Source organism: Drosophila persimilis, unplaced genomic scaffold (assembly GCF_003286085.1).
Source record: "Drosophila persimilis strain 14011-0111.01,24,50 unplaced genomic scaffold, DperRS2 tig00000000-arrow-pilon, whole genome shotgun sequence".
NCBI classification, from domain to species: domain Eukaryota; kingdom Metazoa; phylum Arthropoda; class Insecta; order Diptera; family Drosophilidae; genus Drosophila; species Drosophila persimilis.
Genome location: NW_020825288.1, coordinates 25,959,083 through 26,097,446, shown reverse-complemented (window position 1 = coordinate 26,097,446; position 138,364 = coordinate 25,959,083). Strand labels below are relative to the sequence as shown.

The 138,364-nt window shown below is 45.6% G+C and overlaps 23 protein-coding genes across 30 annotated transcripts; 14 read left to right on the top strand and 9 right to left on the bottom strand.

The window, feature by feature from the left end:
* Positions 1–16,813: 16,813 nt before the first annotated feature.
* Positions 16,814–26,613, top strand: LOC6594685. The gene is made up of 3 exons (XM_026994650.1): positions 16,814–18,515; positions 24,602–25,497; positions 25,614–26,613. Exons 1-3 carry the CDS (start codon positions 17,723–17,725, stop codon positions 25,965–25,967), a joined length of 2,043 nt encoding a protein of 680 aa, XP_026850451.1. The 5' UTR covers positions 16,814–17,722; the 3' UTR covers positions 25,968–26,613.
* A 4,780-nt stretch (positions 26,614–31,393) lies between these two features.
* On the top strand, positions 31,394–31,954 carry LOC6594684 (drosulfakinins). Its single transcript, XM_002019283.2, has one exon. It carries the CDS (start codon positions 31,402–31,404, stop codon positions 31,819–31,821), a length of 420 nt encoding a protein of 139 aa, XP_002019319.1. The 5' UTR covers positions 31,394–31,401; the 3' UTR covers positions 31,822–31,954.
* A 1,181-nt stretch (positions 31,955–33,135) lies between these two features.
* LOC6594683 (beta-mannosidase) lies at positions 33,136–36,892 on the top strand. Its single transcript, XM_026995461.1, has 10 exons — positions 33,136–33,397; positions 33,701–33,844; positions 33,897–34,416; positions 34,481–34,568; positions 34,649–34,820; positions 34,890–35,000; positions 35,064–35,549; positions 35,608–36,245; positions 36,306–36,488; positions 36,549–36,892. The coding sequence occupies exons 1-10, from the start codon at positions 33,277–33,279 to the stop codon at positions 36,819–36,821; spliced, it is 2,736 nt and encodes a 911-aa protein (XP_026851262.1). The 5' UTR covers positions 33,136–33,276; the 3' UTR covers positions 36,822–36,892.
* A 2,568-nt stretch (positions 36,893–39,460) lies between these two features.
* On the top strand, positions 39,461–43,125 carry LOC6594682 (beta-mannosidase). Its single transcript, XM_026994637.1, has 9 exons — positions 39,461–39,795; positions 40,048–40,182; positions 40,255–40,771; positions 40,838–40,934; positions 41,032–41,320; positions 41,381–41,860; positions 41,929–42,350; positions 42,421–42,801; positions 42,868–43,125. The coding sequence occupies exons 1-9, from the start codon at positions 39,645–39,647 to the stop codon at positions 43,123–43,125; spliced, it is 2,730 nt and encodes a 909-aa protein (XP_026850438.1). The 5' UTR covers positions 39,461–39,644.
* Positions 43,126–43,333: 208 nt separating this feature from the next.
* LOC6594681 lies at positions 43,334–48,400 on the bottom strand. The gene is made up of 2 exons (XM_002019280.2): positions 48,252–48,400; positions 43,334–44,527 (listed from the first exon to the last, which is right to left on the bottom strand). Exon 2 carries the CDS (start codon positions 44,510–44,512, stop codon positions 43,334–43,336), a length of 1,179 nt encoding a protein of 392 aa, XP_002019316.2. The 5' UTR covers positions 44,513–44,527; positions 48,252–48,400.
* Positions 48,401–50,086: 1,686 nt separating this feature from the next.
* LOC6594680 lies at positions 50,087–51,175 on the bottom strand. Its single transcript, XM_002019279.2, has one exon. The coding sequence runs from the start codon at positions 51,026–51,028 to the stop codon at positions 50,204–50,206; it is 825 nt and encodes a 274-aa protein (XP_002019315.2). The 5' UTR covers positions 51,029–51,175; the 3' UTR covers positions 50,087–50,203.
* A 2,599-nt stretch (positions 51,176–53,774) lies between these two features.
* On the top strand, positions 53,775–59,355 carry LOC6594679 (cyclin-G-associated kinase). Its single transcript, XM_002019278.2, has 9 exons — positions 53,775–54,155; positions 54,790–55,029; positions 55,094–55,233; positions 55,289–56,251; positions 56,337–56,746; positions 56,813–57,195; positions 57,263–58,242; positions 58,308–58,469; positions 58,532–59,355. The coding sequence occupies exons 1-9, from the start codon at positions 53,969–53,971 to the stop codon at positions 58,640–58,642; spliced, it is 3,576 nt and encodes a 1,191-aa protein (XP_002019314.1). The 5' UTR covers positions 53,775–53,968; the 3' UTR covers positions 58,643–59,355.
* On the bottom strand, positions 59,160–61,125 carry LOC6594678 (guanine deaminase). Its single transcript, XM_002019277.2, has 5 exons — positions 61,000–61,125; positions 60,676–60,936; positions 60,343–60,497; positions 60,007–60,280; positions 59,160–59,940 (listed from the first exon to the last, which is right to left on the bottom strand). Exons 1-5 carry the CDS (start codon positions 61,093–61,095, stop codon positions 59,380–59,382), a joined length of 1,347 nt encoding a protein of 448 aa, XP_002019313.2. The 5' UTR covers positions 61,096–61,125; the 3' UTR covers positions 59,160–59,379.
* Positions 61,126–62,078: 953 nt separating this feature from the next.
* LOC6594609 (pre-mRNA-splicing factor RBM22) lies at positions 62,079–63,475 on the bottom strand. Its single transcript, XM_002019276.2, has one exon. The coding sequence runs from the start codon at positions 63,436–63,438 to the stop codon at positions 62,170–62,172; it is 1,269 nt and encodes a 422-aa protein (XP_002019312.1). The 5' UTR covers positions 63,439–63,475; the 3' UTR covers positions 62,079–62,169.
* Positions 63,476–64,048: 573 nt separating this feature from the next.
* Positions 64,049–67,992, top strand: LOC113567472 (ATP-dependent RNA helicase abstrakt). Its single transcript, XM_026995475.1, has 3 exons — positions 64,049–65,992; positions 66,068–66,380; positions 67,923–67,992. Exon 1 carries the CDS (start codon positions 64,065–64,067, stop codon positions 65,922–65,924), a length of 1,860 nt encoding a protein of 619 aa, XP_026851276.1. The 5' UTR covers positions 64,049–64,064; the 3' UTR covers positions 65,925–65,992; positions 66,068–66,380; positions 67,923–67,992.
* A 55-nt stretch (positions 67,993–68,047) lies between these two features.
* LOC6594608 (gelsolin) lies at positions 68,048–72,112 on the top strand. The gene is made up of 7 exons (XM_002019275.2): positions 68,048–68,214; positions 68,624–68,816; positions 69,329–69,403; positions 69,532–69,727; positions 69,784–71,495; positions 71,557–71,682; positions 71,950–72,112. The coding sequence occupies exons 1-7, from the start codon at positions 68,174–68,176 to the stop codon at positions 72,007–72,009; spliced, it is 2,403 nt and encodes an 800-aa protein (XP_002019311.1). The 5' UTR covers positions 68,048–68,173; the 3' UTR covers positions 72,010–72,112.
* Positions 72,113–72,177: 65 nt separating this feature from the next.
* Positions 72,178–73,662, bottom strand: LOC6594607 (serine protease snake). The gene is made up of 5 exons (XM_002019274.2): positions 73,275–73,662; positions 73,106–73,221; positions 72,925–73,034; positions 72,703–72,867; positions 72,178–72,639 (listed from the first exon to the last, which is right to left on the bottom strand). Exons 1-5 carry the CDS (start codon positions 73,642–73,644, stop codon positions 72,198–72,200), a joined length of 1,203 nt encoding a protein of 400 aa, XP_002019310.1. The 5' UTR covers positions 73,645–73,662; the 3' UTR covers positions 72,178–72,197.
* A 126-nt stretch (positions 73,663–73,788) lies between these two features.
* Positions 73,789–74,535, bottom strand: LOC6594606. The gene has a single exon (XM_026995476.1). The coding sequence runs from the start codon at positions 74,007–74,009 to the stop codon at positions 73,797–73,799; it is 213 nt and encodes a 70-aa protein (XP_026851277.1). The 5' UTR covers positions 74,010–74,535; the 3' UTR covers positions 73,789–73,796.
* A 1,558-nt stretch (positions 74,536–76,093) lies between these two features.
* On the top strand, positions 76,094–76,834 carry LOC6594605. The gene is made up of 2 exons (XM_026994572.1): positions 76,094–76,108; positions 76,180–76,834. The coding sequence occupies exons 1-2, from the start codon at positions 76,094–76,096 to the stop codon at positions 76,831–76,833; spliced, it is 669 nt and encodes a 222-aa protein (XP_026850373.1). The 3' UTR covers position 76,834.
* A 1,647-nt stretch (positions 76,835–78,481) lies between these two features.
* Positions 78,482–79,624, top strand: LOC6594603 (putative mediator of RNA polymerase II transcription subunit 12). Its single transcript, XM_026994536.1, has 2 exons — positions 78,482–78,515; positions 78,584–79,624. Exons 1-2 carry the CDS (start codon positions 78,492–78,494, stop codon positions 79,622–79,624), a joined length of 1,065 nt encoding a protein of 354 aa, XP_026850337.1. The 5' UTR covers positions 78,482–78,491.
* A 641-nt stretch (positions 79,625–80,265) lies between these two features.
* Positions 80,266–81,890, bottom strand: LOC6594604 (adenylate cyclase, terminal-differentiation specific). Its single transcript, XM_026994488.1, is given in 3 exon segments — positions 80,266–80,437; positions 80,684–81,448; positions 81,785–81,890. Coding segments are annotated over 3 exon segments (1,038 nt in total). The 3' UTR covers positions 80,266–80,270.
* A 3,337-nt stretch (positions 81,891–85,227) lies between these two features.
* Positions 85,228–86,085, top strand: LOC113564907. Its single transcript, XM_026984238.1, has 2 exons — positions 85,228–85,242; positions 85,330–86,085. The coding sequence occupies exons 1-2, from the start codon at positions 85,228–85,230 to the stop codon at positions 86,083–86,085; spliced, it is 771 nt and encodes a 256-aa protein (XP_026840039.1).
* An 858-nt stretch (positions 86,086–86,943) lies between these two features.
* Positions 86,944–88,778, top strand: LOC6594602 (odorant receptor 82a). Its single transcript, XM_002019269.2, has 6 exons — positions 86,944–87,530; positions 87,596–87,791; positions 87,887–88,232; positions 88,294–88,398; positions 88,458–88,610; positions 88,667–88,778. Exons 1-6 carry the CDS (start codon positions 87,209–87,211, stop codon positions 88,715–88,717), a joined length of 1,173 nt encoding a protein of 390 aa, XP_002019305.1. The 5' UTR covers positions 86,944–87,208; the 3' UTR covers positions 88,718–88,778.
* A 1-nt stretch (position 88,779) lies between these two features.
* LOC6594601 (omega-amidase NIT2-A) lies at positions 88,780–90,477 on the top strand. Of its 3 annotated transcripts, none has more exons than XM_026994998.1 (5): positions 88,780–89,127; positions 89,187–89,524; positions 89,584–89,764; positions 89,833–89,960; positions 90,032–90,477. In XM_026994998.1, the coding sequence occupies exons 1-5, from the start codon at positions 89,118–89,120 to the stop codon at positions 90,392–90,394; spliced, it is 1,020 nt and encodes a 339-aa protein (XP_026850799.1). In that variant the 5' UTR covers positions 88,780–89,117; the 3' UTR covers positions 90,395–90,477. The 3 variants fall into 3 exon arrangements, with proteins under 3 accessions (XP_026850799.1, XP_026850801.1, XP_026850800.1); XM_026995000.1 differs by having other exon boundaries at positions 88,805–89,127; positions 89,877–89,960; positions 90,032–90,176; XM_026994999.1 differs by having other exon boundaries at positions 88,851–89,127; positions 89,833–90,100.
* Positions 90,478–90,503: 26 nt separating this feature from the next.
* Positions 90,504–91,890, top strand: LOC6594600. Its single transcript, XM_002019267.2, has 2 exons — positions 90,504–90,740; positions 90,796–91,890. The coding sequence occupies exons 1-2, from the start codon at positions 90,515–90,517 to the stop codon at positions 91,743–91,745; spliced, it is 1,176 nt and encodes a 391-aa protein (XP_002019303.1). The 5' UTR covers positions 90,504–90,514; the 3' UTR covers positions 91,746–91,890.
* On the bottom strand, positions 91,876–93,312 carry LOC6594599 (ankyrin-1). The gene is made up of 4 exons (XM_026995001.1): positions 93,298–93,312; positions 92,523–92,768; positions 92,249–92,453; positions 91,876–92,191 (listed from the first exon to the last, which is right to left on the bottom strand). The coding sequence occupies exons 2-4, from the start codon at positions 92,685–92,687 to the stop codon at positions 91,950–91,952; spliced, it is 612 nt and encodes a 203-aa protein (XP_026850802.1). The 5' UTR covers positions 92,688–92,768; positions 93,298–93,312; the 3' UTR covers positions 91,876–91,949.
* A 3,166-nt stretch (positions 93,313–96,478) lies between these two features.
* Positions 96,479–118,608, top strand: LOC6594385 (complexin). Of its 6 annotated transcripts, none has more exons than XM_026984290.1 (7): positions 96,479–96,506; positions 99,486–99,671; positions 101,606–101,793; positions 106,561–106,575; positions 114,833–114,990; positions 115,325–115,457; positions 117,805–118,608. In XM_026984290.1, exons 3-7 carry the CDS (start codon positions 101,739–101,741, stop codon positions 117,876–117,878), a joined length of 435 nt encoding a protein of 144 aa, XP_026840091.1. In that variant the 5' UTR covers positions 96,479–96,506; positions 99,486–99,671; positions 101,606–101,738; the 3' UTR covers positions 117,879–118,608. The 6 variants fall into 6 exon arrangements, with proteins under 6 accessions (XP_026840091.1, XP_026840090.1, XP_026840089.1 ...); XM_026984289.1 differs by lacking the exon at positions 96,479–96,506 and adding an exon at positions 96,558–96,628; XM_026984288.1 differs by lacking the exon at positions 96,479–96,506 and adding an exon at positions 98,538–98,598.
* On the bottom strand, positions 112,035–114,460 carry LOC6594386. The gene is made up of 2 exons (XM_002019264.2): positions 113,327–114,460; positions 112,035–113,268 (listed from the first exon to the last, which is right to left on the bottom strand). The coding sequence occupies exons 1-2, from the start codon at positions 114,219–114,221 to the stop codon at positions 112,370–112,372; spliced, it is 1,794 nt and encodes a 597-aa protein (XP_002019300.1). The 5' UTR covers positions 114,222–114,460; the 3' UTR covers positions 112,035–112,369.
* Positions 118,609–138,364: the final 19,756 nt, after the last annotated feature.

Below are 138,364 nucleotides of genomic sequence, written 5' to 3'. Positions count from 1 at the left end.
GTTATGTTAAGTTTATTCAAGATTAATTGTCTGCCACTGCTAATACTTGGTAAAGGTTACAGATCTGTGACAAGCGGAACCTTTTCCACCTTTCGCAAGAACAGGCCTAGGTGCCGAACGGTAAAACGAATAATAAGAACATATTTGATTATACTGCAATAATTTTGACTGTCGGACTGTCGGAGCAATAGAATGCTATCTATGTATATACAATATATAAATTATCCGATCAATTTTGCTCATAAGCTATTCGTGTGTAAAATGTGGTTTGAATATTTGCATAGTTGAATTGCGACACGACCCACACACGTGTGCTCTTATTAATCGAATACCTATTTTGAGGTTCATGAAACAAATTCCCTAGTTACGAGTGTATTTGCTTTTGGCAAGGGTAAATCAGATATTCCGATAATCCCGCCTGTAGCTGTAGTCGTCCTTCCGTCCCGTTCCGTCCACCCAGCTAGCTGCCGACTGTCGATGAGCCTAGTCAAACACATCTTTCTCGCCTCAGTGCTTTCGTCTTGTGGGAAGGCTTAACGATATTGGCATAGGAATCCGGGGACACGTGCCCCCGTATATCAACTGTTTGCACTCGGTCTCTAAAGAATCCTTTCGCATTCGGAGGCCGGAGACCCTTCCCCGCGGGTCTTTGAACTTTTAAAATTTGCACGCTCTACGGGCAGGCATTAGCAACTCTGCCGGAGACAGTCGCATGCCCATGCCCGTGCCCGTGCCCGTGCCCAGGCCTATTCCCATTATTCGCTATTAATTTGTATAAGAGCAAACAAAGCTGAGATTACTTTGCATACTGCATGCCACCGGGAATCGGGTACAGTGGATACCGGACGGGGTAGAGTGGAGCTGATGATTGGAGGGTTGGGGGTGGGAGGAAATGATTAAAGAAACCCTTTATGCGAAATCAAACACCCGGGGACATCAATCCCATGTGCGCATACATAATTGTCGTCGAATTCGGATTCACTTTAATCTTTGCTGTGATTCGGATTTGATTTGCTTCTTTCTGGAATCCTTCGAGTGTGTTCCTGTTCTGTTCGCATGTGCGCTCATGAAAGATTTACATTTCCTCAACGCTGCGCCGCTCAGGGCGGAGCAGGACTCTATCTCCAACGCAGATTCCGCATCCGTGGCAACAGCCGGAGTCACACAGTCACACAGCCCTACCCAACGGAGGTAACTCAGGCGCCACCGCAACTGAGGCCGGAGCCAGCAGTGTCGCCATTGTTTGTCTTTAAACACATTTCCCCGAGTCGTCTGCCTTTGGTTATCTTCAAATACGTATTTGAACGGAGCATAGTATTCGACTGGGACTGCGGCTGAAACTGGGCCTGAGACCGAGACGAGAACTGAGGCTAGGGCTGCCAGATACTGGGGAGTTTTTCCAAAAGGCTCTTTTAAAAAATTGTATAAATCAAACAGAAAGCAATGCCATAAATTCTTTATTCATTAATAACGAGAACACCAAACTGAGCTTTAAGCAAGCCACGGCTGGGGTCGGGGCCGGGGACAGGCACCAACACAGAGAAAGACACAGGTCGAGGATGGGGACCAGCCCACGGCATCAGTTGACTTGACGGAGGCCTCGCTTCAGTGCCAACCCGCTCGCGGTTTGATCAACGTCATTTTTCGATTCGATGATTAATTGAACGAAATTCAATATTCACAATTGAATTACTGCTGGCTGGGTTGGCTGGGATGGCTGCCTTTGTTCGGACTCAAACAATGCCCTGGATCCCTCGAAGCCCTCGGTCCCAGCGTCGGTGGCATTGCCGGCGGTGATGGGGATGTCGCCGCCATCGTTGTTGTTCATTTTCCGTGGCACACTCAAAGGAGGGCAAGGGCCACCAATAAAGGAGCTTAAACTCAATCGCAAAAAAAATGTGTACCCGAGTTTCTTAAATTTGGGATATTGCTGAACTTTTTCCAAAGAGAAAAGGAACTACAATTTAGTAGCGTTATGGAACCCTTGAACTGTCCAATATCAATCACCAATCAGAAAATATACTTAATTACTGTCTACACTCAAAACGAGATGAAGGTCCCAGAAATCAGCTACCAAGTATTTGTTTGTCGAGTACTGGCACTGTCCGTGCCGTCCAGCGATTTTTCTCTCAGGTAAGAATACATATTATGCGGAAATGATGCCAATGCCAGAAATGCATCCGCATGAAAGGGAGGGAAGTCGAAACATGGAAAATCCATAAGCCTGGATATGTTTGGTATTTTTCAACTGAGCTCACTGAACTCACTAACCCGCTCGTATTTGGGAAGACCATATGTGAATCAATTTGCTTGGTATTGGCAAGGATGCGCTCGTCTGGTTGGTTTTCAATGGTGCCAGAATAGAGGGGTATTTCAGAAGTGTCGAGTACAACTAAACCAAAATAAAGTTCAAAATTCGAAGTTCTTAAACACTCTCGTGCTTCATGATTCATCCTGTTCGACGAACCTAATTCGCAAATGTACTACACGAATATACATATGTATGTATGTACGAATATAGGAGCTCAGATCTCCTAGGTGGGTAGGTGGGGTTGGAGTCAACATTTGTGTGCGCAATAAATGGAAATTATGCCATAAACTTTTTCAGAGCGATTTAAAGGGCGCTTTGCTCTGTTACAAGGAGAGTCCTTGGGCAAGAGCTCGGGCATGGAGCCTGGTAAAAATGGATCGAATAACTTGCCGGTAAGCAATATGGCAGCACGGCCGTCTGATTTCTGAACGAACAAATCAATCGTTTGCGCAATGCCAAAGTCCTTGTATCTCAGTCGATGTCTATGTCGATGTCTGTATAAAGCTGTTATAATGATACAAAGCTAAAAATCGAAAGCGGTGACAAAGCGACACCAAAACGGAACTCGACAGAGGGCCGGCGGCGCTTAATCGAGATCCGCGCTCACTCGCACATCCGTTTCCGGCTCCACATTTTCCCTACCCCCACTATCGCCTATCGCTCCCGCTCCCCTCCCTGTCCCTACCCTTCTCCCGGTCCCTGGCCCTAAGTCGTAAAATTACAACTGTGCCACTTTTGGCTTTTACGGTGCCATAAATCGAAACAAAAGTGTCGTTTAGCAATTGAAACCGAAAAACAGAAACAAAATCATGGACCCGGGACCTGACCCTAGGACGAACTCTGATGCCTGCTGTCTGCGTAGTGTCGATGTCGATGTCGATGTCGATCCCCACCTCGCCTTCAGGAACAGCCCCCACCCATACCGTCATACCGTCACCCTCATCTCAGCTGGCAGTGCGAAAAATGTTGCCGCACAGATGAGAACTCTTCATCCAAATTATAAATTCAAGTGGAGGAAAATTTTACTGGCTTGTTATGACTTTTAGTGGAACGATGACGATGGCCGGCAATCACAATGGCAATCCCAATCACCATTCCCGCCATTTGCAGCTCCGTTTGGTCAGCCGGGTCCGGCGTAATGAAATTAAATCACAGCCTGACCGCACTGAGAACCGAGTTCCGGGCACCGACTCAACCGAATTACATGCCACTCCGCCAGTTTTCAGCAAAGGGCTGGCGTCTCACCATCACTTAATTACTTTGATACGTGACAACTTAATCCTTTGACCGGGAAGCTTGGACGCTACGGACCGAAACCCGATGGCGACCCCCCATTGCGGGGAAGCCACTAATCGATTTGGGGTCGGGTTCGGAAGTTCAGGAACATTTAACCAAACTCGAATTCATTCGTGTTGGGGAACGCGGTGCGGTCCGAACAAACGTCAATCCCCGCAAATAGTGGCCAATTGACAGATACCGCAAATCTGTGCCAAAAGCACTGCCTAGAACACAAAGCAAATTAAACATGATACCGCTGTGAGCATCACGAACAAATGCCAAATTTCAGGCATTAGCATATTAATTTCATAACCGAAATAATCCCCTGAACCTACAGTGGGTCATATACAAGGTCGTACCCAGGGGGAGGAAGAGAGGGACAGCTCCCTCCTTCCGCATGCTTATTAGTTGAAAACAAATGTTCACTTAATTCTCGCTATATATTTAATAAATGTTTTTTGCCTAATTGATTTGATATGATTTTTCGAAGCAGGAATGGAAAAAGTTCGGTCCCCCCCCCCACGAAATCCTTGCTACGCCCTTGGCCCTTGTATATACATACATAATTTCTACGCCGTTTTGATAAATAGCGTAAAATCGGTGTTATCCAATCCTATAGAATTAAGTTAATTATTAATTTGTTACTTTGCATACGAACACAAGAGTACAGTGAACGCTCGAAAGAACGTGCCCGGATACACGAACGATAGAAAACGAGCGGGAACGTTGGCTAGGGCCGCTGCTCTACATTTATACTGCCTCCGCCGCACACTGCACGAGGAAGAGTGTGTGTAAGAAAGAAAGAGAGAGAATGAGTAAGCGCGCGGAAGGGGTGGCATAGTCACTGCAATTTCACTTGCTCCTTCTAGTTATTATGATCCGATCTGATTCAGACTCGGCAATCTGGCCATTCTCTATGATTCTGTGTTTTTGGCTATTTGGATTTTTGAAAATTGTGGATCTCATAGATTTTTGTCCTTTGTCGAGGCGGAAAATATTGAAACAAACTTAATTCAGTGTGATGTCAAAATTTGGATGCTTTATAGGGTCGGAAACGCTTCCAAGGACCATAAATACAAGGCTCTTATCGCTCGCAGTGTAACTTACACTCTCACACAGTTCACTCCATCGAGTGTGCACTGTACGAGTGTGTGTGAATAATATGTTTCGGCTGAATGTTTGATTGAACATCTTCTGAAAGGGACTGCTCGCTCTCCGAGTACATGCAAAATTCTGAGGACTGCCACAAGGGGTGTGTGTCGCCTCCGCAGGTCCGACGACGAAGGCAGCATTTCGTTTAATCACTGCACTATTATTAATCATTCAATTGTAATCCCCCGGCAATTATGTTAATGCGCAGCACATTTTTAATTAACCGAAACACACACAGGACCGCAGAATGTTTGCACGCACTTTGTAAGGCCGCAGAGGCATGTACGATGTGCTAATGGTCTGGCCCATCAGGAGGTCACGGCTATGGGTACAGGTTCGTTCCGTATGTGCTTCATGTTCCAGCTGAGTTCCTAGGTGACTCGGAAATGCGGTGAAAAGTTCAATTTTAAACGAACTCTGACTTTCAATTACCCATAGCCTCTTCTTGAGCGATTGTGGGAGCAATGCTGGTGGCTCGGCTCCAGTTTTCCGAGCATTATCCCAGAAATTCCGACAATCCGGTACGAATTACCCCGTTATGAGGGCACAAATTAAGGTAAAATTAACATAATACCCCGTTTATAACCGATTGCCAGCCAAGCAGCCAAGCCCCGTGACGGGTACTTGAACAGAGCCGCAATATAAATGTCTTCCCATGACGCGATGTATTGTTGTTGATTATGTTTGCGAAGTGTATACAGTGTACACAGACCCAAGGACAATGCGGTGGAGTGGTGTCTCTTAATATTCAAACGTCAAAATGTTAATTTCCTCGTATCTGCACCAACTTTTAAGCGAATTTCACATAAAAGCGAAAACTTTTTACATAAACGACGGAGACCCACTCACGCTGGAAGACGAAGACTTACATCCCCACACACTGGGACTGTCACACAAATTGCTCCCCATTTACATACTCATATTTGCGGAAACATAATTGTATGCCTGACATGCTTAGTGCTCCTGAAACTGAAAGGAAAGTATTGCTTTGCCCATGTGCGCGTCCGAGAATAAAATTTCAATGCAAATGAGCTCCTCTCGCTGCCCCCTACGCTGCGCTGCCATAGATACTTTTGATCTGCCTTCTCGTGCACTGCAACAAAGGATACAAAATTTCAGCAACATTCAACAACATTATTCAGCAACATTATTCAGAACAACAGATTCAGCATATTTAAAAATAATGTCCAATTATCAGTTAGCCTTTCCGATGTTTCCAGAGCAATTCGCGCAATGAGTAGGTGTTTATTCTGCAATAGATTTATCGATTCAACATTTGGCAAACGACAAATTAGAGTCCCTAATGTGGAAAAGTTGTTTAATTAACGAGCTTCTACTAAATTTCTGTCAGACACGAGTAGAAACAATATCTAGGAGTATATGTGCACATACACTTACTACACGTGAAAGCCAAAATATATTCGGACCACTGCACAGTGGCGAATCCAGTCTAGCAGGAAAAGAGCCCATTTTTAAACTCAAAATGAGTATAGGGGTATATTAGATTTTTGGTGAAAGTGGATGAACAGCCGAGTCGATTGAACCTTGTCTGTCTGTCTGTCCGTCCGTCCGTCCGTCCGTCCGTCCGTCTGACCGTCTGTTGCAAAATGTGAGTTCATGGATCTCAGAACCTATAAGAGCAACCAAATTTGGTATCCACACTCCTGTGATATCGGACCTTGACCGTTTGGTCTCAAAATTTCGCCCCACCCCCTTCCGCCCCCACAAAGGACGAAAATCTGTTGCATCCACAATATTGTAGATTCGAGAAAACTAAAAACGCACAATCATAGAGAATGACCGTATCTATGAGATTGCTGAGTCTGGATCAGATCGGATAATTTGTATAGCCAAAAGGAACACATTAATTTGGAGTGGCTAATTTGCAGTCACGCTCAGACTGATTTTCTGTCTCTCTCGCACGCACTCTTTGTCGTGTCGCTTAATATCAGCGGCGTCTGCCGGAGGAGAGCTATACTGACTTAGTATCGGGTATAACTGTAGAGTTGCGGTCTCCGCAGCAACTCACAACGTTCCCCCTCGTTACTTTTGGGGAGTTGAAATATTTGAATATATATTCTGTTAGTTTCAATTATGGTGAATATAAAAATTTAACTTTAAACTAATTCTTAAAAAAATGTTGTTTTGTTTAAAAAATTCTCTAATTGCTTCACAGATTTCTGTAAAAACCGATTTATTTTATAATAAATACTTTAGGAGCTATGTATGTATTTGGAGTAGGAGTAGGAGTCTCATGGGAAAGCATTTTCCCTTGCATAAACAGTTTTATGGACTTCACAAATAACCAATGTTGTTTGGGCTGCTTTTTTGCATGGAGATCCGCCCGGAGCAGTCCATTTGTTTATTTGAAATGCACTCATAAACAATTTGCAATACATTTCAACGTGTGCATTTGACAAACACAAAAACTTTGCCGGACGAGGGTATAGATGGCACCATTCGAATGCTGGGCCTGGATCCATATCCGTACGCAGCTCCAAAGGACATGCAGAAATGCAAATCAAAGTTCGCAAGTTTGGCCTTGGATCTCTTGTCCCGGCAGAAGGGGGACCCGCCCCTAAGTGCGGAAACTTGCACGGCACCGACATTTATACTCGCACACAAATATCTGTAAATATATGGTTATGTGAGTTGCAGGTATGCAGATATCTAAACTGTGGGCAACAGAGATGGAGGCGCCCGAGCACCGGTTATTCAACTCATAAGGGCAATCGATTTTCGATTACCAGCAGCCGGAAGCCCCGCAGATTGCAGAGCTCTTGTCCAGAAGCTCCAATTGAAATTCCTACCTGGACCTGGAAGCTTGGACCAAACGCCACCCCTCGTCGATGCAGTCAGTGGCTGGCGCTGGAGCCTGGCCTTCTTAGAATGTTGCGTCGAGATAAAAGTGGCAAACTACCGGTAAATGTTGCTCTTGCAACAAGCACTTGCACTTGCACACTCGGTCTGGATCTGCTTCTCTGGTGGGACAGCAGATGCATTGACACGTGTACGTTGTTATCGATGGGAAAGCAGCATTGTTATAAATTCCAAATGCATTTCGAATGTGTTTTAGGCTGACTCTGGAACACTAGGGCCCGGCCGCAACGCACCGACTGTTTACGAGTATTGGCCAGGTCGACAATTGGTTGATGTTAGCATTTGGCTGAGGATTATTGAAAAATAGAAACAAGCCAAATTAAATTTCGGCTCCCCAAGAACGTGACGGCAATGCAAATGGCAGCCTCCGATAGCATACTAACAAAAGCCTGCGGCAGGCCGTTGCCGTTGTGGGGCACGGCAGCCCACGTGACAATGTGCGGAAATGTCCTTAAAGCGATATGCAATAGGTGTCTGTGCGACTTCCTCCAGTACGTAATCACCATGCGAGTGGGAAATCCTTGCCGGGTGAACGAAAAACCAAAGCTTTAAGCTACGGAATATTTACTGCAGTGGGCCATTAAGTTTTATACCGTTTCGGTTAGGGATAGTCACAGTCTGATCCTCCAGTGTAGTTAAGAGGGCGTTGGGATTGATGGACAAAAGGGAAAAAACGTATATTCCATATTAAAGAATTCGGAATTTTCACTTAAATCCAGCTTAGATACCAAAAGTTACCCCCCAAAGTCATTGAAAATCAGCAGAGACTGCTTCATTATCAAGCGGCTGTCGATAGTCGACATTCGACAGTCGACATCATTGTCGGTAGCATTTTAATTGCGCCAAGCAAGGACGTTTTCGCAATTTGAATGACACAAAGCCAGAACGTACACGCACTGTGGCGGCGACGGCCACCCAGCAGCTCCCATCATATGCAATCACTTACGGTATGCGTGTATCGCTCGACTGCTTGTGTCGACACTGGGGGCCTGCCTGTGAAAGCATGCATATATTCGCATGTGATGTCCAAGACCACCACCAGTGCACCACTGCACCCACGAGCCTTGCCTCGCATTTGGAATGCAAATCAACAGTGACGATGGGGAACACGCTTTTTGTCGCAGACTTTAAGCATCTACGAGAACAACGGCGGATGCTGAAAGCGAATACTGATTGGCCGTAGTTTGTTTGCCTGATTCATTGGAGGTGGCTTTGGTTTCATAAAACTGCAAATATCCACATGGCAACGATTAAATACGTGTCTGGTATCTGTAAATCCCACAATTAGTTTGAGTATGTGGTGAGTGTGCCATGCATGATTGCAGCAAAGAGAAGAAATCCTGTCAATTCCGTCCTCATGGTGTACGAATGTGTTATTATATAAAATTGAGGAAAGTATTCAGTGAATGGTAAATAGAATGCCACGCCGGACTTTCTGCATAAACATGGATCTATAAGTTATCAAAATAACGTGTTCTACGGAACTAGAGTTTTGGAGTGTGCTGTATGCCCTTTTAGTTCAGTTGCCTCAAGGCTTCAGCCAATTTTCAAAGCGATTTTCGTTTGCTGTAGATTTGGTTTATGGATGCAAGTTTTGCTTTCTGTTAATTACTTTGACAGCAATCAAAGTTGTCCCTGCACTACATCAAGTAACTTTTGCAAAACTTTCGCTGCCAAATGACGTTCAAAGGACTTCATTTACACATACACGTACGCATACACATACACTTGATGAGCACTCTCTGAGATGGCGCAGCTGCTCTTCGGAAGTCCTTAACTGCAGCCGGAAGGAGATTACAGTCGAAGGCAAAGTTTGCAAGGAGCCTCAATATATGCCAATTAATCACTTCCAATGCCATGGTTTCCATATGCCACACGACAGAGTCGAGTCAGGCTCGATGCATGAGAATAGAATGCAGGATATACAGGATATTCAGAGACAACAGTACTGCTCAGAGGCATGAGCTCGCGTCGAGTGCAGACTGGTGTGACAGGCCACGATTCAGTAATTTAAGTCAATTTGAACGATTTGAGGCTCTCCCTCTCGCCGACGCGTTGGAGTCTGATCTCGGAGGGTGGAGAGTGCCTGGCGCCAACATGAAATTAATAGAGAGCGCTATCATCCGCAACTTCTAAGCTCTGATGTCAAATTCAGTGCTGAGCGGACACAATTTGAAACTGCTGCGGGTTGATGGGTAGCCGCATAAATTTATAAGATGAAACACAAATATTACGAGTATTGCATCAGGACCAGCAACGACATAAACTAATTTGTAGTAGAAATCAAGTTGCCATTTGGGTAAGCCATGCCGCCATTCCATTCCATTCCCGCCATAGCCACAACCAATATTAAATCAGATATGTGCGAGTATGTGAATCGTTCCCGGCTAGGCAGTCCTCACCACGGAGCCCTACATCAATATCAATGTGGCCCCCACGCATACCCAAAGACAATATAATAATTGGCAAGGCAACAAAATGCCTTTGTGATGCCCATAAAAATGGAGAAGAATGCGAAGAGCCCATTGGGGGGAGGGGCGGGCGTATATCCAGATCCAGGCGGCCAGGAGAAGCTGAAGCCCGAACGGGCAATCGAAACGGAAGAGACCGGCCTCATCATTATGGGAGAAAATTGTTTTTGAAAAAGTAAATCGAAGACAAAATGACCAACAGCCGCCGGCATGACAACGCCGCAATGGCCCAAATGAGACAGACAAATAGCCCAGCCCCGTACAAGGACGGACTGGGAGGCTGGGGGCGGATGTCTAACCATTATTCCCGACCCGATACCCGACGCCCGGCGCTCGACATCCGACAACCGATGCTCGACTGCGATGGGTTAGCGCATTTATTTTTGGTCTTTGGGCTAAAAGTTTATTCAGCTGTGAAAAATTCCCTTAAATTGTTTGTTGTCGCTCCGATGGATGGCTGGTAAAAAAAGAATTTAACTTTGAGTTTCAGTCAAGCATAAATTCCATAAACATTGCTATTAATTTCTCCATAGAATGCAAATTAAGCCATACACCCCATCCGAACAGGGAACGGAACCCATCCAGCAGCTTCCGGGGATTGCAACATGCAAAGTCCATTTGTCTTGGCACTTACCATATGTACAATGGACTGGCATCCAAGTGCTCCTAAGAACACCAAGAATCCAAATGTACTACCTAAGATGGTAAGAAGTCTTTCGAATTTCTCACAAACTCGAGGCCCGAAGGCAGCTCTGCCATAATGCCATAAGCGAACTCCTCAATTTCAGTTTTAATACCAAGGCGCAGCACGATTGCCCCTTGGATCCTATATTGAGAGGGCAGGGTTAAAAAAATGCATGCATTGAGAGTCGTTAGCCAAATACGACACTCTTTATGCACACTCGGGCAATCACATTCACATTCCTATTCCCTTCCCATTCCCATTCCCGCTCCCATCCACCCACGGCCCCCGTAATGTAGTTTCCAGATGCCAACGCACGTGTGGCAGGTGTGGCAGGGAGCCACCCAAGACGAGCCGCCGCAAGGAGTAAATTGAAAGCAAACGCAGGGCAAAGCGATTTCATTAAAGCTCGTCAAATATTAAAGCGCATTCGGGCAAGCGTAGGCGGAGGCGACTACCCAGCTTTGGCAACACGTCGCTGGTAGGCGGTAGCTGCTTGTCGTTGTTGTCCTTATAGCTGGGCTGGCGTGGCTGTCGTGTGCGTGTCTGGTGGTACGCAACGTCTCCGCTGTCATCTCGAGGGCGACAGCGAGCGTCTCGATGTTTTCATTCCCTTTGTTGTCGCTGAAGTCATCTTTTATTTCATTTCGTCTCTTAAGTGTCAGAGCATGGAACGGACAATATAATTTACATTCAGTATGCAAATGGACCGGCCCCACACGCACAACACAGCCCAGCAACCCGGCGAATCCGGCCCGGGCGAACATGTATCCGTGTGTCGCAATTGCGTTCGGAAATGGCAAATTTACAATAAAAATACAATACAAAAGTTTGAATAAGTAATTTTGTCAGAAGACAAGCGGTATACAGGGTTACAGGCAACACACAAAAGGGCACGACGCCTCCTGGCTGTGTTTGGGGCCCATTCTAGCGGTATCCACAAGTTTGCTTCCGAGAACCCAAAGGTACAGTGGTTGGGTATCATTTGTATTTCTGTGTTCCAAAAAAGATTTCCCACCAATTGTTTTAGCCCTTAGACATTTCCCTGTCATGACGATCAGCTCAATCCGAGCTGGGGCCATCTGACTCTGTGCAAGTGTACAAATGTCAACAGTCTAAAATTTTGTTCCACCTCTGTTGTGGGAAGAACTAAATGTGGAAATATATAATACGAACACTGAGTAGTAAGAAGTGGCCAACTCTATTATTAATTCAATTCATTCGAGTGGTTTGTTTGAAAAAGCAAGAGTCTCAGATACATTGCGAACATACTTATTCCGTTTGCGCACATGCCACTCCTACCACGTCGAAAGCCTTTAAATTATGAACAAATAGTATTTAATACGAAGCACATACATACATTCACTGGAAGATTATTTCTGTGCTCCGTTGTACCATGTTAAAGTTCAAAAAAAAAACAACCAATGGCATTGTAGCTAGAAATGATGACCTTCGCATAACGGTTGGATGTCTCGAGCGAATGTGAACAGTCGATGGTCCATCCGTTGAGTAGTCGGAGTGGGCTGGGCTGTTTTTTATTGGTCACCAATTCCATGGACTTGATCATTCGCAGACATAGGTATTATTTTACAGGCACAGGCAAGAGCAAAGGATTTTTACTGTCGAATAGCTCTCGTCCCGCCCCTGATCGAACTGCACCGCTCCACTACATCTCGCATCACATTCATTATATTTACATGTGTACTACATAACAGAGACCAGAGCAAATATTTAGTGACCGACTGACAATGCCAACAATGGCGCCTGGCGACCGCTGGGCCCATTTGTAGTTTTAAGTTTCATTAATTTACTCTCGCGCCCTCTCTGGACTGGTTAACAGTCACTGTTGGCGAGGTAGAGGTGGCGGCACACTCGTAAAAACAGTCGGCAATGTCAATATTTTAAAGCAGGCTGTTGCTCTGACTCTGGTTCCCAGCTACCAGCAACACGTTGCAGTCCAAAACGAACGCTTGGTCAACCTATAGTCAACTATAGGGTGCCCATGGCTCCTACTGAGATATTACGGGTATCTGATATGAATTTGAAATTCAATTCGATATCACACACGTACATATGTATGTACATTTGGTTGGTTCTCTTTTAGTCCTAAATAGTACATTTATTAGATATTGGTAAACCAGGAACTTTGGCTAACCATACCCCAAAGGCCATGAAGTTTAAAGGGTTGTGAAATAACTTTTAGTATGAAGATACTAGCTAGATCCCTTCACTGTTTATGCTCATGAATACGTTGATGATACTCTCCCCACTCACTCGTCCCCGTACTGTATGGGCTCAGAAATTCTTGTTTTTGCTAGTTGCATACTACTACATTACATCCACAAACACTCAACGTACACTACGAGTACGGGGTAGAATACACTGCGACCAACAACAACAGTCTGGAACAGCCCCCATCTGCGTCCATGCCTGTAGCGACAGTTGCAAAAAGAAAACACAAATAGGCGGGCAGGGCGAGCCACAAAGGAAGGAGGGACGCCACAGACGATGCGATGTCGGTCTGGCCCCCCGCCAGCGCACTTCGCCAGGACCCGGTGCGGCGAGAAGGCAAGTAAAACAATGCAAAGCTAGCCCCGGCCACCGCAAACGTAAACAGCCGTGGTCACTCGATAAAAATCGGAACCACTAGCCCCACCATAAAGCTGGTGAAAACGAGCAAAAGAGCAAAGAAAGCCCCGGCGTAAAATTGCTGTGCCTGGTATTAGTCCGTTTTGGGATAATTTTAATTAACGTCGCACCGCGTTGACATGCCGGAGAGCATACATAAATAATTCATACTCGTACACTGTATAACACCCGCTCTCGAGAGTAGACAGTGCCAACATTTTGATGCTGCAACGGCGGAATAATTTGTTTTCGCTGATAGTACGACAGTGCTCTGACCTCGGACTCCGATCCAAGTTTTTTGAATCGTTAAATGTGCCAAATAAAAGACCAATAGGTATCGTCGTTTTTCCTCTGGATAGCATTCAGGTATGGTTGATATCTTGCTATGGTTGGTGAAAAACAAAAGTCGCTCCCTAAATGGATGCCTTACAAAATAAATAAAATTAAGCAATTGCATTGAGAATATCCCAGATGTTATTGAACAATTGGAGAAGAGAGAGGACCGCTTTGATCCTCGACTACTGTAAGCGACCAGTAAGCATGTCCTCGGAGTAGTTATCAATTATATATTATATTAAAAGTATCAACCAAAGATTTCATTGTTGACTGAACAAAAATTAGATATTCGTACCGACTAAAATTGATAGACTAAATTGTACAAATTTAATGCAAAGCTTTGTGTCTCGATATTTTCTACCTTGAATGATTTTACTTCTCACATGCCCAATCTTGCAAATATTAAATGTAATAATTCAGTTTTGTTAATAACACATCCACACAATCAAAAAAGAAAACCAAGTAAAGAGTTTCAAACGAATCGGATATACTTTTCAAATCTGTGTCCGCTGGTTCGACCGTTTTGTTTTTTTGTGGTTTTCTACACATTTAAACATTTTTTAGGTATGTGATTAATATAAGCAGGCATAAAAAATAAAATATATGTATGTAACGTGTTTTACTCTAAATTTTGAATAGGACGGGTCTCTATCGCTGTATGCTATCGCTCAGAAAAGCATTCCGCAGAAGATAAATGGAAAGATTAAAATTAAATACTTAGGAATTCATCCCGTGCAGTTGTAGTACCTCGAGAAACCTTGAAGAGTGCCTGCATAAAGTTATAGTTTTAGTTATAGTCAAATAATATTACATATTAGTACTCACATTCTTACCTTCATTCTAACCTGTAGTCTGCTGCAAATCACAAAAGATCTCCTCCAAAGGAAATCAGAGTACTATATAGACTTTTGTGTCCATTTCTTTTGCTACCAATAGTTGCTGTTCCTCCCTCGTAGCGATGAGATATTTGCAGTGAAGAAAATATATCTCTGATAAGCGACTGGCCAATAGCAACGCAATCATTGGCGCTTGATCCCCCGTAGAATTAGGCGACGCGTCGCTCGCATTATCTAGCTGCATATGAGGTTATAAGATGCACAAACTCTAATTGTGCCAGAATGGCAACTGGACCAACAGCAACTGCCAGGGACACCCATCCGTGTTGAGGTGGTGCACCTTGTTGCGTAAATAAGCGGATAAATAAAATAAAACCTAATTCCGATAGGGATGACTACTTCTCGGGTACCGGCAGCACGCCTGGTGCCTATGTCCCGACTGCAAAACCAAGTTTCTGTGCTGTCCGTTTTCATGTCCAATCTGCCGGGCAAACACAACATTTTTAGTTTAATTTAATCTAACCTCTAAAAAAACCGTACATGTTTATAAATTTATAACCGACTCGTAAGGTCTTAGTTTTAGCCATACCATATATCCTTAGCCCGAAATTCGTGTGTCCTGTCCCACTGTGCGATCAGATGCTCTTTGGCGATAGCTGTGGGATTTTCTCGAACTACAAAGTCTAAAAAATTCCACTAGATGGCGCAACACTTTTTACAAAACCCGCTACATGAGACGGCAAAACTTTTTACAAAACACGGTAGACTCCGCTAGATGGAGAGCTCGCTATGTTAATTGCTAATAGTAAGTTAAATGTCCATATTAATTTCATGTTAAAGATTTAATGGAAATTTAAAGATTTTCGGTTGTCTAGCAAAAGAAAAACAATTCAGGAAAGCTAACTTCTATAAAAGAAGCCTATATCAACACTATTAAAGATATTCATAATGACCAGGGACCGCGGATAAGAGTTTTATATGCAAATTGTACCTAAATAAAACAATGTAAAAAACTTATATATCAAAATTTGTATTGAAAAAATCAAAAATTACACTTATTTCAGATTTTCTATAATACAAATGAGAATTGACACTATTTTTAATTAATTAAATTTATAAAAAAAACTAAAAGTTGCAAATAAGAGTTATTCCGTAACTTTTATTTTATAAATCAGAAATAAAGATATGTTAAATATCCTTTTTTAACAATATTATTCTTGACCCAAATATTCTTGATCTATGATATCCTTTCCTGATTACCTTTCATTGATACATACATATCGCATGCCCTTTAAAGAGAAATATTAAATATCCTACACCTCCATATCTCCGATTATTTTAACTAGATTAGATATTTGAAAATTATGAAAAATTCTCTATTATGCGTATGTCCTACTGTGCGGCTTTGCGGTCCGATCTTCAGATTCTGAAATCTGGTAGATGGGGGCCTTATTCACGATTCTGCAGGGCGTGGCAAAATTTTAAAACAATCTTGATTCAGTGTGATATCGAGTATATAGATTTCGTGAAACTAGGGATATATTGTTTATTGTACGTTTTTGCAGAAGTCTGTATACAAAATTTGGATGCTCCCGCTCTTTTCTTATACTTTATGGGGTCGGAAACGGTTCCTTCTGGGCGTTACACACATTTTTTCTGTAGCTTTTTGCCATATCGGTATTGTCATCGTTATCGACGAATGTGCTGCGGAAACATTTTTCTGTGCCAACATTCTGGGCTAGCAACATTGGTAAAAGTTTCCGCAACATTCGGAAATTTTGAATACAAATCCGAACTGGCTTTTGCCTTTTTTGTTAAAAAATCTTTTAAAATGATACAATCCCTACTCGCTTCAAAATTACCATCATTGCACATACAAACTCTATTTGCAAAACGCCTAGAACTAAGAGAGGTATGTTCTGTACTGATTTGTAGTCGAGGTCAGCCCAGCTGCCACTCGGGCGAGCCAGAAAGGCTCGTTACAATAAATAAATACGACAGTTTATAAAGTTCGATCATATAGATTTTGCTGAACTAGGGATATATTGTTTATTGTACGTTTTATCCATTAGGTAGCTGAATCACAAGTGTTCAGCTGCGAAGAGAGACAAATTCACATGATATTTTACCTGCTCTCGCACGGCCGGTCAGAAACAGGTAGTTGCGGCTCTGGCTGAGAGCGTCGAGCGACTTCGACAGACTCAGGCAGCGGCCTCAGATCTCTATTCATTTCATTCCTCAGTGAGACACGGTCGCGTGCACAAGTTCCAAGCGGTCGAAGATCCGAAGACTCAAGAGATCCGATCTAAGCCAAGCCAAGAAGGCCAACGAATCAGCAGACATTGGGCCACAGCAGCTCATTAGCATTCAACGGCTGAAAAGATCTATAAATACGCATAGTGAATGCAAAACGGAAACCTGAAAATCAGAATCCCATGACGCCATATTTGTTTTTTGACTTGATTGAGCGCCCGACTCCACTGTGTAAGTGAGTCTCAATCGCAATCTCGAGTGTCTCGTCGCTAGTGAGTGTGTGTTGAGGGTACGCGAGTGTGTGACTGAAGCTTGGGACGCAGCAGACGACGGAGGAGCTGGGCTAGCCATCGAAACTAGTGAATTATTCCAAGTGACACAAAGGCATTACGAATTCTTTGAGCCAAATTTCGGGATCGAGAATAAAATTGAAAATTGAAAAGTCTAGCCGAGCCCAGGGCTGGCCTGTGTGTGTGGCTCTGTCTACACCGCTATGGACGAGTGTGCGTGTGCCCCCGCGTGTGTTGGTGTTTCCCCGATATTGTGTGTCAGTGTCCGTGCTTGTGTGCCCGTGTGGCTGTGTCTGTGAGTGCCCAAGAAATACCCGCTTACATCAGCGAAAAGTTAAGAACGAACACACACACACACACACACAGTCTTGGCTAACACACAGAGCAAAACCAGAAAATCCACATTGTTCGGGTTCGGGTTCGGTCTCCGTCGCCGTCGCCGTCGCCGCGCCTCCGTCACTGCCCCTGCCCCTGCCTGCTACCAGCAGCAAGCAACTCGAAGCTCCACTACGTAGCGATCGAAACGTAAGCCATCCATTCGGTTGTTGGGGCCCTTTGTTCTGGGCACAAGGAATTTTCGAAATCTTCCAAATCTTCTTCTGAGAATGGGAGACTCCACGCCCATTTGCCGTTGCCGCGTGCTCTATTTGGGTAGCGCAGTGCCGCGCCAGAGCAAGGACGGGCTCCAGGGCATTCAGGAGCCGCTGCGCAGTCTCTACCCCTCGGAGGGGGCCGTGGGCGCCAAGGGCATCGACAGCTGGCTGAGCGTCTGGTCGAACGGCATTCTGCTGGAGAACGTGGACGAGAACCTCAAGCAGATCACGCGCTTCTTCCCAATCGAGTCCCTCCACTACTGCGCAGCCGTGCGACAGGTGCTCATTCCGGAGCGCGGTAACGCTCATCCGGAGCCGAAGTTCCTGCCACTGGATTCGCCCTTCGCCCGCATGCCACGGGCCCAGCATCCGCCCATCTTCGCGGCAATCCTGCGCCGCACCACCGGAATCAAGGTGCTCGAGTGCCACGTGTTCATCTGCAAAAGGGAGGCTGCGGCCAACGCTCTAGTCAGGTGCTGCTTCCACGCCTATGCCGATAACTCGTACGCCCGCCAGCTGGAGACGGGCAGCACGACGGGTGGAGGTAGCAGCAGCGTCTACGGCACACTAAAGAGTGCCGCCGGCAGCAAATCCAACGGCGACCTGGCCAGCGTCGGACTGGCCAATGGAAGCGGACATGGCAGCCATCATCTGGCCCTCGCCGCCCAGGGCGGCTGGAGGTCCCGAGCCGGCAGCACAACGACGCTAAACAGCCTGGGGCGCGCATCCAACGGTCATGGCCCGAACGGCATGAACGGCGGCAGCACTGGCAGTGCCGCGGAGGGCTACACGTCCGTCAAGAACTGTGAGTATCTACATACATCGCATATTATGTATCTGTGCAACAAGTTTGTTGCAAAAGTCTTTTGTCAAGTCCGCTTGCGTCATTCGCATACAGTTACGCGGGGCTGGCCTGGTACAGTTACCCGCTGATGACGCGCCAGCTAATTATGTATTGGCCTGAGTCGACGGCCTGGCCTCTACACATCCCACCTTCAGGGTGATCTCGGTGCTGGTGCAGCAATCGACAGGCTGGTCAACACAGCCAACGCCATCGCAGAGATGAGCCTCACCTTGAATGTTGTTGGTACTAGCGGTAACACGTACTGGTAGTCACCAGAAACGTGTCTCATGGGCACTCGGACACACCTTTCACGCTGTTGGAAAATAGAAATTGTTGGACAGTGATGGTAGTACTTGGGTGCAGTCCAGGCATTCCGTATCGACGTTCGGTTGCTGGAGAGCCGGATCGGACATTCGTCTCCGGCAAGAGCCATCCCAGAGACGAAAACAGAAACAGAGGCTGCGACTGAGACTGAGACTGAACCTGGCCGCGATGGATGGTGAAACGATGACGCGAACGACAATAGCTCTGGTGACGTCTTCAAAGTCTGCCAACAGAGAGAAACACTTATCCGCTGTTTTGCTGCGTTCCAAACACTTTCCACTCATTTAAATTTCAACGATGGCGACCAGACGGACAGACAGACAGACTGGCGGACGGACAGGCCAAGCCGGGATGAGACAGGTAAAAACTCACCGGTTTACGACTCAGTTGTTTCTCTGTCGCCCCAGCTATGGCAAAGTTATGATAATTACCATGTAAATTGCTGAAACTGAGGAAAGCAGCCCTGCCTCGTGTCTGTTTCCTATCACATCTCTGACTGCCGCGAATGCAAACAAGCATGATCGCGATCTCTAGCTTGGCATTCGAATTAGCCGAATTTCGCTTTCGACTTTGACTTGGCTAGTACCAAATCCCACTCCCTAGTCACTAATTCCCATGTATACATTATACATGCCCGTCAAAGCGGCAGTGTGTTTGCATATAGAAAGCTGAAAATATGAAAAACATTATCGGTCTGCCTTAAGTCAATCCACCAGATAACCAGAAAACAAAGTATTTTCGTTTTCATTGAAGAGTAAATTAATCCATTCACTTAATAATGAATTAATGACGAAAATAAGTAATGCCATTATCCCCTGTGCTCTATGAGTGCCGGGGATAAAAAGGTAGTTGCTTCGAGTCGAGGAAAGTACGCGTGCATTTATATATACTTTAAGAGCCATTAGCTAAACTGGATTTTGTTTAATTGGCGGAAGTACATATACTCAAAACGCACATTTCCCTCTTTTCATTGTAATTAGAGTATTTATAACATTGCTTAAATCCGAATCGACCATCGTTAGCTCTGCCAGCTTACGCATTCGAATCGATATACTCGTATATCGATGTCTACTCGTACGACCAGTCCGCAGAGTGAGGGAAGCGATTATGGGCGTGACTTCACACACATGCTAATTCCCCGGACTTTCGCATCTTCATCAGAACCGAATCAAGTGACTTGCAGCAAGCGGTCCGCTAATTAATGAAAGCCCATTCCTCCGCTGGAATTTTATTACACCAAGACGTTTGTTTGCTTTGTTTGGTTCTCACAGCCTCTTGGCCACTCTCTGCCACTCTTGGCCAGTTTCTGTTGCCACGGGGAAGGGGACACCGACACCTCCGGCCTTTCTTCGCCATGGACGTGGACGTGGACGTGGATGCGGCCCCCTCGAGAACGTGGACGCGACATGATGTATTGCCGGTGCGGCAAGTTGAGTTTTTGGTTGTTGGGAACTGTGGTCGCGTGCAGATTAGCGGTCGCCGACAGAGGTGCCGCCAACGCAGCTGCGGAGGAGCAGCGGAGAATGGAATTGCGATGGTTGGCAGGGGCATGGCATGGCGCATGGGGCAGTGGCACATGCATATGCGCTCAGCGAGTTTACGTAAATCAAGATGAGCTCGTGAGAAAATTTTCGGCTAATGCTCCCTTTTTCTTATGAGTAGCTCCTATTTGGGAGCCATTCGCTGCGAGCGGTGGGAAGGTAGCGGCAGCCAAACCAATGTATATATATGTATGTATACTGGAAGTCGCGAGGGGTCGACAAAACACGTCAATGTGTGAGTTTCTGAGTGAAACTTTAGCCGAGAAATAATCAAATCTACCGTGGAGCACGCTCATCTTCATCTCCGTCTACGACAATCCTACGAGTAAGACTACATATATGCAGCGGCGTGTGTGTTAGTGTGCGATTTTCTATTCATTAACATTTTTAATTTGCCGCTGGCTGTCGCTGTCGAGATCTTTGAGACTGGAACGAGGTCGGTTCTCTTCGGGTCGGATCAGATCGGATTGAGGTGGGAATGTCAGGTAATTGCGTTTTGCTTTCATTAGAGCGACACTCACAGTGGATCGTGTTAATTAGCCAGACCAATTCCAATGGCTTTCAATGGCAAGAAAGCGTGCTGAGTGCATTCGGAGAGTGTGTATCGCAACTTCCCCTGCTTCCCCAATCAGATGCAATCTGGCAAGCCCATTCTCAATCATTTCATTTCATTTGACGAAAGACCCGTGGTCACATATGGCTGGCAGTACAGCAAGTCAGCAAATACGAGTATCAACCAGAAAACAAGTTTGCTGCTGCTTGCCACAAGTCAGGCTCCAGTTCGACAGTCCAATCTGTAGACCTAGAAAACATTTCAGAGGCTCGTATCATCTGCCAAAACTTGGTCGTTCGTGTTTTTTGTGCTTTTTTTGGGAAATTAGAGCAGTTTTTCCTTTCCTGGGTGGCGCTGATGGGATTCCTCCCACGGATTCTTGTATGAACTGCACTTCCGTTTTCCAGAAAGACCACTGTGGCAGAATGTGCAAGAAACCGTTCATTAGGTTTGAAAGTGTCGCTGTCTTCATCGTCTTGGGAATGCCTGACCACTTGACCATGACAAGAGTATTGTGCTCGTACATTTTTGAATGCAACCTGCCGCTGTAGCTGCCACTGCCGCAGCCTCTGTTGCTAGTCAAGTTTTAGACTCCAGTTCCAGCCAGAGACCGGCTTCCGCTCGCGATGCAATATTTCTGCGCGGCTATTACGATCAGCGTCTGCATCCATCTGGCAAACGATCTCTGCGCTGGTTGCTGCCACTGCTACTGTTGCATTATTATTATGCAAAGTGGCTAGAAAAAGAGACGGGGATGGGGAAGGGGATGGAGAAAATGGTTGTACATAGAGCCAGAGGGAGCGGGGCAGCAAAAAAAAGACGGGACACATTAACCGAAATCCAGTTGCAGTTGAATGACTCGGTTGCATGCAACAGCCGGCCCGCTTGGCCACTTTGCAACATTGTCTTGCGGGTAGTTGTATTTTTTCCGAGGTGACTTTGATCGTAACTCGATTATAAAAATCTGACTACGCGATCCTTCAGATTTACCTGTAATCTCGGCACACTCACGGCTCCTTCTCCATCCGTACATATCGTAGTTCATGTGAATGTTTGATCATGTTTGACCCACTTGCAGTTGCCATCTGAAGTCGTGGTTTCTCTCGGAAGCTCTCTCCCTCTCTTCCTCTCCATCTGTGAAGGCATTGTCGTTGACAATTGAGGTACGAGTCCGTACGATATCTATACAAGTTTATGAACTAGTATGTACATATGTATGTACAATGTGCAGGTGTGTGTATATACATATGCCGAATAAGTAGCTCATGCACGCCACTTTGCATAATTATTTTAATTTGGATGAAATGGCTTGCACTTACAGCCGCTCTTTTTAATGCGATCATAAGAAAAGTTGGCGGAAGATACCTCGTCTCGAAAGTGACCTCTCACGGCATAAGCACGAGATACATTCGAGTTATTCAAACGAAAGTACTCGTATTCATTCATTCAGTCATTCAGGCATTCAGGCGTTCAGGGATAGACTGTATTCCGATGTTCCGTTTTCATTTTATTGTTTTCGAGGTACTCCTCGCACTGCAGATACAATACTGATATCCACCAGAGTGCGGTGCTGTTAGTCATTCGTCTGGCATTCCACGCTGGCATGTTCGGCCTAGATTTCGCTCTGCAGCTGCGACTTTGGGTTCGAGCCCACGATCTCCAAAGGCAATAATGGAAAATGGTAGGAGAACTCGGCTTGCTCGCCGCTGCCGCTGCCGCTGCACCACCGAAAGGCGAAGCGGCTGCTGCTGTTGCCACTCCTCTTCCGCCCGAGTGGCTGGAATTTGAGTGGCTCGGCTAAATGCCAGCCAGTGTGTTTTGGCGAACTTTGGATACGTGATATTTCGACTTTATTTCAAGTTGCCTTTTCCATCCATCGGCGGCTGCTTCTCTGGCAGGCACCGAATCTGCCTTGCCTCAGCTCGAGTGCACCTTCCCCTCCCCCTTTCCCAGCGCAGTGCAACGTGGAAATACGATTTTCACGCACGCATGCCCACAGGCCGCTCTCCCCTGTCTCCATGTGCTGTGGACGTAAGTGAGAGTCTCAATTTTACTTTTAGCTGCAGCTACTTCTACCGCCATCGATTATGACATAAGTCCGACTGGGGGATAGGCACTAGCAAGGTTGTTGAAACATTTTCGCGTAATGGCCCCGAACAAAACAGGAGCGCGCGAAATGGGAAATGATTAAAGATCGACTCCCCGGACTCCACGGGCTGTAAAAGTAATTAACTTTTCGCAGTCTTACTTAGATATATAAGTATCGGCGCTTCCTTCGAATCGGAGCCAATGCAGCAAGCGGGAATTGGAAATCCGCCGGACTTCCGCAGCCACTTACGCAGATTACATTCCCTGCGCGTAAGAGCAACAGAGTAATGGTTCCACATATGTTGCCTCGTACAGCTCCGCAGCTGGGGGTCAATATACCTCCGGCCGAGTGGATTTCTTAGGGCGTATGAGGATGAGGCAATCAAGCCACTGAGTAGAATACGAGTAGCCAACGAAAAGCCAGAAAAGCGGAAAGCACACAGCAGAGAAACAGAAAAACGGTGGACGCAAACAAAATTATGGCATGGCTTGTACTTGTACAAAGGCAGCCACGGAAGAGACGAAATACGCTCGCAAGGTGACTCGTCGGTTTGTCGTTTGCCGAACAGAGTGGGTCTCTGGGAGTGGGTCTGGACTGGAGCTGGCACTGGCACTGGCACTGAATGGCAGTGTCCGAATTGTGCTGGGAAGCGGGGGGCTTGGGGTGTACGACAGACAGCTGCAGGTGTAGCCACGTTCAAGTTATTAAATTACCGTTATTTATTACAAAACCGTTGCCGCCGTGGCCCAAATGCGATGCAGAACCGCGACAACTGCGGCCTCTGTGTACGTACATACATACGAGTATATACATATATATGTAAGTAAATGTGTCTGTTTCTGTGTGAGTGTACCGCAGTACCCGAGCGGCCAAGAAATACCACAGTTGAATCGAATCGAACCGAACCGAGCACGGGCGGCGATCGCAGTCGACCAGTCGGCAATTTGAATGCTTCTGCCGCTGCGGCGCTCTATGGTATGGTCTTGGCCTGTTTCCGTCCACTTGGATTAGACGCGCTCAGCTAATTTCCAGTATTTTGGCTGATTTGTATTCCAATGCTTTGCACAGAGGTCCAACACTCCACCCCACCCCACCCCAACCTCTTCTCTGGGTTTGGCTAATGAATCAGCAATTTGCCTTGAGCGGCAGCTCGAAAGGCGACAAGTGCCCCGTGCCCCGTGCCCAAGGTCTCGCGCCCTTGTTGAATCCCTCAACGAATATCAATGGCCAAGTATCGGCCATGAAGGTCGAGAGAAGTCTTACAAAGCTCATTTTCATTAGCACTTTGCCTGACAGAGGCATAAGTTTACTGAAGCTTCACGTCGATCACAAGCTGTGACATTAGCAATCACTTAGGACTTATGTATATCAGAAAATAATCTTTAATTTTAAGATAGTCAAATCAATAAGTCGTTAAAAATAAAGGTATAAATTACAACCCGGGCTTTGGGTAATAACTTTAACAAAATAACTTTATTTGGCTGACCGTTCCGTGCTCTTCTAGACCTTTATTAAAGCAACGCATTTGGTATTCTTGCAGTTTACGGGAGCAGCGCTGACCTGAACGTGACCGGGGACGACGGCGATGCTTCGCTGTACAACGGGGATGAGAACCACAAGGTGTGGAGTGGGTCCCAGGATCAGCTGGACAGCATCGGGGTGCCCGTTGAGAGTCCGTACGAGATGTTCACAGGAAACACCTCCACCCTGGGCAGGCCGCTGCGGGCCCGCCAGATTAGTGCCCCCATCGATGTACCTCCGCCCCCCGTCAAGGAGGAGCGCAAGCAGAAGCGCGACAAGAAGTCGTCCAAGTCCAGCGGGAGCCAAAGCCTGTCGGGCACCCTCATCAGACCGAAGCCCATGCACCCTGCCGCCATGCATCGCTCTGGCCTTCAGAGCTCTGCCGGTCCCGGCAGCGTCATCTACGGGCCCGTCTCCGGACACGGACACGGACTCGGGCCGCACTCTGCCCGCTATCACACCATCAGTCATCGGGGTTTCCCCCCCGGTCCACCGCCACCCAGTCACCTGGCCCACCATCCGCCGCAGCTTACGCATCAACACCATATGATGCACCATGCGGCACACCAACACATGGGCGGCATGCCACCCCTTCAAATCCCTGTCATGCTGCCCCAGCAGTACGCAACACTGCAACCATCGCGCTCGACCAGCAAAAAGAAGAAGAAGGACAAGAAGAACGGTGGAGGCGGAGTTCCCGTGGGGATGCCCATAGTGCCCCCCATATATGCCTACCACCAGCAGCAGGCCATGGGTGGCGTCCCGCCCCCGCAGATGTCGCAGTCGATGATTGGGGAGCCGCGTCCGCTGGGAATGTCCAGTCGAAAAATGGCGGCGTCGATGGGCAACGGGCTGGATGACTCTGGCAACTCGGGTGCCGAGTCCCCGTCGCCAGGAGGCACAGGAATTTACAAGGTAAGTCAGCCTCTAAGGCCGTCCTTCGTGGGCTCTCATCAGAGGGCAACGTGGCGGTTACCCACTCCTCGATGGGTCTCTTACATGCTGTGATTCAAGTAAGTCTTTCGTTGCAGCGCAAGGGGCACCTGAACGAGCGGGCCTTTAGCTATTCCATCCGCCAGGAGCACCGCAGTCGCAGCCACGGATCGCTGGCCAGCCTGCAGTTCAACCCACCGGACATGAAAAAGGAGCGCGAGATCGCGCAGATGGTGGCGGGCCTGGATCTGAACGATGGCGAGCGACAGATGGGACCGAGCACTCTGCAACGCAAACAGGCCGCTATGACGATGACGAACGGCGGAGGACAACATCCGCATCCCCACGCGCACCCCCCACATCCACATCAACATCCGCATCCACATCCGCATCCGCATGCCATATACGGGCCCCTGGGTCCCTCCAGTAGCTTCGGCAAGCCACGAAGATAGGAGTTGGGCGGATCTGTTGCAATACGAGTACGAGTACGAGTACTTCTGGATCGCACTAGGCCGAAGTGCATAGGATTAAACAACGTTTAGCGATGCTGGTCAAATTAGAAAGGGAACCAATCGAAGCTGCGGGCTGACCTCGACCTCGGTCCCCCTCTACAGCAAACACAAGAAGCGGTCAGGTCATCATACGGCAGACATACGAGTAGAGACAGGAGGCAACGGACCAGCGAGGGCGAGGTCCTGAGAATTCCAACATTGAATCCAATTTAATCAATGAATATGTGTGCCTTATTAGGTTTATACTATAAGTAAATCCGTTAGCGGATGTATCCATGAATACATGAAACAGCGTACTTTGTACTTTAACCATCATAATACATAGTGTAGAATAATATAACACCACTGCTTGCCCACTGCAAGCTCCGGCCGAACGAACTAATGAACAGATAACTTCCGACTGGCGTCAAAGGCGATCGATCACAAATGTACAATATTCTATCGAGTGGAGAGTAACTCCCGCATTTCGTTCTGTTCACTTTAGTATCGTAAAATAGGGTCAGGAAATAGAAGAACAGAACTATCCATATACACACATATATTCGTATACATTTCAATATGTACAATAAATATAATAAATTGTTAACGGAAGCACGAAGAACAATAGAGATCTTTCCTCCTGGTGGCGATCATCTTGTGGCTAAGCTGGCTCTGTCCTGTCACACCCAACAGTCCATTGGGATGCGGGAATGCAACGTCGCTCAACTTGGATTGATTGGCACCGAGCTTCGAGGCTGAAGCGGAGCCGGAGGCGGCTCGAAGCTGGAAGCAATCATGGCACATGGACTGGCCTCCCACAGCAAACGAAGAGTGCTGTCCCGACTTGGGCTTGGGGTTGGGCCTAGACACTGTCAGTCTCTCGCCCCAGCCAAAGTTGTACAACCATCATGCATATGCCTTCTGCATGCAAATGCGGCACAGCGCTCGATTTGCATACGAATGCGGTGCGACTTGGAAATGATTATTTTGTGGAATGTTGCCAGTGGACAGGTACGCAGCCGTCGAATAGAAGCGCATAGAATCGGCCCAGCATAAAAACGCCACAATTCAACCATATCCGTGGAAACAGAGACGCTCCATCCGAGGGGTCCCAAGGAGTTTTGACAGTTTTGAGATTGTCGCGTGATTTTCATTTTTACTACAATGAGGACAGATGAAATATGTGAATAAGAGATGAGAGATGGCAGATGGGAGAATTCAGCTCAGGCTGTCCAGCCCACGCTTTCACTTCCAGTTTCACTGTCGACCCCGAGGCTGGGCGCAGTAACCAAGACAAAGTGCTCAGGTGCAAAGCGGTCCGACGTTTTCATAATGCGAATTGGGAGGGGAGGGAGCAAAAGATTGGTTTATATCGGGCACAGTTGAAGCCTGTGATCCTCCCCAATGGTCAGCAGGTGTACTCGTAATATGAATTTCAGAAGACAATTACATAAATCAAAATCTACAGATCGAGTGCCCGTCCAAGGGAGCTTCTGTGTCTGTCTGCTGCTCTATCTTTGGTGGTGTCTGTCTCTGTGCAATTTATGGGTCTGGTCTGTCCCCGTGCACGCATTGCGCAATACCCGAACACATGAATCTCGAACCAAGAAACGCGTATGCCATATACCGCTCAGGGCGGGCTCGTCTGAGTGTGATACCCTGGACGCGCCTGGTCTCTCTGTATGTCAGCGGCACACAGGCTTTATGGAAATTCCACCTTTTATGAAACGAGAAAATGCAGCATTCCGTTTCCAGTTTTACTGGTAGCCAAAGACAACATGGCTAACTGGCCAGGCAGGCAAATTGCCAAACGCGGGCCGCTAACATTTCCCACCAAAGTCCAGTCCCGTCCCATGTCCAACACCCCGAATAAGCTTCAAGGAAATAAAGGATGCTGCGAAACTTGGCCACTGACGTGCAATATTAGGAGTGAAGCCCTTCATTCTTCGCACAATTAAACTGGTAATCGGTCTCAGTTGATCTGTACTCGATTTGAGGGTAAATCGAAATGGCCTCATATTTTACACAAGGAAAGAGTTTTGAGATATGCACACTGGGCGTATCTCACATATACGGTCTAGTGCAGTCTACAGCACAGTCAAGAAAAAGCAAAAACCATTTTACTCCTATTCTTCGAAGAGGAGCTGGAGAACACCTGCAACTCTACGAGTACGAATGTGTCCAAAAAATGGACCCATTGCAAATACATTGAGTACGTCCCAAAAGCCGTTTGTAAGTTTGAGAGGGTCTTGTGGATTTCGTCTCTCGCTTCTGGTGCTTTTCGAGCTCTCCGCTTGTTGGGCTTTTGCAGACTCAGATCCAACCAACTCTTCGCCTTTCAGCCCCTGAGACTGGTTGTCGACCATTGCCAACTTACTCGTACTCGAATCGATCTGTGTTTGTGTGAGTACGTGTGTGTTGTGTGTGTGTGTGTGTGTAGTGGAATGGAATGGAGTGGAAGCCGAAGTCGCCTAGACTGCAGCAAGCACTGGGCTTGGGTTTGGATTGCGGTTTGTTTATTGATCAACCCGTAGATACTTTTCTGTATAGCTGTTAATTTGGTCTTTTGTGTAGACCTGTGTTGGTGTTTCTCTCTATGTGTAGAGACGAACTGTTCGATTGAATCTGTGGAATGCGGACAATCCGGTCGCCGAGTGGAATTCTTTACACAGTCACATAGCGAAACTGTTCGGAGTGGCCGATAAGAAGGGGGGACGGAGACCAGCACTTGACACTCCAGTCTTGACCAACGGAGACTGGATTAGCTCGGACTGGGTGGCTTACATTCAATCGCACCTCTTCTTAATGGAATCAAACCTTCATGTCATGATATTTCTGCTCGAAAACACGACTCCGCATTTTGGTTAAAAGTCATGACATAGCGACATGATTTACGAAAATTAAATCTTTTGGGCATTTTACATATTTGTTAATAAATTTAAAATTTTCTTGTAGACATTAAGCTAGATAGATCTAATTTGAACTTTTTCGGTCTGGTATATACTGAATATATGTACTAAATACGCACATTTGAAGCAATATATTGATCTAGTTATTTGCTCGTATTGTACTTAGTCTTGGGCATATTGGACGAAACATCAATTTTTCTTCTATACTGGACTAATTTTAGAAACTGTGGAAAAGAGTTCTGGTTAATAGTTTTAGATGAATTCATTTAGTATAAGGCTCAACGAGATGTATGTCCATTCCGATTATAACATAATAAAATATATAATTAAATTTTTATTGGAGAAGGATTACATTCTAAATTGTAGCGCTGGGATGTAGCATGAAACAAATTAAATTTAATTAATTATCCTGCTTTCAAAATTCTGGGTTACGGGTTATCAGGCCCATTAGCCCATATTATAAGAACATATTAACAACAACAAAAATGTATACCTACTCATACTATATGCATACATATGTGAGATGCTTGTAGGTCGCTCGTTAATATACACCGAGACCAGCACCAACTGATAGCGATGTGCATCTTTATTATCATTTCTAAAGCAATTTATATACTTGTGAATGAATGCCTATGTAGGTACGATTGAAGCAAATTGATTGTCATTTCCATTCGGAGACTTTGAATGGAGCGCGACTCGAATTTTCTTATTTTAAATCTATGTAGTTTTATATTTAGCCAAATTCCAGCACCTTAAAATGGATGGAGATTCTAGCTTAGCCGAGCGCCAACATCCACGGTCAGATTTTCATTCAACCTAATTTTAGTTTCGCCAAAGAGCAAAAACAGCAGCAAGCGAGATTTCTTTTCCGAAACGTGGCCAGTGCTGCATAACGTAACTCGTGCGTTACCCTAAAAGTATGCACCACACTTGTGCCCTCGTGCTAGTCTCATGAATGGCCGCTAGGTGCGTCACTCTCCAATTTCCGGCTGTTATTTCTTAAGTTTTCCTTTATTCCTATCTATGCCTATAACTATGTGTGTATGTATGTTTCTGTCTCTAACTCTGGTCTGTTCGACCCTTTTTACCACCATTTCTCAGAGACTATTAGAGCAAATCGAAAGATCCCTGGAATACACAATTTGAAAGATACGGTAGAAATGACTACCAGCGTTTCGACTGGGAGGTTCCTCTCCAACTATTGACTCAAGTTAGATTGTTTGAGATTGATTAGTTGAGATTATTTGCCAAGTTATTCTCTTGACTGTGCAGTCATGGTATTGACTATTTTTCGTCTCTAAGCCCTGGAAAATCTAGCTATTGAAAGATTTGCGTTGCCTGCTCCAACTTGTAGTTGCAGGCCCGTCCCAGTTGGAAAAGCTGCGTCAGACTCTCAAAGAGATTGACAGCAAAAAGACTACAGTTCTTTAAGAGGATGAGGCACCTGAGGCAAGGCAGCCATTTGGGGATCACAGACTGCAATCAATCCATTGTACACCTTGGAGTGGTCTCCCGTGAGGCAAGTGCTGCAGATGGAGGCTTCTAGAGAGAAGAGCGAAATACCCAAGTAACATAGAATCTGACACAAACAGCTCGAACGAAACTATCATCGGCAACTGAGCTTTCTCTTATGTCTGGGGTCACTTTGTTTATGTTTTAATGTTTTTATTAGCACAATTTTGTTATCGCCCGCATTATCATTTCCCATAAGGTATACAAGTCCATAAACACACATTTTTTTATGTAAATGTGGGCGTGGGCACATTCTAATTGAAGCAAAATGTTCGAATACGGGTAATATTATCAGATGTGCAATATGTTCCCATTTGGTGTGAATACAATTGAATTACAGAGCCAGCAACAGCAGATATGTTACTTTTCAATCCGGTTTGAAGAAGTCTCTAATTCCGCATACAAATTTGAAAGGGGAAATTCATCCTTTATTATAATAATTCGAAACATGCTGCAGACCCCATTGTCAGCGTTTACTTTTATATCTTAATGTATCATAACATAACTAACGTCTGAACGGGCTCCAATAAAATCTTAAAAGGGAGGAAGGAACCCTTAAAAGGGTCAGGATATCCGAAGCAGAAGATGCACGATTGGAAAATTCTGTTGCATCTAGATAGTTGGATAGCTTCCATATAAATCTATTCGGCACTAATATTAAAACTTCAAAAAAAAAATGTTTGCATAAATGTAGATCCTGGTCTGCACGTTTTTCACTTCGTCAAATTAACTTCTTCCTTCAGAACAGCAGCACGCGGTGCTTGAGGGTTGATTTAATCAATCACGTCAATCACATGTCAGCCCTCACAAGGCTAATTCGATTGAGCTGTACTTATATTGTGGGCTGTACCTTTGCGGCCAGCATGGCTGCGCAATAATAACAACAGGAAGGGGCGCTTCCCAGATAACAGATTTTCTATAAAAAGAAGATGTTTCTGGAGCAGTGAACCAGTCTTGTAAGGGCGAAGCCGAGAATGGGACACCGCGGAATGGGATGCGCGCATTTTGCCACCTTGGCGATGCCCCTCTGGGCCTTAACATTTTATCTGCTGGTGGTGCTGCCAGTACCGTCCCAGACAGCCAGCGTGGAGGTCGGAAAGGAGGAACGGCGACTGCAAGACCTCGATCCCAAGATGGGATCAGAGGCGGGAAATACGGACGGACTCTCGTTGGCACGCTTCGGCAGCAGACGCCACCAGAGATCCACTGGGTTCGGGCACAGAGTTCCAATAATCTCCCGGCCTGTAATACCCATCGAACTGGACTTGCTGATGGACAACGAGGACGATCGGACGATGTCAAAACGCTTCGACGACTATGGTCATATGCGGTTCGGAAAGCGGGGCGGCGACGACCAGTTTGATGATTACGGTCACATGCGCTTTGGTCGGTAAACGCAACTACAACTTTTGGCTTTTGTAAATACTATCTTAAATAATTATATGCCCATTACTATTACTTATGCTACTACATTAACTATAGTAAATACAATATACGAGTAATAAATATGCGCATTCCCAAAATGGACTCACTCACCTACAGTTTCAGTTTATTTCTTAGTAAAATAATATACAATATATATACATAATCAAATACAATAGAAACCATAAACGACCAGGAATGTGCCCGTTCCCAGATAGCTTCACAACCACGGACATCCTGAATAGAAACAGATCAAATCTGGTTTTCACTGATCTCTAAAGAATAATATTATATTTGAGAGGATACAATTATAAGTAACTTGTACTTGCACTCTATGGGACAAATATTCCAGCTATTTCCATACTGAGCCATACGACCTTATTCGGCTGCTATATCTTCTCACTAGGAAGAATCTATTTGATATTATCATTTTCTATGATTGAGGGATTTTAGAGATTAAAATTGAGATTTGATTTTAGAGGGCGGTAAAGGGCATGTCAAAAATTGTCTCCCTGGGATATCACAGGAGTCTTTAAAGCTCGTTTTGCTCTACTTCTTATAGGTTCCGAACGACGATTATTTATGTAAGAAAGAGTGGGCCAGCCGGCCTATTGAGGGGGCAGCGGGGATAAGCAACAGCAGCATAGGAACAGCTGATGAGCAGCAACAGCAGTAGTAACAGCAGCAGATCAACAGCTGACAGAGAAGAAGAAAGAGTCGTAAGGAGAGAATCGCAGAATACTACTCTCTCGCTCGCGTCTAAGCTTGCTGCATAGGGCCCGGCAATTTGGCCCGTCAACCCTTGCATTTTTAGTCTTGAGCTAATCGTCGCAGCTATATTACATATGCAAATAAATTGTGAATTATATACAACCTCTCGAATTTCATTAAATTCAAAATTTCAACAGTTATTAAAAACGCTTAATAGCTTAACAATATCAATAAACTATTTCTAAATAATATCGTACATATATGCTTTATGGAATCGGAAACTCTTTTTTCTGGCTGCTATATATGTACATCTACACGAATTGAATCTGATTCCTGATTTATCAGGAATGCCAGTCGCATTGTTCAATCTGGTCCCCTTAAGAATCCTTTGTTTGTTCCCGTGATTTTGTTATTCCTTGAGAGTGTACGTGGTAGCAATTTCAACTGTTTCCACCCATTATCGAACTGTCAGCCATCTGATATTTTCCCCACACCCAGTCGAACTGATAAGTTCGTCCATGCTTTGGAGACCACAAATTGCTGGAAGTGCTCAGTAATCAAAGCGTTCCCGGAGCGGTAACGTGTGTTCGAAGAAGCATAGAGCGCAGAACCCAAAAAACCCACACCAGAGATAAGATTTTAATTAAAGCCAAATAAATAAACACGAACAAGATGTTTATCGGTTCAATTGCTGCTTGTCCAGAAACGAATTAAATATGTTAAAGACATTTTACCCCTGTTGCGTTTTGCTAATCGCCATCGCCGTCCACACTCTGGAAGCTAAAACTGTCCTCGTGGAGGAACTTACAAAATGGACATTGAGGAACGCGACCTCTTGTAAGTACCTCTTTGTAGTCTAATGAGTGCGAGTACGCGAAATTGATGAAAGTATCACCTGCCGCTGTGATGTGATTGAATCATCATGGACGGCGCGAGTAGTGCACGGGCCGTGGCCTCCCCAGGAGTGTTTGCACTTGTGATAAGATTAAAATGCCATCGTCTACGTTGAGTCTCTGGTAGAACCTGCGCTAATTAATTGTTTATAAATATTTCTTACGGCTGGCTGTGTGATTTTGATGCAATTTGAGATGCGACAATTCTTCGCCTTCGCTTCGATCTAAATAACCGCTCTATTTTCAGCACTGAAGATCGACGTGGCCCGGGTGCCGAGTGGTGTGTATACGGCGCTGAAGGAAACATACGGGGACCTGCTGGAAAAGGAAAACAATGTGGCGCTCAGCTGGATAGCCAACCAAACTTGGATTTACAGCACCACCTTCGACAGTAAGTAACTGATTTCTTCTTCATTAGCCGACTCTGACCGATCGATATATAGGCGTCGAATTGGGCAGCGACAGTTTGGTGAATCTCACGCTCCACGGAGTCGACACCGTGTCCAAGTTGTGGCTGAACGGTGAGCTGATCGGTGAAACGGACAACATGTTCATCCGTTACTCGTTCGCCATCGGGCACTTGCTGCTGCCCAGTCCCAGCCAGAATACCCTGGAAATCGAGCTGCTTTCGCCCCTTCAGGAGGCCCGCATTCGATTCCAAAAACTGGAAGAATCGGGCACTGCCAGTGCTCCCCCCAGCTGTCCAGTGGCGCTGGGCTATGTCGAGTGCCATCGAAACATGCTCCGCAAAATGCAAATGAGCTTCGGCGGCGAGTGGAACCCAGTAGCCCTGTCGTCTGGAATATGGAAGCCAGTGACCATCGAGTACTACACGGTGGGAATCCTGCGCGACGTCGATGTGGCCATCAACCGCAATGACACACACTGGACGATGGATTGTCGGGCCTTTGTCAGCTCACCTGCGCTGCAGAACTTCAACGCTAAGCTCGTGGTGTATGCCAGGTATTCAGAGCTTAATAAAAATATTATATCGGAAAATTAAATATCCATGACAATGACCTTTTAGTGAGCTCTTGGACGAACCACTTGTAATGGATCAGCAAGAGGTAAACTACGCCTCCCCCGTTCTCGAGTTCAAAATACACATTCCCCTGGTACGTTACACGCAAGCCTATTCATTCACGAGATAAAGAGTCGTTCGGTATATCCCGGTTCTTCTTCCCATTCTCCCCAGGACCGCGTCACCCTGTGGTGGCCAAATGGCTATGGCAAGCAACGTCTCTACCCCGTGCTGTTTTCACTGAAGTGCTTCTCCAGCGAAGTCCCCAACCTGAGCTCGCGCACCGAGTCCCAGAAACTATTGAAGATTGGATTTCGCACCATTGAGCTGGTGGAGGACGTGGACAGTGAGTAGGACTACTTTTCCTCACTCTATGGTCATAACCATATCATCCCTTCTCCTCGCCTTTGTGTAGGGATTGGTAGAACCTTCTTTTTTCGTGTGAACGGCCATCCGATTTTCATGAAGGGTGCCAATTATGTACCGGCCAATACATTGCCAGAACTATCAGCAGAGGCGGATACGGGTGAGTAAGTGCTTATCATTGCACAGATGCAGAAGATGGCTAATCATAAAATGCACTTTACAGTGCAGCACTTGCTGAAATCGGCCCACGATGTCCACATGAACATGATCCGAGTCTGGGGGGGCGGTCTCTACGAGTCGGAAACATTCTACAACTTGGCAGACTACTACGGCCTCCTGGTATGGCAGGACATGACATTTTCCAAGGCAGCCTACCCCCTAACCGATGATTTTGTGGCTTCTGTCTGCCTGGAAACAATGCAAAATGCGCAGAGGCTCTCGTACCACCCCAGTCTCGCGATGATTGTGACTAACAACGAGATTGAGCTCTTCCTGGTGAAGAATCGCTCGGAGTTCGGTGAAAATGCGACGCGCCTTGAGAAGGACTATCAGGCCCTATTCATGGGCACTCTCAAGCACGAGCTGAATATAATTTCACGCAACGATTTCAATCCGCGCCCTGGCCCTTTAATCTCCACGCCCTCGCTGGGTATTGAAGAGTCTGGCAAGGAGCTGGCCATAGATCCTCAAACTCCTAATTTCGGCGATAGTAAGCCAACTCTGTTCCAAGCTTTGATATTATTTATCACAAATTTGTTTGTTCCAAGTCCACTTTTGGGGAGACGAAAAGGACGGCTTTGACCCGGAAATCTACCCACACGGTCGGTTCGTATCCGAGTTCGGATATGCCAGTCTGCCCACGCTCTCCACCTGGCAGCGAGCGCTGGGCAATGGCTCAGATGAGTCCAACGAAAGCATAGCTGCGCTCATTCGAAGTCACCACCACGATCCCAAGGGATTCATACCGATACTTAAGCTGATTGCCCTCCAACTGCCTTTTATGCTCCACAACTGGGATGAGAATATTCAGGAATTCATATACTTCAGCCAGGTCTCCCAGGCAATGACCGCCAAGACGGCAGTCGACCTCTTCCGCACCCTGCGCATTGAGAACCAGACAATGGGTGCACTAATGTGGCAGTTAAATGACGTGTGGGTGGCACCCACCTGGTCTTGCATCGACTTCTATGGAAACTTTAAGATAGTCTACTACTGGGCCAAGGACTTTTTGGCTCCCACGAGGGTGATTGCCCTGTACGATAAGAATACGGATAGCCTCAACGTGACGCTCACAAGGGAGGACTACATGGAGCATGCTGACACGCGCTTGTACCACGTCAAAATCAACACCTATCTCTGGACAGACTTCATTGCTAAAAAGACTATAGCCCGTGCCTTCGCTCTGGTGAGTGTAACCGTAACCAGCAACTGGCTCCAGCAGTAGACCTATCGAATATATCCGCAGGGTTCAAATGAGCTGGAAGCGCGCCCAATACCTCTGGACACTTTTCTGTACGAAAACCACTCGAAGGAAGAAATCTTTCTGGAGATCGTCTTGGAAGATAACAACGGTGTGACAATGGCACGAAATTACTTCTACCCGGTGCCTATAAAGAACGTTAAGGGCATCAAAGATCCGGAATTAGCGGTGGGTGCGAATGCCATATTCCTATCGTATTGCTATCATGTCTTCACTTACCCCTGACAGCTGGAAGTGGTGGGTCCTGACTGCAGCACGGCCAAGCAACCGTATGCCAACAGTTTCAGCCTACGCATCACAGTGAAGTATCCAGCTCTGCTTGTGTACTTGGAAGTCTCCCATCCAGACTATTTTAAGGAGAGACACCAGTTCTCGACAAATGGCTTTACGCAGACAGAGCCCAGAAAAACAGTGCACCTGGAGTTTGAAAACTCTTCGGAGTGCCTGAGGCTGACAACCGAGCACATTAAAGTGCAAACGATGAATCAATATTTAATCTGAGTAAAACTCTCACCATAAATTATAAATCTAACAAAATATAAGAAGTGGGTGGATTCCAGTCTTTACCTTCATTCTTTTTATATTAATTATCAATGTCATTGGAAAGCCCGATACTGCCTGTCTTCATTGAAAGTTCTGGGCGAAATTTCGTTGAGCTAGCTCAATATTTTCATATATTAAAGGGGTTTCCGTATTTTATTTTCAGTCTTTAACAAGAAGCTGAAATGAAACGCCAAAGACGGCAGAATAAACTAATAAAAAAAAAATGTATAAATAAAATGTATATGAGCTCTAAATTGGAAAATAGCGCCAGTGTGATTTCATTTTAGTTTTCAACCCTGTTTGAATTCGAGACTGGGATGGATATTGTCCCGTTTCCTGAGAGTATGGCGGGAATTCTTTGAAGCCCTGCGAGGTGTACCCATCATGCTGGCTTTTACCAATTAACTATGTCTATGTATTTTCGAGCAAGAATTATATATAGTAACTTTTCCGCTTCCCAAACACCGATGTTTGGATCTATCGATGATTTCCCACCTCTACTGTTTTTGATTTTCAAATGAAACTCTGGCGCACTTGATGTTTTCCAAATTCCAATCGATTTTAGTATCGTTTGTTCTGCAGTTTTAATACGAAGTGCAGCAATCTGTCGAAAACTTGTTATACTCGATAAGAAGTATCCTCACAGAGAGAGATATAGAGCGGAAGCGGCATACATACATACTTAGAGGGAAAAAACTAAGTTTTTGGATTAAATTTACTCGTCGGAATAGCGCGTGAAGTTTTATAAAAGGATATGCACGAAACTTTTCTCCCTTTTTCGGCAAACTAACTTACATCAAGTATCCATGGGTTTTCCTCTTGTCTTTCAGTATCCTCTATCATTGTAGGGCATCCAATCGATTTGCTAAACGTCGCAGGGCTATCACGTTTCTGCGAAAAGGGAAAGGATAAGGGGACATGTTGGGGACCATCATAAAAACCAAGCAATGCTTCAAAGCCCCACAATTGTTACAACCAATTTCCGGGAGGAAAGGAACAGGAATTTTTCGAGAGTGTTTTCGTTTTCTTTCATCAGGCTCTATGGGAGCTTCTTCGTACGTTGACAGCATGTCAGCATGGATGATACATTCGAGTCGCATATGACTGTAGCTTTTTTTGTGTTTGAATGAGTTTTACTTTGTGCGAATATAAATATTAATAAAAATATAAAATATAACTAGATTTATACAAAAAGGGATAATAAAAATACCTTCATACAAGCAATTCAACCAGAACTGGACAAAAAAAAAACAAATGGAAAACAAATGTTTAGATACGATTGAATTTGATTATGGAGTCCCGATGAAAGTAATGGGGATTGAACTGGGGAAGGCGAAGCTGGTATGCATATATGTATATTTAGACCTCTTTGATTATTGTATTTTGAACCATAGATGTGATTATTATTTTAAAAAACAATCATACTCGCCTATAATATTGTTATTTTCAAAATAAAACGACGATTAGTTCAGCTTATCGCACAAAAATACCGATACTTTTTTTCAAACTAGCACTGTGCTTCGATAATGGTCGTATGAGACTACTAAACTAACAACACTATAACTATACTATACATATAGATGTAGTTCAGCAATGTCAGTTCATACAACGAATATGTTGATGGCTCGCCCCGCTTCATCATTTTTTTGCGCTTTGTTTTGTGTCTGTTTTCTCTTGAGGATCCAGCGTGTTTAAATGTATGGTATGTCACACGTATTTTCAAATTCTGTGTGTATAAGCTTTAGATTGCTATCATTTTTTGACTATTTCATTTTCGCTTTCCGGGCTCACATACCATTAAACTTGGTATTTTTTGAGTATTATGACACTTTTTGAAGAAGCTTGTCCCAGAATATCAGACACTGTTTGTTATTTTGTAAATACACATACATCATAATTCACTTCACAGTCGAAGAATGGGCCCTTAGGGTATTCAAGGTGCGGCGTGCCACTTCATTCATTCTTTGCACTCTCATCAGAAAACGAGATGAGATAAATGATTTATTGTTTGGTGCGCAAGTATGACACTATACAGATTGATAGACCCATTCCATACCAATCTACATATATTTCATTAATGTCTATAATCATTGATGATATTTATGTACATAATTTTCTCAGCGCAAATCACTTTTTTATTTGTAATTATTATACTATGTACATTGTTATACTAGGAAACAAGCCCCCTGTGCAGTCGCTTCGCTCGTGCGCCATCCCTTGCCAAAATAAAAGTTCGGACGACGACGACCTACGTCTATATTTTGTACTAATAAATATATTTAATGATATATGTATAATTAGAAGCTGAGGTATAAAATGGGTAACTGAAAATCGAAGCCCGCTCGATAGAGAACAATCAACAGATTTTTGTTCCCACGAATATCGGTATCTCGTAGTCGAGGCACTATAGTGTTCGTTGCTGTTCTCTTTCGATCTTTCTCTCTCGAGCCGGACGAAGAACAGCTGATGTGTGCAGAAGAGCATGACACTGAAATTAATTTCATTATCGATATGTGTTCTCGCGCTCCCACTCTCACTTCCCCATGGAACGACAGACGATCAGTCGGCTGCCAGTCGCCATCGCCATCGCCATTTGCCGTTAGAGTGCGATTGGAAAAGCAACTTCGCGCTTTGTGGATTCGGTTTGCCGTTGGTTCGTGTGCGCTCCGAGAGGGTGGCTACATACATATAGGTTTCTGATACAATTTATTGGAGAGGCGAAGCTACTTTAGTATACTTTAAAATAGCCCCAAGTAAATTAGGCCGAATACTAACTGCCTGATGAAGTGTCGGCCTGGGAGTGGACGCCACGACGGAGGCGTTCTGTTGGTTATTGGACTATGGTGTGGATTTCTTTTTTGTGGCATCCATGGCGATTCAGTTGAAGTAATCGAGCTGGGCAGCAAGTGGAGTATAACTAACCAGAATGGATGTGAGTACAGCACAATTCCATCGAAGGAACCTATTCGTAAAAATCGTAAAAATAAGATAGACCGTAAATAATAAATGAAATTATGTGCGATTAGTTGATGGTGATAGTGTCCATAATCAGATGTGCTAGGAGCAGATAGCTTCAGCTGTTTGTTTACAAACCATCAAAAAAGCGCTTATCGAGGCGCCATTTCGGCTTGTGAACGAGACGGCGGTTATTGTTCCGGTCCTCAATCAATATATATCTTTACAGCCCTGTCCATTGCTAACCAAAGCCTGCCCTCCGGCATATACAGTGCCTTTGGAGCCCAGGTTCTAGAGTCCTACAATGACATCAATCTACGCTGGCTGGCCTACGACAACTGGACGTACACAAATAAGTTTCAGTGTAAGCCAAGGTTCCCATACCCTAATAACGTCTCCATAAAATGATAAAAGATTCGCTTTTAAATTTTCACAGTCGACATTCATCACTACCAGCGGGGCCACATTAACCTGACGTTCCACGGGATTGACACCATAGCCGAGATTCGTCTGAACCATCAGCTTTTGGGACGCACGGACAACATGTTTGTGCGCTACTCGTACGACGTCAGCTCCATCCTCCAGCAGGAGAATATCCTGGAGGTAGAGATAGTGTCCCCCGTGTGGACGGCGCTGGCCAAGGCGCAGGCTCTGGACGCCGCGCAGCGCTCTGTTCCGCCTGCCTGTCCCCATGAGCGCTACCACGGAGAGTGCCACATGAATATGCTCCGAAAGATGCAATCAAGTTTTTCCTGGGACTGGGGTCTGGCCGCACCATCGATGGGCCTCTGGAAGAACGTTCAGCTCGAGATCTACGAGGTGGCAGTCATACGCGACATCGACGTAGACATCAGCCGCACCGCCAACGGCTCGCACTGGAATATGCACATCCGCTGCTACTTGGATGCGGTGGGCAGGCAGAACTTCTACGGCACCCTGATACTCTATGCAGTGTAAGCGGCTTTGTTACAACTCTGTTTCAATTTTGCTCGGATCAACTCATTAGAACTTGCTTGCAGCGAGCTATTGGACCATCCGGTTGTAGTTGACACATACAACTCGAAACCCATCAGCTACTTGACACCAATAATTGAGTTCGATCAGTCCGTGCCAACTGTGAGTAGCCCCGTAATTGCGTCGCCCGGCAATAATGCCGGTGACTACATACATATCTGTGTCTATATCTGGGTCAAGTGCAATTGTCGACCCGCAGGAGAAAGTCGCAACCTGGTGGCCCAATGGCTATGGTGACCAAAAGCTTTATCCGCTTCACTTCACGCTCAAGGCCTGGCTGGGGTCTAAGGGACCAGAAGTGCGCTCGAAAACCAAATCGCAGAAGTCGCTCCGCGTAGGCTTCCGCACGCTTGAATTGTTAGAGGTGCCAGCGCCAGACGGACTCGGCAACACCTTTCTCTTCCGGGTCAACGGATTAGAAATATTCATGAAGGGCAGCAACTACATACCATCCCACATCCTGCCTGAAAATCAAACAAATGACCGAAGTGAGTCCATATAGTATCGTATTTACATACCTTAGTAGCCCCTAACAAAATCTTCCAAAGTTGAGCATTTACTGAAGTCTGCTAAGGAGGCGCATATGAACATGCTGCGCGTGTGGGGCGGCGGGGTTTACGAGTCGGACTATTTCTACAACCTCGCCGACAGCCTTGGCCTGCTCATTTGGCAGGATATGATGTTCGCCTGCGCCATGTACCCGGTGGGAGAGGAGTATCTGTCCTCGGTGCGGGAGGAGGTTCGCCAGAATGCCAAGCGCCTATCGCACCATCCCAGCATTGCAATTTTTGTCACCAACAACGAGAACGAAGCCGCACTTGTGAACGACTGGTACCACACATTATACGACGAGGAGCGTTTTAAAGCTGAGTACCGAGAACTCTACGTGGCCAACGTCATCCACGAGCTAAAGCTTGTCTCCCACAAGTCGCGCCCTCAGCCACTGGTTTCCTCGCCGTCGAATGGAAAGGCCAGCGCGATGGACAATTACATTTCAGAAAACCCCCAGGACGACTACTATGGCGACGGTAAAAAATGTCACGCATACGCTATCTACGTAAGAATTCTTTCTTATTCTTTCTTTCTCTATCGACAGTGCACTTTTACGACTACCTGAAGGACGGCTGGGATCCAGGGATCTATCCTACCCCGCGGTTTGCCAGCGAGTATGGCTTCCAGAGCTTTCCCAGCTTCTATTCTTGGCAACGCAGTAAGAATGATGACGACGACCTCGCCGCTTTGATGAATCACCGACAGCATCACCCTCTGGGCAGCTATCCGATCAAAAGCCTGGTGGAGCGTCATCTGCCACTGCCTCTCCCGGAGGCCGAAAACTATGCTGAGGCACTCATCTACTTCAGCCAGATTTCCCAGGCCATGGCCACCAAGGTGGAGACGGAACTGTATCGCAGCCTACGGGACACAGCTCACAACACCATGGGCGCTCTCTACTGGCAGCTGAACGATGTCTGGGTGGCGCCTTCTTGGTCCGGTATTGATTTCTATGGCAATTGGAAGGTTAGCTTGCATCAGCAGTCCAGAGTATCCGTTCCGCAATGATCAAAGGCGCAAACAACCCTTCTTCCAGCTTTTGCATTACTGGGCGCGCGACTTTCTGGCCCCCATCGCTATCGTTGCACAGTACGACAAGACCGAAGATTCGCTCAACATCATCCTGATTTGCGATGAGCCGCAGGTGGACACTGAGGGGCTGACCGTTGTGGCCAACAAATATCTGTGGTCGCAGCTGCTTCCGCGCGATTCCATCAATTGGACGGTCACCCTCCGACCTAACGGCGTACAGTATGACAAGGTCATCCCCATCAAGGATTTGCTTGTTGAGGAGTTCAATACTCGCAATGCCTTCCTGGAACTGCAGCTGCGTCGTCGCCAGGAGGTGCTCTCCCGCACCTACTTCTTCCCCAGCAACATCGCCGCCGCTGTCGGGCTCGAGGATCCCGGCCTAGAGGTGAGTATTCCATGAGCTCTTAGCTAATGAGGATGCCATTGGCTTAACTCTCCTATGCTTCTGCAGTACGATATTGCGTCTAAGACCTGTCTCACCACTGGAAACGTCATCCGGAACAGCCTGAGTATTAGCATCCAGGTGAAGCGGCCCGCGGTCTTCGTATACCTCGAGCTGTTGAAGCCCTACCAGTATTTGTTCTCTGAGAACGGCTACATGCAAACCACGCCCGTGCACGTGGTCTATCTTACCTTCGATGCCACGTCCTGTGTTCGACTACGCAAATCAGAAATCAAGGTTTTGACCGTAAACGACTTCATGCCTTAGATCAAGAGCATATACATACGTAGGTGCCCCTCTTCTTTTACAGGTTTAATATAACACATATAAATAACTTAAACAATGAACAAATCAATAAATAGCATTTAATATACGTGTGTGACCAGCCGGCACACTCGTAGTCGAGCGCTAAGCACCCACAACCCAAACGGGAATCCACTGAAGCGTCCTTGCGCTCCTCCTGCTTCCCCATCACTTATCTGTCGAAGCTGGGCATCTGGACGCGGGGCGGCGTGTAGCCTTCCGGATATGGCACCAATTGGTTGTTCAGCACTCGCGCATTGCGCCACGTCTTCACCTTGTCCTCGGCTGTGTCTGGCACACGGACACCCTCGATGAGCGTCACGGCGGGTCCGTCAACTACGCTGTGGGTACTCTGGCCGATGGGATTGCGGTGGGGACTCGCATTGTAGACTGCCGCTGACACTGGCCTGCGATTGGGCGTGGCTGTAGGCGTGGCCACGCCTGCACTTGCTGTGACGACTACGGAATGCGGCATGTAGCTCACAAATTTGGACTTCTGCGGCAAGGCGTTGTAGTTGTGCTTCGTAATGATATTCTGGGGGCGGTAACTCTGCGGCGACCCACTACTGGCATAGGAGCGCGTGTCCCTGTCCCTGGAAAAGTATTGTGCTGGCTCAGAGGCAGCATACTGCATGTCCTGCGGGAAGCTCACGACCGACCCCTGCGCCTGACGCTGCACTCGGGGCAGGGCCTCCGCCGCGTCGGCAAATAAATACTGCTGCCACTGACGGTCCGCCGCAAACGAAAAGTTTCTGCGAGGACTCTGCTGCGCCTGGACATATACTGGCTGCCAACTTGAATCTGTCCCCAGCTGGCGGCCTCGGCGGGAGTCGCCCTGCACTGCGTGCTGTTCCAGAATCTTGCTCTGTGCCTTGGCTAACTGCAGCTGAATGAGCTTCGCTTGGCGCTGCTCCGCCTCAGTCCTGCGCTGGCGATAGGTCTCCATCTGCTGGGCCAGCTCGCTCTGCTTGATCAGGGCGGGACTATGCTCGAAGGTAAGCTGGCGTCCACTGGCATTGCTCTTCGGCTGTATTACTGGCCGCTTGACGTCCGAGCTGCGCACGAAGAAGGAGCCGGACGCCTCTTCGGCACGAGCCTTGCGACTGTTTTTTCCGACCAGGATCTCCACATCATCGCCCTTACTCGACTTGACGCTGACGACTCGCACTTTGGATGGGTCCAGGTTCCGACCGAAGCGCAACTCCGTCCGGATCAGGGCGGGCTTTCCGGTCACGCTTGTGGTTCCAGCGGCATTTTCGTTGCTGACGTGGGCGTAGGCCATGGAAAGGCACACAGTTAAACAGCCCATCAGAGCCACAGCACTCCATGCTGAAGAGCTTGTCCCCATCATTTTCAGGTCAGTGCTCTGTTATATAGAAATAAATTTTGGAAAATTAGTATTATATAATTGAGTGTGTTTTTTGCCAACTTATTATATCCGGTAGCCGCAAATCAAAAAAGTCTCTTGTATCTTATTAAACGAATAGCTCATATCGATCATATATGTTATGATATATTTTTACATAAGCATATAACAGCTGCGTGGGTCTCGTCAAGTGCATTTACCGACTACATATATATTCTAGATCGAATATGATCGAATAACAAACCCGAGGGCTTTTCCATATTGTTTATACTACTCCTCTGATATGAAATCAACAAGTAATTGAAAAATATCTTAAGTTTATTATTCTGTTTTTCCCCTTTATTTATTTGTATAGTTTCTATTATTTATACCATTGTTAAGTGGAACACCAATTGTATTATATTTGAAATTTCAATTCCTACAGTTCTCACTGGCTTATAGTAAGGCTTACAAGGGCTAAACACTCAAAGACACTCATAATGTTACAATAATGCAATCGAATCTAAGTTTATGACAGTACCCTATTGTACAGACAGTAACTTGTTGGGTAGCTTGTTGGGTCGGTTCCCACCGATCCCTCCGTCCCCGGTACTTGTAAATGTGTTTCCCCGAGCTAATGAGCCGTTCGGCATGCGTGCTCCACTCTGTGGCGAAGTGATCTCCTCCAACACCTGCTCGGATTCCGCTCCCCATTGCCGGCAGTTCAAGTACTCGTAATTTAATTATCGACAAGCGGCGCGATTGCGGCTGCGGCCACAACGGTGGATGCTCGACTGCATCGCTGGCTACGGAGCTACGGAGCTTGTTGCACTCGCGTGTTTGTATTGGGTGCGTTGGGCTCAGAAAGCGAAACATCAATTAAAAACTGCAACTTTCGATTGCAGCTGCGGCATGAGGAAATTATTAAAAGTCGTCAAGTCGCCGGCATCGGGGCTCGGCCAACGACATTTTCGACGTTGACAAGCCCTTGCCCTTCCCTACTACGACGAGAATCGCGAACATAACAAATACTTCGTTGGGCAGGCCTTATAATTAGTTTAAAGATACCTCATGCAAGTATATATACGAGCATAACACTACTACCATAGAGTGAGCATTTAGATAATAGTAAACTTTGATCTTCCTAAATGGGATAAAAGACTATTTCCCATAAATATACCAGATAGATTTGTAACTTTAGACTGCGTATTTGAACACCCTCTGCAAAAGTACACGAACTGGGACTCAACCCCTAAATTGACCGTCGAGTGGCTCGATCTAAACGATCGGGGTGTTTGTGCGACCACTGTGCAACGTTTATCTGCTGATTATCCAATTTTGTGATTGGTGCAGGCCATCAATACGAGTATTACGCATTAAGCCACTAATGAGGGAAAATTTGCCGACAAAATGCGAAGAAGAAACAATTAAGTAAATTGTAAATTGCAATTTCAATATAAACGCGCGCAACAAAGTTCACGGCACGACAACGACTCTGATTGGGATTGGAATTGGGATTGGCGGAGGCTGAAGCTCTGGGTGGCTAAGTATGGGGCTGTGCGCCGGCCCAAAACGCTCCGCACGGAGCGACTTTCACTTTCAACTCGATGCGGCCGACTGCGCCGAATCGCGGCTGCTCCCCAGTGAACCCGCTCCGGCAGCGGGGACCCGAAGTCTAGTCTTTGCTTTTGCTTTTTGCTTTTCCATTCGCTTTTGTTGTTGTTACGTTACGAAGTCGGACTGTAACAGCAACAAAATAAAAAAAAAATAAAAAAACTAGTTTTGCTTTTTGCACTGATGCAGCAGCAGCGTAGCAGCAACAACATGAGTCAATGTTTGCCATTGAGCGCTTGGTCTCTTTTCCGCTCCTCTTTCTTGGGGCCTTTCGCGTTGGTCAGCGTTTTTAGGCCGCTGGCCGGCAACTGCACTGACGTAGGCATCGTCATCGCAGTCGGCATCGCTGCGCACGCTTCAATGTCACGACTGTTTTGTTCGCTTTTTCGGCAGCTCTTGCTCATCGGCTCCCTCGGTCTCTCGGCTCATCGGCAGTTACGTCACTCGGTGGGTTGGTGGGAGGCGATTAATGGGACGATGGCAGTTGACCATTTTGAGATCGAGTGTTGAAATGCAGGCTGCAATTATAATCCGATCTTCCGTGATTTGATTCGTTATCCAAAGAGTTCGCCCCACGCGTGCTTCGGTCACCTTTCTTTCCCGCCATGCCTATTGCATACAAACAGCGGAGTGACAGGCGCCGCACACCTAATAAGAGGGCGAATTTCTCGTCCGATGTGGCAACATTCACTCGAAATCTCTTTGTAAATAGCGACTTTTCCCTCCGCACTTCCGCAGCCATTTTGTGGCAGCGAGGGTAGAATCTGTGGCCCCAGAAGGGCAACTCTCACTTATCTGGCGGCAGCAGGCGGATCCCTTCCATTAACTTCTTCGGCCTCTTGTAAGATTGTCAATCAACTTCAACAACGCGTCGCAGCGTCGAGGAGTGGGATCTGACAACAAAGGCTGTATTGAAATTACTGTTACGCCCTCAAATTGCTCTCTACCTCCACCCCCCGCTCCAGAGCAGTGCATTGAATGCATTCAAATCAGGGGTATTGAAGTGGGTCTCGGTAGGTGCTGTCATTGGTAGTCGGGCCGATTCCGATTCCGATTCCGAAACCGTGGCCGAGCAGCAATTGAACGGTCGCTGGCTCCGACGCTTATTGTTATCAACGATTGCTGTAATTTCTGCTGCTGCTGTCTCTGCTGCTGCTGCTACTGCTGTCATGTGCGAAATGCAAATGTGGCGAAGCTAATGCGGTTTGGTGCTGCTGCTGCTGCTGTCGACACTGTATTAATTTCACTTTTACTTTTCGTGATTAACATTTCCCACCCAAAAGTGAGAAACTTTACATGATTTTTTCCTGCTGTTTGCCTCTCCCCACCCTCCTTCTCCCCATTCACATGCACATTCGTACTTTCCGAGCCCCCTCCCCCCGCCACCCCGCCGGTGGCCGTTGCTGCAATGAAATGTGAAATTTCATAGATCGTAAAGTTTAGAGATGCTGTGCTCTTGCTCTTGGCCTCTGCCTATCCGGATTATGGTTTTTGCCAGCATCTTTTTGTTTCTTGTTTTTGTTTTTAATTACATATGCGGTTACTCAGCACAGCACTGTGACTTATGATGATGCCCTCTGCTGCTTAGGATAGGTCCGAGCTCTCCCCCCGGTGCCATGTGCCGGGTGTCGCAATTGAAAGTGAAACTCTTCTTACTTTCGGTACGCAGTGCGAAGTGCGAAGTGCGGCATCTATCTGTCTGCGGCAGATTTGTAGGTTTGACGTCACTCGACGTCACCCAGCACAAAGCCGTGCCGCCGCTCTTGTTTTCTCTTCATCTTCATGTTCATCTTAGTCTAGGCCCACGCACGGTCCAAAGAGTGGATGGATGGAGAATGGAGAGCACTCGACGGCACTCGCTCGGCACGGCACCCAAAGTTTCGAAGAGAGTTCCATCAAAATTCAAAGGGGGAATTGAGGTAGGTCGGCTTGCATCCGAAATAGCGAGGCAACAACTACTGTTGGCGTCTACTTGCTTATCTATTCAAAAATAAAGCCGCTAGAACTCATTCATAAATGGATTCCTACAGCAAACCTAGCAAAGACTAGGGTCCGCAGATAGGCGCCCGAGTGATCCGCAGATTCCCATCAGAAAATGTTACGCATACGACGCTTTGGCCGGTAAACTTACATTTGTGTCTTGTCGCTTCGGATCGGGGATATTCCAATATACTAGTGTTCACCTCTAAGCGTGGGCTCCTAGACGCCACTGCTGCTACTCGTTTCCTGGGATACGACGACGACGGCTCTGCTGAAGTGTGCGACAGATCACGGCGCGAACCGAAATACAACTGACGGCACATGAAAAACTTTTGCTTGCAAGTAAAAAAGCAGCGAGCTGGAAAACGACAGAAAAGTAAAAATTATTATGTATACACATGTATGTTTGGAGGCCGACAGCGACGCTGGCGAGGCAGCAGCCGCAGTAACAGCTAAGGCTGAACCACTGATGCCAACGCCACCACCACCAACAGACTTGCCAGCACTCACACTCACAATCAGCTGGAGCTGGCCAAGAGACTGGGCCGAGACGAGGCGAGACGAAGACAGGCTATCTCTCTAGCCAAAGCAAAATTGCTGTCGAGCCCAGAAACAGAGGCGGAGAGAGAAGGCGGAGAGGCGGAGAAACATTGGCTGAGACTGCAAACAAAGCCGGAGCATGCCAAAATAAAAGCCGCAGTCGAAGTGAGCGACCAATTGCGCAATTGCCACAAACCCAACAACGACATGGCCCACAGCAGAGCTCCAGATCCAGCTCCAGCTCCAATGCTCCAAAGTTGATGGTGAGGTTGGTGCGTGTATTTCTCTGGCTTCGCTTTTTGGCAATTCGAAAAGAGGATGAACACATCCTGTCACTCAATCACGACATGTTCCCGGCAGTGAGCTGCGATCTACAATTGCTTGTAATCTGCACTTGCTCCGATCTCATGGTCCATCCGCCGCCTAAGAACATCTGTATTCCCAACCGGCCATTTGTGTCTTCTTAGCTGATTATCATCATCATTGTATCCATCATGATTATATCCAATTAGAATATGCAACAAAACAATCCCTATTTAGAAGCTTGCTTGTACTCCTGGGCCATTCGCCGAGATCTTACAGCAGCAACAGAAACAATTTCTTGTAAAAAGAATCGAGACAAAGTAAACACGAATTAATATTCAAAGGTAATATTATTGTAGAAAGAAATTAAAAATTTCCGTGGAACCAAATACAATATCATATGGCTGCTAGGGAAACGCCCCAGAACTAATATTAATTTGCTTTGGTTTCTTACGTTGGGTGATTTTTGAAAGGAAACAAATACATTATAAATAAAGTTAAAGATATCATCAAACTAGCATTGCACAAAATATGGGGGGCAATTTTCACAGTCCAATTTGTCCATGGTCAATTTTTTAGGGTAATATGAAGACGAGACATATGTATTAATATTTCCGAATTAATCTTTACGCAATTTTTATTAGACTGATCTGCAATGAATTATAAATACGCCTCTTAGTTAAACATAAACTAACATGAAAAAGAACATGTTTTCATGGTCTATTCGGTATGTCGTAAGGAGTCAAAACCCTCCCTACGGATTTGCCATAACAATTTAGGGGGTCGAAAGTCTGCGTCTGCGTCTACGCCTGGGCCAGCCCTAGGTCGCCTCCATTCGGAGCATAGTCAGGCAGAAGATGCCTCAGATGAGTGCGCCGATGCCGGCCAGTAAAATAATTGCCATGTGCGCGCTCGTTAACGAAAGTGCCCAGAAATAGGTGTGTTGGACATACTCGTATACTGTATATTTTACACTCCCGTGCAGAGAAGAATGCTGGGTGCACGTGTGTGTGCCATGCCTGAGATACAAATCTGAGGCAGTCGCATCATCGCTCACACAAAACCGAAGTAAGGCTCGAGTTTTATTGGCAATTTTCGCAATTTTCATAGCACTCTGTTCGTCAGCGCTGGTTGTGTTGGGGCTCGGAATAAAAAGCTTTTTAATTAACAGAAATTTCACTTTTTCACTTAACGTGTAATACTCGTAGAATGAGGCATGGATCATGATGAAAAATGGTAGACAGCAAGAGAAAGACCACATTAGATGGGATGGAAATCCAAGCGGCTGCCAGAGGCCAACTTGTCATTAGGGAGATTAGAGCGCTTGGAGCCCTGCTCTGATGATTGTGCGGCCATTTGTTTGTCCAGCTCCACTTCCACGACCTGGCCCTGGTCCTGCTGGTGCGAGTCGCGCACAAAGTACACTCCATTGACTCCGAAGCGGATGCAGTTGAAGCGATACTCGAAGAACTGGCTGACCAGCACCTTGAACACCACCGAGATGCAGACCTGCACATTGCCCTCGCCGTAGGCCCGTATGTCGTAGAGCCGTAGGCAGCTGAACAGCGGCAGCGGCAGCAGCAGCGGGATGCAGTAGTCCGGAGGATTGCGGGCCGAGAAGCCAAAGTTGGCCACAGACCGCTGGTTCACTTCGATGCTCAGGCGGAGGCCCAGCTCTTCCCGGCTGTACTCGATGGCCGTACACACGCGCTGGTTGAAGGACTCCCCGAACCCGAAGACCAGGCCCAGGCAGCACCGGCAGGTGAACTCCGCGCAGGAGCAGGGCTGCCAGAGCTGCGGCAGCTCCACAAGGTTTCCGCTTACCTGCCCCGCCTGGCGCTTGTCGCCCCGCAGGAAGGACATGTATCGCAGCGGCTCCAGCTGCTGACCATTGAAGGGGTTGTAGAGCAAGAAGCGTTGCCGGTGCTCCACTGGGACCGGTAGCTCCGTAGGGGCCGGCAACAGCCTCGGTACGGACATCGGCATCGGGTAGTAGAACTGAGCCTTAGTCCCGTGCACGGCCAGAGCTACCACGGCTGCCAGAAGGTAAACCATTCCAAGGAAATCTCGCAGGTGTAAATTCATGTCGTCCGGCTGTTTCTAGGCTGTGCTCCACTTAACGGCGGGTTTGTCCAGTGGGAATGTTTTTGTGATGGGTTTTTCTGGGCGCGTGCTCCACGGCACAATTGTCCAAACAGAATGACTCTTTTGTTTGCCCCCAGTAGAGCACTATTCCAGTGTTCTGGCTGTTTTCGCCCGCCCGTTAAATGGCTCGGAAAATATTTATTGAGTTGCATTAGCTAGCTTCTCTACAACACTGCGACATGGCCCAAATCGAAAATAGCCGGAAAATGTGTCAATGCCAGATCACGTCGATCGATAGTGTTGTCTCGCAGGCCCATTAATGAACTCTGAGCACTTTTTCCCGCTGATAAGCCAGGGCACAATTTGCATTTTAACGATCTTAAGGCGTTACGTGGAGCGCACAAGATTGTAACAGAAAATTGCACACTTGACACTCTAAAGTGTGTCAAAATTACAGCACAGCTCAATTTGCGCAAACCTGCGGCAACATCAGCCGTCAGCCGTCAACCATCAGCCATCAGCCATCTGCCTTAAGCTGCAGTTACATCCAGAGCCACTGCCAGAGGCAGAGCCAGAGACACAGCAGCAGTTATCATTGGGCCAAACGTAACGTAACGAACTCGGCTCAAACAAAGAAAGACAATTTGTTTGCGTTATTGCAAGTTCGGCAGGCGGGGGGCAGGCAAACGCCCTGAAAAGGTTTACAAGTCATATTCCGCCTTTCCACATGCCGCCATCCATCAAAGGTGTTGGTCCATGGTCCCATGGCAAACGGCAAACGGCAATCAAAGAGGGCAATGGAAGGTAAAGTGTGAGTTGGTTTTCCCAATGATTTGTGGATTTCTGTTTAAGATTTCATATAGGAAACTTCGTATTTTATTGCAGCTGGTGTTGGTGTGGCATACGTTCGAAGGTGAAAGACACATGTGGTTGGAAAAATGTTAAATATACAGGCATAATCGTAATATTTTCCGACTAACGCAATAATGCGGGCAATCGAGGCTTCCATCATGGTCGAAACATGCGGCAACGACTCTTTAGGAGAACCGATTAGAGAATATTTTCTGTCACCATGAAGGTTCATTTTCATTGACACTCGGATTACATATTTTTAATGATTTGATTTCAATTTTCAAAAATTATTTAACTATTTGTTTTTTTTTGTCAAAATAATGCTTGTGTAGATAGACACTTTGTTATTAGATCCACTAGAGACTATATACATACATACCTTCCTTCCGCATTATAGATCGAATCATTCATTGCATGAACCGTTTAGGGTCTTATTCTCGGATTATACTTCCTACTAGGCTTGATTGGTACATATATAAGGGAATATTTCATGCACTTTTTATTATATTAGGGAGTATTATAAAACGGGATAAAGTATGATAGTACCAGTTTGTTCCGGCAATGCTAATATTGTATTGTCTGCTTACAAATTTAACAAACAGCCAACATTACAGGAGGAAATCAAAAGATTTCATAATGGTACATATAATCAATTTCATCAATCTATTAAATTAAATTTTTAAAGGTAAATCCATACAGAAATGTATACACTTCCATACACAGAACTTTGTTTTTATAAAAACACTCAAATAAATGTAAATATGTATTACATTTTGGCGATGGTTCGAGATATATTTTGTATATATATATATCTAATCAAATAAGCTTGGAAAGCAGAATTTTAATTGAATGAAATAGGGTATAAAGATGTCCATACTCGTAGCGGATACCTGTTGAGCAGCGTTTTAGTGCTTTGACTTGATTTTTGAAGCCTCATTTAAGAAAAAAAAAAATGCAATAAAAAGGTAAGTAATGAAGTAATTAAAATTAGCATATCTTGTAGGAAATTGATTTATCAATCGGATAAAATTATGTGTTCAGGTATGGAAGTCCTAGCTATTAATATCAAATCGAATATCAAAATCGAGGAATACGATTTCCTTGCTTTGCAGTAGCGCAGTTCAGGTGAAAGATATTCGGGGTTTTTAAATTCTCAGGAAAGATAGCATCCATGCTATCTACAAGAAGAATTTACAGCCTTTAATATTTTCCACCATTTACCTCAAGTAGTTGAACTATTTAAATAAAGGGGGCTTAAGTGGGCTATGTTCGTTTTTGTTATCAGTATATATTTCGGTATATTTCTGAGGGTCAGACCGTATATTTTAACGATAAGTCCGCGGTCACACTGGTAATAATGTTTAACTTCTGTTAATTTTTTGTTGACCTTCTTTGTTTAAACCTTGCTGTAGTCAAAATACAATAAATGGGAGTAATTAAAAATAACCAATCTTGTAGAAAATGTATTCATCAATGGCCTAAAATTATATGGGAAGAGCTAAAGGTTTTAGTTAGTCAGCATTATTCAACGGAATATCAAAATTGAGCAATAGTAACGATTTTTCTCTTACGTCCCATTAGGTTTTTTTATTTGACCTTCTTCGCCAAAGCCTTTTTTAGACTAAATTCAACAAAAACAAGAGTTTAAAATAAGCCAGTCAAGTAAAAAATTGATTCATTAATCGGTTAAAATTATGTGGGCATGGCTAAATGTTCAATATACCTAGTAATATTCCACGGAATATCAAAAACAAGGAATATGCATAATATAAGTTGAGTTCGTCAGTATATTTAGGGTTTATTTTTAAAATGATACTGTATATTTCGGTATAATTCTGATGGTCCGACGGTATATTTCAACGATAAATGCTCGGTTACACTGATCCCAAGTAACATTTTAAGAAAAATTTATTAAATATTTCGTGGCGTCATGTCTATGTCCAAGACCACAAACACCTACAACCGACAGAACTGGGAAGACGCCGAATTCTGTTAATGGACATCGGACTGAACAAATTCAAAACAAATCGCTCGCGTTAAAACGTTTCACACAGTCCGCACCATCGTCCATCGTTAGCCACCTGCACAATGGGCGAGTTCTTCAAGTCGCTGAACTTCAGCTACTTTAACACCAGCGACGGCAACACAGCTGCCAACGGGGCTGCAGGAGGAGCTGCAGCAGCCACAAACAGTGGCAGAGTGGACAACGAATACGTCGGCCAGCTCGTCGAAATTGGGGGCCACAAGCTGCGCATCAAGTGCGTCATAGCCGAAGGTAAGAGGAGTGGGAACAGTCACCCTGGCCCCTGGCTGATCAGATGCAGCAAGGAGAGCCCACAAAAAATCAATAGGAAGTGAAGCCAACGCTCCGAGTGGTGGCTTGAAGGCAACAGATGAGCGCGATGCAACGCAAGGGGCGTTCTCTTTGTTTACGCTTTCTGCTTTTGGCTTTTCCTCGAAAAAGTCGCCTTGTCGGGTCGTAAATGCGGTGGCAATGCGTGTCTTTTTTTTAGGCGTTGCGCTGGCACCTGGCGCTGGCGTCGCGACGCAGCTTTTTCACATTTACTCGTTCCGTACTCATTCGCGTACCTTCAACGTTCCCTGACCTATGAATCACTCAAGCACAGACATGCGATCACAAGCCAAAGTTGTCTGCGCGGCTCTCTTCTTATATAAGAGCATTTCTCACCAGCATTCAGAGCGGCAGAACGTTTAGTAGATATAGCACTTGGAAAAGGAAGTAAGTAAGTAGTATGTAGGCTTGATCCCTCCCCTTTTGGCTAGACACACGACGCGGGGTCAGTGTCCATCGCAGAGCGTGTTCACTGTAAATGAAATTAAAATGCCTTATTATCAGAGCTGTGTTATCAACTTCCTCACCCGCTCGTCTCTCCTCTCACCACTTTCAGGCGGCTACGCGTTCGTGTATGTCGCACAAGATGTGCAAACTGGCACCGAATACGCCCTCAAGCGCTTGATTGGGGCCGACCAGCAGGCCTGCACTGCCATCGCCAGCGAAATTGACGTCCACAAGCAGCTCTCGGGCAATGCGAACATTGTGGCCTTCGTCGGATCCAGCTACGTAGCCCCGGCACCACAGCAGCCCCAGCAAGGCGTTCAGTATCTGCTGCTGACGGAACTCTGCAAGGGTAAGGGAAGGGATTGATATTTCTCGGATTGCTGTCTTATATTTCCCGTTGGATTTGCTTGCAGGCGGCTCTCTGGTGGACTGTTTCAAGGTGGACAATGGGGCCATTGACCCGCCAGTCGTGCTGCGAATTTTCTATCAAATGGCACGGGCCGTTGCATACATGCACGCACAGGAGCCGCCCATTGCCCACCGGGACATAAAGGTAAGCAACCCAATCCGCGCTGATATCTCCACCCCTTTATCTTTTTGGCTTGCAGATCGAAAACTTCCTGATCGGTAACGACAAGCAGATCAAGCTGTGCGACTTTGGCTCTGCAACCAGAGAAATACTCTCCCCCACATTCGAATGGAGTGCTCACCAGCGTAACATGCTGGAGGACCAGCTGAACACTGTGACGACGCCAATGTACCGCGCACCCGAAATGCTGGACACCTGGTCGAACAATCCGATAGGCACCAAGGCAGATGTCTGGGCCCTGGGATGTATTCTCTACTTCCTGTGCTATCGAAGACACCCGTACGAGGATGGGGGCAAACTGCGCATCATTAATGCCAACTACATACTGCCGCCCGAGCCACGATATCAGTGCTTCCGTGATATCATCAAGGGCTGCTTCAAAGTCAATCCCGTTGAGCGTCTGGACATCTCCATGGTACTCGAGCGTCTGGCGGCCATAGCGGAGACAAACAACTGGTCCCTGAAAGGGCCCCTAGACCTGCGGGGGATCCCAATCACGTCATCGCCGTCCGAAAGTCCGGCACGAAGTACACCCACACAATCAGAATTTTATTCCGTTGCACCGCCTGCCGCTGCAGCGCAAGTTGCGCCCGTCGCAGCCGCGACTGCTTCAATCAATGGACAAGGAAGTTTGCTGTCATCGCTTCGCGGAGGAGCTGGAACGCTGTTCAAGAACCTAAAAGACACCTCCACTAAGGTCATGCAGACAATGCAGCAGTCCATAGCACGTAATGATCTCGATATCAGCCACATTACATCGAGGATTCTGGTCATGCCCTGCCCATCGGATGGCTTCGAGTCGGCGTACAAGACGAACAACATCGAAGACGTCCGCCTATCCCTTGAGAGTCGCTTCGCCCCTCAGAAGATTAGTATTTACAACTTTGGACAGCGCACTGTTCCGAGACTCCCACCCCCTGTGCGAACGGTGGAAGCAGGCTCCGTATATGGTTGCCCCCAGGCACATGCTCCCAACCTGCAGGTGTGTAAAACAATTAGCTTTTTAAATCATTGCTACATTTGCGACGAGTACATGCTCTTGCCTCTCTATTCCGTCATTCCTGTAGGGTCTGTTTACTGTGTCCGCGGACATTTACAACTTCCTCAACGCAGATCCAAAGTCGGTTGTGGTCGTGCAAACTGGCGACTCGGGAGGATGCACAGCTGCCACCGTGATCTGTGCACTGCTCATGTATGCGGACCTTCTTCACGAGCCAGAGGACGCTGTGCAGGTGTTTGCGGTCAAGCGACACACCATCAATCTGCGTCCTTCGGAATTTCGTTTTCTGTATTACTTTGGCGACATCCTACGCCCGACTCCACTTCTGCCTCACTACAAGAACACCAATCTGGTGGCGCTCACCTGCCAGCCCGTTCCACGAATGACCAAGGCACGGGACGGCTGCCGAATCTACATGGAGATCTACTGCAACGAGAAGATGATGCTCAGCACACTGCAGGACTACGACAAGATGCGGTAAGGCAGCGAGAGAGCCAGTCACATTGACGAAGTGACGAAGCTTACATTTTGTATCTTCTGCAGTCTGCACCTGGCCGGCCCTGGAAAAATTGTGCTGCCCATTAATCTGACCGTATGCGGCGAAGTGACAATAGTATTATACCACGCTCGGAATGCACTAAAGGGGATGGTGCGGCCCCAGGGCCTGAAGATCTGTCAGTTTCAAATCCACACGGGCTTCATTCCCGAGCCGGAGACCTTGATAACGTTCAGGAGTCACGACCTTGACGACTTGCCAGATCCCGAGCAGGTGACGCCGAACTTTTGCGTCTCGCTATCGCTGGCTGTGACAGAGTCGGAGAGCCCGCCCAGCCACAAGCCCCCATGGATACCAGCCAAGCCAAAACGATCGGCGCACACCTTGTTCAGTTCAGACCTGGAATACGCCGAGATGCTGGACAATTTCGGTAAGCTTGATCGATCGGTCTGGACTGACCGTCCTGGAATACCATCTACAACATGGCTTCATTTTAGTGACAAAGCCAACCACGCGTCCGTTGCCGCCACCGGCGAGGAAACCAGAGCGGTCCAGCTCTCCGCTTGTATTGCCCGACGTCACCGAAATAGCTCATGATACTCCCGCTGCTGTGCCGGAGCCCTCGCCGCCAATCGATTTGCTTAATCTAAACCAGCAGCCGAGTGACGCACCAGCAGCAGATCCCCTAGCAAGCGCCATGCCCAGCACTGATGCCAGCTTTGACCTGCTGGGGGCCTTCGGCGATGATGACTCTACTGGCATTGGGTCGGCTTCAGTACCAGACATCCTTCCTCCACCGCCGCAGGCCCAAATGCCAAAAATCAACGCTGACCTGTTCGACATCTTCGGCGCAGCAGACCAAAACAGTACTCCTAGCCTAAAGCCCTCGACTAGTGCAGGACTTCCACCCTTTGTGGGATCTGTTCCGACTTTTACAAGCCAACCAGCTCCTGCCAGAAAGAATCCGTCGCCCACACAGTCCCAAAAGCCTTCAGACCCCTTTGCGGACATTGCTAACCTAGCTTCAGGTCTCAACATAAACTTCAATCCGCGTACACTAAGTGGACAATCGCCGGTGGGCAGCAGTCCCCAGCCGACGCAGTTCTCGAGCCCCACGCACAAGCCTTTGGCCCAATCCCAGCAGCAAGCCCAGCCCCAGACCCAGCCGCAACCGCAACCAGCATTTGTGAAGACGCCGCCACAGCCACAGCCCACATTTGTAAAGACTCCACCACAGCAGACCACACCTGCTCAAGGACGTGCGGACTATAGTCGCGCACACTTCGATTCACCAAAAGGACCGCAGCAGGCGACAGGTGGAGGGGTTAAGGGCTCTGATATTTTTGCAGACATCCTGGGTCAGCAGGGATACTCGTTTGGCAGCAAAATGAGTCACGGTCCACGGTCAATCAATGAAATGCGCAAAGAAGAGCTCGTCAAGGACATGGACCCCAAGAAAGTTCTCATAATGGAATGGGTAAGGTCAAATGCAATGCATACCAATGGTCATAGTCACTATGTAAATACTTAAAATGCTTACAGACTGATGGTAAAAAGAACAACATTCGAGCTCTTCTCAGCTCTATGCATTCGGTGCTGTGGGAGAACGCCAAATGGCAGCGGTGTGAAATGTCTACCATGGTGACACCTGCCGAGGTGAAGAAGGCCTATCGTCGTGCTTGTTTGGCCGTGCATCCTGACAAGGTGAGTGCTGAAATTTGCCAAAAAGAATTATAAATGTACTCTGCAACATGCGAATCTTTCAGCATAATGGCACAGAGAACGAGGAGATTGCCAAGCTCATTTTTATGGAACTGAACAATGCGTGGACAGATTTTGAAAACGATGCCACGCAGCAGAATATGTTCAATGCGTAAAACGCGTCCCAAATCTATAGATATGCCGATCTTTTTAGCTTAGTTCTAATTATGCTACCAATAGCTGAAAATAGTGTAAAGCCATTTTAGAGTGTAAGCCTAAGTATGTAAAGTGAGAGTACGAGTATTTGCCTATGCCGTCAAAGGTGTAGGCATTTTAGCTAGCCCAAACGAGACCCCTATGAAATGTTTAACTATTTATGGACAATTTACTTAATTTGTACACCTATCAAGCCATGCCATGCCTATACATTCCCCAAACACCCCAAGCTCCATGCTGATTCTAGGTAAATTGAAGCCAAGCCCTAATTTGAATTCTCTCCTAGAACGTATGTACATACACGTATGTACCTATATATTCCCCTGAAAATATTCTCGCTTCAAAAATCGAACACTAAGGTGATTACTGACTGTCCCTGTAGCCCCTTTAGCCAATATGTGATTACAATACATGCGCCTAAATCCTATATCCTATCCGATTGTATTCTGAGATGTTAAGAAGTTACATATGTACATATAAAATTTTCTGAAATGTACAAGCTGTATTTGAAAAAGTTAGTGTTGACATGGATTCATGGCAATCCTCCAAGTGTACATATATATATATACATATATATATATATAGATTATGTTATTTAGAAGCGAATTTTCGTTTCAGCATTTACGATTTGTCCTCAAGATAATAAATTCTCTATATTCGTTTCCTTGTGAAATGCAACTGTTACATTCCGATTTCCCTAATTTGACTCGGGTTTTTTGACCCGTTTACCGGCCACGAAGACCTCTACTATATTGCGATCGTTGCCAGTGTAAATGAATTTCTCCACAAGCTCATTGACATTAAGCGGACGCACTGGTTCCTCCACGACGCTGACATCCACCAGCAGGGCATCAAATTCCTTTCCCAGCATAAAGTTACCCGTCAGGTGGTCAAGAGAGAGGGCCTTGGCGCCACCAAGTGTGGCCAGGTAGAATGCCTGCTTGTACTTCAGTTGAACATACTTCGGGTCGGGATTTTTGGCTTCGCCCGTGCCGCGAATGTTTTGCTTCTTGAAAAACTCCAAGTGCTTAGACACATCCAAGGCGCGAAGCAAGGCATCCTGGATGGAAACAGAGTTCCCACCCGACACGTCTGTTCCCAGTCCGACAGTTACGCCGGCGCTGATTAGGCGCTGGACGTCGCACAGCCCGGAGTTTAACATCGTATTCGATGCGGGGCAATGAGCAATTGATGTGGCGCGTTGCTTCAGGAGTGCAATTTCCTCGTCCTCGAGGTGTACACCGTGCGCCATCACCGTCTGTGGGATATAAAGATGAATTAGTAGACGACAGTAATCCAAGCTACAGTCTCGCCGTCAACTTACCTTTTTGGTTAGTAGGCCAGCCTCGTCGTAGGCCCCGGCATAACTAGTTTTGAAAATCCCTTTCACGACTTCCACCTCTGCAAGGTTTTCACTGATATGACTCTGAACATGGACGTCCAGACGCTTGGCAATGTCGCCCAACTCCTTCAACAGCTCCTTGCTGCAGCTGAGTGCAAATCGCGGCGTTATCGTGGGAAGCACAAGGGGGCTTTTGAGGCCCTGCAACTCCGAAACGAATGTTTCCGTCGCCTTTGCCGACTCCTCCGTCGTCTCCCTGTGAATGAGGTGTTTGAGATGGCCAAATCGATACCTGTGACGGCTACACGCTGTACTCACACATAGTAGTCGGGGCTGTTGCAATTGGAGCATACTTTACCGATCAGTGCCCGCTGGCCTTGGCGAACAGCCTCCCGTGCCAGTATCAGTGTGGATTCAAGGTTGTTGGTGGCGAAATAGGAGGCTAGGGTGGTTCCACAGCGTATCGTTGCTTCCTATATGGGGTATCGTATCACATTATCAGCACTGCAAGCGCTACAATCAAGTGTTTGTCGGATGGATGGGCAATCAACGATCAGCGGGAACCCGCGATCGTCAGTATACGATGGGAGTGTGCGACCGAACTGATAAGCAACAAAAACTATGGTTGCGGCAATTTTAATTGATGCTTACGACAACGCTCTTGTAGACTTTAAGGGCGTAGCTCTGGTCGGAAAACTTCGCCTCCAGAGGGAAGGTGTACGTGTTGAGCCAGTCCAGCAGTGGCATGTCCAGTCCCAGGCCATACTGCGCGTATTGCGGAGCGTGTATGTGGCAGTCTACAAATCCTGGCATCAAAAACTGGTTCTCCGACAGACGCACCTCGGCCAGCTCCGCGGGGCTAAACTTGTTGCTGGACAGCCAAGAGTCATAGTCGTTGCCCACTCCGATAATCTGAGGAACACCAAACACTTCTTAGCTCGAACTTTTTATATCATATATCCCATATAACCATACCTTTCCATCTTCAGCCACGGCCAAGAATCCATTTTCAAAAGACTCAAACTCATCAAAAGACTTGGTATGCACAATCGTTCCACGGTAAATTCTCATGACGGCAGTTTATTATCAACGTGTTCAAGAAAGCGCGAGGAAAACCTGGCAGGCAAGTATTTAAATTGGACCACAGTGCACGCGTTTCTGGGCGAACGCCGAGATCTTTACAATGTATTGCAAATCTAGATAAATCGTGACATAAATAACGTTTTTCTTTGTTTGAAGAGCCTTATTAAATCAAAAATCAGCCATTATTTTATGCTTTTACCCTTGGATAGATTCGCCTGGTTTATTTTGTTATATTATTTTGTTCTTGATTTATTGTACCTATATATAAATCTACCTTGCGCTTCTCAACTGCCTACCAGGGCTGCTGATATTTTTAAAATTTAAATAATAATAAATATGCAATATGGTATGTATTACTTTTATTATCAAGTGGCTGAAGCTACACCAAAAGCGAAACCAGTTACGTGCGGATCCCGGACAGAAACAAAAGTAGTCATTACAGGAATGTCATCGACCAATTCATTAGAAGAATGGGGAGAATTATCTCCCAAGAGGACACAAGTTGAAGTAAGGAGCCAACAGGGGATCGAAGGATCGTAGCCAGTGCAGTTTAATTTGCTCCTTCTGGCTATAATAATGATCCGATCTGATTCGGATTATAAAGTCTGGGTGTGGGAATTCGGTTTGGTTTTCTCGTATCTTTAAAATTGAGGATGTCGCAGATTTTCGTCTTTTGTGGGACGGAAGAAGTCGTGGAAAAATTTTAAAACAAGCTTGCTTGTTATGGGCGCCATACATACGTTATGGGCGCATCCGGACTTGGGAACGCTGCAGGCACATGCCTCTGTAAACGTCTTTAAACGTTCCAATTTAAAAAAAATGTTTTGCTAATTTGGATTCCGACATAAAGAGACGAAAGAATTCCGCTGCATGTGCATATACGGTATCAAATGATCTTTACAGTGGGGGCATTGGAAATGACAACAAAACGCATTTCCTTTGGGTCGCACCACTGGCAATAATTTACAATATTTAAGCTGCTTGACCCGACAGGAGGTTTTCCTTGACTTTATTAAAAGTATTCCAGTTTTTATACAAAATTGCAGTCGTCATTAATAAATATTATTTCTTCAGGGCACCCATGCGGGTGGCATCCTGACTGGGATAGGGCACTTGACCAGGTGGCGGAGGAATCGAGATCGAGTCGAGATTCACACCAGAGGTAGATGTGGCCGTTGCGCTTGTGCCGCTGTTTGTGTTGCTGTAGGGCGCCGCATAGGTTGGTTGTCCGTACATCTGGTACGCGGAGGCCGGCACCAAGTTTGAGGGTAACTGATGGAGCTTCATGCCAGCGGGCATGACATTTATCTGCTCCTGTCGCAGATTAAAGTAGTCATTTGGCTTGGCGCTGGGTGGCGGAATGCCTGCCACCTCAAAGCGTCTGTCCGTCTTGGCCGCAGTTCCTTGCTTGGCCTGGGAGTGGGCCCACTTGATGCTTACCTTTCGGCCATGGATCACCAGCTTGTTGAAGGAGCGCTCAGCTGCCAGCTCGGCGGCGCTTCGTTTGGTGTACTGCACGAAGGCGCATTGCTGTCGCGGCACCAGTGCAATCGACCGAATCTCGCCGTACTGGTAAAACTGGTCGCGCAGTTCCGGCTCCGTGATTTCCTCGGGAAGATTGCCTACATACAGGGTAGTTATGTTGCGGTCCTCTGGAGGCTCGAGCGTTGGCAGCGAGGCTGCTCGCTTCATGATCTTTTCGGCCACTGGATCGTTGCGTCCATAGTAGCGATCTTTAATGTTTTGTTCGCAGAGTGGGTCGTCGGGCTCGTTCGGCTTGTCGTGACGGTATGGACACTCCTCGCCACGCTTGCACTCACCCTTTACCCAGAAAGAGCAGATGTGAGGTCTGTTCCGCTTATAGTAGGGTGCAGTCCGTGCCAATTTGGACAGCATCTCATTGGCCGCCAGAGAGCGGCCGACGGCGCCAGCCGCCTCAGTGCCATCGCCATCCTGAAGCTGAGCATCGATGTTCTGTATGTAGTACTCCTTGTTAACGTCACTTTGGGGCATGGTGTCAGCCACCTTGAGGGCAGCGTCGCGCACTTGAATTGGCAGTCCGTACTCCAGGTCCAGCAGGCATGTCTGACAAACATTTTTTAGGCGCGCACACGTCTGGCAAATCTCCGTTTTCTTGAAGCGCATTCGGGCTCCTGGACACCAGCGGAATATGGTAAACGGACGCGTGCAAATCTTGCATTCCTTGCCAAATCGCTCTTTTATCATGCGCACGTACGGATTGTCCCCCAGGCAGGTTTGGCACAGAATCGGAAATTCGGCGTCTTCCCAGTTCTGTCGGTTGTAGGTGTTTGTGGTCTTGGACATAGACATGACGCCACGAAATATTTAATAAATTTTTCTTAAAAAGTTACTTGGTACCAGTGTGACCGAGGATTTATCGTTAAAATATACCGTCCGACCATCAGAATTATACCAAAATATACAGTATGATTTTAAAAATAAACCCTAAATATACTGACGAATGCAATACAACAAAGCTTAGCCCGCTTAAGCCACCTCTATTTAAATAGTTCAACTACTTGAAGTAAACGACGGAAAATATTAACGATTGTAAACTCTTCTTGATTATTCATACCACCTTTCCTCTGAACATAAACAAAAACATTATATTTTGATAACATATTTCGAAATACGTATTTTTTTGTTTGTTTTATTTCAACTGTAATTATTTTCAAAGAGGGAGCAGATCACTTTTGATTTGATTCGAAGGTATTAATTAAGCTCTTTTTGCCGGATTTACCACTTTTCTAAGTTGAGTTCAAGCACAGTTAGCAAAGGATAATGTCACACGGCCATTATACCATTTTACCATGAATATCACGAGCCGTGACATCGATATTATAATATCGACTATCACTGGCAAGCAACTATCGTATTGCAGCTGTGCATCCTCGTTTGTTTACATATTCATATCAATAAATAATTTCGTTAACAAAATGGCAAATGTAAAGAGGTACAGGAGAACTTCAAAGTCATCCGATGACGGAGCGGAGGAGAACGATGACTATGTACCGTATGTGCCTGTCAAAGAGCGGAAAAAGCAGCACATGATGAAGCTCGGTCGCGTCGTCCAACTGGCATCCGAAACGGCACAGACCAAGTCGTCCAGCGAGAATGAGAACGACGACGACTCACAAGGCGCCCACGACGCCGAGACCTATGGACGGAAATACAACATCAGCCTCCTGGACCAGCATACGGAACTGAAAAAGATAGCAGAGGCAAAAAAACTAAGCGCTGTGGAGAAACAGCTGCGCGAGGAGGCAAAGATCATGGAGAGCATTGCCCAGCAGAAGGCCCTGATGGGAGTAGCGGAACTGGCGAAGGGCATACAGTACGAGGATCCTATAAAGACATCTTGGCGTCCGCCGCGCTACATAGAAGCCATGTCTGAGGAGGAGCGACAAGCAATCCAAAAGCACCTGAGGATCCTCGTAGAGGGCGAGAATCCCAGCCCCCCCATACGGAGTTTCCGCGAGATGAAGTTTCCGAAGGGCATACTTGATGGCCTTGCCGCTAAGGGCATTAAGACACCCACTCCGATCCAAGTCCAAGGCTTGCCCACCGTCCTCGCTGGGCGGGATCTCATAGGAATTGCTTTCACTGGCTCCGGCAAGACACTGGTATTTGTGCTGCCCATCCTCATGTTTGCGCTTGAGCAGGAGTATAGTCTGCCCTTTGAACGCAATGAAGGCCCATACGGACTGATCATATGCCCGTCGCGGGAGCTGGCCAAGCAGACGCACGAGATCATTCAACACTACAGTAAACACCTTCAAGCGTGTGGCATGCCTGAGGTGCGATCCTGTCTGGCCATGGGAGGGCTGCCAGTTAGCGAGGCTCTGGATGTGATATCCCGAGGCGTCCACATTGTGGTGGCGACGCCCGGACGACTTATGGATATGCTGGATAAAAAGATCCTCACGCTGGACATGTGCCGATATCTGTGCATGGACGAGGCTGACCGGATGATTGACATGGGCTTCGAGGAGGATGTCCGCACAATTTTCTCCTTCTTCAAGGGCCAGCGCCAGACCCTCTTGTTCTCGGCTACTATGCCGAAAAAGATTCAGAATTTTGCCCGGTCTGCGCTTGTGAAGCCGGTAACCATAAATGTTGGGCGAGCGGGAGCCGCTTCTATGAACGTCACCCAACAGGTGGAATATGTAAAGCAGGAGGCAAAAGTTGTCTACTTGCTCGACTGCCTACAGAAGACTGCGCCACCCGTGCTGATATTTGCCGAGAAGAAGCAGGACGTGGACTGCATACACGAGTATTTGCTGCTGAAGGGAGTCGAGGCGGTGGCCATACACGGCGGAAAGGACCAGGAAGAGCGCTCTCGAGCTGTCGACGCCTACCGCGTGGGAAAGAAAGACGTGCTTGTGGCCACAGACGTCGCCTCGAAGGGTCTGGATTTTCCCAATGTGCAACATGTCATTAACTACGACATGCCAGATGATATTGAAAACTACGTGCATCGCATTGGTCGAACGGGTCGTTCGAACACCAAGGGATTGGCTACCACTCTTATCAACAAGATTACCGAGCAATCTGTACTTCTAGATCTGAAACACCTTCTTCTTGAGGGCAAGCAGGAGGTGCCCGATTTTCTCGACGAATTAGCGCCAGAGGCCGAGCACCAACATCTGGACCTGGGCGATTCACATGGTTGCAGCTACTGTGGCGGTCTTGGGCATCGCATCACCGAGTGCCCCAAGCTGGAGGCCGTTCAGAACAAGCAGGCCTCCAACATCGGTCGAAGGGACTACCTATCGAACACTGCTGCCGATTACTAGACATTATTCTTAGACTACTTTGACGAATGGATTGAAATAAAGCTGGGAATTCCTATGCTTACGTTTAGGTGAAGCACTGCCCGACTTTTGACTTTATTTCAAAGAATTCTCAAATTTTGTTTTCAATCTCTGTCTGTTTACAGCTTAAGTGCGGGTAATTTTCACTTGTACTTATCAGTCGCTGCTCACCTTATCAACGATCTACGGCGGCACAACAGTGGCAGCGAGCAAGGCAAGCTAGCGGCTGAGACAATCGGCGCGATTGCGACTCGGCTTTGAGTGCGGACGGGCCCGGCCCAGCCCAGACTTTATAAAAGCGAAGACGAGCTTTGCCTTTCGTTCAGTGTCTCGATCGGCCGTTTGTCGCTCGCACCTCGCACGTCGCTCCAAGTTCGGTGATAATTCTGTGCTCAGTCGCACATTAAGTCTTGGTTGGGGCAGTTCGTATTGACCTAAGTAAGTGTTTACTTGTTTGCTTTGATTTTCTGAGCGTTCGATAGCAACTTTTCGGTAGTATCAAAGGATAACTACAAACGGACTAGCAGTTAATATACATAGCATATACTAGTCCCAAGAGACTCTTGACAGGGCTGCTTAATTGAGCTCAATTGATGGCTGATTACATAAATGCAGTTTATAGAATAAAACAATTGCTTGCTGCCTTAGAAAATGTGTTGACCTCATCTAATTAAATTGGATGCTGATTTTGCTTATCAACGTTTTTTGTTTTGAAAAATATAACATGATCCCCAGCTCAGACCTTTCGGTAGTATAGTATGTATGCACATATGTACATAATTATAGTACACAATACCTACGAGTGTGTTTATATATTGTAAAAATGTTCGCAACGGAAGCGGTCATAGTACTGTTTACTCGTACATCAAGTGTGCTTCAAAATGCGTATTTATTCGAGGTTCTGTGCGGCTCTTTAGCTTCATTGTCGTACCATACAATTGTGTTGAAAGATTAGCATCCCCAGAAGAGCGCTGTTGTTATTGATGGTCCTAATGGGACATACCTTTTGTGCCACCCATTCAACTCTTTATTAATTGTGATTGATAGGTTGGTTTGTTGACGAGACGCTTTTTGTCATATGTACATACATAACTACAATGCTTGTGGATACGTAGAAACGACTTTTTCGGGTACCTGTGCTCATATGTATTTAGGCATTCATGATTGATACCCGAACCACGTTCACTATATTTGATATTCACTCTGTAAGGACAGACATCAAGCGAAACAAATGCGAACTTGAAAACGGCGCAGAAAGTGCCCCAAAAGTCTGATACTTCCAATTAAATATGGACATTTTTCACCTTTTTTTTGTTATTGTGACCCACTTGCAGAGAAAGGGCTTGTTGGGCTTGGTGTTTGGTATCAACGATGATATCACGCTACCTGCCCCAGACGTGTCGTGTCGTCATGGCGCAAAACTAATTACTTGAAAGCAATTTGCAAAACATGCGTGCAGCCTTTTAATTCACAGCTTCGGCAGACGGCCTTTAGATCCGATCAGACATCACAGCATATGTACCTATATACTACATATCTATATGTAAATAGTGGTGGACAAAAGTCGGCGTACTCGATTGACGCCCAACCATTATTAGGAAATAACGAAAACCATTCAAAAACAACTCTTAAGCCACTCTTCATCTCAAGTGGAACTCCTTTGTTGGTCGTAGACTAATCCCTGATACTGTGCAAAATGTGGGAGCTAATTAATGCGTGTGCAAAAATGATATCATAGTACAAGTTGGCAGCTTCTAGGAATTGTTCCCTGACAAGATGCCTTGAATTATGGGAAAATAATGATTTAATTTGAATAGCGAAAATATATGACTTAGTTGGTATGAACAAACGTGTTTTGGGGGAGTTAACATATTAATTAGCTCCTAACTATTCTCCAAATATACATTTCTGCTTATCGGGGCGATCTCTTAAACACTCTTAACAGCTGACGCTAACTCGTTGCTACTCTTACAATTACAGTTTACTTCACACGCTCTTGCCTGGGATCAGCATCAGCGCGGACAATCATCTCTGTTTGAGGTGGTGGAAGCAAACGCGACGAGAAAAACAAAGCATACATATGTACATCCATATACACTCATAACAAAGGCGAATACCCAGACCAGCCACATCGGGGAATACGCGATATACGCGCAACTTGTTATATTTATCGCAACAATAAACAAAGCGGCGCTGCTGTCGCTTCGGCACGAGACAGAGGCGATACCGAAATGGAAACTTCGGGCGCCGCCAGCATGGCAGTCATCTCCAGGTAATGCAAGCGAACAGTTCTCTTGGCTAATAAGCTCCAATAGAACTCTCGACGGAAAATATAAGACAGTTTAATTAGTGCAATAAGTTGTACAGCGGGTTACTCATACGACGCGCGTCAGAGCACTCATCTGGCCTAACCCGTAAGTAGAGGAGTGTACTCTCCATAAGTACTGTCTTACGAGCATATTGCCTATATATGGCAGTTGCGAGCGAGTTTATCATATGGAACGCGTCTGATGAAAAACTTTCGCCGCCATGCGACATTTATGGCCATTTATGGGCATGACTCACCCGTAGGCTGTCGGATGACGATGACTGTTGTATGGTCCTTGAGCGGGGGACCACAACCCGACCAGACGGACTCTGATTCCCTTGACTTTGTACAAACTGATCTGCTTGCTTTCCAGCCTGCTGGTGTTCTTCGCAATCTCCACCACTCTTTGCTCAGCGGGTACGTTCAACGCCCGTCCCGCCTTCCCCGTTCAAACCGGACAAATCCAGCCCTCTGCTGAGAACAGCAAGCAGCCCGGCAGACGCATAATGAATCCAGCCTTTGCCAACGCCGGCCGCACACCTGGCCTGGAGATCTGGCGCATTGAGGTAAGTCAATATATCGTGTATTTGATTTCGCTCTGGCTGGGGCCAGTGCCGGTGCCGGCTGCTCCGAGAAGCGTATAAATAGCTGGAGCTTGTTTCATCTTTTTGGGGGAAAGTTCGCAGCGCAGCGCAGCACCCACGCACGACTGGCTGCGTTGCTCTTGCAGCGGAGTCCGTAGGCTGGTGGGGCTGCCTGTGGCATTCACAAACCGGCGGGTAAAGGCATGCATGGTCCGCTCCCCCTTCTTACCTTCTTCGTTGCCGAACGCACGAAATGTGTGTGCCACATGTTTATAAGTGCTAGATATATCCATCTACACATACATATGTTTGTGTCTAGCTAATGTTCTGTTCATTAACTCAATTTATTAGGTCCGGAATGGCTAGCGCTTTTTGTTTATAATGGGAAACGGTCAAAACATTTATCCCATAAGCAAAATGTTGTCTATATGTAGAACAATTCACTTATACCCATTTCTCCTATCATTATTTATTATTTATTTGACTTTCTTCAGAATTTCGAGCCGGTGGCCTACCCAAAGAATAACTTTGGGAAATTCTACACCGGAGATTCCTTCATTGTGCTGAATGTAAGTATGATATGGTGGGAGAGAACTCTGTGTGTCTCTATGTGTATGAATCACAAGTTTCCCATGAACCATGCACAGCATTTCTTTTGAATCAGTGAATAATGTACATTTGTACATATGTATTCTAGACCATTGAAAGCAAGAAAGATAAGAAACTTTCCTGGGATGTGCACTTCTGGTTAGGCTCCGAAACATCGACCGATGAGGCTGGGGCTGCTGCCATCCTTACCGTCCAACTGGATGACCTTTTGAATGGCGGCCCTGTACAGCATCGCGAGGTGCAGGATCACGAATCGCAGCTGTTCCTGGGATACTTTAAGAATGGTTCGATAAGCTGCCAAAGCCGTTTCACGCAGTCAAATAACAAACCACAATTTCAGGCGTTCGATACGAGCAGGGCGGTGTTGGAACCGGCTTCAAGCACGTAGAGACCAACGCCCAGGGGCAGAAGCGTCTGTTCCAGGTCAAGGGCAAGCGGAACGTGCGTGTGCGACAGGTGAATCTGTCCGTGTCCTCGATGAATCAGGGCGACTGTTTCATCTTGGATGCTGGTAGCGATATCTACGTCTACGTGGGATCGCAGGCCAAGCGCGTTGAGAAGCTGAAGGCCATCAGTGCTGCGAATCAAATCAGAGATCAGGACCACAATGGACGTGCCCGTGTGCAAATAATAGATGACTTCAGCACCGATACAGACAAGCAGCAGTTCTTTGATGTGCTCGGATCTGGCTCGGCCGACCAGGTTCCCGAGGAATCTACCGCAGAGGAGGACAGTGCATTTGAGCGAGCTGACGCTGCCGCCGTGACCCTCTACAAGGTGAGCGATGCCAGCGGCAAATTACAAGTGGATACCGTTGCGCAGAAACCTTTGACTCAGGCCATGCTGGACACACGTGACTGCTTCATTTTGGACACTGGCTCTGGCATTTTCGTGTGGGTTGGCAGAGGCGCCACTCCAAAGGAGAAAACCGACGCCATGGCCAAGGCCCAAGAGTTCCTCCGCACCAAAAAGTATCCTGCCTGGACACAGATCCAGCGCATTGTCGAGGGCGCCGAGTCCGCACCATTCAAACAGTACTTTGCCACCTGGCGCGATGCCGGCATGGCGCACACACGCCTCATTCGATCCGCTCTGGATATCGGCTCAGACGAGTCGCTGGATGTGGACGAGATCGACGCTGTGGTGCACAAACTGAAGAGGAGTGGTGGACGGGCCATTGGTTTTATGCCGGACCACGGACAGAACAGCATTGAGAGCATCACGCAGTACGTCAGCAAACCAAATTCGGGTGAGGTCCTGGTCAACACTGTCCCCTTCGAGGAGAACCTTCCGCTTCTGGGCTTTGGGTCTTATATCCTCACCTATAACTACGAGGCCAACAATGGCGACCAGGGCCCCATCGTTTACGTGTGGCAGGGAGCCAAGGCCAACGCCGCTGTTAAGGAGAGAGCCTTCCAGGACGGCCTCAGTATGGCTGTGGAGAAGAACGCCCTGCTGGTGCTGACCTCACAAAGCCACGAGCCGCGGCACTTCTATAAAATCTTCAAGGGTAAGCTTTTGGCCTCGTACACCGCCTTGCCAGTGACGGCGCAGCTGTTCCGCATCCGAGGCACCGTCGAGAGCGATATCCATGCTAGCGAAGTGCCCGCCGATAGCTCTTCATTGGCCTCTGGGGACGCTTTCGCTCTCGTATCCGCAAAATCGCATAAGATCTTTATTTGGAATGGGCTGGGTGCGTCTAGCTTCGAAAAAAATGCGGCCAATGAACGCTTTGCCCACTACTGGAACGATGCTGACGTGGAGGTGGTCGAAGAGGGTGCAGAGCCCGAGGAATTCTGGGAGGAGCTGAATGGCGAGGGCCAGTACGATCGCAGCCTGGACGACCATGGAGCTCCCCTGCTGGAGCCGCGTCTCTTCCACTGTCGTCTGACCCGCAATGGATTTGTAAAGGTCGAGGAAGTGGCTAAGTACGAACAGGAGGACCTGGACACCGACGATGTCATGTTGCTGGATGCCGGCGATGAAATCTATCTGTGGGTCGGCTCTGGAGCCACCGCCGAGGAGAACAGCAAGATTGTAGACATGGCAAAGGTGTGTTCTAAGCGCACATAGTTGCAACCTTCCTTTTTAATTAATTCTTCCATGCCCATAGCGCTACATCCGTGTGGAGCCCACTGCCCGCACCATCGACACCTTGACCATTGTGCGCGTCGCCCAGGGCCAGGAGCCACGCGCCTTCAAGCGTATGTTCCCGAGCTGGGAGGACAACTACTGGCAGGTTAGTGAGCCGCAGGTTGAGGCTAACTAGTCTCCGCATAAATCCATAATCGTAACAATTTGTAATTGCTTTCATCACTTCGGTGTGCTTTGTGTGCTTGTGCATTGTGCATTGCTTAACCTTAAACACGTCACTAAACATACTAAAAACTTTCGCCAATGTCATCCGTGAGTAGAAGACTAATGCATTAGTCGCATGCTAGCGTTCGTTGAGGTAGACTACATTTTCTGTATAACTAATCGCAATTTATTCTTCGCCCATCTACAGACATTGCCTTCCTACGAGGACGTCAAGCAGCAAGTGCTTGATGCTAACAATGAGGTCTAGGAAACTCGAATGGAATCTCAGCAAAATTTACCAAATACCTTTTTGTTTTTACCCTTTGAAAACGTGTATCGTATGTAACTCTATAAAAAATTGAAAAAATGTACGAAAGTAGCTGGATATATTGCAGCCGATAGATTCCAGCTAATAAGCAAAGAATACTTTATTTAATTGGTTTCCTAATCAGATGCCTATTCGTTGGAGTCATTCCACGTTGTGCCCTCGATCCAATCCAAGAAGGAAGATATCCGCGTGTACACCGACGGGTAACTGCTGCGACAGAACACTCCGTACGACGTTATACCAATGAGATGATAATGAATATTTTGGCGACGACGCCGACCTGGCAGATTCAGCTGCAAGGGACCACCTGAGTCCCCCTGGCAGGTGTCGCGGTTAAGGATGTAATCCTGTGCGCAAATTTGACTGTCCACCACACCATTCGGTGTCTCGGAAATCGGCGGCAGTTCGGCGTTGCACTCAGCATTGGGCACAACGGTCAAGTTCAAATTTGTCAGGCGGTTCGTCATGGGCTTTGCAAAGCTTGTCGAGCCATATCCCATGGCAAACGCAATGGAAGTGGGCAGTTCGGAAAATACCCACAGACGTATGGGTCTCACGTATACGGTCAACCTGTAAGATGTTGCAGATGTGGGTCTCAGTCGGTACTTGTTTGTTGTATGTATAATTACTTACTCCACCTCTCCCTGCAGTTTTAGCAGAGCAATGTCGTTGTAGTACAACTCCTTTGAGTAGTTAGGATGTGAGAAAATTTCCTCTATCTGCATTAGCTGGGGCTCCACTGTTCGCTCATCGGCGACCAGATTCAAGTCCCCGATGCGCACCCACTTCGGGGACGTGCTAAACGAGGTTCGTAAATATAAAGCCAAAGGTTTCGTAAACGGAAACTACGCTCACTCGTATATGGAAGTACAATGGGCGGCGGTCAGCACAAAGTTCTCGCTTATCAAGCTGCCACCACACTTGTACTGGATTTGCCCAGTGTCCGCCTCGAAGCCTACTGCCGCCTGGGAAAACAGATTCGATGGTTCGGGTTTCAGGTTAAGCACCAGTTTATCAGCTCGAGCTCAATCTTTACCATATGGGGGTATTCACCAGGCCTCGCCAGTATGCGTCCATCGAAATCGGCGTCGTTGGCGTCTTCTGCTACAGCGGTATCGTTCGGAAAGATGCGTTCCACATACTCGGAGTATTCTTTGGGGACAAAGCCAATGATTCGTGGAACAACTTGTCTCTGAGGCACTTACTCTGCTCACAGATGCGTCGTCGCCTGTTCTTCTTCTCTTTGAAGCCACCTGGAGGCGGTGGAAAGGGCTGGCCAGGCCTAGGCGGGGGCATGTGATGCCTGCGCTTGGGCTGGGGCAGATTCTCGAACTCTTCAAAATGGAAGTCGCTTATGTGATACCACATCTTATCCTCCAGCTCATTTGACCCCTTTGAGCCAGGGAACAGTATATCTCGCTCAAGGGGAAAATAAATCGCATCTCTGTTCGGAGGTGGGCCTTGGGGCCGTGGCACTCGGTGTGGCGGGGGCGGCGGTGGACCTGGTGGTGGCCGCTGGGCATGACAGCAGAGAACGAACACCGATATCAGGGACAGCGTGGCCGAAAGAAACATTCTCGAAAACCTGCGAGCGCGGCGAATGTCAGAGGCAGACTAACTCGCATCACTCGGTCAGAACAATCCCAAGAAACAATAATCGCCCTACCTTATCAGCGTTGGAGGAGTCTTGGAATCATTAACGAAATCAAATTTATTTTCGGAGAGCATTAAATGTTGATTCTTAAGTTGGAGGGATTAACAATGTGTGCAACACGGGGAGCGTGGACCTGGGTTGTACCCCCGACTTGCTCGTACTGAGCAATGATGGCCCGCTGAATGGCCTCCAGCTCCTGATCATTGCTGTAGCGCAGCACACTCACGGTGGGATCATTTCCGGCGGGCTTAGGCGATGGCACAGGTGCAGGGGTAGCATATGCCATGGCCAGGAGGGTAACGAGCAGGAGCAGCTGAATAAAACATGTAAGGCGTTAGTCGGGAATAAGATTCCCTTTCTAGAACAGTCGGAACTCACGTAAATCGTCTTCATGTTGGCGACTATCTTGAAGTAGACTAAAAAGCGCGCCCTAACCGGCATTTGCTTTTATAGGCAAAGACTCAGACGGCAAAACATATCATTGTGATAATTTGCAGCAATTTGAACTTGAACAACTTTAGCCAAACACGTTTTCAATTTGATTTGCTTAAAATATTAATTTACCCCTCCTAGAGCTCTGATTTTCCGAAATCGCAGAAAACGACCCGTTTTTATCCAAAACTCGGTGTAGTGCTGCCGGTAGACGTTAGATCTGCTGGCGATCACTTCATTTATGCATAAATTCGCCTGGTTTTATTAAACTGGATTCGAAACTGGGTGAGAGCTTCAATCTTTATGGCAGTGTCAAAACAAAAGCGAAAATCGAATATGAAATTTTGTTGTTATAATAAAGAACGCGATCTTTCATGGATAATGATCATTAAAGAAAGTGTCACACTATACCTCTTTAGATCTCTGAATAGTACTGTTATTATAAAGGGTTTGGATTTGAAATACAATTTATGGAAGGAATCATCCTCCGTTTGCGTGTCTCTTTGGTTTATTATATTCTATACCTAATACCTTCCTAACACCTTTGCTTTAACTAAATGTATTAGAGATACCGAAACACACCGAGCACTACTCAGATTAAAAATGAGAGACGATCAACTCTTCCCGTGTCGGAAAAGCAGATACTTGTAGACAGCCTTCACACTCGTATCTGCACAGACAATGGAAAAAATCAAAATATTTCATACCCACAAATACTATTTCCTCATTTTGCATCCATGCAACCCCCAGTGCCTCAGAGAACCGTGGCAGTATACAGTCAATCTATGAACATGTATACAGATATACAAAATTATATATTTTTTACATGATTTCTACACAAATTTGGTCGACAAAAGTATGCTACATTTGAAAAAAAAAAATTGATCTCTCCCTGCCCTATAGAATAGGTTGGTGTTGTATTCTGGGCACACCTATGGTATGTATGTATGTGTGTACGTACATAGATGAATGTGTCCCAAAATGAAATTATAGATACAAATATACATTTCCGTTCTTTTAAAAAAGACAGTTGCCTGATTGAACTTTATACTTTGCCGGTATTTTATATCCATAATGAATATACATATGAATATATCCGTAATGAACCGACCCGATCTCTTAGTCTATAAGATTAGGTTTTACTATATCTCAGCCGCCTCCGCAAACGGACTTCTTACTCTATTACAATAACATTTTTGTATAGCCTTTCAGAGGCATTAAGACTTTGACCAGAGTCCCCATATTCTTGATATCCCATAAATCCATCTGGCCGTCTGTCTCAGTTTTAATTTTAAGAGCGTGATGCTAAATTCTTTTTCAAACACGTACATTATTTTTTAAACTTTGGACATCTGGGTTACATTTATTTGTCCCAATTGTTTACATTTCAATACGACTAGGAGTATATGTATGTGTCGTAAGGAGCTATAGGTTACATTTGATATAAATACCCCATAGACATAGGCATAATCGTATAAGAGTATGGATATATGTATGTATGCATATATCATGTCATTAGTGTTTCGATGCAATATGCAATCTACGATTGCATAAGCCTGCATTTCAGGTCAAGTCGGTCCCCATTTGAAATGCACTCTTCGCGTTGACTGGAGTGGGAAAGCGCTGCCTAAATATCATAGAAGACACCGCCGATTCCCTAATTTGAATAGATTTCCACATTCTGCACCCTCAAAATTTGTATAGTATTTGATCCAATTAAAAATCGACGGTCATATTAACTGGAACATGGAAAATGAAACGAAATTCGGCCGAAGAAATTTCCAAACCACCTGCCCCATTTGAAACCAGAGACACATTTGCTGCAGTATAAATACGGCCCGCGATGCAATTTCAAGACAAAGGTAGCTAGACAGCCACGCAGCACACACTTCCAATCTTCAAGCCTTCTGGTGCGCAGCCCTCAAACACTCGATCAAAATGCGCGCTTTTCTGGTAAGTTCTTAGCACTGTCTACTGCTCAGGTCCACGGACTGATAGTCTAATGTACAACCTGATTCCGCTAGATGTTTTGCTTGGTGGCCATCGTCCGCGGCCAGTACGACTACACGCCCGGATCGCATGCCGGAGATGGCAACGGAGGACTTATTGGAGTGTCCAGCAGTGGTGCTGCCCAGCTCTCCGAGCCCATACTCATTTCCAACGAGTTCAACAAGGAGTTCTTCTCCTACAGCGCCCCAGAGCAGGAGTACGATAATCCGAACGCCAACGAGCAGATTGCCAATTCGCTAAAGAAGAACCTCCGGGTACTCTTCATCAAGGGGCCCGAGAATACGGGTCTCGAGCAGGCAGCACTCCAGTTAGCCACCTCGGCCTCCGACGACCGCACCGCCATCTACGTGCTCAACAAGCAGGCTGACATTGGGGATCTGACCAACAAGCTCAACCAAATCAAAGTGCAGACAAACCACAAGCCAGAGGTGCACTTTGTCAAGTATCGCACTCAGAGCGACGCGGAGAATGCTCAGCGGACTATTCAGGCTCAGTACGACTCGCTGCCTGGCCCCTCTAGCAACCACAATGCTGGCTCCTCAGCCCCGGTCCTGGACTTTGCCTCCAAGGGTGTTGTCGGCGGAATCGTGGGAGGTTCTGTGGTCCCGGGCAATATAAATGCACCATCGACTAGCGCGTATTTGCCACCACCGAACCGAAGGTTTTAGACATAAGAAAGTTTCCTCTAGATGTAGATTATTAATAAAATAAATGTAGATATGTACAAAGAGATTAATTAGCTAAACTATGGATTTTTTACATTTACATATATGCAAAAATATGTAAAAAATCTCTTCGAATTTTTACGGCCTAGAGAATGAACACACTATAGAGGAAATCCTGGTAAGCTGCCCAGCAGTCAGCACAATATTCCTTCCTCATATTTATCACTATCTGCAATATCTCACAGATGCGACTAGGCTAGCCCTAATTATACCCGATACTCAAAATGAGTATTGGGGTATATTAGATTTGTGGTGAAAATGGATGTGTGTAACGTCCAGAAGGAATCGTTTACGACCCCTTAAAGTATATATATTCTTGATCAGCATCAATAGCCGAGTCGATTGAGCCCTGTCTGTCCGTCCGTCCGTTCGTCTGTCCGTCCCTATCAGCGCCTCGTGCTCAAAGACTATAAGAGCTAGAGTAACGAGATTTTATATCCAGACTTCTGTGATATGTCACTGTTACAAGAATATTTCAAAACTTTGCCCCACCCCTTTCCGGCCCCACAATGAACGAAAATCTGTTGCATCTACAATATTGCAGATTCGAGAAAATTCGTGTCGCTTAATATTAACGGCGTCTGCCGGAGGAGAGTCATACTGACTAAGTATAGGGTATAAATGTAGAGTTGCGGTGTCCGCAGCAACTCACAACGTTTCCCCTCGTTTTTAAGTGCGTAGCTTTATTAATGCTACTTAATATAAAAGAATCTACCTTTTTAAAAACTATTTTAAGAACTTTTTATTAAAACTAAAATCAATTACTTACTTACTAAAAATACAATTACTTGTACAGTACAGATAACATCCTCACCACAAAAGGCTGATGATGTGACGGAATGAAATCTTTTCCATTGTGCAAAGTTTTATTGAAATTAAAGCAAACAAAATGTAGATGTATCCCAAAAACGGCTTTCTTCGGTCACAAACAAAAGTTTGGTTGTTTCTGCGTTCGGCTTTGTCTCTCCTTTGGGTTGCAAATGTGATGATGATTTTGTACACTAAATAAATTAAGTAGAAGCTAATTTATGCGGACTGCTCCGCTCCCCACCTCTCAGCGTATAATCAATGGGGATCATCTCCCACGACTTCGGCGCACCTGCGTTCGTGTGTGCGTGATAGGGTCTGTCTAGAGGTATGCATAAAAAATGACTTTCTTTCGGTTTTCCTCGTTCCGAGTCTTTGGCTATTAATATTTTGCATTTATTTAGATTCAGCGATGACAATGGGAAATATTAGACGATTATTCAAATTTGAATACGATGTTGGTGTCCGAGCTGGAAGCTGGAGGCTGGACACTGAAGGCTGGAACTGGGCCCGTGTTAGATAACAGCCCGCATCGCCTATGCGATGCATCTTCGAATATGGATCCGTGATTTGCCAACAGCTAACGAGGCGGGTTACATATTCGCTGCCGCTTCGCCTGGGCGACAATAGATTCGATAATTTTATAGCAGTGCCTAAATATTTGTTTCTTTTCGGGGAAACGAAATGGCATTTCTAATGCGTTGACTCTTTCAAGTTGGAGTCTTATAAAAACATTGCTGTCGGGCGGCCAGGGCATCAGTCGACCTTTGCAGTTCAGACAGTTCGAAGTAAAAATGAAACAGTTTGCAGTTCTATTGGTAAGTTATTGCCTCTAAAAGGTTGCCTTCGCCCCTGCTCATGCTCGTTCCTCTTCATTTCTTTTCAGTGTCTAGCGGCTCTCGCTTCAGCCGCCCCCCAAGGCTACAAGTACCAGCCACAAGGGCCTGCGCTTCCTATCGGCAATCTGCGTCCTCAGACGCCCGTGTCCCCCAGTGGAATATACTCATCTGCTGCCGGCCCTGCCCTGGGGCAAATTACCGTGCAGCCCCAGCAGCCAGCTATCCAAACCGTGCAGACTAGTGCACCCATTCCTGTATCCCAGCCCCAAGTTCAGCAGACAGTGATCAACTCTCTGCCACAGCAGACCGTGTTCAATCCCGTGCCCCAGCAGAACCTGATCCATGCCGTGCAGCAGCCACAGCCACAGCAGCAGCAGCAGATAATCTACCAGCAGCCCCAACAGCTGCCACAAGTCCAGATCCAGCATCAGCCCCAACAGATCGTGCAGACCCAGTACGTTCAGCGTCCGGCTATCGTCACCAAGGACATTTACATTCACTCCGCTCCCGATGAGACCGAGGAGATCCGCCAGGACGAGCCACAGCTCGACAGCCTGCCCATTCGCAAGAACTACCGAATTGTGTTCATCAAGGCGCCGTCGCAGAATCTGAAATACACAGCCGCCGCTCTGAAGCGCGCTCAGTCGAGCAATGAGGAGAAAACCGTCATCTACGTGCTGTCCAAGAAGCCAGATCTCACAGAGATCCAGCAGCAGCTGCAGGTCACTCAGACAGAGTCTAAGGTACACAAGCCCGAGGTCTACTTCATCAAGTACAAGACCCAGGAGGAGGCTCAGCGCGCCCAGCAGGAGATTCAGGCCCAGTACGATGCTTTGGGTGGCGCCACCCATATCTCGGACGAAGGCGTTGCCCCCATCACCACCGTTTCCGGTGGCTCGCTCAACCTGGGACACATTTTGTCCCAGGGACAGGCGCCAAGCATCATCCAGCAGCAGCAGCAGCCGCAGATCCAGACCATCTTGCAGCAGCAGCCCATCCATCAGCAGAATACCTTTGCGCAGCAGACCTCCTCCTTTGCATCCAGCGTGCCGCAAAGGAAGTATGTGCCGGCAAAGAGCTTCAAGTAAGCTGAGTAGCCGCTGACAGCGAATTGGCTGCCGCATATCGTCCATTATTCTCAACAGTCGCCGTCGCCCCATTCTAGCTTATTCTAAATTATTGTCAACGCGATTATCGAGGCAAAATACAGAAATATTTAAAATCAGAAAACCACGCAGTGAGTTGTTACAATCCAAGGTAGTGTCATTGAGACTGAGCTGGTTATGTAATGTTCGATTTTCTTTCTCCTCTACGCAAAATACTCTGAGCCGTGTACGCTCATTTAGTAGCTGCATTGATAATCAAGATTTCATTTCGCTTAATCGTCATTATGTAAGACAAATCATATGCTAATTAATGCGACCGGTTTCTCTGGCTGTTCGCTGCTCTTGGCCGTCGTCCATTGATCATTGGACTAATGGATGTGATAATGTGAAGCCATAGAAGACCGTTTTGATCGCATCTTTTGACAAATTCGTTGGGTGTCTATGGACCATAAATAGTCATATGGGTGCATGGGACAGTCTCCAAAAGCAATAGTTGCGAAATATACCTTCGAATGTTGTCGAAAGATTGACGTATTCATGTATGTATGTATGTGTATTGATCTTAAAATGTACAACATTTGGATACTTATAAGTATGACAGTCATCTTAAACTACGTGTTTTGTATTCCTATGTACGCAGATGGGCAGGCAAATATCTGGTGGGCACAACGCCCGTCAGCCCGCCGACAGGGGCCCCACTGGTACGCTGACTGTCCAGAACTCCAATCACCGATGTGACAGGCGCTACTCCTTCGTCTGACACCTGCGAAGTTCCACCTAGCTGGTCGTATTGAGCTGGAAGATACGTTAAGCAAAGAACCACCAGTGAGAAAAGTATCTATAGTCAGTGAGAGTTTAGCTCTGAACTCCGTTGGAGATGGTGCTATGATGACAAATGCTTCGGCCACTGCCGCCAGCAGGCCTTGGGCTCAAACATGCCAAAGACCATCGAAGAGCAATAAAAGCTCGATGCATATTAATGAGGCTCGCTAGAGTGTCTGGTGCGGTGTTGGTGTGGGTGAGGGAGTTGGTGTTGCCTACCTTGGATGGTGCGCTGCGCATGCGCAGCTTCCTCCTGAGTCTTGTACTTGATGAAGAAGACCTCTGGCTTGCTGGGCTGCTTGGGCGCGACTTCCTCCAGGGCAGCCTGCAGGTCCAGAGGATCGGGCTTCTTGGTCAGCACATAGATGATGGTCTTCTCCTCCACTGGCGCCTGCTTTATACGCAATGCCGCTTTACTGACACTCGGCGTTGGCGCCTTGATGAAAACGATGCGGTAGTGCTTGCGTGGTGGCGCAATCGGCAGGGCAGGCTGGGGATAGTGTTCCTCGGGGTCCTCTGCGGGCGGCACATGAACATAAATATCTTTAGAGACAAGATGCTGTTGCTGCTGCTGCTGTGGTTGCTGGTACTGATGCTGATGGGACTGCTGGTTGTACGCAAAGTTTCCATTCAGCTGCGTTTGCTGCGGCAGCACCGACTGTTGCTGCTGCTGCTGCTGGTAGAGCGGAGCTTGGTTTTGCTGTGGCGCCGATGGGTAGCTGATGGTGCTTCCGGAGCCTCCAGACAACGCCTGACTCACTCTGGGGCTCTGAAGCGCCTGCTGGAGGAGGTTCTGCTCTGCGATGGTGGCAAACTGGGGAATGGCGGGCAACTGCAGCAGACCAGCCTGCGACAGTTGGGGTTGCTGCTGCGCCTGGTAGTTGTATCCTTGGGGCACGGCCATCGCCAGGCCCAGAAGGCACGAAACCTAGAAAAATGCAATGGCATAACTCGGCTGTACATTGGGACAGCAGCGGCCCAGGGCTTACAATGAAGACACGCATTTCCGCTCGTGATGAAGAGATGTCTCGGCTCAGGTATCTACCACCTGGACGCTTGGCAATCACGGTTCAACTAAATGCTAATCACTGTCCGCCCAGACTTATAAGCCCCAGACTCGAAAGTGTCGCTCACGAATAGTTTGGCTGCTGAGACGAATGTTTAAATGAAACTGAAACTGAGTCCGAGCCCACAAATGCGGCTAAACCACACGAAGATGAAGACGACGGCGAAGACGAAGAGCTACCACCACCGCTTTTTACAAACTGGCTTGCGTTTTCAAACAACCTTGAGATAGCGGTGACTATTGTGACCAGTTACCGAAAAGCCCAACACTCTCCACACTCCGACACACAAAGCCCTGCGTCATCTTTTGGCTCGGACTCGGTCTCGGACTCAGACTCAGACTTCGACACAAAAGAGCCATCTCGCCGGAAGTCATATACTCGAACGTCTATACATGAGTATACACGAAAGACTTTGTTTGGTTCAGAAATTTTTTGCTAACTTTCATCGTTTTCGTGATTGCAGATACCCATATATCCATATACCCATATAACTATATGTTGGCGGCCGATTATGATTGACGAACCATTGGGATTAACAATTTTCAATAGTCACTGCATAAATCACATGATAATTCCATTAGCAATGGCGTCAACTTGAACGCCTTCGACTGAGGCTGTGCTCTTTTAGCCTGATTTGATTTTCGATGACCCAATTGTCGAGGATCACGGATCATTTTGGTTGGCTCGCAGACTTAATTGGACCAAATATGGTTGCATAATTGGTGGCGATGGGGACTATGATACGGACTACGGAGATATGGATGAGTTTTGCCTTTTTGCAGCCAACAATTAAGGTAATTTTTGGCAAGCAGCCGCCGCTGCCAGTCGCAACTCCAAATCTGAATGGATGTGTGTCCATCATTGGCTATGACGATGTGGGTCATATTTTCAGTAGGCACAGCGTGGCAAGATGAATGATGATGATGCTTTGATCTATGGCTGCAGATTAATCAAAGCCCAAATGGTATCGGGGTATGGTACCAAGATGAAACACAATCCCGTCAAATGACCGCTTGGCGTGCGTCTGTATCCCCTCTCCTCGCACGATACTACTCGTACAATTCCTCTGGAGAGCGATTGCATAAGGGCTTATGGGTTTCTTGGGTGTGAGGGCGTTACCAGCGAGGCTGTGCAGTACGCAAATTATGGCCATCCCCGACTCCTGTTGTCCCCACCTCCCACTATCCACTGCCAGCTATTATTTATAAATATCAAATTTGACGGTCATTGGCTGTGGCATTATGCAATGATGCGAGTATTAGCACTGTCTTCGCTGGATCTGTTGCATAAACTTTGAATACGAGACAAAAGTACTTTGTCTGGAGCGCCTCGCACTTTCGCATTTCGAACCACATCAATTTCTCTTTCGCGGCCCTTCGTGTGCGGGAAATTAACATTAACATGGTCAAGGCTTGGATGCACGAAATGCGAAGTCGAATTAAATAATTAAAATATTATAAAAATGCCAAAGCAAAATGATAATAAATTGGCAAAGCCATTCCAACCGACTCTCTGGCGATGCACCCAATGGCGTGGCTAAGTGTGAAAATGAACTTCTGTTTTCCTAAAAATCAATGCGTAATTTCATTAACTCTGATACTTAGTTTATTAGTTTTTAATTTCAAAATCACGTTGTGTGCATAAATTAACATTCATCGCATTTCCCATTCATCCACCAGACAGACCCCAATCAAAGTGAGACAAAAACTTTCTAGCCACACAAAACCTACCCTTTTTGGTGGACGCGGGCCCAAAGCTCAAAGTTTTTACGGCCATGTTTTGGTTTTGGCCTCGAATAACCACATCGACGAAGCTCTCTGAATGCGAAAAGCTTTCCCCAACGCTAAATTAACTCCATTCGTAGCACGATATTCAGAAACAGAATTGGGGGCTTCTTTAGACCCACATGTACCCAAATGGAGTGTTGTTCTTCCATACAAGATTTGATGTAGATTAGGACGAAAGTGAGTATGTACTCACTTTTGCTACCCACTGTACATATTCGTGGTAAAGAGGTAGCAGAAAGAACGCTGAACGTGATCTCCCATGAGCGCTTAGTGCGACTCGCCTCTGATCGCTTTTACACACGGAAATTGCCTTTGTGTACATATTCTTCATTTCCTTTTAAATCCTTTAAGTAATGGCTTTGTCTAGGGATTATTTGGGTAGTAGTTTCTGCCTTCGGATTTCTCACTAGACTTCAGTGCATCTAAAATGAGAGTAGGAGTGAATTATAGTCGAAATATCGCTCTACGTTCTCTTAAACATCCTGGAAGTGTGAGTTTTTCCGAATAATAGCCATTGACAATGTATGTTACTCGTATTTTTTAGCTTACGTTATACTCGCATTAGAAAGTGTAAGCTAGTCGTTGAAAAGACAAGCAACATCAATTTGCCGCCACTCATCGAAGTATTTCCCAGAACTTGTTAGCTGAAATACACATCTTTGGGTTTCACAATGGCTTGTCGTGTCAGGTGGCTTAAGGCCATGTCCAGCTCCAAGCCATCACATCACCCAATTCGACTGCTTTGACTGCGTCTGATGAAGAATGAATATGGCATATTCATTAGCCTGCCCCTCGAGCCCCTCGAGCCCCTCGAGCAGGGCTCCCATACCCTTACCCTTATCCCTGCTCATTCATGTAAACGCCTCATTACACAAGCCGCAAAGTGTTCAGTGGGCATTGCGCTTGGCCCAGCAGGGCCGCCTCAGTACATGAATATGAACAAAAACGTTTCGAGAAATAATCAAAAGGGTATTTATTTTCAAGAAAGTTGGGGCCAACCGCTAGACATGATAAATGGACTGCGTTGCAGCTGATGAAGAAACGATCGGCAAGAAAAACACAAGCAAATATTCGGCTCGGCGGGTCATTAATTAAGCCTGACAATGCGGCGGCGGCTGAAGCCGAAGATGGGCCAAATGGGGGAGCTGCTATGAAGCTGTTGAGTAGCCCCGACACAGGGACAGGAAACCGAGATTCATGATTGACTCGTCAGTGGTGGGTGAGCGTTACCATTTCTAGCTTTGACTCCATGCTTGACTAAAATTGATTAAATGTTTGTGTGCAATTTCACTTTTAATAACTTTAATCGATGCGCTGTGCAGCGGTTGCCAAAGGCCGGAGCGTAATGGCAATGGCAGCAGTGGGCAGCGTCGGGGCGACGAGGGATCGAGGCATCGAGGGATCGGGGCTAACAATTAAGCTCTCCAACAAAGACCCGGCTAGGGGAACCACGCTAATTGGCCATGTATTTGTATGTATGGCCAGCAACTACAGCAAGTCTCGCCATTTAATGAGGGATCCGACGAGCCACGAAGGTAAATGGCGAACAAGAAGAAGAGCCGTATGGACGATGGAAGATGAAAGATGGAAGATGGGAGGAAAGCGAACTAAGACAAACACAATGAACATGCAACAAATTGATGCTGTGTGCTGTGTGTGCTCTTTTTGGCAGCTTTGGCTCATACCCCGACACCGACCGCGACTCTTTCTGGGGCGCTCTGCCTCGAATCTTTGCTGAACTTCACCTATTAAGTCTTCGAGTGCCGGAGTGGCGTCGGAGCTGCAAATTGCGGGTGATGTATAAAAGCCGAGCGAGCAGCGCATAAGTCATACAGTTCACAGCGAACAACTAAGGAAGCTATACATCCATCCTCCTAGTCCCACTCGACCAGCTCAACCAAGCCCAGAAATGCGTGGATTCATTGTAAGATGCCAGACGGCAGATGGGGATGACACGAAGGACTGCGGCTAATTAACGGACTAAAACCTTTCTTCTCTTGTTACTCATTAGGTTTTGTGCCTTTCCGCCATGGCGCTGGCTGCGCCCCAAGGGTACAACTACAATCCTGGCCCATCCGGCTTCGGCGGAGTCAGCACCGCCAGTGGCGGGGCCGCCTTCTTCCAAGGCAGCGCGCAGGCCGCTCCCGTGCAGCAGCAGACCTTCTTCCAGCAGCCGGCTGTGCACCACCAGCAGCAGGTCCAGCAGGTGCAGCAGGTGCAGCAGCAGCAGCAGCAGCAGGCTATCGTGTCCAAGCGCTTCTACATCCATTCGGCCCCGGAGGAGGCAGAGGACTATAAGGAGCGCCACATCACCGTCGGCGTGCCCAAGCGCAACTACAACGTTGTGTTCATCAAGTCGCCGCAGCGGAACAACAAGAAGACCATCAAGATCAGCCCAGCCTCCAATGAGGAAAAGACCGTCATCTATGTCCTGAGCAAGAAGGGCGAGAGCGACGTCCAGGCCGAAGTCGTTGAGCAGGCCAGCTCGACCAGCAAACCAGAGGTCTTCTTCATCAAGTACAAGACCCAGGAGGAGGCAGCCCATGCGCAGCAGCAGATCCAGGCCCAATACGACGCTTTGGGAGGCAGCAGCCAGCTGACCGACGAGGGTGTGGCCCCCGTGACCTCTGTCATTGGCGCCTTGGGCGGAAACGATGGACACGCCGAGGCCGGCGGTCTTACCGGCACCGGAGCTGGCCAGATAATTTCCTCTGGCTCCACAGGCTCGTCGCACACAGGCAATGCCTATCTGCCGCCCAATTTCTAAGCAGTTGAGCTGAGCAAGGAATTTCAAATCAAACCCTATGCCCTTTCTAAAAATTGTTGTTAATAATAAACTGAAATCGTTGTTGAATTTAGCCGCTGACTTTCAATGGAAAAGAGAACCTACCTCTTAAAGCCTCATCACTCAACCGAATCGAAATTATAATTACTTCAAAAATTGCTTCACTCCAAAAATGTATCCATAGCGAGATTACCTCGAATTCGTCTGTGCAAAAAATACCTTTAGTCATCATGGCGATTGAGGTCATGGCTGGAAGATAATAGTGCATATCCAAGTGGAACTCCGGTAAATGGTGACGTGGAAGACACTTACAAAATGGTACAAGTACGCAGTTTAGTTTATTTCATATTAGGGTATATTAAATTTTTGGTTACAGTGGATGTGTGTAACACCCAGAAGTAAGCGTTTCCGACCCCATAAATTATGTTCTTGATCAGCATCAATAGCCGATTCGATGTAGCCATGTCTGTCTGTCCATTAACCATCATTAGTTTGAGTGTATCTGGTAAGACTTTTTGTGTGATCGACATAATTCAAGCTTAGGATAGTTTGTCGTATTTAGTGGTTGCTTATATGTATATTATTATCCATTTACATTTAGCTGGATCAATCCATACACTCGAGTACCCTATCCCGATAGCGAGAGAACAGATTGGTAGAGTGCGAGAGCGGTCGTAAAAAAGCTGAACTGAACTTTAACAACGAATTTCTCACATGATATTTCTTGTCTTCTTTCAGTTGAATACTTAATACTTAATAATAATAATACTTAAAGCTGAATTAACCGTGTCAAATAGCAAGTATTACCAATAACGTTTGACATCTAAGAAGATAGGAGTGTGATTTACAGCGCTGATGACAAAATGACTGCCGTCAGAGGACCAATTTTTGAATCAAAAGTGGTTGTCACAATTATCATGTCAACATTTCATCGATACTCGTATCGCGGCAATTATAGTTATTAGTTGAAACCTGAGGGAGTCGCTGGCAAAACAAATAATTAATTAGTAAGTAGGGTAATTAAGATATTCCAACGTTCGGTTGGAGTATATATAACATGTACGTATAACGGGGCGAACCATTGACTTATCTAATAGCGCAAGTCATGGCTCATATCTTCAAACTACAGGAATACTGCCTGAGAGCGATGGGACACAGTCACGAGCCGGATAGCTCCGGCTCCGGCTCCGGTTCCGGCGGGGGGGCCTTGAGCCTGAAGCACGTTGTCTCACTGCTCTTTGCAGCATCAGCGCAGTATCCCCTGATCCACAACGTGGTGTACCACCGCAATAACATGGAGCTGGCTACAGCCGGCATGAGTGTTCTCCTCACCAACTTGCTGACGCTCTTCAAAATAGCCACTTTTCTCGTGTACAAGCAGGACTTTTGGCGAATGATCCAGAGCTTCAGGCAAATGCATCAGCAATGTAAATATAATGAGATATTAATTTATGCGCAATCTGCTCCTAATGAAGCCGCAAACTTTTGACAGCGAGTCGGAATATTCGAGACGGAGACGGATACGGCTACGTGGCCGAGGCAAACAAGTTGGCCTCCCTGCTGGGCCGGGCATACTGCACATCCTGTGCCGCCACAGGACTGTACTTCATGGTGTCGCCAATTTTGAAGATTATAGCCAACAGCTGGCGTGGCACAACATATGTAAGGGAGTTGCCCATGCCCTTGAGGTAAGTAGAACCGAGTATGTAGTATGTAGAGTGACTGCTCGGTGGACACTCGGAGGAACTGACTCTATAATTGCATCATGTCCCATTCCCGGCAGGCTCCCATTCAACTATGTGGATAGTCCCGGATACGAAATCGGCTTCGTGTATATTTTGCTGGTTACCATCGTCGTGGTGTCGTACGCTTCTGCCGTAGATGGGCTTTTTATTTCGTTTGCCATTAATCTGCGAGCACACTTTCAGACCTTGCAGCGCGACATCCGAACTACGGACTTTTCTCAGTCGGAACATGAGTTCCAAAAGGCCCTTAAAGACTTGGTGGACTATCATATACGGTTGTTGACCCTATCCAAGCGCCTACGTGTGATGTATATGCCCATAGTGTTCGGACAGTTCTTTATAACATCGCTGCAGGTCGGCGTCATCATATATCAGCTCGTGACGGTAAGTCGAAAGATGTGCACTTCTATATATCGGAGACCATTTCGGAGCTGTCTACTTGCAGAACATGGACTCGATTATGGCCCTCTTGGTGTACCTATCATTTTTGGGGTCCATCATGCTGCAATTATTCATATATTGCTATGGCGGAGAAATCATTAAAGTCGAGGTATCGCAAAGATAGTCTTCCTTCCTGGTTACGTGGTAATAGTAGTCGCTGTATTACAGAGTCATCGGGTCGATGTTGCCGTCCAGCTCTCCAACTGGTATCAGGCAGCCCCGAAGCTGCGCAGATCCTTGGCATTCATCATATTGCGATCCCAGCGGGACCTGCTCATTAAGGCTGGGTTCTATGAGGCTTCCCTGGGAAATTTTCTTGCGGTAATGATTTGAAGTCCGCTGAAGTCAGTTTCATAGTCACTTTCTTCTTTTTACAGATTTGTAGGGCTGCCTTATCGTTTATAACTCTGATCAAATCCATTGAATAATTGCCGGTTAATAAGAACCACGAGGCTATTGTTATTTACGTTTAATCTTCATCTAATAGAACTAATAAGTATTCGAGTGTAACGAACCTGATCCAACCTTATTCCCAATAATTAGATTTATACTTGCATATGGTATAATACGAGTGTGTATAATCGAGCGGTGCACAATCTAGAAAACCGAATGGTTCAGTTCGGAAGCCAATACACTCAGTAGTACATATATGCACAAGGCTCTTATCGGTTGTTGTCGTTTGTAAAATATTAAATGCAACATCTACATACTATAGGGTTATGTAAACGTAATCCAAGGGGGCATTCGACGTTGGTATAAAGAGCTGCGCGTCAGTTCAGAGCCACATTTGAATATCATCCATTGTCAGTCCAGCATTCAGCTCTTCAGATGACCAGCAGTGGGACAGATTTGACCAAGCCCAAGAATCTCTTATAAGCTCCATTGGAATTCTTGCAGATCTCACTCTCGCACTGTTGCAATTGCCCGTGGGCGCTGATGTGTCATTGAACGTACGTCGAGCGGTGGAGGGCATTAGACAGCTGAAGGCGGAAAATCCGGAGCTGCAGCTGGCCATCCTGCCGGAGAGTTTCAACGCGCCGTACGGGGTGGAGTACTTTGCCAAATACGCCGAGTCGGTACCAGATGGGGCCACATGCCGAGCGCTGTCGCGCCTCGCCATGCAGTTGGGTCTCTACATAATTGGGGGCAGCATCGTGGAGCGCGATGCAGGAAAACTGTACAATACCTGCACCGTGTGGGCGCCCAACGGCAGCCTCATCGGCAGGCACCGCAAGGTAAGCCTCCGCGAGCTCTCGTATCTAGACAGCCCAGTGACTTACTGAGACCCTGGCAGATTCATCTGTTCACCATGAACATTGAGGCCGCTCACGGTGGAGGCGTGCAGTTCGATGAAGGGGCTGTCTTAACGGCTGGCTCAGAGCTGACGGTAGTGAAGATTGGCCAGCACAAGGTCGGCATTGGGATTTGCCACGACAAACGCTTCGAGGAACTGGCTCGGATCTACCGCAATTTGGGTGAGACTTTAGTCCATACGCCGTATGGCAGAGGTGCGGGGATGTGATATGCATGCATTTCCCTCAAGGTTGCTCTATGCTGGTCTATCCATCCGCCTTCTGCATATGCCAGGGACCCATGCATTGGGAGCTTCTGCAGCGCGCCAGGGCCACGGACAATCATTGTTCATTGTTCAATTCATTGTTGAGCGAATCGGTGAGTTCGGTCATTACATGCGGAAGGCCTGGCCGCAACACAGCAGAGTATACGTACTTTATCCCCCGTAGACTTTGACATGGTTGAGCAAGTGCGTCGCCAGATTACCATTCACCAGCAGCGCCGAACTGATGTGTACGCTAAGGCCAGAGCGGACTCTTAAAGCTGGACTACACAACGAATTTCAATTAAATAAAGAACAATTAATAGCAGCGGGAGAGCTGTTCACTGATATGACTTGGCTTGCTTATCGCCACATGGTCGCACAAAATTTTGAAAACAAATCGGAACGCTATATTACAGTATTTAATACCGACTTTAAGATACCCGCTATTCAGACTCATGTTGTATTATCTGTATATATTTTCTTGGGTACTCGCGTATACAAAATACCCTTGGTACCGGGCACTCAGAGAAATGTCTCGACGCTTTAGTCTGAGTAATGGCAAGGGACGTAGATGAGTGGTATCAATGCCAGTGGCTCGGATGGGCTTCAGTCCAGAGCTCGATCTCAGTGCCTTCGAGGACGCGATTGAAGAAAGACGCAACAAAGAATGAAGTCGTTGGGGTTGGGAGCTGCATTTGCCCTACTTTTCTGTGTGTGGTGGGGCACAGCGCAAGCGCAGGTTGGCTATGTGCGGCATCTGTCGGAGCTGCGCATAAAGGAGCTCAACGATCTGGCCATTCGGATAGGGGACTCGATCAACCCGGAGATATACGCCTGCGACAGCTATTTCGACTACGTGTGCAGTCGTAATCGACCCCTTTTTTCGATTATGGGTAGGTTGTAGAGCCAAGGTAGTAGATACCAACTTACCCATACCTATCTCCGTAGGGCACATGCCACAGACAAGTGAACTCATCCAGTTGCTGACCCAGCTGCAGAACGACCCCGAGCAGTTCGAGGCGAAGCAGAAGCTGATGGACTTTTTCATCTCTTGCAACACCCTGCGCTCTCTGGAAGACTGCTATCGCGAGACATTTGAGTTTTTCAAGCCGCTCTTCGGATTCATAATAACCAAGAATCTGGCCAACAGCCACGAGCTACGCGACTTCCTGGATGTCCTGGACCACTTTGTCGCCAGGTCGAAGAAGATCTTTCGCTTGGACTCGCATCCCATTCTCGGCAAACTGGCCACGTACAAGGAGAAGTTCCGCACCCCCGGCATCTACTTCCACTCCGGCGACCTCAACCGGGAGTACAAGGCCCTGCGCATCTACCGCGAGAGCTATGAGCACAACATCCGGAACCTGGAGCAGCATCGCAAGAGAAACTCCACCTACGAGCTGGGAGTGCAGAGAACCATGCTGGACTGGAGCCTGTACCTGTTCCAGAGCAGCAACAAGCCCATGTCCTACTTCTACCCCACCTTCACCGTCCACCTCTACATGACACTCTTCAACAGCACCGAGCGGCAGCGCGACTTTACGCGATTCCGCGAGGAAGTTGAGTGCCTCAAGCTGCCGCAGTTCGTCAATGTGCTGGACGAGGCCCGGGTGCTGGCTGTAATCTACCTGAAGAGCTTCCGCTACGCGTGGCATGACTATAGCGACTGGATTACCTCCTTAACGACGCACCGGGAGATCTACGACCACGAGGACACAATACTAAAGAAGTACCACCTAAACAACAAACGTTTGTTCTTCACGCTCTACGCACAAAATTTCTGTGAGTTTGGCAAGAATCTGGCTGAATCGCTCTTCTACTTGGGTCTTAAGCAGAACGAAGACTTCATCAATAGCTACTCGTGTGGCTATCAGACTGAAGTTTCCAGTTGCGTCTGACCAACTAGCCGACTAATTGTAATTATCCCTATTCCGATTCCGAATCAATTGTATCACAAACTCATATTTTCCCATGGCTTTATGCTGCGAGTAGCAGTAAGAAAACTCATGGCTTCTGCCTGTTATAATATACTTTGTAATGATATAGCCTTTTACTCTGCGGGTCTTAAAGCTCTCTCATTAGTCGGTTCTTCCTTCCTACCACTATTCGCGGAAATCCCTTTTTGCAGCTTGTTCGAGGGGCTGTTCCTTTGCCGCCGCTTCTGCGGTCGCGGCTGCCTTTTCCAGCCTAAACTTTTGCACCTTGTCAAAGTAATCCCGTGCCTCCTCCCTGCGATAAAGTTTTGCCAAGTCGCTGCAGGATTTGCCGACGCCATCCAAAGCCGCCAGATCCGCCCCGTGGGTAACAAGCAGTTTGATGAGCTCCAGGCCCGCGTCCATAACCACTGAAACCGAAAACCAAGTTAAAATACCATACCATACCAAAATACCTCTGGACGTACCCCCGTGCATAAGCAGAGTCCAGCCGCAGGAATCCCGAGCCTCCAGGTTTGCCCCCGACTCCAGGGCGAACCTCACCATTTCTATCTGATTAGCGTCGACGGCGCAGTGGGCGGGCGTCATGCCGTTGCAGTCCGTTGCCTCCAGCCGCGCCTTTTTGTTCAGCAGGATGCGCGCCGAGGGCAGGTGTCCGTAAAAAAAGGCCAACTGCAACGAAAACAGGACAAGGCTGTCAGTGTGCGACTGTCGCATAAGAGCACTCTGGCAGGCACCAACGTGGAGCGGCGTCCGTCCGTTGCCCGGGTTGCCCAGATGCACGCTGCAGCCTGCCGAGAGCAGCACATCTATGATGCACATCTCGCCCTGCATGATGGCGTTGGCCAGCGGAAGAAAGCCATTTGGGGCGGGGTATTCTATTAGGCTCGGTCGACGGCGCAGCATGCGCTTCACCAGGAACTGCTGCCCCTTTCGGATAGCACGGTTCAAGCAGTTGGTGGAGGGCAGCGCTGCCTCCGTGCAGGCCTAAAAATAAAAAGCAATAAGAAGCATTAAAGGTATTCGTTACTAAAACGCTTCCGCTATTGACAATTGTTGCGTTTTTCTCATTCTGCAAGTATGCTTTCGCCAAAAAAACATCTTTGCCACGAGCTTCTCAATTTCCGTTTCAGGGAAACACGAGATGGAAATGGAAATGGGAAAACTCCCAGTCCCGACTTTAGTGTATTTACAATCACATCCGTTGAGATGGCTAAAGTCACGTAGCAGCGGCCATCCTCAGAGATTTTCAACGCTCTTATGCGCAGTCGGTGTCCAAAGTTCTCCTCCAGATTGGGTATCTCTGTGGGGGAGCTGCTGCTCCATTGCACCTGCCGCCAGCCGTGCCGCCTGTGGTACTTCTCGACGCTGTAAACCAATGCATTTTGAAGTGGCGCCCAATCCAGAACCACGCTATTGATCGTCTGCTTCAAAATTCGGGGCTCAAAGCCCGGCCACCGTGGCTCTAGACTGGACTCAGTGGCTGGATTGAAGTTCGGAATCGGTCCCAGCTGACTTTCAAAACTTGTATCGCTTTGCTTCTGCGACTGTCTATTGCTGAATGTTTTTTCGGACATGCTGCCTGCCGTTTATACACATTTAGCCAATTTGCCAGCCTTATTGGCTTTGCTTGCCACATGCCGGCTAAGCCTCCTATCCCTTCCACGCCCATAGCAATGGCAGCGCCAACAGCCAACAGCCAACAACCAAAAGCCATGGCAACGGCAATGGTTACGAAAACCCCTTGGTCGGGGGCCAGCTCGGGGAAGAGGATTTGGGATTTTTGTTAAATCAATAAATGGGTGCAATGTCGCTGGTGACGGGATGGGGATGAGGATGGTGATGGGGATGGGGCTGTTGATTGCTGATTGCCTGATCCGGGCCCGTTCGTTCGCCTGTCCCTGGCAGACGACTCTTTTTGTTTGCGTCCGATGTGCTGATATTGCCACTGTGGATGAAGTGGTTGTGCTGGTGCGGTGGATGGCCTGGATCAATGCATGGGTGGGTTCCCTTGGTTACATAGTTTTTGATGTACTGAAACTGAAACTTTTGTGTCCTTGGGTTGGGGCTTGACTGTGTGTTACTTAACGAGCCTTTGACACACTCCGTGCGGTGATGACTCCGGAAATTTTGGTCGGAGACTCGGGTATTTATCTGCCCGGCGCATTGTGCCAACTCATCGACCGCCACAGGGGCACGGACTCCGACCAACACAGAGATACTAGTATCTTACTCGCAGCGGCAGCCGGAGTAGGGGCCCGCCCGAATTGTCAGGCACAGTCTGTGCAAAGGCTGGCACATACACATGCAAAAAATTATCATTTGTCAAAATCAAAACATGAAACCGTTTTAAATTAAGCCACTCTGCCAGTCATACGCCCACGCCCCCACGCCCCCATGCCGCTGTGCCGCCACTTCGTCTCAACTTACTCGCAAAAGCCTCATCTCATCCCGCCGGGCTTGTGCTTGTGCCTTGTGCCTTGTGCTTTTGCCGGGCCTTCGAGCTGGCATTGTCTGTGGGTGAAGTGAAGTTCGGTTGTCATCTTTGCGGCGGCTGCTGTTGAATCCTCATTGATTGAAAACGACCGCAAGAGCCTTCCAAATGAGGGGACGGAGAGGAGAGGGGAGGAGTAGAGTGGAGCGCCCCGGAGCGGAGACGGAGGTATTCAATATCATTATTTCGTGACAGGGGATCAGGGGAAATATAATATTAGCATGGTCCTGTAGTTGGCAACTCGAAATAAGGAGAACGATTCATAATACGCTCGTAATAAAGAGCCGTTTCAAAAGGCCATTTTACGGCCTTTAAAAGCTCGAGACACCCCAATGTATTCAGTCCGACCGAGATAAAGCATCCAATCTCCAAGGCAATACCAAGTTAGCCATCCGGAATAATGTTCAATGAATACATTTGGATCAGGAAAGCCCTATACTCCGATGACGGGCGAGATGAACTATCAATGAAAATGTTTCCTAGTGCATCAGGTGCATATTCCTACATATTCCACCACAGTCCCTGCTGGTGACGCCAAGGTCCAGCAATGCAAACGTTTTACCTCCTTCATTGATCTTGACTTACTGGGCACTCTTTGCCCAGAGATCAAACAACTGCTTGTTCCACCACGTAAAGCTCAGCCGAAAAACGATAAACCCTCTAAAAAGAACACCCCGCCGCTTCAAAGCCAAAGAATATATAGGTATTTGCTGTACATATCTGCAGACTTCATTTCATAAAGCAGTAACGTAACGTTTTACGATTGTCGGAATGTTTTGCACGTGGAGTTAAATGGAAAAATGTTTGATATCAGATACTCGTATGTTCCTTTTGCATTCATTTTGGCTGAGGAATCCGAGTACATACTGTATTATTACTTTTATTGAGATAGTTGTTCCCAGGAACACCTGATGATAGGATGGGACAATTTTTGTCCAATTGTCCCCCAAGGGCATCTCAGTTTCGGTGCTTGTCTCACAAAAAGAATGCGTTCTCTTGCTGTCTACGCTGCGGAAATCTCCAGGCGAATGGGTCTCCCGGCTGTCATTAGGGCCCGAATAAGCTGGAAACGGCTGCCATGCGCCAAATGCGCCCAATTTGCCTGCCGACTGCTGAGGACGGGATGAACAATGGAAAGACGGACGGAAAGAAGAGCGGAAGGCAGTGCCAAAAATAATCATAACCAAACCAATAGACGATGTGGAGCGCCTTAGCGAGCTCTCCGGAATCGAGGAAGACAGGGAGGAGGTAGCGACGGCGACGGCGGAGCACCCAAACAGGTGTCATAAAGCGAAATGGGTTTGATTTTAATCAAAATAATGGGCTCCGGCACCGCATGATGACGTGTATGGCTTAATTAAATAATTTATATATATTACGCATACGCCCTGTGCACGCACACAACCACAAGAATTCGGGAACGTCCCACTCCTGTACAAACGTGTAAATTTTTACGTTCATGTGCAGCAGAGGCGACACAATGGCCCTACGAGCAGCAGGGCGGATTCTCCTTGCGAGTGGCAGCAAGAGGGCATGCTACTAGTCGGCTGCCTTATCAGCGCCCCGCTTACACTCGATATCTTCCGGCTGGTGCGTGAGGTTTACAAGCGGAACAGCCTCATAAGGGCAGCGCACAAGGAGCCAGAAATTAGCGAACCCAACGCCTGTCGCCGGTTCCTGTACGCATATCCGTGCGAGCATCCATCCGTAGTCGACGTACGAGCATGAAGCAATTTGCTTATCAAGCCCCGAGAGCCCCGAGAACCCCTCATATGAGTATGCGGCAGTGGCCCGCATCCAGCAGATACACTTGCAACTACACTTACGTCCACACTTGCAGTTACATGAGGGAAAAGTTTGTTATTAGCTGGCTATTTGGCTGCAAGCTTTTGGCCAGCAAGCTTTCCTTTTTTTGGGGGGTCGGCTGTCAAAACTGACAGAAGTGGGCCCAAATCTTGCTCTCTGCATCTCCGTCCCTTTGTCTCTCTCTCTCTCGCTCGCGCTCTCTATCTCTGCCTCTCTGGTCCCGTATGCTTGGCCTGCTCTCTTTCTCTCTCTCTCGCGCTGTCTCTCTGTCTCTCGTTTTGAATGTTATTGCCACAAAATTTACACTGGCTAACAGTTTGGCATTTCGCTGTACGTTTTCGGCAGTTTCGTGTAGTTTGGCACCAGGAAAAGCGACAGAGCCGAGGCAGAGGCAGCAGCAGCAGCAGCAGAGCAAACATTTTTCGGTATGTATGCCTCGTGGCCGAACTCTCCTTCAGTGTGACGTTGCTGTAGTTCCGCGAGCCTAGTGCCTATTGGAGGAATATACGAAATATTTGTAGTTTTACGGTGCCTTCGACGGTTGTAGGTAAGCCCCCTGGTGCGACGCGTAGTACCGCCAGTAGTTGGAGGTGAAAATTTCTAATCACATTTCCCTGGTGCTATCAGAGGGAAAAAATGATGTTACTTCGAGTGCTGTTTCGCGTTCTGTCGCTTTTCCTGTATATATCCATACCCATACCCATACCCATACCCATACCCTTGACTATGTCCATACCCACAGCCCAATCCGTACCCATTCTCCGCTTCCGATGCCACTCCCGTACTGCCGCACTCCGTGTATTACCCCAGAGACAGCAATGCCGTGGTGGCCAGGACGTGACGTTCATCTTAAGCAGGGAGCGTCCGTCCGTCAGCTCCGTGGGAGCGGGAGTAATAAGCAATTTGTGGAGGAAAAGTTAAATCGCGCAGCGCAGCGCAGCGAGCACTGGCGAGAAATATAATTGATTGGTATATAAAAAGCGGAGCAAATCCAGTTCCAGTTCCACAGCAGAAAGCAACAAAGCCAGAACAATCCACATAAATATATTTAAGTATACATACATCCATACAAACATACATATACATATATGTATCTATAGGTATGTATTGTATATCCACTGCGTTGGGATGAAGATGAAGGCCTGCGAATTGGTAGGAAACTATAATTGTTTGAGTGGAAAACAATATAGTCGAGCCACTGCTGCTGGCACGGGAACGCCTGGATTTGTATCACACTAATTAGAAATGGAGGAAGTACGAGGCTGCTTTGCGAGATCGCTTCAAGGCAATTGATGCACTTGTCACGGCTAAATGCCGACCACAGACCACCGGACGGGCGGAGTGGTGGACGGTTGGACGGGTGGACAGGCGGACGTGGCCAGAACTTTGCAATTTCCTTCTTTCAAGCTGTGCGCTTCCGACGCTCCGCAAAAGTTGTGGATGGATGTCTGCCCAGAGTTGGGCTACAGAGCTCTCCATATGCAAACAAACTATAAAGGCAGCTGACAAACGAACAAAGCCAAAGACGATGGCGTTGGCTGTGGGATGTGGGATGTGGGATGTGTGTGTGTGGGAGTGTGGGAGTTGGGTGTGGGTCTGGTGGTGGCAGCGATGATGATGATGGTCTTCCACAACTCGTTAGCATATGCCCCATACGGGAAAACAGCAGGGAAAACAAAGCGATAACAGGGACAGGCAGCATATTATCAGAGCGTTTTGGCCTCTTGGCCAAACCACGAGCGCAGACGGCCCGACAGCGAGAAAGCGAGAGCAGAAGCATGCCAGAGCAGAACAGAGCCCAGGCACGAATCAATATCGTATTTCCTGTGGCCACTCCGGGCGCAGGCGCCGGCGCACAGATGTGGGCAACGCTGTATTTCAAAGTCAAAAAGTCAAGAGAGTGGGAGAGCAAGAGAGATTGAGATAGGACAGGGGAGTGGGACTGGGGGCTGGGAGAGGATGACAAAATTATGTAATAGACAAAAAGTAAATGCAGATAAATATATTATTAGTCGAACAAAAAGGCAAAAAGTCAGCGCCAGCGGCCATTACATAAAAGCAGGCATGGCATCGAGAACAGCAACAAAAGCAGAGATGTGCTGATGCTCGGAGCGCTTTACCTTTATATGAGCGTACCCGCTTTCCTTGCGTCAGAGCAGGGCGGCGAATGGCTCTCTCTCTCACTCAACAAGAGGAACCAGAAACACGACACAAGAAACGCTCAAACGAGCTCAAAAGCTTCGCTCTGGCGTTGAGTGCTTTCGGCTCAATTATTGGATTCTAGGGAGGCAGAGGGGAACGGCACGGGAACTGGCGCTAGCGCCGACTGCGCTGCCTGCGCCGCAGCAGCCTACAGCTGGTCGCCGCTCTGGGTCTGGCTCTGGCGCCGCATGAGCCGAGTTTTCCATGTAGGGAACACGGCAGTGTGCTGCAGAAGAGTGCGAACATAGCATGAAGTAAGAAGCGCCGAATAAAACATAGTCACGGCCTGCCTGGGCGGAAAGTGGAAAACCAAAAGTATTAAAAAAGCACACACCTATACACAGGCACACACACTCACACACGCACATGTGCGTTCTACCGTGGCTGTGTGAGTGAGCGTGTGCACAAGTGCATTACATACTGGTACATTATGTACGAGTATGTTTGCACATTGTACATATACGTATACGTATACATATACATACAGATGTAGGCCCAGGCTTAACAATAAAATAAAACGCAAATCGGGAGCAAATCGCGAGCCCACTACGCACACATCACAGATCACAGTGGCCCAAAAACCCCCTACCCACCGCCAATCCGTTCTTCCACCGTTCCGACCCCCGAAATGGAAAACTAATTCAATTATAAGCAATAAATTCTTTCGAGCTAATTCAATTACGCTATGAGTTGACTGTGGGAACAGCTTTATGTAATAATCAGTGGCGAAAGGCTGCGCGAGCGAGAGAAAAAAGTTTCGGGCCTCTGGCGCACTCCACTCCGTTCTCAAAAAACGTATTGGATCGAATTTGTTTGCTGTGCGTGTTACGTAAAAATGTTGTTTTCCTGAGGCACCAGCCCCCAGAACACAGCCCGCGACTCGGAAGCCACCCCCCCTAATGGGCACTTACGTGCACGCTCGCATAAAAGAAACCCTAATAAAGAAATATCGATAGGGGCAACAAAGCCAGCGACAACGACAACGGCACCGACAACAACAACAACGACAACGACAACGACGTCACAATAAAGCCACCAACATTGTGGGGTCCTCGGGGTCCTCGGGGTCTCCGGGGTCCTCCGTATCCGTATGAAGTAGCGGGGGCTACTTGTGTGTCCACTATTTTCAACTTAGATGATATGCCAATAGACCGAGTGAATCGAAATCCTGATGCCCCCTTTTGCTTATCTTTGCCTTGCAGAAATCCTGTCTGTCTAACGCTCGCTCTTCTCTGCGGACTTCTTTGAAACAAACACACTTCAGAGCTAACGATTTCCAATCTCTGCTCCTCCTGGCACAGCACCAACAGCAGCATCAACGGCAACGCGCGCAAACACTGGAATCTCCGACGGCAATCTCAAAGGAATACTTTCTGAACTAAAGTCAGGTAAGTGAGTGAGTGAATGGGCGGGCGGCCGCCCAACCTTTCCCAGAAGTGTCCAAAGTATGCGCAAAGTATGCTCCAAACTTATACGCGCTTTACGTCAAATGTTTGCGCCAACTTTTCCACATTTTCACGCGTGAAGTGCCCTACGCGCGCCTAATGCTGGAAAAGTGGTGCAACCTCATTATACAATCTGCTGAGTTCCCAAGGAGATCTGCGATTTCACTTGGACTCGATTCCGTTTGCCCTCAGCTGGCCCTGTTCCCAGCCAACACCGACACCGACAATGACACCGACACCGACACCAAGACCGACAAAGCAAAAGCAAATAGGTTAATGCCAACTCTGCGCATACTTGATATTCTGCTGAACAAGCAGAAAAGCAAAGGGTAGCGCGGCGTATACTTAATATTTACTGACCCTTTTCCAAACGGCTCTCGCCCGTCCCGGCCCGGCCAAGTCAGGCGGTGAAATACTCATAGAACACAGGTCGAACACAGCTTATTTGCGTGTTTATTGGCTTTGACTGTGGCTTTAGCTTTGGCTCCGACTCTCATAGTTGTATCAAAAAACTTCAAACGTAATTGGATAGCCTTCCGGTCGGGGCTGTTCATTTGTTGAGGGAGAAGGAATCGGGCTGTTTTTCTGCTGGGGCCACACCTTGAGCCATCTGCCCATAAAATTCAAAGCACGAATGCCATAAATTTTCGCTTTTATTTACATATATTAAGTCGGGCATGCTCGTCCTTGCAGGAACAAGCTGTCCACACTGTCCGCCCGTCGACCCCTTTCCATTAAATATTTTCAGTTTCTGGGAAGCTGGAGATTAAAGTGAATTTTCCAAACTGCCAACGCTCTGGCCAATAAACAATTCCGTCGTTTGCTGACTGACTGGTGGCCACAGGGCCCGGACTCGGACTCGGAGTCGGAGCCGATCTGGAAATTCCTTGCAGACCCAGCTTAATTCATTAGCTTGAAGTACAGGCAGCGCCAGCCAAGGCCCAGCAGCTGAAACTGCCACACAGATACTGGCTGGAACCAGAAAGTGGAAGAGGAACGGGGCCGGGACCTGGCAAGGCCTGCCAGCTGCCAGCCGTCCGACTTTAGCCCGCTGGCGAATGCTTTTTATGTCAAACTAATTTCGTTGCTCGTTTGCTGGTGTTGTTTTAATTTGCGCAGCTAGCCAGAAAGCAGGCGGCCTCCTGCCTCCTGCCTGCTGCCTGCCGCCTGCTGCCTTCAGCTTAAGTTCGTTAGCCCAATTTGCGCAAATATTAATACATGGTTACAAAGACACAGACACAGACAGCAACAGGACTAGCACCATCACCAGCATCAGCATCAGCAGGATGCTTTGCTGAAGATGAAGCTGAAGCTGATGCTTCCCCGCCAGCGGCGTTAATAAAATTGAAAATTTTTGGCTGGGAGGCACTGAGCCCACATTCATTATGGCATTATTGTGCTAGAGGACCCGGACCCGGACCCGGACCCGGACCGGGACCGAGGCTTGGGATATTAGATTTCCCCGAATTAAGTACAGCATCAGGGGCGGACCGTGCCGAATGACAACCAGGGGGAGGGGAGCACAGCTGCAATTGATGGAGATGTGGCATCAACTGAGTCTCCAACAGAAACTGAAACAGGCACAGACACAGACACAGATACAGACACAGAATGAAGCGAGAAAAAGAGAAAAAAGAAATCAACGGGCGGGAGGGAGTTAAAGATGGTTCTTTACTCATCTCGAAAGCGATTTCAAAGAAAACGTCAGCGGCTGGCTTGCAAAGGCATCCTACCAACGGCATTTAAGCTAAGCGGCTTAAAGTATCAGGCCGGGCCAGGTGACAGGGCAGCTTGGCGGATCGTCGGCGGTGGGCCCGCTCTTGCCCGTCCTGTCACATCACAATTTAATTTGCTTTCTTCTCTTTGCTGCCTTACAGACGCAGAGGCCAGCGCGGACCGCGAGTGCACTCTCCAGCGACCGGCACAGTCCAGGAAGAACAGGACATAACAGGACAGAACAGGACAGGGCAGGACCTCATCAAGACACGCCTGTAAAGCGACAGCCCCAAGATGGCGGCCTTCATAGCCAAGCAAATGGTTGGAAACCAATTAAGTGCCGTTAAAGGTAAGTCAGGCGAAAACGCGCGCGCAGATACTCGCTCGTACATTAGAGTCCACGTTTTATTTTTGGCACCCGATCAATACCGTTCCCTTCTCTATGGGATATCTGGGAAATGTATACATAATTCATTTTCAAGCTGCTGCGCAGCAACAAAAAATTACCACACATGAGCGGGAAAGTGGCCAACGCTTTTAGATACACACCCTGCTCCACTGCCAACTCTTCTTTCTCCTTTCTCCGTTCTCTGTTCTCCGGTGGGGCATTAGGTAATGTCATTCGCTCCCATTGTTGTTCTGTGGCTCCTGCTGCTGCGGCTGCGACTGCCTCCGATGCTGCTGTTTAATCAGCGTCTGTGCAATCGCTCGGAAAATCATTGAATGCTTTCAAGAAGGGGCGAGAAGCAGGACGCCGGATGATGAGGAGGATGAGGCAGGGATGTTCGAGCTAAAATGCTTATCAGCCCACAACATGCGAGCACAGCCGGAGGGAGCCTTAACGGAGCATTTACATAGAGCAGAGCAGCCTTCTGTCCCATAATGTTCTACTCGGCTACTCGTGTCGCCCCTCTATAAGAAGACCCGTTCAATTTGCAAGCGCCGCTGCTGCTCCTGCGCCAAGGCATCGCCATTACGCTCCTGCGGCTGGGGATGCACATTACCGACTCCCTTATCGAGCGCAGAGATTCTGCACGAATGCGCCGACAAGTGGTTTCAACAAATTGATACACTTAATTGTATAGATTGATGTTGCACTCCCCTTTCCTTTCCCTTTCCTCTTTCCCCTGACTCGGGTGGGCTCAATCATTGCCACTGCCTGCCCCCGTCCTCGTCGCCGCCCGCCCGAGCTCCGTTTGTCGAGCTGTCAGCTGCGACTCAGGTCGAGATTGCGGCTAATGCGCCTCGACCGAGCCCGGCCATTGGGCTGTCAGGCCTGGCAGTGACGTGGAGCTACCAAGTTCGTGGAACATGGAAACGCTATTAGCATGGCCGTAAAGTGCAAAAACCCGAATCAATTCGTACATCGAGGTTTGCCTTTTCCTCTGCCTCTGCCTCGGCGTCTCCACGTTTGAGTTGCGTACACGCATTCGTTTTCACTAGTACGCATACTCGTACGTGTGCCAATTACCGAGATACTTGTACTAAGTTGCAGATATCCGTATCCGTGGAGGCTACTTTCGGCGCTCAATGGTGCAGCAAGCAGCCACTTTAAGTTCTCCATAAAACTGCGGATGAGTGATGAAAACGAAATAAAATATCCCCATAAAGCCATACTCAGGGACGCCTCGCCTCGTTCCCCTTAGTTCCTGTGGCAAGAGAGCACACAGAGTTCCGATCCGTACTCTTGGTTCACATAAAGAAACATCTTTTCTGGCTACGAGTTCGATGGAGCGAGTGGGTAGGAGACCGGACGGTCCCGGCTAATGCGTTTCCATTGTCAACCACTGCGCTCGCAATCGGACAATTTATTGAAGCTTGCCTCCAGTTAGCCTTTATTACTATTGCCTGTCTTACATAAGGATAAGTTATGGATTTGTTGTATCCGCCCGTTCCTAGATTTGTTGGACTGCTCGCCTGGGCCTGGTGGCACTAAAAATGTTCGGGCTTCCCGATGAAGCATTGCTTAAGGGACAAAAATGTTCTCCCTGTATGCCCACATACGTATATTGTATGTATGTATCTCTTTGGGTCTATTATTCGTATCAGCAGATACAATCCAACTCCGTCTAATTTCGTTACCCGCTACCCTCGGCTGATGATGCGAATAAGTTCTCGGCTGAAGGAAGCAAAGGAGAGTAAAACCCACAGGGAGCAGGTGCAAACAAAGTGAAACAGAAACAGGATACATTCTACATATTTAAGTGCTTATTATTTATATAACAATACAAGCCTTACACTGCCACGTTTCGCTGTGGGGCACATTAGGGTGGCACGGTTAAGAAATGAGGAACAGAACAACGCTGACCTTTCCCGACACTCAAAATGAGTATTAGATTTGTGGGCGAAATGGATGTGTTGAACGCCCAGAAGGAAGCGTTTCCGACCCCATAAAGTACGTATATTCTCGATCAGCGTCAATAGCCAAGGCGATTGAGCCATGTCTGTCCGTCCGTCCCTATGAGCGCCTAGATCTCAGAGACTATAAGAGGTGGAGAAACCAAATTTGGTATCCACACCGCTGTGGTATCCCACTGTTACAAGTGTACCTCTGGCGGAGATAAGCCACACTGACTGAGTATCGGGTATACATTTAGAGTTGCGGCCACAACGACCCCCCTCGCTTGGTTTGCCGACACGGAAACCCGCTATGTTCCGTTCCCGCCATCTTCAGTGGATCCCCTTCAGTTCTCGCCTTTCCGCCGTTTCCGAGTTCCGGATGCTTAGTCTGTTCTTCTCGATCCTTCCCTGCCACTGTACCCTGGATCCGAACGAAAGGAGGCTAAGCGTATTGAAGCACTGCTCGATACAACTCGTTCCTTGATGCTTCGAATATTATCATGTTTTTGAACTCTACGTTGAGCTCGCACCCGTCGCGATTCTCGTTCGATTTCTCGTTCATTTTCAGTGGATTGATTCCGATGCATAACGGCATTACGGCCTTGTCGGGAAGGATTAGATCTTCTGAGTATTTTCGGCATTTCAAAGACAAATTTCGAACGGCAAAAAAACCACAACAAATACGTCTGATTGATACGGTATCGTGGTTTACGGAGCCCCGGTCACGTTTCCGACGTAATATATAGCATATAAAAATGCTGGGACTGAATTGTCTGATTTTAGACTCAGCTTATCGATTTCTTTACTCATACACAAAACAACAGAGTATTTTTGTCATACAGCTATACATTCTGGCTACGAGTGATATTTTATCCAAATCAAGAGTTTTTACAGCTTTGTTCGCTTTATATTTCTGGTTTTATAGATGTTTTTCTTGAAATAATAATAACCTTATTTTCTTACATTTTCAGGTAAGCGTTCGAAAGAGAAACTCCTATCAGTGCTTCCTATATAAATTCGTAAGTTGCTACCGCTCCAAAGGCCCCCCACCACCACCAAAGCTCCCACCCATTTAACATAACGATCCAACAGAATTGAAAAGTTCCGATAGCATACTCGTACATTAACAATATAATCTAATAATATTTATAATCGAATCATTGTTTTGAATGGCACAACCGTTTAGTTTACAGTTAACAGTTTAAAGTTTACAGTTCACGCTTCTGTTTCAGTTTTGAATGGACGCCCGGTTTCGGTTTCGATTTCGATTCCGTTTCGGTTTCGGTTGATTGGCAGTAGCATGAACACATAGTCGTACATGATTGAAATTTACGAATAGTACCCATAGAGCCGTTCAAGATTGAAACTCCGTGGAAGGTTTTCAATTCGAAACGAATCTGAGTATTTTTAACCTAAGCTTAGCATTGCACAACACAAATAGCCACGTATGTTTTGAATCTACGCATATAGCGAATAATCCAACAGTACCCCATATGCATATGCACTCCCCGCCCTGTACATAACAATTTCCACACCATCGAAATCCGCCCACAATCCTCGAGGCCAAGCTCGAGCATCAGTGCCCTACCTTTCCGCCCTGCCAGCCGCAAAGCCCCCAAGATCATTGGTACTCGTCCTACCCGTCCGTTTGCCCATCCCCTCCACCCAAGCACATACCTCCGAGATTCCCAAAAAACTACGTCTTTCTATGCAGTTATCGTAATTTATGTAAGTTAAGTACACTCACAGATCATATGACGTTAATCCCTACCAGCATAAAAGCCTGCTCTCCGAGACACCAACGGAAAAGAAAAGAAAAGAAAACAAAAAAAGAATGAAATATATTTGTACGCTCCTCCAATGCCTTCACAGCCGAACTTTACCTCATTGTAAAACACACAAACACGAGAGCTTGACAAACACACACCAACCACCTCCGCCCAGCCCACAGTCCAAGCACCTAGAACGACTCCCAAGTGCACAGCAATTCTACCCCCGAAACAACCCCAAGCCACTTCACACCACACCACTTCAGTACACCTCTCTCTTCACTCCACTCCACTCCACTCTGCTCCTCTCCCTCCCTTCAGAGCCCGACACAGTCATGCCACAAATATAGTACAGCAACAATGAGAACACCATGAACAACAAAAGCCAGCAGTGGCATTGAGCCCAGCTGCCATCGTCCCGATAGCAAAAAACCCTACAGAAACACACAATTCAATTTCTTCTATTACACTTTCTTCCTGCCTACCAGAGCTCGTCTCTCTTTACGCTCTTTATTTCGTACTCGAACATTACCATGACTGCCACGCCCATATCCCCATACACCCATGAACCCATGAATCCATGAACCCATGCACCCATATTCCCATGCCCATCTGAAATATAAAGCGGAAATTTAAACCAAAGGAGAGACTGGGCTGCTTGGCCATCCAGGATCTATCCACCCACTCCATATTGGCAGCCTCCTCCACGAGCCCCACCCAGTCACACTCACACAACACTCGTACTCCTATTAACCAGCTCCTTAACTACTTTTTCTACTTATTCAGCTTCTTCTATGATTATGATATGTACCGTACCGCCCACTCGATCCATTGCCCACATTTAACTATTCTCCTATATTATATACTCGTATACTCGTAATCACACATCACACAAATGTCGCAACTTGCAACTCGCCATCCATGAGCGTAGCAACTAATCCAAACAGAGCGGCGAGTGGAATATTAATGGAACTTTACCTTTACTCTCCCGACCACACGCTACACAGATGCTGCAGGCGGCGGTAATTTCTCAACCTTTCGTATTTTTGCATTTTACTTGTACTCGTACTCGTACCCGTACAACATATACTCGAACTTTTAATCGTGCTTGCTCATATCCTGTATGACTTGATGATGGTGCTGATGCTGATGCCATCGCACCTTTCAGCATCCAGCATCGAGCACCCAGCATCCAACATAAAAATTACATCCCCACAATATACCCGAACCAATACAAATTAGCAGAATCTCTGATTCGAACGATATCAATCGCTGAAATTCCAAATTAGAATCCGCTTCATGATCAGCATCAGCTACTTGAGTGGGGAGGGGGTCCCTGAACTCGCGCTTAAGAAAATTCGCAAGCTTTTAAGTTTTACTCGTACTTTGCCATGCCACGCTGCCCCGCTAACTATTGGCTGTGTAGTTCCGATCGATACCAACCCAAGGCACTCCGAACAAGGATACCCGAGCTGGGAGCTTGCATCCCAGCGCTTCCAGGCAGCGATCGAACTCCATTCAAATTGCTCAAGAACAGGACAGAAATGCAAAATGGAAAAGTTTCCAACTCAATTAGCGGGAGGGGGAGAAAACCACTTATAATTTGAATCCGAGCAAAATGCGGTGCCACTTTCAATTCCGTCAAGACACATGCAGCTGGCAAAAGTTCACGGGACAATTATGCACATCTTGAGTTCGGTCTGATTAAAACATCCCATCGCCATAGTACACATACTTCACGAGAACTCTTGTTTCGTCTTCGTTTTCGTTCTCTTGTTTATTTCGTTTAAGAACAGCAATCAAGACAATCTAGTTTGATTTTATACAAGTAAACCCTTTAAGCGTTATATTCGAACTCTTTGTTTCTGCGAAAATTATTTTGTTAAAGTGCTTCTTTATCTACTTCTGCTCCTTCTACTCTACTACTATCGTACTACTACTACTACTGCCACTACTTCTACTACTACTACTACCACTACTACTGCTTTGTACTACCTAAACAAATATGGAACCATACTAACTACAAACCTACTTACATCTTCTACTATTCTACTATAACTACTCTAACTACAACTCAACTACCACCTATATACTACTACTACTACGAATTTACAATGAGGTAAAGTATAAGTATAAAGTATAAGTATCTCATAGCTATAGAACACACCTATCGGTAGAGCACCCTAAGCTAAGTCTGTCAACGGCACATAACATACCATACTCGTACGAATACGATGCGTGCGTTTTGATGAGCAAACATTTTGACACATGGACACAGGACAGCCACACTCCCTGCAGAAGGCAGGCACTGTACTACAGTGCCCGAACAACACTGGCTGTGTACATCGCTCTCGGTGTCCTCGTCCGAGTCCTTTAAACCAGGCAAATATTGCTGATGTCTGCAGGTTTTGAAATTGTCTTGGCACGTGCGTCACTATATGCTTACCACAAGTGGAAAGCCCGTAGATATGCAACACTTTGACACAAGGCGGACGGCTCAAACAAAACTATACACACATGCATCGCATAACGATATCGATCCCAAATCTTGCAGATATTGTAATTTTCACCTTGCTGTGGGGAAGAGGAGGGCTACCCAGTCCCCCAGCGGACATGTGTGCCTCCCTTCGTCCAGATAACAGCCCAATCCGCACAATAGTGCTTTATGTTAATTCACATACTGCAGTCGTTCCACTCTCGTAACGTACCCAGCGCCAGGGCCAGGACCAGAACCAGAACCAGAACCAGAACTAGGACCAGGACGGGGTGGCTCGGCATAAATTATGTATATTAAAAATTCCTCAAATATCCAAGAACAGAACACCGACCGAAATATTTGTGCAGTTGGCGAGTGGGCCTTCTGCTGCAGCATTTTGACAAACTTCCCCGTTTTCCCCGTGCCGACACGGAGTCGCATTCCAAACGTGCCTGGCAAAGGGTCTCCGGCAAAAAGGGACACGGTGGTGGTCCGCTGCCAGATGAGGCATGCAACTAATTGCTGGCGCTACAAGAACGAGCCGTGTGCAACCAGCGAGCTGTCAATGAGATTTTCAGCTTGTCCGCAGACAGGCAGAGGCAGAGTCGCACTGTCTGCATAATTTTAGTACTTGCACACGCCCACGCCCACTTCCCCTTACTTATGCGCCTTCACAGACACACACTCCACCGCCAGCGCCAGTAGGATGGGTGGCACTCGTGCGGGGCAAGTGTGGCCATAAGTAAATATCGCGCTCCTTGAGGCTGTTAAAATGTAATTACGGAGGGGACTCGGGGCACGGGGCACGGGGCACGGGACACGGGACACGGGCAGTTGCTATTAGCGACTGTGACAATGAAAATATTAGCGCGGTGGGGCATATGGCAGGACTAGCCGTATTAAGCCAACCTCTTTGTGGAAGTCGCACGCACTCTCCCACACATAACCATAGCCCTGCTCCTAGTATAAGGCCCTTCGCTAGCTTCCTGTCTTTTGTGCGTTGCCGTCCCTTTGACCCAGATGTGTGCAAGATGGTGGAGGCTTCTCCAGAATCCTAGAATACAACGCTGAGCGGGCTTGAACCGGATTAAGCAAGAAAATAATTTGCCGTTCGTGCCTTTTCAGCAGCTCCTTACAATGGCAGGAGTGAAAAAATGACGGCGGCGGAGTGAGGCGTGGAGCACTTCGCACAAATGAGTGAAGCATCTCTGCTCTTCCACTTCCCTTTCCCCTTCTATTTCAATTTTCTATGTACAAGGGGTGGGTAGGCCTCAGCCTCGGCCTCAGCCGCAATAAAAATGGAAATGGAACTCTAATGTAGTATTCCTTAGTGTGCGCGTATTAAGTCGAATAAGTGTCACCAGGCGAGCATCCGCTCCACTTCCTACACTTCCACTTGCATGCCCCTAGACCGCATATCCATCTCCAACCTTCAGCTACATATGCTATATGCGGATGTGACAATTACGCCGGCTCCGTGGCTCCCAGCTCGGGGTCGGCCACGTTCCATTCTCATCATCGCGTTCCGCTGACGTGTTGGTATTCAAAATAGCAGGCCAAGCAATAAAACGCACTCTAAGACTTATCCGAGCCACGGCTCGTATATCAGACTTATGACTTCGTCCAAATACTTTCTGATATATGTATGTATATATGTACACATCTATGTATGTATGGATGGATGTACATAAATAGATATTGCGGCGCCCACCCAGTCCTTTCCCCAGTCCCAGCTCCACATGCCAGATAGGTATTAAGTACCCTCATTTCACCCATGACACGCAGCGAAGAGTAAAGCTTTTAACGGCAAAGAAAAAAGTGAAATGGACGATAGAAAGAAACCCCAAGAACCAACAACCAAGAACCAACAACCAATTTGTACAGACGGACCGATTTTTCGGGCTGTCAGGAGCATTCCTCATGCAAATTGAAGGCTTCCGCAGGTCTTAAAGGGCCATCAATGCCGTCCGCCAACCCGTTGGCCGTCCGTTTCCATTAGAAGCCGGAACAAAAAAAATGCGAAGAAAAATGAGGAATGAAAAATACCGAACAAAGGGCAGATGGAAAGGGAGACACTCGTAGAGGGACGGAGGGCGAGAAGGAGGGAGGATGCAGGGCGAACATCTTGCTCAAGCGGTGTTAATTATGTTGGCATGATAATTATATTACAATAGGCTTGATTAGTTTTTAATTGAATTGTGCACTCCATTCGGGGCATCTCTCGGATCTGCAACTGGAACCGAGTTTTAAAGAGTTTCCCTATAAGCTCTCCGCTCCATGTACATTCTATGTGTTGTATGTGCCACATGGTACATATACATACATATACCTATTACGTACATACGTACTTCCGTCGATACGCACGTACCGAACAGACCTTTGTTGCAGCCACAAAAAGGACAGGACAGGCCGGGGAGTGGGTGGGCCCGGGTGGGCAGAGTTCGTAAAGTTCATAAAGCAAATTACTAAAGTCCCATAAAAGCGCAACATTTCCAGGGAAAGACTGCCAGCGGGCGACTGGGAGGGGGGTAGTGTGGGATGGGATATGGTCCAGGACACAGCCATGGACCTGGACTTGGCTCGCCAGCCATTTGACACCATTTCGTTGAATCAATTTTTATTATAAAATACTTTGACTAATTTATGAAAACAATAAATGCGTCTGCAAATCAAGTCACAGTCACCCCAAAAAGTTCATTCACAAAGCTATTCAGCAAATTGATGACTATAAATTCAATTTAATGTGCGTTGCCTTTTGCACATAAGTGTAGAGAGCGGGGCAGCGGAAGACAGAGGAAGATGGAGAGCGAGAGCGAGAGCGAGAGAGCAGAGCAGAGACACCCACAACGCAGCAGAGCCTTCGCTTCGCTTTCGAGAATCACTCAAGAGAAGCGCGCATAGAATTTTAGCGTTTGCGCCGGAGGGGACAGAGGAACAACAGCGAAGCTGACGCCGTCGTTGACGCTTCCCGCGAAGCCGAGTGGGACAACAGCAATTAGAGCGAGCGAAAAAGCTGTCTAGCTGCTCTCATCAGAATTCCGACTCAGGGCCGAAATCAACGGCAAATCTGCGCAGGCGCTTCGCCAATACCAGACCATAGTCACCCCCTGTGCTTAGGTCATCATGTGGGGTGCTCAAATCACGACGTGGTCCAGCGCCAGCGACGCGGACCTCGACAGCGGCAGCGACTGCGGCTGCGACTGCTGTAACTGGCACGGCGGCAGGACATAAAAAGCCAAGCGAGTGCTGCCAGTACTCCTACTCCAAGTTTGCACTCCTGCGGCTGAAGTTCAATCACTCTGACTCCGACTCTGACTCGGATTCGGACACGGACTCAGCTTTGACATAAGTGGCTCTGCCCAGCATCAGCCCTCGTCCTCGAGCATCGCTCCGCGCGCCTCAGCGCCCAAAAGTCGGCAGCAGTCAAGTTCAGTTTCTGCATTCAGTTCGTGTGCGCTCGTGGCCGTGTTCGCACTTGCACTTCGTGGTGGCCGCCACAATCGATTGGGATAGCCATGGCAACCATGGGCCGACGAGAGCGCCGACAACGACGACGACGCCAGCGTGACTGTGCCAGAAGTGCAGCTCCTGACTGAGGCGCCAGAGTGTGTGTGAGGCGGCAGCGTCGCAGCATGGACAGTAGTGGCAGCATCGGCCAAGGCAGCGGTTGCACTTGCACTGATTCGTTCGGCCCCGAATTACCAGAAAGCACAACTACGGAGAGGTAGCAGTGGTTAACGGCGCCCAGAAATCATGAATTTCATTGGTATGACACGATTTAATCAGAGATTTAATGAATCTGCAGCCCCTGCGGATCCAAGGTCTTTGTGCATCTTGATTTGTTCTGTTTACCCGTTTATGAACAACACTGATTCGTCTTCTCTCTGAACCACACTGCTACTCAATGCTACTACATATGTACTATGTACTCAACCTCAACCAACACACACCACGCTCTACTCTTACCGTTACCGATACCGTTACCGAACCTCTCTTCAACGTAAGTCTTTGCCACAACTTTCGTTTATTTTTTCCGTTTCCGTTTATATGCCTTACGCTAAGCTCATACGTAACCTAACCTAACCTAAGCGTAAACATATGCTGGCTCTGTCCAGGGAGAGAAAAACCAGAGCAGATGGAAAGCAGCTCGGAAAATCAATCGATTGAAAGGGGTAGACTCGCGCGGGAGCTTCTGACCATGTGACTGAATAATTCCGTGGAGTGCCACACTTCTATCGATTTTCTTCCGCAAGCCAGGGACCAGTCTGAAAAGTTCAAGGTCTGACCGAAATCTGGCCAGGCTCGGCACTCGCAATGCAGGCCGAGAGTTCCTCCTGAGCCTACAGAAGACTGCAGCGCTGGTACTGTCCGGCGAGGGCGTCGCCGGAGTGGCACTGGAAGGCATCGCCGAATTCGCGTGAGTTCCGCATAACGGCGTGCACCAATTGCCGCTTGCGCTCCTGCTGCAGTGGGCCCAGCTCAGACCGACAGTCCACAAGTAGACTTCCGATGAAGTAAAGCCGGAGGAGGGACAATTTCATGCGTCCAACGCCGAGAAGAGAGTCTATCCGTTCCTGCAGCGGAACCCTCTCAGGCTGCCTGAGCCATTGCTTGTAGCAGCTGAGGGCCTGGCGCTGGGCCAACAGACCCAGGAGCAGCTCGTCCGCGTTCACCTGGGTGGGCGAGATCCCGCTGCAGTTCTGAAATGCGGCAAACCTCCTCTCCGAGTCCGTACTGCGCCAGGCCCCCGGTGTCCGGCTGTTGCTTCCCGCTGCCACCAGACTCCTGGCAAAGTACTCCGCAACCAGCAAGTGATTTAGCGGAGTGCTCAGGTTCTGCTTTCCCAGCAGGGCGTTGACGCTGTCGAATATCTGTGCATACTGGCGCAGCTGCTGGCTCGACTCTGAGGGCGGCTGACGTTTGCGCTGGAAGCGCCGCAGCTTCTCGAGATTTCGGTAAAAGCTGCGCCTTCCCAGCACAATTTCGTGGTAGACGGCGTTTAGGCGCTCGTCTCCATTGAGGGTGAGGTGCATGATCCGGCCCAGAAACTGTTTCGAGCTCTGCTGCGAGATTTCATCGACCCACACGCTCTTCGCGAGCTGCTCCGTGTAGGCTTTTCCCAAGGCCGAGTACATCTGGGTGAGCTCCACCCGATCCGCACTAACTCTCTGCACCACATGGGCATATATGTCCCCTGCGTACGTCTCCGCCAGCTGGTGGCAGTCGGAGTCCACAATGTCTGCAAGAAAGGGCCAAGTTTGGCGCGGAGCATGAAAAATAGCTCAACCCTCACTCACCCATCAGATAGTCCGTCCAGATCCAGTTGAGCAGACGGTGCATGCTGGTGTTCTGAAGCAGCACAAAGTAGTCGACCAGCCGCGGAAGCTGCTTTACAACGATCGTGTCGGTGGCCTGTGGCGTCTTCCCGCCCAGCAGCTTCCTGAAGTAACTGTCCCAATCGAGTCTGGCCAAGGAGGAATTACCGAAAGCACTGCGCTTGAAGTTGCCATAGCTGAACTGCACCTCATCCTCTATGTGCTCCGTCTTGACAATGTCCCTGCGACTGCGCTCCAGGCTGAGCACTTCGAGAGCGGCCACATGAGCCCGACTCTGGTCGATGTCGAAGCTCTGAAGAAGCTCGCCCACCCGCTGCTCGAACTTCCTCATGGTGTGCCGTCGGGTGCTGTCAGGCCGGAGCACGACCAGCCGCTTGTTGGACTGCATAGTGAGCTCCACATTGAAGAAATAGGGCGAACCCATTTCGTGAAAATGGCCCAGCAATCCCAGCCAGCTCAGAGTCTGGTTTCTCCGTGCAGTGGCGTTCGGCTTGGCGGTCTCCAACGCAGGCCAGCCCCCGCTGGCCCGGTAGAGCTGCGAGTTCCTCAGTGCATCCGCTCCGCGAGCACTCTCGCAGGACTTGAAGAAGTTGACAAGCTGCAGCTCCATGTCCATTAATTGCTCATCGTCGGCCACCCTAAGGAAGGTTTGGAAGCGCTCTTTTCCCGTCTGGCTGAGATTGGCGCTCCTGCTGCAAACGTAGCCGTAAAAGTCCTGACACGGCAGCTTGTTGGTGTCCAGATACTGCTCCAGCTTGTACGAGAAGTGCAGCAGGTCGTTCTCAACGCTGGCAAAGCTATCAGCACAGCTCACGCACACCGCCGACAGCAGAACAGCCAACACTTTCAGATACATTATCCACGTGCTCTGTCTCTGGCGACTCGAATCGAAATGCACTCGGTTCCTACAGCACCTTTCACTGTCACTGCCAGTGCCAGAAGAGTGGACTGTGGCGCTTATTTCCTCGAAAAAGGTCAGTTTCTCAAAGGTCACAGCTAATTCCCAGGCGCACTTCCGCAAATGAACCGTAATGCGCTCCAGACTGAAGCACTGACCAAAGCTGAGGCGCAATCCCAACTAATCGCGTTTCCAATAGTTTTCCCCTGTCACTGGCAGTGGCACTGGGTCTGGGGCGAGACTGGGAATGGGAATGGGAATTGGACTGGGACTGGGACTGATAGCGATAACCCGATAGCGAGCCTAGCCCAGAAGCGGCGCTGTGTAATCAAATGTGTCAAAGTGTCAAGCATCGATGCTAGCGAGCTAAAATTGGTCATGGCCGATTTTGAATCGAATTGAATGTTGAAAACATTCCAAAATACTGGAATACAAAGACGAACCGCTGCCCAATTCGGCAGTTCGAAGAGATACATATGCGATAGGCCTAGAAATAGCCTTTGTTTTTTTTTGGCCACTTTAACCTTTCTCATCCGTATCCTGTGCTTCGCTTTTAATAGGCGCTGTAGGAGGTGATGGCGGCGATGATGGCGATGACAAGGAAAAGGCAGAGGAGGAGGAGAGGGAGCGTCAGGAGGCCATCCGCGAGGCCGAGGATCGGCGCAAGGAGAAGCACCGGAAAATGGAGGAGGAGCGCGAAAAGATGAGGCAAGACATTCGCGATAAGGTGAGTGTGTGGGATGGGGTGGGAGTGATTAGTAATTGTGATTTGTGGAAGGTGCATGCGCCCGATCCGAAGTGCACGGGATTTCCTGCAGCAGTTCAAATTGACTCTAGTAGGGAGTCCTTTTATTGAGCGACTCCCTAACGGAGTCAGATTGAATTACCAAGGAACAGACAACAGTGGAGCAAAAGACAAAGAACCGAAGTGTAGCTTCTAAGAATACATGAATGTGCCCCTAGCCAATATCCGTATACATGCGGATGTGTATGTGTATTTTTGTATGTATGTATTCTGATCTGCCGATCGTTTCATTTTCATTCTCATTCGACATATCCAGTACAACATCAAGAAGAAAGAGGAAATCGTTGAGGCGGCACCGCAAGAAGAGCCCAATCCTCTGATGCGGAAAAAGAAGACGCCCGAGGAACTGGCCGCCGAGGCGGAGCAGGAGGAGCTCGACGATTTCACAAGTAAGTCATTGTTGTTGATTCCCCAGCTCAGCTACTGGTATCTAACTACTGCTAATCCGACCTACCATCGGTCGGACCGGCACGCCCCGCCCCGCCCCAATAGCTACTTTTGTGTATCTGTATTTGTATGAGCTATTCAGTTGATTTTCTTTTAATTTTCCAACCACTCCCCCAAGCGGCTCGTTCATGAGCCACCTTGGTCCAGACAATACCGAAACATGTTTGACTATCAATCCAATAACCAACAGCTAAATACTCGATTAACCGGCGCTCGTAGTAGCAACTACTTAAGTGTTGTGTGTGTGTATCTGTGTGTCTCTAAATGTACCTAAATGCAAGCGAACTATCCAACTCTAACTATCTGAATCAAACTATCGAGCTACTAACTAATGCTATCCATCTATCTACTATACTCGTATCTGTACTCTGTTTCCTGTGCGTATGACACATATGTAAGCTCTAACCACCTATGCGTATACTGAACTTTAACTCTAACTCTAACTCTAACTCTAACTCTGATTCTAACTCTAAAGCTAACTCTAATCTAACTCTGCAAATCTAACTCTAACTCTAACTGCAACCTTAACTGTCTATGAGCTAAACATCAACTGTAATGCAACGAATGAATATATGAACTACGTCTAGAACTTACATTTACTCGTATAACAAGCGTGCACTCCATTTTCTCATTTCCTTTTCATAAGTTACTCCGTTTCAGTTGCAAGTATATATGTACATACATACATATTTATATGCTATGTATGAATATGTATGCGAGTGGGTCTGGGACATCCATGTGTACATATGCATATGCTCGTACTTAGTTCCTTACAATTGATTTCCTTTGTTTTTCATTCCCACAATTATTTTTTGATATTTATATTCGTATTGGTTGTTCCGTAATTGTATTCAAACGATACTACTGGGTTACAACTGGAATTCTATTCTTGATTCGTTGTTAGAAGGCGGCGCAAGCCTCCGCGTTGTACTAGGTTTCATGTCATTCGATTAATTAGACTAAGGTAAGTGCTACTACCATTCGTAAAACAGTATGTTTCCTTTTGTGTGGTAATCTAATTGTAATACGTTTTTGTATTCATGAACTACTCCAACTACTTCACCACCAACAACAATTTCGACAATCGATTACTCTTGCTCACCTTTTCTCTATCTCTCTCTCTCTGCCCTCTCTGTCCCTCTCTCTCTCTCTATCTCTATCTCTGTAAATGAGTGTGCCCAGAAGCAACTTAGAAAATACCCAGAGAAGACTCCTCAACACACAGCTCCCACACGAATACAATATCCAATAGTAGATATATAGAATATACGGGAAAAGACTGTGGTTAGACCAGAACTTAGTGGTTAGGAACGAGTATGAAGAACTGATTAAAGGCAAAAGGCATGGGGCGCCAATTATTTATATAGTTGTAAGATTACGTTTCGAATGATTTGCAACATTTACGATATTATTTGAATACATCAAACTCACAAACTGCACCTTTAATAACTGATAGCGGCTTGTATTATTTCATATATAACTATAATGTCTCTAAACACTTTAACGGCTTGCGTGCTTAACTGCATCCTGAAACTGAACACTCGTAACAAAGTAAATGTGAACCAAACCAAAAACAAACCGAAACAAACCAAAACAAACATGATGAACTCTACAGCTAAACCCAATTATGATCGAAAAAGGACGAGCAACAAATACAAAACTTTTTCCCTCTCGTTTACTCTTTCCCTTCAATATGTGTACTATATGTATTTTACGCTATCGCCTACCGTATGTAATATATATATAATGCACATATACTGCATATGTATGTGTATTTCCACCGCACTGATCTCTCCCCATCTTGCCATTACCATCTACGATCTACGATCTCCTATCTATCACTCTATGCTCTACCTATAACTCTGAAGCCGACACTGACCTGGACCTCTTACATTCCTACATATATGTATATCCCTACTGCAAACACGACAATAACAATAACTACCTACTCGTACAACTTTATTTCGGTTCGTATTTGATTTTCCTAATTTGGCTTAAGACACACTACGGCTCTGCTAGGCCTCACCAAAACACCCACACCCAATCTTTCAAAATTGAATACTTAGCTATGGCGACTGTACCTACCCTAACACTTACAGCTACCCGTATAGTACCGCTACAGTGAAACAGTTACAGTACATAGTACATGGTACATGGTACATGTACATGCACATGAGCATCCATAAATACCAAATACATATACATAACAGTTAACATGCCTAACATTTGTAGTCTACTCTACAAAATATGCTTATTTATTGCTGTTTCCATACTCAATTTCTTTTACAGAACTGAAAAATCAAATAGAAACGCAAGTAAATGAGCTAAAAACTCAAATAGAGGGAAAATGTGTCATGCAGTGATATGTCAGTCATCATAAAAGCAAAATAAACAAACAAAAATAAAACAAACAAAACGTATAATAGTACCACAAGTAACAATTCAAATAAAACCTAACCGATTAACGATGAACGATAAATGATGAACGATAAACGATGAACGATGAAATTTATTTAACACATCCCGAACTTGAATTTGTTAATACTTATGAGATCCGTTGAGTTTAATCATTGGAACCGCAATCGAAACGAATATAAGTCCTTAGAAAGCTAGCCCAATGCTAGCTCGTAACGTAACCCGGCAGCAATAATCGAGATAAATCGAGCGATGCAATCTACAATTGAGTTTTTGGCAAAGCCTCCAATGCGGTGTACTAAAGCGTACAAATAATATATTAACAGCTAATACATATATTTCGGCTAACGAAATAATGAAGGAGACATGCGAATGCGATTTAAAATGCGAACAGGACGGTGAACTCCTAAGGAACTTTAAGGTAGCTAAAGCATAAACCGAATTATTTAAAACCAAAAATAGTAAACGCCTTTAATAATACATATTCAAATCACTTTGCTTCGATGATAATGTAATATACTCAACCCCAATATACAATACATAACCGTTGTTTAGTTGATAACATACAATAAATTAACGAAACGAAACTAAATGAAACTAACGAAACAGCGGCACTCGTACGATGCAAAACCAAATCGAAACTAAAAGAATAAATCTAAAAACACAAATAAAGAAAATTAAAAATAAAAAAAAATAATAAACAAATAAACACCTAAAATAAGCAAAAAGCTAAAAAAGAAAAGAATATAAATGAAAAAAAACCAAAAACCAATTAAGCGAATGGTGCGACAGAGGAGGTTGCTGAATCATGTCGAACCGTCGAAATACGTTGCTGAAATCACTTTTGGACTTTATTCCATAAATGAGTATGGGAAGATTATGAACTAAATCGGCGCATATGTTGTAATTGCCATTCGAATATATAAGTATATATACATACATATATACACATGTTATGTATATTTCCATGAATTTAACCACAGAAAATTAATCACATTTGCAAACGAATTGACTGCGAAGACGTTGAAATTATTGCTGGTTCTCAAAACTGATCGAAGATCGATTCGATGATCGCCTAAACCCAACCCAGAACTATCCAAACTATCCGAAATATAAAGTTTCAGTCAGTTTGTTTTCGATATTGCCAGAGAAATCTATCTTCTTTAACAGCTTTAACAGTTACATTTCGTTTCTTTCCTATACAAAAATACATACCCACACTACAATTGAGAGTTTAAAATCTTTCGAGACAGTTACTGATCTCACTGATTGATGCTTCTGAAATGTAAGTAAACTACCTAAATATGTACCTATACCTATACTTATACCTATACCTAAACCTACATATGCCTATACCTATACCTATACCTATACCTATACCTATACCTATACCTATACCTATACCTATACCTATACCTATACCTATACCTATACCTATACCTATACCTATACATATATCTATACTTATACCCATATACCTTGCCTATACTAAAACTAATATACATTGAACATTGCCGAACTTGAGTTTCATTTCACATTAGTTTGTATTTACACATCTGTTGCGTTATTGGTTAGGTGACGGCTACGAGTACGTACATATATTCCGTAGGAAATATTGTATAACAATATGATAACTTAAACAAACAAATATTAGCTGTAGTCGTTTAGACAAGGACAATAGCTTATAAGAGACGCTAGGCAGTTCGAGAGCATAATGCTGTGATACATTTAGCAAATTATACATTTTTCACCGATAAGCGCACACGCCGGCCCACAGGTCGGACCCTCCCTCCCACAGAACCCAATACCCAAACGACACCTCAGTAGATGAGAAACCGAACACAACACAGAAACAGAAACCGAAACAGATACCGAAACATGCATGCAAATCTGGTAAATAAAAAACAAAGACATCATACGACTATGACATAGCACACGATTTCTAGCCCTCTGTGGGTCTCTCCGTTCCCGTCGTCCGTTTAATGTATCACATATATATTTACATATTTACATGCCAACTCTCCAACACAGTCTACACACATGCAAGTCGAATCAAAGCCACCAAAATTGTACATACATATAAATGGCGATAAGTACATGTGTTACCAATGATAGTTAACCGATTATATGGCAAAGAATGCAATATTGTGTGCATGGGTGTACGTACATATGTACATATGTACATAGAAAACGAGCTGTCCCCGCTCCGAATCGAGTCATTGCATTGCGTCCGGGTTGCGTAACAGGTTTCGAAGAAGTGGTACAGTCCTATGGTAGAGCTAACGATGGATTTTCGTTTACACTCGATTTGGCCCGTGAATGGCTCGTACTACTTATATGTATGTGTTACCAGCGTTCTACCATCCGTTACATATCATTACTATCACTACTACATGCATCATGCATCATGCAACACCATCAACCGAACAACTGTTTCACATATGTTTGTACTCGAATAATTCCCATCCATGACTGTGTACGCTTTTGGGACATGGTATGGAATGGCTTAAGACGATTACAACGCACACATATGTATGTGCATATATGTGCAATGATACATACTTTTAGGCGTCTATGTACATATCACATGAATTCGAGTGGATGAAACAGTTGGAAGGACATTTGTGATCCGGTTGACCGGAGTTAGATATCCTCTTAATTATCAGTCGAAAACATTATCTTTTAGTCGATATATAAGTACATAAAACTAAACCTAAATATTATACATACATATATGAATAAATGTTTTAATTACACTGCATTCTATATATAAATATCTCTCTCTCTCTTTCTCTGGTGTCTCTCTCTCTCTCTTTCTCTTCTTTTGATTTAAAACACTCTCTTAAATCTTTAATCTGCGCCACTTCTACTCTGCCTAAAATATTTATATCTGAAAAACAACTTGAACAACATTTGCAACAACACGAAACAACAACAACTCTACCAAATCTCCACAACAACGACTCGATGGTCCCTCTCAGACATGTCCTCTCGGTGTTTTATGTATGATATATCATCATCAACAACAACAACAACAACAAGAACAACAACAACAACAGCACAAGAAAACCACTACAGCCAGTACAAGAACAAGAACAACATCAACATCAACATCAACTACATCTACAGCAAAAGTAACTAACAAAAGTAACGTTATACATCATATACATATGTATTGTATATATATATGTACGAGATGAACTACTCGTTATCGAGAAAACTACAACTACAAATGCCCACAGCACAGCCAACAACAACAACAACAATAACATGAACATGATGAACATGAACATCAACTCAACTCAACTCAATTCAACCTACCTATCAGATACTCGTATCAGATCAGATCATGACAGTTTGCTACAAGTTTTTCTTAACATATTTCTGAACGTTGTGAACTTCATTTGTACTATATATGGCTAATCTTTAAAAACAAGCAAACATACACAAATACATATGCACATAAATACATACATACACACATCCACACTAGTCACATGCATTTAAATAGCAAATATGGTGTTGTAAATGCTTAATCTACATACATACATATTATAGTAACATATATACATATGTACAGATCCACAACCAACTACTAACCAACCAACCAACAAGAAATATATGTACAATTCGCATAAAAAGTTACCATTTAATGAAAATACTTATGAAAATGATGTTATGTTATGATGAACAATGAATATATTACTATATACTCGTATAAAGGGGTGCCGAGACCTAGACCGACACCGAGACCCGACCCGCGTCTATCAGTAAAAACATCGCTCTCTCAGATTCTTCTTGACCATTCTTGACTCCATATGTTTCTTGTACACATATTGGCACGGCAGCAATACTACGATGATCGTAGCGCTCCTCAACGCCTCTCTCTGTCAATCTAATAAAGCAATCCCCTAGTGCCCCATGCATCGCTCTATACAAAGTTAGGAACGATCGAACTAATGAAAGAATGCCTTAACGTGGCTCACATGACTAGACCATGAGTAGCGAATAGATGAATATGATGATGATGATGAAGACGATGATGAAGAGATGGTGATTCTACCAAAGGAAATGGAATCCACAATTCTTAACTGTTGCTTTAACCCACTTGTACTAATGTACTACTACGATACTAGAGCTACGATACTACTTATGTAGCTGCGTTTCCCTTCCGCATTCCAATCTAGTTTTACTAAATCCGAATCCAGATACTCGTATCTTAGCTATGCTCCTTTCGAACTCGAAACTCTATAAGCTCTATAAGCGTATAAAATAAATACGTATTGAAAATGTTTACCTAGATTCTACAATATCCATTGCGTTTTTCTCTCAAATACTTATACGATGTATCGATGTATGGACGGTCAGTTGAATTGTTTAATATATTGAATAAACATTAATAAAGAAAGCCAACAGCCAACTTGAACATACAATATTATTCAATCATTATCAAGTTTTAACGTAATCATAAATGTTTAAAATGTTAAATGGTTCAGCCGATTTTGATTTTGTTGATTTTTTTAATATTGTGTTACCGTTAATATTATAGTTATGATAATGTATGTATATGTGTATCAGAAAGTTCATACAAGCAGATGATTATACATTATTATCTATATACAGTATATATATGTATATGTGTAACTTAATAGGGAAATGAATTTAATAGAGAAACAACAGACAAAAATTATAAATAATAATGTTGGAAAGAATACCATTCAAGTCATTATTAGATGTGAAAGCAGTTCTATACACAACAAAGGATAAACAAAAACAAAAATGAAAACCAAAAACGAAAAAAAAAAATCAAAACCTAAGGAAAGCGTTAATAGTTGATTAATTATATTGTTACTTTGAACATTTAATTCAAACCAAACCAAAGAAGAATAATAAAAACAATATATATATATATATATATATATATGTATAAATATATATATGAAAAAACACAACAATACATTGTTTTAATTTTAAAAACAATTCCTAGGCGGCATTACCCTGAAGACCCCCGAAACCTCGATACACAACAAGCGACCCGACCCGACCCCATACATGTCCTACTATCTACACTGTGACTTTCTGCCTGCCCTGCCCGATATCCGATACGTATAGCGATCTTGATTTGGCATGACTGTTAGTCTATATGTTTTTCTATATGTGTGTGCGTGTCTCTCTCTCTCTCTCTCTATCTCTCTCTGTCTCTATCTCTCTATCCACCTGTCTGTCTCTGTCTATCGATCTATCTACCTATCAACCTATCTCTATCTCTGTGTCTGTTTACGTACCTCCAAACTTTCCACCTTCCACTTCCACTGCAGAAGCATCCATACATATTGTACGTGCCTACAGTTACATCCACGTCTTTGTATGTCGGATACACACATGTACAATACGTATATGAATAGGCTGAGGTGCTGGTGGTGGTGCTGGTGCTGCTGTCTGCTGCCTATCCCTATTACAAAACCTACTATTCTATTGCTAAGAACACTGTAAAAAGATTGTGTAATGGAATGTGCTACGTTATCGAATATGTATTAAGCACATGCCATGCCAAAAATAATCTGCGTCTGCATTAGCCTCCAGATCTGCTGGGCCAAGGGCCAAGCAAGGAAGGCCAATGAGGTAAAGGTGAGTTGCGTGTGTCATCTAGGCCCCTCTTCCCGAACGCGCATCAGAGGACTTCAGTGAGTAAGTATACATACGTACTCGTATGTACAGGCACATGTACTTAAGAGATTCGATTTTGTTAAGCTGTGTAACTTTTATGTTGTATAACCACCCACTTCATTGCCTGGGTAAAGGTAGGTAAAAGCCACACAATTCCGTGTCCATTTCTCATCACACCACATTGACAGTCTCAGCCACAGCCACAGCCACAGCCACTGACGACAAAGTTGAAGACAACAGCAGATTGAAAACAAAAGTCCCTTAGGGCACACATACTGAGATACTGAGAGGGTGAAAAACAATCAAACTCCGAACAAACTCTACTCTTTCATTTCTTGAATTATTCTTGCCCTTCAGTTTTTACTGCAGCTTTACATGTCACTTTGTAGGCAATTTTACTAAGTTATTCAAGTTGATCATTTCGTTGGTGTTCGTGTTAACTGATTTTGTCTTGTCTCTATTTTCAGCAAAGTTGAAAAAACGTCTTAGTGATGCTTTCAAAAATTGCCCATTGAGAAACTTGTTCTAAACAAGACCCAAAACGAAAAGATGAGAGTCCTGCGATGATTCTACGATGGTCTCGGTTTCAGATTACACAATTGCATGTATACGGGAAACCCGTGTACACCCGTATACAGTACAGGTGTACGGGTGGTTCGGTCTATGCGTGCAAGTTAACGTACCCAATTCCATTGAGCTCTTATACGAGTTGTAAACAATCTTTGGTTTTCCAAAACGAAAACAATTTCAATCTTGGGCCTCCGCCTAATTGATTTCTAAGATGTACAATCTCAAGCGCCCCCGCCGCAATCCCATTCTTTGACACTCGCCTAAATGGAAAACCAATGTTTGCCCACACCCGGCTTCTCATAAACAATCTCACTCCCGGCTTTCTGCAGATCCTGCACTTTAGGCCTTTTACAGTTCTCTCTTTGGATGACGAAATCTAATACTCGGGATGGCGAAATCAATTGAAATGTTTATAGAAAAACGATTCCCGAAAGGGATCAACGATGCAAAGATCAGAAAGTTCAAATCAGTCTTGATCCAGCAGCGACACCGCAAAGTCTAGCTAAATATTAAGATCGCGCAATCCCTTGGCCCGGAATTCCTTTGTGACCCTCTACTTAAATCTATATCAGTGAAGTTCGAAGTAAAATAAAAACTTTTTAAAAACACAATCCGCTACCGCAGTTGTTTAATTGGCGCCCAACGTGGGGCGACGTTGTCTAAAAAGCACCGAATGATAAAAGTGTTGCGTCGTGCCGAAACCCGAAGGACAATTAATTAATGGAATAAATCCTTCAAAATTAAAAACGCGGAGTGACTGTGTGATATAGATAAAAAAAAGTGAGATAAAAAGGAAACAAACCGGAGCTTAGGGTGTGCAAAAACAAATACAAATACAAATACAAATACAAATACAAATACAAATACAAATACAACGCAAAATACAAATAAAACAAAAAGCTAATCAAGGCAATTCGTAAATACAAAAAAAACCAAAGAAACCCAAAGTTTTTAAAAAAACAAAACCAACAAAACCGACAAAACCAAAATACAAAGAAAGTGAAACGATCAGCGAAGCCAAAGAAGGAAGACCCCCAGAAGACCCAGCTGAGCAAAGAAATTTAAGAAGGAAGACCCGTTCGAAGATCTGCCAAACTAAGAAGGACGACCCCTACCGGATATTTCGTGAGCAAGAGTTGTATTAATAAATATATAAGTTCAATTAGGATATATAAGATTATAAAAACTAACATATAAGAAAAATTAAAAGTGGATCAGCTAACTTTAGATTTTGAAAAACTAAAAATGATTAACTCTCAAGCAAGGACCGATCTCACAGCAGATCTGGTCAAACAATTGATAGCACTTCAAATTTCACAAGTACAAGAGCAAATTGTAAATTTAAAACAACAAATAGAAACTAAATCCGATCAGGTATCGGATTATCAGGCAGAAACAATAGACGAGACAATAAGAGACGACACCACATTGAAGGTAATAGAATCCCTACCAATTTTTAATGGTGGATTAAACCAATATGTAGGATGGAGGGAAGCTGCAGAAACTGCAGTGAAGTTATATAAGAAAGGAAGTAAGCAATATTATATTGCATTAACAATTTTGAGAAACAAAATAACAGGACCAGCACATGACGCACTGACCAACCACGGGACAGTTCTAAATTTTGATGCCATACTTTCACGGCTTGACTTTGTTTACAGTGACAAGAGACCTATTTACATAATAGAACAGGAATTAAGCGTTCTCCGACAAGGGAACCTTTCAATTATAGATTTCTATAACGAGGTTAACAAGAAAATGACCTTGTTAATAAATAAGACAATAATGACTCACGGAAAGGACAGTGAGATCACCAAGGAATCAAATAAAAAAATTAGAGACAATGCCTTACGCATTTTTGTCACTGGCCTAAACGGCGGCATTGCTGAAATCCTATTTTCATTGAATCCCCCAGATTTACCGAATGCCTTAGCAAAGGTACAGGAATTGCAATCTAATAACATTCGGGCCCAATTTGCCTACCAATTCAGCGGTCCCAGAAATTCAGGGAATAATAATTTTAATACCTTAAGATTCAACCAACGACAACCTAGGACTAACAGTTCACCATTCGACCAAAAAAGGGATTTGCAGAGGAATAACATGTCTTGGGGACAACCCTATTTCTTGGGTAATAGACAACAAAATCAGGCCCCAGAACCAATGGAGGTAGACGAATCTATACAAATCCGGAACCGACAGAACAGCAATCAATTCAGGGGAAATAATAACAATAGAAATTATCGGGAGAATACTAACGGTTATTTTAGGAGAAATAATAACAATTATAGCCAAGCCCAGCATTTTAGGGCAAACGTAGTCCCGAATAATCAGTCTAACGACAATCCAGCGCAGAAACGAAAACTAAACGAAATGTCGGAACAACCGGCTAATAAAGCAATGAGGATAAATAACATTGAGGAGGATCATTTTTTAGATCAGCCCCCGAAGTAGGTCTGCCCTACCTAAAAAGAGTAGACAAAAAAATAAACAGAGAATTAAAAGTTTTGATAGATACGGGAGCAACTTCCTGTTATATAAAAAAAGGAATTTACGACAATAAAAATGAATTACCAATCTATAAGAAAGTTGCTACAGTGAATGGGTTTTCAATAATTAAATATTTCCATAATATAACAATTTTCAACACAAAGCAAGTGTTTTATGAAATAGATGGAATGGAGGCAGATTTACTAATAGGATTTAACCTATTAAAGAAAATCGGAGCGGTTATTGATACAGGAAAGGGGACTTTAAGTTATAAAGACAATGAGGAGAAACTAATATATGACGAGGTCCTTTCTTTAAACAAATTAACCTTTATAGAAGGAAAAACCATCCTTCCGTTGAAGGAATATATAATAAAAAAATATTTTGAAGAAGAAAAAGAAATGAAAAGCGATTCAGTAAAGGTAGAAGGAAGTTTATATAGCTTGGGATCAAAAAATCCTGAGCACGCCGACGAAGAATTATCCGTCAATAGTTTGGGATTCAAATATCCTGAGCCCGCCGTCGTTGAATTATCCGACATCCAAAGTTTTAATAGTTTGGGATTAAAATATCCTGAGCACGCCGTCGTTGAATTATCCGACACTAAAAGTTCGAATAGTTTGGGATTAAAGAATCCTGAACACGCCGTCGTTGAATTATCCGACAATAAACAATTTAAAAGTTTGGGATGCAAAAATCCTGAACGCGCCGTCGTAGAAATATCCGACATTCAAAATTATGCAAATTCTGAATTGAAAAAAATGAAATTGTATAACACAATAACCTACAAAGAGGACAATTTAGAAAATCTCAGAGAGAAAATGGTATCTATCATCGAAGAAGACCATGCCAATATAAATTTACAGTTACCGTTCAGAACGGATATAAAAGGAGAGATTAACACTGAACACGATAGACCGGTATATGGCAAGCAGTATCCATACGCTTATTCGGTTAACGATTTCGTTAATAACGAAATAAGTAAAATGTTAGATGAAGGTATAATCAGACCTAGTAAAAGCCCATATAATTCACCGGTAATAGTAGTACCAAAGAAGGGAGTAAATGAGGACGGAACTCCTAAGCATAGATTAGTAATAGACTTTAAGAAACTTAATGAAAACACTATACCGGATAGATACCCTATGCAAGATCCTTCAGTAATCCTTGCCAATTTAGGTAAAGCGAAATATTTCTCGGCCATTGACTTAGAGTCAGGTTTCTATCAGATTTTAATGAGGGAATCAGATATTGAAAAAACATCTTTTTCCATAAATAACGGCAAATATGAATTTCTAAGAATGCCTATGGGATTGACGAACGCTCCCAGAATTTTCCAAAGGGCAATGGACGATATACTTAGAGAACAAGTTGGGAAAACTTGTCACGTTTATATGGACGATATAATAATATTTTCAAAAACTATAGAACAACATTATAAAGATCTAATTCATATAATTCAGATATTGCAAAACGCTAACATGAAAATTTCACTTGAAAAGTCTAAATTCTTTCAATTGGAAACCAAATTTCTGGGATACATTGTTTCCCAAAATATCATTAAAACAGATCCAGACAAAATCTCCACAATACAAAACTATCCAATTCCTAAAAATATCAGAGAGCTACGTAGCTTCTTAGGACTAACAGGGTATTACAGAAAATTTGTCCGAAATTATGCCACAATTGCCAAACCTTTAACAAAATATCTGAGCGGAGTAAATGGGAAAGTTTCACGAAGGGCATCCAAGAAAGCATTAATACAGCTGGATGAACCAGCAATTGGAGCATTTAATAATTTAAAGGACAGTTTAATAGCACATATTGAATTAGTACAACCAGATTACAATAAAAAATTCACATTAACCACAGATGCATCGGACATAGCAATAGGTGCAGTTTTGTCGCAAGATGGGAATCCCATAACATTTATTTCTAAAACTTTAAGTAAAACCGAGCAATTATATGCTACTAATAAAAAAGAATTATTAGCTATTGTATGGGCATTAAAAAATTTGCGAAATTATTTATACGGAGTGAGTGGAATTGAAATACATACAGATCACCAACCTTTGTCCTTTGCAATGTCGCAAAAAAATCCAAATGTTGAAATGAAACGTTGGTATTACTTCATAGAAAGTTTCACACCAAAAATCATTTATAAGCCAGGCTCAACTAACGTAGTAGCGGACGCGTTATCTCGGATTAAAATAAATCATATGACAGATAGTGATGTCGACCAGACAGAATCAGAATCAGACATAAATACTCAGCATTCAGCAGAGAGTAGTTTCGAAAACGTCATTCAAGAGACTAGCAAGCCTCTAAACCAATTTAAACAGCAGCTACTATTAGCGCAAGGGAGATTCACAGTTCATGAGTTAGTAAGAGTTTATGAAAATACCCGACATATTATTGAATTTGATACGGTTGACAATCTGCTAATCATTTTAAAAGAATTTATTCAGCCTCACTTAACCACAGGAATACACTGCACTTTAGAAGATTTATACCTTATCCAAAATAAGCTAAAGGAAAACTTCATAAATAAATTTCTCTTCACAAGAAAGTTCCTCCAAGATGTAGTAAATTCAGAAGATAAAGCTATAATTATAGAAGAAACACATTGCAGAGCCCATAGAGGACTAGACGAAAATTACAAACAAATAACTAAGCTGTATTATTGGCCAAACCTGCACAAAAAATTAAAAGAATATATAAAAAATTGTGAGATCTGTAACAAAAACAAATATCGGAGACACCCTGTAAAAATTCCAATTGGGGAAGCTCCCATTCCAGCAAAAGAAGGAGATCAATTACACTTAGACATATACTATGCCCAAAACCTAACATTCATAACTTGTATAGATTCTTATTCCAAATACTTGGTGGTCAAGGAAATTCAAAGTAAATTAAACATTGAAAATAAGGTAATGGAAATTTTACAACACTTTCCGTTAGCAACATCATTAATGACTGACAACGAACCAAGCTTTACTTCAGCACAATTTAGATCATTCATACAAAGAAGTAACTTAACTATTTATTATGCTGATCCCAGACACAGCACCTCAAATGGTCAGGTAGAAAGGGTACATTCCACACTAACAGAAATAGCGCGGTGCATCAAGGATGAACTAAATCTAACAGATTATTCAGAAATAATAATAAGGGCGGCACTGAAATATAACCTGACGATACATTCAACGACCAATCAAATGCCATATGACATATTGTATAACAAAATAGAACACAAACATAATCCAATATTACTTAAGGAAGCTCAGACCAAAATGCTTAAGATACATAACAAAGATAGAAGAGAAAAAGATTATAAAATAGGAGAAGTAGTCTATGAAAAGAAATTCGGGGAAAGAAATAAACTTCAATCCCGATACAAAAAGCAGGTAGTTAAGGAAAATCGACCGAATAAAATTATAATCAACAATAGAAACAGAATTATACATAAAGATAACATCAAATATTAAATATTTTTTCCAGAAAATGTATGCGAATATACTAATACTGACTTTTGTTATATTGACGACTGCGGAAGTAATTGACTATACGCATAGTGACTATCTATTGCTCAAAGACGACAGAGACGTTTACACTTATGAAACATACGCTGAACTTTTCCATATTACTAATTTGAGTTTTTATAGAGAGATAATTGATAAAGAATCCAAATATGTCAACAAATCAATTAATTCAGACGATGAGTGGGAAATATCAATGGACTTAAGTCTATTAAAATTAATGATTTCAGAATTAGTTCCAAAACGGAAAGAAAGGGGAATAAATGAATTAGGTACCATTTGGAAATGGATAGCAGGCAGCCCTGATCATGACGACTTTTTGAAAATACAAAATAAAGTAAATGAATTAACTGAAAATAATAATAAACAATTTGTAATAAATTCCAAATTTTTCAAAGAAATTGAATTGCTATCAAATTCATTAAAGAATGTCATCTTCAATGAAGAAACGATACTGAGAAAGCATCGTTTAAAATTAATAACTTTTGACCTACTAAATTTAGTTGATACCATAACCCTCTTAAAAGTAAACATTTTCAATACAAAAATTTTAAATAAAAACGAAATAGAGGACATTTATAAGCATGAAAAACATAATGTTGAACTGTCTGATCTGTTGGACATTGCAACGGTTAAAATAATTCGAAATGCAGATTTAATAATCATTTACATAAAATATCCTCAAATTAAAGATATTTGCAAGTTTTACCATGCAAGAGCCATCTCACAAAATGATGGAATGTTAGTTATAAGTGAAAAAGTTTGTGAATGTAAGGAGAAATACTATTTAATGAATAATTTTAAAAGTGAAACTTTTAACAATTACGCACAAATAAATTTAAAGAGTACCTGTTTCACCAATTTACTTAATGGCTTTAAAGCCAACTGCACTAAAAAAAGGGAAAAAAAACAAAGAAATAGACATCATTCAGGATGGTGCCATATTAGTTTCAGGCAAAAATATCGTAGACAATACTACTTTGTTAGGATCGTATCTCCTTATATTCAACAACACAATTGTAATAAATAATATAAGCCACATAAATGATAAGGGTAAAATTCTAAAATATATATCGCATCATAGATATAGCGATTTTGAATTAGTTGATTATATACAATCAAATGATAAGCAATTTTCTTTTGATAATGTTAATATTTTAAATCCCCTTATAACATTAGGTAATACGGCCCTTACCATTAACAACATTATTTTTAATCATTTTGATATTGTTAATGTTATTTACTTCTGCTATAAATTAACCAAATTTGTACTTATTAAATCAATAAGAATACCGTCAGAAGAAATAGTCTAGAACTTCAAAATGTATCGGGACGAAACATTTAAGAATGGGGGGAGTTAACGTACCCAATTCCATTGAGCTCTTATACGAGTTGTAAACAATCTTTGGTTTTCCAAAACGAAAACAATTTCAATCTTGGGCCTCCGCCTAATTGATTTCTAAGATGTACAATCTCAAGCGCCCCCGCCGCAATCCCATTCTTTGACACTCGCCTAAATGGAAAACCAATGTTTGCCCACACCCGGCTTCTCATAAACAATCTCACTCCCGGCTTTCTGCAGATCCTGCACTTTAGGCCTTTTACAGTTCTCTCTTTGGATGACGAAATCTAATACTCGGGATGGCGAAATCAATTGAAATGTTTATAGAAAAACGATTCCCGAAAGGGATCAACGATGCAAAGATCAGAAAGTTCAAATCAGTCTTGATCCAGCAGCGACACCAAACTTGTTCTAAACAAGACCCAAAACGAAAAGATGAGAGTCCTGCGATGATTCTACGATGGTCTCGGTTTCAGATTACACAATTGCATGTATACGGGAAACCCGTGTACACCCGTATACAGTACAGGTGTACGGGTGGTTCGGTCTATGCGTGCATGAGAGTAAGAAAATCAACCGGCTTCGGCTAGCCGAAGCTCACGTGCTCTTTTACCCCTTCAACGTGCATTATCTGCCTGTTCGGACCCGGCCCCGGCTCAGTCCCAGGCCCAGAACATGCCATGGTGGCTATACTAACTTGTGTCTGAACTAGGTTTACGCTTACATCGACTACATCCATTTTAAAATGGGAATACATACGCATACGTACCCGGGAAGGTACCCAGCTGCATGACAATTTTATTGAAGTCCCCTCTTCGAGATAACCATTAAAGGACTTAACTTTTAAGTACCTCATTTCGTTATTACCTACCTACCTACATATGTACGAGTAGTGTGTTTGGATATTGCTTATTTGAATAGTAGTAGAACTAGGGAATTCACTTGAGTGCTTTGCAACGCACAAAGATGCAGTTAGTTCCTTTGTACTCCAACGACGAGCCAAGCTACATATATTGTACATACATACACACATATACATATATATTTTAGGGACCGCTCAAAATCCGATTACTCCGTAGGCACAACGATTAGAGGATAGCAACTTTACGCTACATCTACTTACCAACAGACTAGAAAGAAATACATACAATTAGAACCAAAGTGTGAAATCAATGATGAATAAACAACGAGATTAGTTTAGATCGACTAGACTATAGAATAGCATATTCGCCGCATATTCGTCACCGAACCATACCATGCCATACCAGACCATGCCACACCATATCATACCATACCATACCATACCATGCAATACCGGTCTTTCAACGGTGCAGAGGGCACATTCTTCATTCATTCATAAACGAGTATTGTAGATGGTTCGAGTGTTTTCGTTATATGCCAAATAATTCATAAGATTTTCAAAGTACCTGAAATTCCAATGACCCTAAAGGAAGTCTAGTATTAGGTTAAGGTCCTTGAAATGATCAAAAGTATTGCTGAGTTTAGACGATTTCTGATAGACATATGTACAATCTGCTCAATCATTATTCTATGTATCTGCGTATTTCAACCGATATTTCACGTTTCCATGCGAATAATTACGATTACTTAATAACTACCTATATATATGTATGGCAAAGTAGAAACCCGACCCGATTCGGCTCGCCGATGCTTAAATATCTTTTCCAACAGTCCTGCAGCTCTAGATATAGTCCGATCGGAAGGAGATTTAAACTTCATGCTTTTTATGGGTCTGTCCTGGCCCAACAATATACAATGTGCAGGAGCTTGGAAAATATATCTGCCGTTTTTACAACAATCATTCAATAATGCAATCATATCTATACCTAAACGATTTCGTGTCTTAATTTTGAATATTACATGATTTTACAAGCTAATGATGATAAAAGAGGATAAAAGAGATTCCAAAATGTGAAAACACGAAAATTCGGAAGAAAACGCAAAAACAAAAGCAGAAAGCAGAAGCAGAAGTAATTATAGCCTAAGTATATATAATTTACATACCAAAATGACCGACTGAAATTATTGTTAAACGTTTTATGAACTATACTTGCATATATACATATATTGATATGATCAAGTAAAAGAACAAAGAAAGAAAATAAATAAAGAAATATATATACAAGAAATTCATATGAATATATTAAAGTTTCTATACCTTAATCAACCATAAATTTACGAGTCAATATATACATGCAAAACACCTAAATATAAAGGTAGATGAACGAAATCAAATTTTAAAGATGCCGCCGCGAGCAACCCAAAAATAAAATTAGTTATCTAGGGCCATATACAATTGATGCCGAAGCGAACAATAGTTTGGATATAGGCAGATTAAAAATCGAAAATACTTTCTATTATAATTTAATTTTGTAAAATAAAAAAATAAAATTCCAGTTTCGGCAACTTATCCTCTGGTTTGATCTGATCTGATCCGATCTGATCTTCGTGTAAAAGTTTAAGCTGAAAGCAGCGCCCAAGAGTCTTAACAAAACGAGTTCTACGAATCCCCTCGTCTATGTCAGAACAATGATAAAATTTAGATCCCAAGTAAGGTCTCAAAATTTCCAAAAAGTATCTTAATAATAGTTGCCATCTAGCCAGTTATTGAAGTTCAACTTAGCATTCGTGTTTATCTAAGGCCAGTGGTTCTGGTTCTAACGAAGAGTACTACCCATTGGGCTCTGTACGAGTACGGGTACCAGGACGAGGAATAGTACGAGTACGAGTACGAGTACGAGTACGAGTACGAGTATACCCACGCGGGCAAGTGCGTAGAATTGTTCTGAATTGGATTGTATTGTATTGTATTGTATTGCATTGTAATATGTTGTATTGTATTTACTGTTGGATTGTATTTTAATATAGAACGAGTTAATTTCCAATAAAGAGTTTTTAAATGCATTATGAAACACAACCTTTGATATTTCCTTTCTTTTTTCCCTGTGGGATTAATATGGCTGGCAGAAAGCATGCCAATTTAATGGAGGGCAGACGCCCACAAGCAGATCTACTTCGTCCACGTTCCACGCCTTCTGTTGCTGGATGCTTTTATTGGAATTTGGTAAAACTCTTCCCCAACATTTCAGGCTGCTGTCATTTTGCGAGTCCGCATTGTTTAGACATAAAATTCCAAAGTGTTTGGAATTCAGAGACTTTCTGTGCCCCATGACGACGCTGTCGTGCTCTCGTCTCGTCTCGGCATTGTCCTTGTCATTGTCGCTGCAACACAGTCATCATACCAATATCGGCCAAAAGGTCGAGGGTTGGGCATGGAGGTACGAGTACAGGAGTGGGGACGAAGGACGCAGGATGGAGCCCGACATAAAGGCATTGGATGGGATGGCGAAACTTCCTTGTCATGGCGCACGTTCAACAAATCAATACAAAAAGTACTTGCGATTCCAGCTGGCATATTTCGTTTAATTAAAAAAGTTCATCGCTATTTCGGAACAATTGATTCCTAAATTGACATCGTTGACATTTTAATGCGTTCGTTTCCGCTTGTCACTTGATGTGCCATTTATAGACTTGGCATGAACATATAGGACCGTCGCACTGACCGCCTTGGAGAGAGATGAGCCCTGCATGACCTAAAATGCGAAACATTTGTCAGGAATCGTACCCTGTTACGGGTACTGGAGTACTCATAAATAATGCAGCAAACGCTTTTAATTATACAAACGTACCTGCCGTCCCCACAATCCATCCATCCCACAATACACATACACACAAAACACTTTGCAGTCAGCCAAGTGTGAAGAGCCGTGTTTATTAGCCCAAAACAACAGCATCGGCATCGACTTCGGCGCCAGATAGCCACGCTCAACCTGCTCCTGGTCTGCTTCTGTCCGGGCCGCACAGTCTCCCCTTTAATTTAATACAAGTACAAGTAGGAGTAGCCGGACGAGCCACACCAGAGGTAATCTGGAGGTAAACCCTAATGAAATGCATTGTCAAATGAAATGGTAAAATTGACGACGTCCACTCTCTCCTCAAGTGGCCAATGGCATTAAATCAGCAAACTAACTGCCACTAAATAAACAGAAACACACGCAGCCACTCAGAAGGATGCCGCCTGGAGCTGGAGGGTACGCCTTGGGTTGGCCCGCTCGCCCATTCGCATCCTTCCAGCTCGATCTAAACTTAAAAGCACTTGTAACAAATTGAAATCATCCATCTTACTTTTCGCATTCATTTGCACTCTCACCCTGACCGTCACCCTAACCCACTCGAGCCCAGCCAGCTTCCCCCAATCGCTCTCCCCCAGCAGCCATTTCTTGTCCGCCTGGTCACCCAGCAGCTGTACGAGTAAGTGGTGGTATTTGGATGGCATTTGGGATGCCCCGAAGGGTCGAAACACATGCGAGTACGTGTATGACTACGTGCATGCTCACATAAATATTCCCCCATCACTCTACACACTCGTACTAGTACTCATACTCTTACTCTTAGTCATACTCATACTCATACTCATGTGTCTGCACTTGCACGTATGTACATATGTATGTACGTACATATGATATTCGTTTATTCTGCACATTACATTCAGTAATTTCAAGAGTGAAAACCCAGATGACTCGGCGTCGATCAGTGGGAATTTACCTTCAATACAATACGTTTCTGTGCGTACATAAGTAAACGAAAGTGCAAGATTTCATGCATGTTTGTACTTATTTTAATTAAAGAATCTGTCTGCAGCAGTTGCGTATTTTCCGTAGCACTTCTCCGTAGTTTTGTCCACAAGGATAGCTATACTTGGGAATATTTCTTGCGCCATATAACAAAGGGTACTGTTGTGTTATTCGGCAGGACGCTCACATTCCGTTACCAGAATTACCTCCTATTGCATGTTTGTACAGAGAGATGTCTGTATTAGAGTATTATTTAGTATTATTTTTCATTAGAGAGGCGTTGATTTTATTGCCCTGTTCCATTCGGCTGAAATATAACTAAGTAATCGAGAGCTCGACGAAAATGTCTGGGAAATATCTAGCGTATATCTTGCTGATTTTTGGGTGCTGGAATATAGTTTTTGGCATAGTTATAACCTATTTTCAAGCATACGAACTTGATTCATTTTGTAGGTATGATAAATATCTGAATTTGAATTTGAATTTGAATTTCGCTGCGGTTTAGACGATTACTACGAAGTGAAAGGTGTTATTGGATTTTTCAATACGGCAGATTTACCTGACCCAATTTTATATGAACAAAAATTTAAGATAAATGGCTATTTCTTCGAGATACTTCCTCTTGACGTCTATAAGGGACTTTTTCCTATTGGCATCCTGCTGGGAGTGTCGCATACCGGATCGGGGATATTAACATTGCTTGGTATAAGAAACGTGAGTTGGCATCTGTGCAGCTATCGGCGTTCCAATCAGACTTTTCTCCCTTGAATACCCGTCCCCCAGAAATGTAAGATCTATTTCTCTACTGGCTTAGTTCTAAGCAGCTTTCTGCCCTACTTCATGGTTTTCTTGTACTTGTGGAGTAAGTACGGTGTATCTTTGTATCTGAAATGAACGACTTGTACTTACTTGCATATGGATTAAGTATTTCAGATTATTTTTACCCTCCTAGCCTGGCGACTCTTAAAAAAAGATTGGTATTGGAGCGGTTAGGCTTACCAAATCAATGATGGAAGCCGTTGAAAGCTCCTGCTTAGCTTAAGTTTAATTTTTTACACAGATACAAAACCAAAAGGTATTAAATTGGATAGCCGTATTTTAATTTTATTTTAATATCCTTCATTCCAGTTATATTGAATTATTGAAATCACATTGTTGTATTATTTCAAATGGTTCATTCAATATCCGATTTAAATGGGTTTTTATCTGGTTACACTCTGCCGTTTACTGACTAGCTTAAGATCCATCGTTTGCATCTAAATTTCAAAGTAGAATAGCACAAGTACGGTCGACTCCAGCAAAGTAAGTGTGCCCTCCCAAAAGAAAAGGCAAACGCCAGGCCAGGACACCAAGCCTGAACCAAATCTAGTGTGTGAGAATCCTCCAGCAGCGACCACATTGCCATGGCCCAAAGATACATCCTTAAAGATGACGCCGAGTAGACGCACCTTGATATCGAAGGCTCCGTATATATAGATGCTCTGCAGCTGAAGCAGGCCGGCCGTAGTCAGACACCCGTGGATGTGACAACTGGAGATATACATTGGTATCCCTTCCACGAAAGAGCAGGGAGCACACGATGACGACAGTAATGCCTCTTGCATTACCATAGCAGATTCCGGCGATGATATATAGCATGCATATAGTCTAAAACAATCCTGGGAGTGAATTTTATGATATGTCAAAATTTCAGATCAATCGGTGCAAAACTATTCGAGTTTTTAAGTGAGCTACAATCCAACAGATCATTTGTGTATACATATATAGAAGATTCTATAAAGACAGACGCGTACATGCGTCGGAAACATTGAATCCATTTGATCTACGAACAATTAGTCTTCAAAGGTAATCGGCATCTAGCGTTTTGATAAAAAGAAACACAATACGTTGTACATGTACATGCACATATACTCGTATTCAAACTACACTGAAATGACCAGTACTCTAAGAGAGGGCTCTCCCATCTCCTCGGCATGTGGAGCGGTCGCCATCCCATTCGAATGTCACACACAAATTAACTTACTTAGCACTACACATGCCCATAAGTACATGCCCACCTATGCACAAACATTTCAAGCATAATCATATGCATACTCGTATAAATCGAATTAATTGAAAATAAGTTATGCACAAAATATACCCATGTATGTACGTGTGAGTGAGTGTTTACA

Bases quoted from the DNA above. Each gene is read 5' to 3' on its own strand.
- LOC6594685 (XM_026994650.1), top strand. From the start codon at position 17,723: ATGGGAGACTCCACGCCCATTTGCCGTTGCCGCGTGCTCTATTTGGGT. The intron at 18,516-24,601 runs GTGAGTATCTAC...GTATTCTTGCAG, and splicing joins CTACACGTCCGTCAAGAACT to TTTACGGGAGCAGCGCTGAC. The intron at 25,498-25,613 runs GTAAGTCAGCCT...CTTTCGTTGCAG, and splicing joins GAGGCACAGGAATTTACAAG to CGCAAGGGGCACCTGAACGA.
- LOC6594684 (XM_002019283.2), top strand. From the start codon at position 31,402: ATGGGACACCGCGGAATGGGATGCGCGCATTTTGCCACCTTGGCGATG.
- LOC6594683 (XM_026995461.1), top strand. From the start codon at position 33,277: ATGTTAAAGACATTTTACCCCTGTTGCGTTTTGCTAATCGCCATCGCC. The intron at 33,398-33,700 runs GTAAGTACCTCT...CTCTATTTTCAG, and splicing joins ATTGAGGAACGCGACCTCTT to CACTGAAGATCGACGTGGCC. The intron at 36,246-36,305 runs GTGAGTGTAACC...ATATATCCGCAG, and splicing joins TAGCCCGTGCCTTCGCTCTG to GGTTCAAATGAGCTGGAAGC.
- LOC6594682 (XM_026994637.1), top strand. From the start codon at position 39,645: ATGAAGTGTCGGCCTGGGAGTGGACGCCACGACGGAGGCGTTCTGTTG. The intron at 40,183-40,254 runs GTAAGCCAAGGT...AAATTTTCACAG, and splicing joins GTACACAAATAAGTTTCAGT to TCGACATTCATCACTACCAG. The intron at 40,772-40,837 runs GTAAGCGGCTTT...ACTTGCTTGCAG, and splicing joins ACCCTGATACTCTATGCAGT to CGAGCTATTGGACCATCCGG.
- LOC6594681 (XM_002019280.2), bottom strand. From the start codon at position 44,512: ATGATGGGGACAAGCTCTTCAGCATGGAGTGCTGTGGCTCTGATGGGC.
- LOC6594680 (XM_002019279.2), bottom strand. From the start codon at position 51,028: ATGAATTTACACCTGCGAGATTTCCTTGGAATGGTTTACCTTCTGGCA.
- LOC6594679 (XM_002019278.2), top strand. From the start codon at position 53,969: ATGGGCGAGTTCTTCAAGTCGCTGAACTTCAGCTACTTTAACACCAGC. The intron at 57,196-57,262 runs GTAAGCTTGATC...GCTTCATTTTAG, and splicing joins CGAGATGCTGGACAATTTCG to TGACAAAGCCAACCACGCGT. The intron at 58,243-58,307 runs GTAAGGTCAAAT...AAATGCTTACAG, and splicing joins AAGTTCTCATAATGGAATGG to ACTGATGGTAAAAAGAACAA.
- LOC6594678 (XM_002019277.2), bottom strand. From the start codon at position 61,095: ATGAGAATTTACCGTGGAACGATTGTGCATACCAAGTCTTTTGATGAG. The intron at 60,498-60,675 runs GTAAGCATCAAT...TACCCCATATAG, and splicing joins AAGTCTACAAGAGCGTTGTC to GAAGCAACGATACGCTGTGG. The intron at 59,941-60,006 runs GTAAGTTGACGG...TATATCCCACAG, and splicing joins CTGGCCTACTAACCAAAAAG to ACGGTGATGGCGCACGGTGT.
- LOC6594609 (XM_002019276.2), bottom strand. From the start codon at position 63,438: ATGTCTATGTCCAAGACCACAAACACCTACAACCGACAGAACTGGGAA.
- LOC113567472 (XM_026995475.1), top strand. From the start codon at position 64,065: ATGGCAAATGTAAAGAGGTACAGGAGAACTTCAAAGTCATCCGATGAC.
- LOC6594608 (XM_002019275.2), top strand. From the start codon at position 68,174: ATGGAAACTTCGGGCGCCGCCAGCATGGCAGTCATCTCCAG. The intron at 71,496-71,556 runs GTGTGTTCTAAG...CCATGCCCATAG, and splicing joins AGATTGTAGACATGGCAAAG to CGCTACATCCGTGTGGAGCC. The intron at 71,683-71,949 runs GTTAGTGAGCCG...GCCCATCTACAG, and splicing joins GGGAGGACAACTACTGGCAG to ACATTGCCTTCCTACGAGGA.
- LOC6594607 (XM_002019274.2), bottom strand. From the start codon at position 73,644: ATGTTTCTTTCGGCCACGCTGTCCCTGATATCGGTGTTCGTTCTCTGC. The intron at 73,222-73,274 runs GTAAGTGCCTCA...TTGTCCCCAAAG, and splicing joins ACGACGCATCTGTGAGCAGA to AATACTCCGAGTATGTGGAA. The intron at 73,035-73,105 runs GTAAAGATTGAG...CTGTTTTCCCAG, and splicing joins CTGGTGAATACCCCCATATG to GCGGCAGTAGGCTTCGAGGC.
- LOC6594606 (XM_026995476.1), bottom strand. From the start codon at position 74,009: ATGGCATATGCTACCCCTGCACCTGTGCCATCGCCTAAGCCCGCCGGA.
- LOC6594603 (XM_026994536.1), top strand. From the start codon at position 78,492: ATGAAACAGTTTGCAGTTCTATTG. The intron at 78,516-78,583 runs GTAAGTTATTGC...ATTTCTTTTCAG, and splicing joins AACAGTTTGCAGTTCTATTG to TGTCTAGCGGCTCTCGCTTC.
- LOC6594602 (XM_002019269.2), top strand. From the start codon at position 87,209: ATGGCTCATATCTTCAAACTACAGGAATACTGCCTGAGAGCGATGGGA. The intron at 88,399-88,457 runs GTATCGCAAAGA...GCTGTATTACAG, and splicing joins GAGAAATCATTAAAGTCGAG to AGTCATCGGGTCGATGTTGC. The intron at 88,611-88,666 runs GTAATGATTTGA...TTCTTTTTACAG, and splicing joins CCCTGGGAAATTTTCTTGCG to ATTTGTAGGGCTGCCTTATC.
- LOC6594601 (XM_026994998.1), top strand. The intron at 89,525-89,583 runs GTAAGCCTCCGC...AGACCCTGGCAG, and splicing joins TCATCGGCAGGCACCGCAAG to ATTCATCTGTTCACCATGAA. The intron at 89,961-90,031 runs GTGAGTTCGGTC...TATCCCCCGTAG, and splicing joins ATTCATTGTTGAGCGAATCG to ACTTTGACATGGTTGAGCAA.
- LOC6594600 (XM_002019267.2), top strand. From the start codon at position 90,515: ATGAAGTCGTTGGGGTTGGGAGCTGCATTTGCCCTACTTTTCTGTGTG. The intron at 90,741-90,795 runs GTAGGTTGTAGA...CTATCTCCGTAG, and splicing joins ACCCCTTTTTTCGATTATGG to GGCACATGCCACAGACAAGT.
- LOC6594599 (XM_026995001.1), bottom strand. From the start codon at position 92,687: ATGCTGCGCCGTCGACCGAGCCTAATAGAATACCCCGCCCCAAATGGC. The intron at 92,454-92,522 runs GTTGGTGCCTGC...TTTTCGTTGCAG, and splicing joins ACGGACGGACGCCGCTCCAC to TTGGCCTTTTTTTACGGACA. The intron at 92,192-92,248 runs GTACGTCCAGAG...TTTCGGTTTCAG, and splicing joins GACTCTGCTTATGCACGGGG to TGGTTATGGACGCGGGCCTG.
- LOC6594385 (XM_026984290.1), top strand. From the start codon at position 101,739: ATGGCGGCCTTCATAGCCAAGCAAATGGTTGGAAACCAATTAAGTGCC. The intron at 114,991-115,324 runs GTGAGTGTGTGG...CGACATATCCAG, and splicing joins GGCAAGACATTCGCGATAAG to TACAACATCAAGAAGAAAGA. The intron at 115,458-117,804 runs GTAAGTCATTGT...TTTCTTTTACAG, and splicing joins GGAGCTCGACGATTTCACAA to AACTGAAAAATCAAATAGAA.
- LOC6594386 (XM_002019264.2), bottom strand. From the start codon at position 114,221: ATGTATCTGAAAGTGTTGGCTGTTCTGCTGTCGGCGGTGTGCGTGAGC. The intron at 113,269-113,326 runs GTGAGTGAGGGT...CCTTTCTTGCAG, and splicing joins CTGGACGGACTATCTGATGG to ACATTGTGGACTCCGACTGC.